The sequence below is a fragment of the Diuraphis noxia genome, unplaced genomic scaffold (assembly GCF_037042655.1).
Source record: "Diuraphis noxia isolate RWA-SAM2 unplaced genomic scaffold, SU_Dnox_SAM2 contig0002, whole genome shotgun sequence".
Classification (NCBI taxonomy): domain Eukaryota; kingdom Metazoa; phylum Arthropoda; class Insecta; order Hemiptera; family Aphididae; genus Diuraphis; species Diuraphis noxia.
In genome coordinates this window covers 59,768,094-59,890,371 of record NW_028301712.1, presented here as the reverse complement: position 1 = coordinate 59,890,371, position 122,278 = coordinate 59,768,094, and the positions used below count along the sequence as shown (strand labels likewise).

Sequence of the window (122,278 nt, the reverse complement as noted above, 5' to 3'; positions counted from 1 at the left end):
GATTTCACTTGATATTAATAATATATCCTTAATAAGCACCTACTGCAGTGTTTTTTACGAGTTGGAAGTACATAACAATTTCGAATAATTACCAAGCATGTACTATTATATTATATTATGTGTCTGAGTAAATATATATTATATTTTGTTTGTTCATTATCGATAGCATATAAATACAGTATATATCAACTAACCTATCCGATATTCAATATGAACATAACAATTTTAATTTAAAAACCATACTTTTAAAAATAGGTATGTTTAAAAGTTTCTACGCCGTGAGAAATAATATGTATTGATATTTGATTTGAAATTCTATTTGTAATATCCTCTTAATTTCGGCATAATATAGTTTTAATCATCTGTTTGTTGTACCTCGATATCAACGACACGACACTTCTATTTTTCATTGAATTTAACAAAAACGATGTTATGTCTATCCGTAAAACTTTATATATGCACGCTCATCATTACAATTAAAATACTCGCTTTCCCAATATTTTTTTTAAATCATTGAGATTTTGTTTCAAAATGAGTCCATTGATTGGAATATTTTTATTTCATTGCATTTTGAACTACTTAAGCGAAACTACGGACCTCAACATTTTCAGTTTACAATTAATAATTTTCAACCTCACGTTTGATAATACTGCGATGTCTCCGTAATGTTGAAATCGTTGAATGACCAACTCCAAATTCTAAGGCAATATAAATATTTTTTCCTCGTTTTCCAAACAAAATACAATATGAGCTTTTTCTTCAGTGGAAAATTGATTGTGTTGACTCATATCGAACAAAATTACACACACCACATACTTATTACAAAATACGAGTAACATGCAGAAACAAATAATTCATATGCACTTTTAATATACACACTAAAACACTAAAATAATATAAAAATGAGTTATTCCCTTTATCGAATTACGATGATTCTCTCAATAAGCTGAATCACTTTTATCGACTCATCAATGCGTTTTTTTTTTTTGGCTGACCAAGATGCTTATAATGAAATTATCTCTACATCAACTCCAACCATAAATTTCATCACATTCGCAGATGCAAAGAACGAAATAAACCTACACTCAAATAATAAATGGCTCTCTGAAAACTCAACAAAATAAAAAATAATATAAAGCCATGGAAAAATTCTGAACTCAATAGAAAAGATGAAACCATAATAAACCGCCTCCGAATTGGTCACACACACTTAACACACAGCTACTTGATGAGTATAAAGACGATCCTCCTCTATGTGAGTCATGCAGCGTACTTTTAACCGTCAACCACATTACCACTGAATGTCAAAAATACAACCAGTATCGAAATCAATTTCATATATCCGAACAAATCTGTCAAGCACATGGACCAAACCCAAAGGATGTAAAAAATTTAATTTTATTCTTAAAAAAATAGAACTATACAATTTAATTTAATGTAGAAAATGTATACTTAAAATACTAAAAATGTAACAAAAAAAATTTATTTTACTAATGGCCTAGTTGTCGATGTACTTTGATCAATAAAAAAAAAAAATGCGTTTTTATCACAATAATTATATTGTTGTCTAAATCATTTTAAATAACCTGTTTAATGTTGATACTTAATATAGGCCAAGTTCGTTAATTTTCAGAGTGAAGATACACTTGAATTGATTGACACATGAAATTATTATACTTAGACTTAAATACACCAAAGGACTATTCAATCCGAATTGTCTATACGACTATACCTCAGTCAAATTTGTCCACAAAATGGAGTATAGGTATAGTCGCACCAAATGCAATGAGTTTATAATTTTATATTTTTTTTCTGGTTACAAAAGACAGGTAATACAACTAGTTTTTAATATCATATTAAATCTATTAAAAATTTTTTTAGGTATACCGTAACTGTATAGTTCATTTATGTCTGTTTAGAATCCAAAATCATACAGATAATATGCTGTATTAATATATACTATTTTTAAGCTATACCCAGACAAACTCAGTTGTTTCTCGCTGTTTGGTCTCTATACAAATATTCAAGTGCGTCTGACACCGTTCAGCCCCTGCAATATTCTTTAACAATCTCATGAGTTTCGTCCGATCGGTTAGGTTCTGCGTCGAATGTGTAGGTATGTTCCACCGACCGTTGATAAGTACCTACCGCTATACCGATGTCAACATTTGATTTTTTTTTTTTGCGTACTTCAGGGAACTATTGGGAAAACGAGGTGATATAAATATGTTATCTATAATCTATAAACCATATTGTTTTGCCTCGATTTAATCAGCTAATTAATTTTTTTGTAATTGATGAAACAATACATCATGAAAAATACATACAACCACTATATTAAAGCTCACAGTTGTATATATAAAAAAAAATTGTCCATTCAAATTTATTTAGGTCTGAAAAGGTTAAACAAGAATAAAAAGTGTTCAGAGGAAAAACGTCCTGAATAATTCTTTTAACTTTATTATGCTTAATTTTAGAGTGAATCTTCCTTAAACCAGATTAGAAATAAGAATATTATCTAGTCGAAGAGTAAAGACTAACGTTTTTAAATTTAAATTTTAAAGCGAATTATAAGTGTTTTAAAATGTACAAATACTCATTCGGGTATAGTGTCTTCTTAAGCATAGGTATCGTTCTTCTCATTATATTAATTTTACATTGTTGAAACATCACAATAATAATTTTTTCAATAAGTATCTATAACAATTATTTAAAAAAAATATATAAATACCTATTTATAATGTTTCAAATAATTTATTCCTGAAAAAATAATAGTCATGATTTGGTTATGTGCTAATAAATTTTATACCAACCTTTAAATGTAACGTTAATATAACGAAAACTATACTAGCTATTATACAATATGACCGAATGTACTGAAATTGACAAAATAACTCTGCAGGTAGAAATAATAATTTAAAAAAAAAAATTCAAACAACAATTTGGTCAATTTTTTAGTTTGTGCACTTGAGAATTGAACTCGCAAGGTACTAACCTGTGACCTATGTGGTCGTGTTGATGTTATAATCTATATTTTAGATACGCAATTACTCCTAAACTATTCGCATAATCTATAATATTCCTATGAATATCTGAACAACTACAGGTTTACATTCAGTCATTTAGTTATTTTAACCATTACTCTAAAACATTAATATATTTTAAATTTTAATGCATCATACAACATTATGGTTTATAAACTTATATAAATATTTGATTAGGTTAGGAGAGGGCTTGAAAAGAATAAACCTATAGACTAGTAGACTACCCACAAGTATATTATGTTTTGAATGTTATAGCTTATAGGTTGATTTAAACATTTATAGGAGAGGTTAAAAACCTTTCTCTAAGTTCCCTTAATGTTTTACACATAATAATTTATTAATTCTAAAATTATTTTAAAGTTTACTTAAAGTGTCTATAAAATATTGACATCTTCTCCTATATAAATGTCTTAATATTGGCAGATAATAGGGTCAATAATGGTTTTTAAATTTGTGTTATTACTGATTAGTTATAAACATGTATTTATTTTAAATAATAATTAATATTTTACCAATAATTGTTTATTAGATGTGGCTTGCGTTATTTGTATGTTACAAACTTATAACATGCATATATGATAACTGCTAAAATTAGATCATCTATTAACTAATACCAAATTATGTTTTTATTTAAAACAGTAAGACACGGTAACCTGTCCTTTAAATATAGGTACAGTCGAATAACAAATTATTTCGGAAAAATACATATTGTAACTTAGGTAGATACCTAATATAATATGTTAAATATAGTTCAAACTTCAAATGTTATACAAATGTTATAATTAATAATATATAAATATTTATATTACCCATCTCGTCCCTGGTGCTTGGTAAGTCTGTAGTACGAGTTTCTGCATAGATGAACCAGAACCGATAAGTAAAATTGTAAATAAAAACAAAACCAAATTAAAAATAATGTTTAATCAATAACAGCATACAAAAATATGAAGTGTATTTAGTAGTAATACAATACGATATTATGTGTCTTAGAGAAAAATAATAACGTTTTTATCTCTCACACGGGCACACGAGCGCATACGCAAACGAATACGATGACGACACGAGAGGATAACAATTATTACTATAATATAATAATATGTATTATATCAGCACGATATTTATTTGGATCTAGTCGGCTTTTCGACTTGGTGTGTGAACACACTCACGCGCGAGCTCCAACTAAATATCGTGAATAATAATTAATAATTATATTAGGTATATGATCGTCGTAGGAGATTTGGGCGGTTTTTCGGTGGTGGTGAATCGCGACCGGGTACCGCGTGCCTATAAATGTTGTGATAGACTGTCGCGATGTGTATATAACATAGATATGTAAAAACGTCGTCCCGACCCGACAATAATGGGCTCAGATAAAAACACGAATGATAGAGATACGTCGGCGGCGGTAGACTGCGTTTATCGAATGAGTAGTCGCTGCGTCGATCGTGGTAGGAGTATCTCATATCATATTATTACAATTTATAGATTCGCCAAACAATAATGATAATATAATGTTATTTATATCTGACGGCCGTTTTTATTACAGCTTTTAAAACGATTAATCGCTCACTCGCCGGCCGTTATATTTCATGTACCTATAAACATAGGTGATAGGTGGCATTAGGGGGATGGTCATGGGGGAAATTCTCCCCCCCCCATGGAAAAAATATTTATAGAGGGCAAACTTATAATTTAAAATGGGTCTGTGAGTTGTGAATCATCCCCCCCTTCAAAAATAAGAGCCAAGTGCTGCCTATGTATAAATAAGAAGACAGCGTTAAGATTGTCTCTGTTCACCTGAAGCAATGTGCGAGGAGAAACAATAACAGTTTTACAGCAACACCTCCACCACGGCATGAGTTTCCGGTGGTTTTTGCGCGACTGTCGACGCCAAAATCCTACCACTCGCCTCTAGCCTGAATGCCTAGAATGTATTATTATTAATTTAATGTTTATATAATTTATCGTTTAAAATTCGTCACCATGTCATCGGTTATCGTCAAGGTTATAATAATATTATGCCATCATCGTATTACATAACCGCACGTATTATACTTATACATGCCTATTTTGTTTCTCTTCGAAAATGATCAATTTTCGGACATGGATGGACAGTGGTGGATACAAGAGACCAATAGGAGTCTCCTCTTTATCCATAAAGTCTGACTATGTCATCTTTCACTTAATATTTATGAAAATTATTTTTAATTGTAACATTTTTTTAGGAAGCATCTTGTCCAGAAGTCAATATGTATATCCACAGAGTGTTGAACCATGTTTTTGACTGAGGGCCACCTTGTATAATTACGTATGTCTATATTCTAAATCGAATTCTAGGGATTGTAAATATATACCTTTTGTTTTGTTTTAAAAATTGCTATAGCCTGTAATATGATACTGCTGTCTACTACTATAATCACTAGAAGGCGGCTTGGTCAGAAATTTATCGTAATTTTGTAGTATTATATTTTATAACTCCCCCGCTCCTAATAGTTTAGGCTATATCAGTTATTTGAAATTTGAGTTTCGGAGTTTTTAAATATACTTTAAGACCATATTTTAAAATTCTTGTTCAAGTAGTTCAAGTAGTTTCTGAGTTATTTAACTTTGTATTTTAATAATAAAAGGCCCATGGTAATAGCCAATAGGTTAATTAAATATGGGTGCCTATAATAGTGATTTGAAAATTGTAGTAATTAATATCAATTTGCCAAAATAAATAATTTGTAAAAATGGCCAAATTATAACAGATTCTAGTTCTAATATTACGTCTATTTTATATTTTTGTATAGACTTCAAGAATTCAAAAAAATAATCTAAGTATATTTAAAAAAATACCAAAAATTAGAATTAGATTAAATTCATTATTTAAGGGAAAATAGGGGTGTGTATGTTTGGTGAATCGCCTTGTATACAATATAGTACCTATATATGTAAATGACATTGCTCTGAAAAAATATTATATAGTTCATCAATTGATATATGCTACGGGATTACAATGCTTTGAGTAAACAACAAGCACTTGACATGAAATCAAACAAAAATAAATATCAAAGATACGGTGACGCCAATATATTATAATTCGACGGCCATCATTCCAGTCGAGTGTTTTTGTAATTGCGACTCACTATCCGCGTGGGTGATGACAATCTTGTATCATTAGTATAAAATATATTTTAAACTTAGGTAGTTATTACAATCTTTTATCTACGAGTATTTAATCTATTTTTTTCCACTACGGAGCAATGTGATTCTATTTCTAATGTAATATATTTACCTACCTTCAATCGTATCTATTATATAATATACGACGCTACCGTGAATGTCAATGTTCACGTTATTCACGTTGTTCACGTTTCACGTAGAGCGAAACGATCGTGGAGGTTGAACGAAAAACGTCAGTTGAATATGGCAAAGAAATAAATTAATATTAAACTAATATACACAGTCACATAGATAATTTATATAATTAACTATAAGTCTCGATACATTTTTGTTATGAAACAATTACAACTTTATAGAGCGTTTAAATGTCTTGAAATTATTTTATTCATGCAAGTTTATCAGAATAAAATAAGTATATCGCACATGTAAGTTAACCTGAATTATATTAGAATAAAAATATTGAGTATACAATTATTAATTGTAGTAAATATTCTATGGCATAAGAATAAAATGCATACATAATAATAGCCTAACCTAACCCTACCATATTGGGTTTAAGATAACACACCATCTATTTAAGAAACGAAAAAAAATGTATTTAAAACTTAAAACAGTATTATTTTAATGTATGGAATTATGAAAGATTTGTATGTAAAATAATATTCAAGTAATTAAGCGTTGGTACTATCAAATATCGATTTACTTAAAATGGCTAAAATTATCACGATTCATGAATGTTAAATAATTGTACACAATGCTTGACAACGTAGATTGTGTGTGTGTGTACAATAAATTATTTATAAATATGTAATTGCATTGTTATTAAGAAATAATAATTAATATTGATACCAGTAGTGTATACATGCTAAACTATTTATGGGTATTCAAATCTCGATTATATCGATAGACGCTAATTGTACATCCTGTATTAGTGTTTTTGAATTACGATTATTGATTACCAATTTATTATACTAAATTTAATAAACACACGGCAACTCAAATACGCACAAGGTATGGTGTGTATGTGATTATTATTTTGTTTTAATCTTTTACGTATATATACCTACGTGCTTGAAATTATAATGCCCAAAATCCTCTTCAATACCTTAAACGAATTAATATTTACTTCGATAAAAAATGATACTAACCTAAGTTCTTCCCACGTTATCTAATTAAAAAAAATTCTACTGAGACTATTATATCAAGCCGCCACGACCATATTATTTGTGAACTTTAGTTTTAGTACGAGATTAAAGTATTATAATTATTGTTCTAAACAAACACATGGAACGGAAAGATTTATAATTATAACGTATGATTAATTATTATAAGTCCTCCGCGTGCTTGGAGCAATAACAGTCATGATCTCATCTCTGTAGATTAGGCATAGTTACGCATTTTGATTTTTAACCCATTCATACTTAACTTTAAAGATCTATGTTCAATTTACGTCACGCACACTCTTATCCCAGAACACCGTCATAATAACACTTAGTGCCGATGTAAGCTTGGCAATTTGCACAAGAGGTACAAATCAAATATAGGTACCTAAGCGCCAATAACTATTATTTTTGTTAATTATAAGCTGAATTCCTTGTTTATGTTGCAAGACATTTCGAACTTTGTTAGGGTAAACACTTGACTTAGTGCATAGGCACAAATAGTGGTTGATATTTGAGGGGGAGGGCTGAAGCTCTGGTTTATATTGGACACTTTATTTGACACTTATAAATTATAATTTAGAGTCTGTATGACATTAGTTTTTTTGCGGGCTATACAAAGTTTAGGAGGGGACATTGGCTACCAAATCCCCTTTGCACCCAAGTCTTAGTGTATCCCTATAGAAAAATAATCAAATGGTATAAAGTCACTAAAAATTGATAAATTATCAAAACAAAATTAGAACTTTAAAACATATGAATGATGAATATGTAAAAGTCCGAAAATGTCTAATTTCATCATTAGGAATGCATACTCGTATACGTAATCCGGTAAATGTAATTTTATTTAGTGTTATGGCTCATTAAAATACACAATTCTGGTCATGATGATAAGTATATTATATTGATTTTACAATGATGTGTGTTTGTTAATTATTTAAATTAAATTTTTTTTTTTTATTGTGTCAGTCATCACTTTTTAAACAGTAAACATGCATCGGTATTCAAATTTGAGTATGTTTCCTATAGAAGTATAGAAATATAAATCAAGTTAGTTTACTTTTTTAAATATCCAGAAAAAATCGGATTTTTTTTGTGTACCTACTAATTTTTCGGTTAAATCCAGTTATTTTGTCACAATTTAAAAATGTATGGGTGTAAAAAGTAGAAAATTGAACTTGAAATCAATCAAATATTCATAATAGTATTTACTAGACATGATATAATTTTAAAAAATATATCATTATTTTTGCGCTATTTGAAATTATGACAAACAGTTTCTTCTCAGAATCGTCTTTCCTTTGCAGCAATTAAAATAAAACTCGAATTTTACACATCCATGATAACCATTATAGTAACTCCCAGCTAATATTATAATATTACTGTACAAGTGAACGGTACCCACCTGTTTAAATTTTTTATTTTCCATGCCTGCGATAGTCACCATATGAAATAATTATTTTGTGTTATGGTGTATCATTTATCAGATTATAATTTTTTTAAATTAAAAGTTCATAATAAATTTGTATGATGAACATGTCCCTGGTATTCATGTCCGTGTCACATAATGTAATTGATTTCATTCGTTTTAAATTGTTCTGTAGTTAGTTATAAGTTATAATAAATATTTGTTGTTATATAACTCTTTTATTATTACATAATATTTGGATATACTCTAAATATAATTATTTTCTAGATATATATATTGATTAAGATTTAAGAATAATATATTTAGTAAAAAAGTAAAGTTACAATCACATAGATATTTCGAGTGAAGAGATTTATGCCCTATAGGTTATTCCCTACTTAAAATCAAGTAAGATTAATAAACCGATATCTATTCTGTTAATAGTTTAACATACTTATATATATATATCATTGACAATGAGTAGTTGTTATTGTACAAACAGCACTGATTGTAAGTACTCATAGTTTCTTTAAAAATTAATATAGTAATTGAAAAACAAAAAGAGGTTTTTATGATTTAAGTATATTAATAAAAAAAAATCTAAGTCTTAGATTATTATAATTTTTTAATATTTACATTCTACATAACTGTTCCCCTTCATTGTTTCCTCACTTTAATCACTGTCCAGTGTCCACTGACAATGATGATTTAATGTGTACGGTGTTTTAGGGAACTATTTTTTCGTTGTTACATCCGTTGTCGAGAATTATTGAGAAAAAGTTTATAGCGACGACGTGATCAGGAACTTTTGTGTGGTACTACCGAAGTGGTACATGCGGGGACTATAATACGCTGCAGTACAGTTTCTTAATTAATTTTGTTTTCAGCGGACTCATTATAACATACATGCCAACCCTACTCGCAGAAAATCCGCAATACCCACGCTAATCAATTTTTAACAAAGTTTAATTTAATTATTATTTTGTAAAACATAATACCTTTTAATAACGAATACGGGCTCATTTTGATGTTCATTGTTTTTTTTCTTCGTCAATTTCCCGATTTCCTTGAATCGGTTTTTCGTGGTTGCCAAATGGTTTTTGTATTTGGTTAAAATTTTCGATCTCCTATCTCTGTAAATTAAAAAAATATACATATATATATATATATTTAATAAAATTTAATTAAACAAAGTCAATCAATATAATATTACTATACCTAGCACCTATGTATTATATTATGTATTCTCAGTCAGGCCCGGCAAACAGTGTCTTGTCATATAAATTATTTCTAATGAATATATTGGTTATTGGTAGTCAAATAAAAAAAAAGCTGGTAAGTCGCGAATGTCGCTCTGCTGTACAGTAGATTACTGTAATGGATAGAATTAAATTTGAATCCAATGATATTATATCATTGTATACGAAAAACGATTCTGAGCGAAGATGGTTTATCTGTCTAGGATATATTATTGATTATTAAAAATTTTCAAATCTCGGATTTAAAAAGAAAATTTTTTATGAATTTCTAGCATACAATAATTTACGAATTTTCGTGATTACTACGTATATGTTATCGAAATTCAAACTTTGAATGCTTGTAAAAAAAAAATTGTGACTATATATTTCTTTTATTTTTCAGCTGCTATTGTATAAATGTTTTAGGAGCCTTGTATTAAATTTTCAAATCTTAGATATAAAAGGAAATTTTTTATTAATTTCTATCTAAGATAATTTGAACATTGCCGTAATTTTTACGTATTTAGTAAAAATTTGAACTTTAAATGCTTATAAAAAAAAATCATGCCTATGTATTTTTAATATTTTTCAACTGCTATTGTTGCAATGTGTTAGAAGCTTTTTATTACATTTTCAAGCATTTTTACCAAACAAATAAGATTTAATCAATATTTAAAGAAAAAAAAAACTAAAAAAAAGCGGGAAAGTGGATGTCACTCTGCTGTACATTAGGTGGTGGGGTGGACCTCTGATTAGGGTAGGTTAGATTTGAATGCAATGATAGGTATCATTGTATACGAAAAACGATTCTGAACGGAGTTGATTTGTCAGTCTAGGATCTATCATATTTAAATATTGTCAATATTGTCATGTATTCTATTTTTAAACAAATATTTTATTTTTCAATTAAGACGCATTTTGCATAAGGAATGGTTAATCAATTTTTCCAAAAACATTGCATGTAGTTATCATAATTCATAATACCTTATATTATCATAGATATACATACCTAAATCTGATTTCATAAAAATTTAAAACTCAAACGCTCAAAACATTTTTCCTATAATGATGCTTCAAATTTTCTCTATAGCTATTTGAAGTATAACTTATGTAAAACATAGTGTTGAATTTGTTAACCTTAGATATAAATAAAAACAATTTTATTAATTTTGAACTAAAAAATAATTTGCAAATATTCATGGTTTTGACGAATTTTTGTTAATATTTGAACTTCAAATGCTAATAAAAAAAAATTATGCCTATGTATTCTTATAATTGTTTAATCACTATAAGAATAACTTATGAGAAACTTTGTATTAAATTTTCAAGTATTTTTATACAGTCAAAAAATTTTACCGAAACATCAAAAAAAAATTCTCATAAAAATCGAAAATTTCAATGGTCTATAAATATCTCAAAAAAGTCAGAATATTTTGAAAATTAAATCATGTAAAGAAAATGCCAATCTAAAAAACTGATAAAATAGCTACTTGAAGGAAAACTTATGGAAAACTTAGTGTTGTATTTTTAATCCTTAATTATAAACACAAAAAAATTTATGATTTTTCAACTTCAAAATTACTTAGCGTTTTGGACAGATTTCGTAAAATTTTGAACTATAAACGCTTATAAAAAAAAATTGTGACTTACGATTTTTAATTTTTTTTAGCTACAATAAGAACAACTCATAAGGAACCTTGTATTACATTTTCAAGTTTTTTTGGTCGTCCAACATTTTTTTACCGCACTTCAAAAAAATTGAAAATTTCAGTGGTGTATAAATAACTCAAAAAAAGTCAACAAATTTTGAAAATTAAACTGTATATAGATAACACTAACATGAACATTTGGTTAAAATTTCAAGTATTTACAGTGATTAGCTTTTGAATTACAACCATATAAAAAAATCGATTTGGTCGAAAACTGGTTTTGCGTAAAAATTCCAGTTTTTTTGTCATTTTTTTTTGTTTTTCTCGATTTTTTTGAATTATCTTTGATAGAAATTCATAAAAGTTTTTCTTTTTAATTCTAAGATTTGAAAATGTAATACAAGGCTACTAACATATTTTTACAATAGCAGTTGCAAAATAAAAGAAATACATAGTCACAACTTTTTTTTTTAAAGCATTTAAAGTTTGAATTTTGACAACATACATAGTAATCACGAAAATTTGTAAATTATTTTATGCTAGAAATTCATAAAAAAATTTCTTTTTAAATCTAAGATTTGAAAATTTTTAATAATCTATAATATATCCTAGACAGATAAAAAAAAAATTGTAATTTATGAATTATTTTATATCTCCTATGAACACACCAACTATGTTTTTCAAAATGACAATTAACTTTGTCTGCCTCATGTAATTTAAGAAATTGTTTTTGTTTGATACAATATTGTATTAAGATAGAAAAAACAAGTATACCAGCATGATAAATATATTATTGGTTATAACCTAATAGTCTCATTAAATTTATCTCGATATATTAATTTAAGATGTTTCGATATGAGATCAGTTATAGTGTTAAAATATTTTTTAGGGTAACAATGTAATTATTATATTCAGTGTTATTTATTTATTTATTTATTTTTTTTAAACACGTTTTTAAATGTTTAAATGAATCAACATTTCTCACCTCTTTCGTAATTAAAGTCTATAACGGTGAGTGATTTGAAATAGGTCCGATTCATCTGGTATAATTTTTCATTGACGAATTTCGAGCATCTAATAAATAAACACATAAATAATCTTTGAACACTACAAATTTGATCAGACTGTCGGAGCCACAAAAATGTGTTATGAAAAAATTGAACGGTGCTAGGCTTTAATTTAAAACGTCACACTAGTGTTTGTCTAAGAAGAATGGAATAGATGCATACATGCTGGTACATAATAGTATACTACTATCAGACCCATTCTTTATTCTAATTTCGTTATAATATTGTCATCGTTAATGTGTATATATAAATGTTATTTTATAATAATAGTAAAATATTATGATATAAAATAATTACATCGGACATATAATATATATATTATATATTAATATATTAATACACGCAATGACAATTTATTAAATTGATAATATTCAATTACAGATTTCAATATGTTAATATGTATAAATGTTTATAACAATAATTAATATGTAAAATATTAATACAATTTATAATTAATGCTATTATACTAACATTTTAAATTTATGGGGTAGAGCAACCGCAAATAAAATATATGGAATTACAGTTCTAATATGGATAAATAAATAGATTAAAACGATATGTACATTCGATTAAAGTAATTCAATTTAACATTCAGATGTTAACATTATATGGTGCTGTGTCGGCGTATTTGTAAAATCTAATCTATTGTGACTAATTTATTATTTATATTATATATTTATGTTGACTTAATATAATATCATCTAAGTTTAAAGAAAATCGGAAATAACAGAATTTATAGTAAATTTATAATTTCATACAATTATATAAAATCGTATATAAAAAAAAAATTCGGGTAAGTGGATGTCGCTCTGCTGTACATTAGGTGGTGGGGTGGACCTCTGACTAGGGTAGGTTAAATTTGAATGCAATGATAGGTATCATTGTATACGAAAAACGATTCTGAACGGAGATGATTTGTCAGTCTATGATATATTATATTTAAATATTGTCATATATTCTATTTTGAAACAAATATTTTATTTTTCAATTAGGACGCATTTTGCATAAGACATGGTTATTAAATATTTCCAAAAACATTGCATTTAGTTACCATAATTCATAATACCTTATATTATCATAGATATACATATACCATTATACCGGGTTTGAGGATAAATCGTTATCGTTACGCTTTTTCGTAAAAATTTAAAATTTAAACGCACTTAAAATTTTTCCTATAGTGATGTTTCGAGTTTTCTCTATAGCTACTTGAAGGAAAACTCATGGAAAACTTAGTGTTGTATTTTTAATCCTTAGTTATAAACAAAAAAAAAATTATAATTTTTCAACTTCAAAATTACTGCAAATTTTCGCGTTTTCGACGGATTTCGTAAAAATTTGAAATATAAACGCTTATAAAAAAAAAACTGTTGGAAAATGTGTACTTTTGATCTCTATAATGCACCAAGGATATTCACTTTTACATCGGAAACCACCCCCAAAGTTTGAAATTGAAGCATTATTTCGACTAGTTATGCTGTACACAGAAAAAACAAAAAAAAAAACACACATCATTGTAAAATCAATACATTCATCACTTAGTTCAGAATCTAAAAATAAACAACAAAATATAAATATAATACAATAACTCAAATATTGTTTAATGATTTTATTTTTACAAAAATAAATAAAACTGTCATATTTTAAAATATTGATTTGATGCCAGTGAATTGATCAGTTGAATTTTATAGATTATGAGCGGAGATATAATCGTATAATCTATTTCTCGTTTATTAACATATCTATCTACCTATTATGTAGATTAATTTTAGCCTACATACAATATTCTATACCAGGTTTACTAGTTATGTCGTCTTTTAAGTTATGATTTTTTGAAGGTTTCCATAAGGTAAAATTTAATAGCAGGTAGCGTTAACTATCGGGGATGATTATTTTTAAAAAAATTTCGATTATCAGTTTTGTTCTGTATAATTTCAAATGTGATGGCGAGTTTTACTTCACTTAATCATAATGAAAATAACTCATACTTTGGTTTTGGTTTTTATTTTTTCAGCTCAATAGACTATAGAATATATATAATGCACTATTTCAAAATCCATCAATTTTTGACGATAAAAAATCAATCGTTTCTTTTTTACTTTGTCCGTCTAAAAATAATGGGTGTATTAAATTCAAAGGTATAGATAAATAGTATCTCATCGTTTTTAATATAGCTATGGTTTTAAAGTTTAGAGCTTCATATATATAAAGCCACGGGTAAGAATAAGTAAGATATGATTTTTGTTTACTTACAAAAATTTAGTGAAGACAATAATTCACCACTGAAATTTAGATTATTGCAAAACCATATATTATGTACCTGCTAATACCTAGTATAATATTGTTGTGTTATTTATATTGTAATATTAGTAGGCAATTCTGTAATGCCGTATAATCTCCTTCCAAACGTAACGAAATTTATCTAGTTTTTATTTATTTCGAAGGTTTTGCGTTCAACTCACTTTAAATCATTTTTATAATATTTATATAGATTTAACCACTTGTACGTGAGTTTCATAAAACTTTAACGTCTCCAACTGCAAATGTTAAAGTATAATATTTATGTTCCATATACACTATATATACTCTTAAAAAAATTATGGAAAAAACAAATTACAATTCTGTCGTAATCCGATGGCAAATGTTGTAAACTTACAGAAATGCTTATATTACTGTTTGGTTAGCATAAGCTACATTTATATAGTTATCCCTTGAGATTCAAAATACGTCCTTCACATGCTTTTGAAAACATTAATCTCATTTTTATTATACTATTTTATATTTTATGCGATAAGCTGAACTATATAGATTTTAATTATAATACAGTAAGTAGGTAACATAAACAATAGATAAAATTAGCCAAATTGGTATATTTTACGTCAACTCTTTCCATATAAACAAAATACATAAGACTGTCGTTAAAGCAAATCACCACCAAAGGGCATATACAGTTTTATCAATTCATATTGGAATTTTCTGAAACGAATATAGACGTCTTTATTATACCAAGTCTGTGCGTTTTAAGAATGCAGTTTATGAAACCGGTGTAGAATAACAATGTAAAAATTATAATTATGTGACCAAAAACGATCAACGAAATTAAACGAAAATCTTGTTGAACGATTGTTTAAATAAAACTTCACGCACATATTATGTACAATATACTATACTACTGGATTTATTAGAGAACAAAGATTATTTCGTATACTATGTGTGTGTTTGTGTATGGGCAGATGTAGCAGTTTTGTATATCATATAAGGTATGATTGCATTGTAATACGATGGTGTTGTATAACTTCATATAAAATATATACGTATTGCGGTCACGTGTGGGGTGGTATAAGCAAACGAATATGAAACGTATGAAACAATAAAGCGCGACAGATGAGAATTAATACATAAAATAAATAATAATAATCAAATAGCGTGACATAATCAACGACGCAAAACAGTATATTTATTTTTATATATATGTCTGTGCGGAAATCGTACGACATCACGAACTCGCGATGTAATTCTTTTCTTAACGTTATATTAGGTATTTAGAAAATATAATTATAATAATATTATAATACAATATCATAATTTTTTATAGAGCAAAAAATATGAACGATTTTGAAAAAGAAGGCTCTATATAGGTACAGATGACACATTAAACTCTATAATAATTTGTCTCATTTGATAAGCCTTGTACATTTTTGAGTCTAAATGGAGCGACGAACGTATTGATTTTAAATTGATGTGGTCTTATTTTTTTTTTATATGAAGACAGTGCTTTGTTTTTAAACTTCAGAATTTTTTATGTTAGTGAGTATACAATATACGTGGCTGATACATTAGTTAGATATGTATTAAACATTTCCAATACTTTTCTCAATAATTAAAGGCAAGTAAATATATTATCCATAATATGGGAACAACAGGAATTCTCATGCAAAACCAATTTTTGAAAAAAATTAATTTTCTTATTTTGTTGCAAATAATCACAGACTGCACATACTCAACATTTTCATCAAATATCTTTATATAAATATTTTATTGAATGAAATTAAATACTTAAACAAAGAATAATGATTTTAGTTATCTTGTTGTAATTCAAAAATATTAATTGTGAAGTCTGATACTCCTTTTACGTGTATAATATTATATTTTATACACGCTCTGATATTTTCTAAAAATTGTAATATTATTTTATGCTACTGCTTATTTTTACTACGAAACCTCAAACCACCCATTCTATTTTACGGTAGGTTAGTATTTACTTCAAAAGCTAACAATAATAATATTAATACAATAATATTGTATGCTATTTTATTAATTTAGGGCTGAGATTTCGATGCACTTTGCATTGTTTTCTCAACTATAGTTTATATTTTCCTAACTACGGTAACATTCAATTCTTAATTACAAAATATATTTTCTTATTTTATTCGAAAATCTCGTATCAATTCGTGTCACTGTCACATAGTTATAAAATATTTTACATCAATTTGGCAAATTTAGGTAGTTGTTATTTTGGTAATTAGGGATTATAAACCCTCCTCAAGTCAGAGGATTTCCACACTGGTAGACCTCCCTTCCATAACACTATATCCTACTACTCCAATTTAAATTTACGTACCTACACATCATATAATATGTATAAAATGTTTATTATATATAAGCACAATTTTGATTGAATATTATAGGAAGCGCCGTTCGTTGTAACTTGGAGCTCATACATATGGACAACAAGTTACAGGATTAAGGATTTAGTCAAAATATAAATATGTAGGATGGTTCGTAAATGTTTAAGCTGGTTAAATATCCCTTAAGCTTGCTATAAGAGTGGGTTTTAGCAAGGGATGTCGTTATTGATTGTGTATCAAACTTTGTTCAGATTTCGAGAGGGTACACGGTTTCTTTGGTCAGTGCTTTTTAGGGCGATAGAAAAGCTGTACAAAAGTTTCAAGTAGCACTTTTTTAAATAAAATTATTTAACACGTATTGTGATTTCTTATTTCTTCTGAAAATTCTTTACGAAATAACAATTTTATTAATTTTTGGGTATCACTGAGCTTCTTCACGCGTTATGTAAATGAATGTATTTTATGGTTTTTGTATGATAATAATTTTGAAATATCGTTATTCATATAAGATAATAGATACATCTAAGTTTAAAAAGCGTTCTTTACAAACTTCAAAAGTTTAGTAAATAATATAATATATTATGTAAACGAAGACAGATCACATAAATGATTGTTTTTCAATAATTTGAAAATATGTTCTGTAATTTAATTTTTCTTTATTCTCGGGATTGACGGAATTAGATAGACACATGGTAAGATACGATAGCTCAGAGTTGTAAATATTTTAATAAAAAAAAATTGTACTTAAAGTCGCAATAAATCGATATAGCTAAGCTATTATTAGTGACGTTAAACGGTGTAAATTGAACAAAGGACATTTTCACTGGAAGAGTTTACTATAATCAATAATAATAATAAAAAAAAAAAAACACCACCTAATATACCTAACGATTATTTTGGGTTGTTAAAATTATTTCTATGCTGCCAAAACGGCAAATCGCAAATATCATTAAAATATACATTGTTCAACAGCAGCGGCGACGACTAGGCGGATCGGACCCTGGTCTTACGATGGTAGGAAAAATAAAAAATAAAAGTGTATATTATTATTTTGTTTCATGTATATTGTGCGTGTGTACCACTTTCGGCCCCAACTGAATTGCCGCCAACACTGAATCGATATTCATCGGATGAGTCATCGTCTGCGGCGGTGAGGGGTTGCAGTCGTCGGTATATAATATGGTCCGTCACGGGGCGGAGGGCTGAGTGGGCGGACTCACGCGCACAACTATCGAGCTTTTTCGGCGACTGTACACCGCGATAATAATGTATGCTTTAGACTATATATAGTGTTTTATAATATACACCGCGCGGCGCTGTCAGACATCGATGTCTCGCGTATCGCCACACACAAAATCGAACGATTGTGACGACCGACGGCGCAAAGTATGGAATAATAAGGGACGACGACGACGTGTACTCACACGCCACTATCGCCGACACGCCGCCGCCGCCGATCAGTGTGTGTCTCGAGGGCTATGCCGTGACATGAACGCCGGCGAATCGTACAAGGTGCTCGTGCTGGGCGACTCGAACGTCGGCAAAACGTGTCTGATGCACAGGTTCTGCGACGAGACGTATTACGACACGTATATATCGACCATAGGTAAGTTTCTGTGCGAGCAGGTGGCCGGATTTTACGGGCTAGCGGCTGACTGGCGAATTTTCTTTCGGTTAATATTATATCGTAATATTATTATTATGGTGTGCTTCGTTGTTTGTATATATAAGTCGCGATTGAGTTTAAAAAATATAACGATTGTATATAATATCCGCCAGCAGTCAGACAGTCGTTAAATATTGGCCACCGATCACAATATTATTAACTACCTATATAATAATGATAATAATGATGATGATGATAATAATAATATGTACGATTATACTTAAATGCTTAATTGTCTGTGGTGCGATGATGGTGCTTAAAAATGGAATCACTATAGCACGTCATCATACATATCGTTATACAGCAAGCTTGAAATTTCACATCGCAAATGTCTCAGATTCTATTTAGTATTTACTCGATACGGCGGTGATGCTGTATAGTTAGTACGCTGCGTGGGTCGAGTGCACTTATTTTGTATAATCGAAATTTTATAGTTGTATACCTATCGTTTGCGTGATGCTATAATTCGCATACAGTCTAAACAAGTAAAAAACAAATTTTAAAAATAAAAGTGATGTGCTTTTGTCCCAATGACCTCAACAAAATCTATCCATCTATAGTGATGAACGAATTTCTTAACTTCGTCATAATATATAAAATACCTAATTTAGATCATACAATTATGTAAATAAAATTGGTAAATGAGTAAAATAGTTAAACCATAAGTTAAATCAATAAAGTTTAATAATATTAAAGATTGATTTGAATAAATATAGGTATTATTGAAAGTCGCTTAAATTAATGGTTCAGGAAACACCAATTCTCCCTTAGCCCTCACAACCTCATCTCTAAATTACGTCCATGATGGAGTATTTTCGATAAATTAAATAATATTTCAAAGTATTCGAATAGGATTTCGTATTCGAACTTGATACACTGCTATGAAAATGTATAGGACTGCCAATAATAATAATAATAATAATATACTTCTTCAGCTGATTATAGAAATTCGAAAATTTCTAAATTTTTAAAAAAACTGAATGCATCCCCAAAATTCGTTGCCAGTTCTGTACGAACGTCCTATGTACTAGCATATTATCGTTAAATTCATTATTAAAGCTATGACCTTTGCTCGTAAACAGCAAACTATATGACCTTGCGGTAACCTATTTATTTTATACCAGCCTTACGATGTGTATATAAATACGTGGTTAAATACGAATTACGTACAGCGGTTACCGGTAACATATTAGACCATAATATATTCAACCACTAGTGAGTATAATAAACAGGCGTGTATAATATACTTTTAGCGTGCAGAAACAATAAACAACGGTATTGTTTAATATTATACACGAATAGGTGTATATTATACGCCTTGTAATATGTGTACATAATATATTATATATATTTTTCAAGTGTTCACGACCATCGTACACATAAATATGATGAGAATATTATTATGCACCACCGTATGGCTCGGGAAGAAATATACAATCGATTGTGACAGTATTCGTTTTGACCGATTATGTATTGTATTGGTATTGAATTTAATATAATTTAAAAAAATCATAATACTATTTTAAAATACGGTAATGCATGTTAATTTGTAGTAGTGTCCACGAAGTTTCATTATGTGTATCAAAGAATGGGTAGTATGTGTACCTATTTAGGAATTAGATAAATACTGAATTTATGTATTATGCTCGTTATAATGCGTGACTAAGTAAAAATAAACTTCATAACTGCTAAAACTCAAAAATAGAAGAAAAAATGTTGAATTATTATCATCGGTGATACCGTACGTATATATATGTATATAGACAACCAAATATAATATTATTTTATACGATATTACCGAATGATTGATGCGGCACAAAGGAACAAAGAATCAAATAATTCACGTAGGTATAACGATGAGTATATTTATTAATATGAATATATACGAGTAGATACTATATTTATCGTCAGAACTAAATTTCGTCGTGTGAAAGTTGAAACCACCTTCATCCAACATCCCGTCGGGGATTTCACCAAAGGATGTACCACATATTAGATAGGTATAGTATGGTAATATATTATATGGATGCTGTTGCTGTAAATGTCAACGAAACCTTTGGTAAAAATAAATATTTATAGGGTGTTTCAAAATATCGTCGTTGTATTTGTCACAGTCAACAATTATTTTTATTTTTAATAACATAAAAGTATGACTTTGGAAAATGCTGATTATTATATTAGGGACCCAAGTCAACACAGCGCAGTTAGTAAAATCCATAATATTTTTATTTGATTATAGCTAGACACAAAATAAAAAAAAATGATCTTCTTTACTTTGTGATTGGTTCTTATTTAAAGAGATATAACTATGTAAATATTAGTTGAATTTATAAATTTGAATGGCATTAAATATTTAAATAGTTTGGTATATGTTGACGAATAGGAGGGTAAAGGTAACGAGGGCGAACATAGTGAAATATTCTATATAGCTATGTAGGTATATTGAACTACATAATTATATTATTTAGGTACAATTATTTTACTAAATTTTAATCCAGATTGAATCATAAATATTACCTATAGGAGAAAAATGCCGGTTTCGTTAAAAAATTTAAAATCTCATTAAATTATCGCTGTTACGTTATTATGTAACAATATTATATATTTTACATTTATATACCTACTAAAGAACATAAGATATTTGTCTTCTCATAATTTCGTAAAAGCATTGTTTATGAATTGTTTTAATCATTATTGCTTAATAAATTCGTATACTTGGGATTAACTAACATACAACGATGATTTTATTGTATAGGTAGCTCTTGACATGTAATCCGCATATCAGTATGACGGAATATAGATAATGATGATATTGTTGTTCAATTAAAATATAAAAAGTATTCGAGTTTTTTTTTTATAAATGAATAAATAAATAAATAAATATGTACATTATAATCGGATAAAAAATTGAGTCGGAATGCCTGAGAATGGGTCCAAACAAACAAATTAATTCAATTTTTTTTGTTGAAAGTACTAACCGAATATTATGAATATACAATATAGTCATTCCCATTCGTGTTTCAAAACTACAGAAGAGAGCAGCCAGAAATGCACAACTTGTACACATTTATTTACTCTATGATTATTTTCTTTTTTATCACATAATTTTGTCTTTTCTTGTTTCCTGTACAATTATCATTAGAATGTGTGGTTCTCTTCCGGTAATTTGGTTGCTTTACAATGTGCAGTCATGCAAATCGAATGAATAAAGGGGATAATATATTGAACTTGTTAAAGTGGCTACACGACTGAATTTATTTATGTATACGTTAATTATTACAACCTCTCGAAGACTGGTTAAATGAAAAATTTTAAGGAAATTTCGAGAATGTCATATTAAGTTATAATATACTTATTTTAATTTATAGCAATGGTAACAATAATAATATTTTCATGTGGTTTGGGTTTCAGGAGTCGATTATAAACAGAAGATAATTCAGTTGGACGAAAAACCAGTAAAATTACAAATATGGTAAGTCAGTGAATATAATACAAAAAGCAACACGATGCTAAGATTTTATAACAGTTAAAATTAAAGTCAATAATTAAATTATCTTTCCTTTATCTAATATATGCTAATCTAACCAGCAACCATAATATCGATATAACTTTTTTTCCTTGAATTACTCGAGTATAATATACATATTTTTTAAATATGTTCTATACACATATACTGATATACATACGACTCGGTGTTGTCGTTTTCGTTGGAAAATAATATTAAAATAGAGAAAATACCAATACAAATACAATGAATATTGTGAACCTAACCGCAACTACCCATAGTTTTTGTTTTTTAAATCAGAGAAACTGTTCAAAAATTCAATTTACCAATTTGATCATGAAATAACTATACCCATAGGCCACATTGGAACCGTGTGTGTCGGTGTACAGTTTAAATGAAAATACAATATGCATTGTATACTAAAAGATTTGAATTTCAAATAGTTTTCATCTTACAACATTTTAAACATATAAAGAAAGTTTCTTATATTTATTAAGTCAATACCTATGCAATCCAATTTTAATAACATATTTTCGTTATTTCGTTTTAATCTTTAATTTTGAACGAATTAAATAATTTATAAACCTTGAAGTTATAATAATTATTCAGATATTGTGATGTGTGGTCTTGTGGAATAGCTTATAATTTTTCTATAAAGCACGAGAACGCTGTTTTAAATAATTTATATTTTAAATACCTATTATTATACAATGTGCTAGTTAAATTTACATTATAAGTGTTATTCAAACACTGAATTATGCTATTTATAAGCAAATATAATTTACTCCAAACAAACAATTATTGTATTGCATTATAATTACGATACAGTAATATTATAAGATATATTTATTTATTTTAACATAATTTTTCATACTCATTAAGGAGACGTAATACTAATATTTGTTTTCTCTGTCTTACAAGTGCGTAAATATAGTTAATTTTTCGGTCAGTAAATTGCGTTTAGCTCCGTTAGTTTAAAAATAAGAGTGAATTGATCTATCATAAAAATTAAATGTAAGATTGTTATCTAGTCAAGGTCATAAGGTTTTTACTAGATTTTATTTTTATACGAGTATTTTAAGTTGTAAAAACAATTTATAATTTTAAAATACTTATAAATTTATAACGCTTTAAAATTAAAATATAATAAATATCCTACGACATTGTCTAAATAATTATTTTACCTTTAAATTTTGGTAAACTAACGAAGCTATACGCGATCAGCTCAGAATATGGTATGTTACGCACGTGTATGACGAAGTCAACAATTGATACTCGTACCTACTTATAAAACATATTATCGCATTATTGTGTTATATTATAAATAAAATTCAAATCAACCATTAATGTCAATCGTAAAGGCCATCGAAATATTTTATGTTTGATATCTCTCATATTTATTTGAAAAGTATTCCACCGCACATCACGAAGAATTGCACTATATTTAAAATATATATATATTATATAAATTACGTACAAAAACGTCAAAAGTGTATTGTATTATCAAGATATTTCAAAATAATTCACTAAAATATACTAAGTACTTTATCTCTAATATTTTATACAAGGCAGCGCCTTAATCGAAAAAATAAAAATTGAATACTAATCGATCCATTTAAAATGAAAATAACTATAGTGATACAGTCGCAACGTAATATTTAATTTGTATCAAATAATATAACTGAGTGATTTATACCTATAGCTAGGTCATTCGATGTAATGATGACGTGTACAGAATATGACATAAAGTCAATACTTATAATTTCGTCACGGTTTGCTAGGATAAGATTTTTCACTAAATAATTGGTAGTTGACAAATAACAATGTTCTAACATATATTGAGATGGCGCCACTGTTGTATACTTACAACCATTTAATTTTACCTTTAGGGGTTGAATTTCCAAAAATCCTTTCTTAAAGCACGGTGAAATTACAATATTATATCATCCTGAAAATTTCAATCAGATCTGCCCTGTGGTTTGGGTTCTACGGTGATTCTTCCGGAGGACAAATTCTTTTATATATATGGATTATTCATATTTACTTAATATTATATTTGCATTTTTATAATCATATTAATAATATATTTTACATAATATGTTTACAAAAATAACTATCTAACGTTTGTCGATATGCAATATAAACAGTTGTAGTATGCACATAATATGTATACATATACAATATGTATTTTTGTACAAAACGGTTCAATTAGGTTTTATGTAGGAATACCTGCCATAACCTAATCATTGATAAAAGAGTAGGTATAAAACTTTAATTATTATTCTAAGTAAACGATGTAATTACTTATTTCTAAGAGAATAAAAAAACACCTTCACAATAAAACACAAACAAACATTTTTGGCATATATATTTTATGTATAATATATGATATGATAATAAAGTAAAATAAGACGCCCTTGCTTATGCAACATTATAGCAACATTAACTAGCAAACAACAAGACTTTAGTGTATAAAATATATTATAACCAATACAAATATAAAATAAAGTAGATGTTATACAGTTATGTAAGTAAAATTCAACCAAACTCTATAAAATAAAATATATAAATTATAAAATGTTATATTATATGACAGATATTCATATTTTTAAAGATTCATGGTGCACAATTTATTTACAAAGCAGTGCAATAAAATTTATTGCCGTCGTCAAATAGGTTTTATTCACATCGAATCCTATGTATGTTTTTGAATAATATTATTCACAGCTAATGCGATAGTAACGATAGCGTTATATATACTGAATGATTTTTTTTAAAGGTGTCACACACTTATTTAGTCGAAAAATTCTAACTTTGTTTAAGTTGTTGCTATTTTATTTATTTATCTGTTACATTATCTTTTTATTTTTTTAATGACAGCATAAATTTCATATTTCGGAGTAAACAATTTTTCTTAGAATTTCGATACACAAGAAATCAATTTTGAACTAGTAGGTAGTATAGGTACCTATAGTTAATTAGTTAGACTTAAGTAAAAATTAAGTACTTTAAATACTTATAACTTATTAACTACTTTTTAAAAATGAGCCGGGCTCCTTTATATAACTTATTGATTAAGCACGCACGAGAAAATAAAATTGGTGGTTGTTATGATATAATAATGTTTGACTGTTGACTCAGTAGAAAATAGTTGAATATTGACATGTTAAAATTTTTATTTTTGTCTTATCACAATTTACACGCCAAACGGCAGTTATAAAAAAGAACAAATATAATTTGAATCTAAATCTAACAATACAATGTAAACACTGTAAACATAATATACATTTAAAAATTCATTTATTGGAGAGTATATATGTTCTCATCATGATGGGGTGAAGAGGATGATTATAATATGACCGCGTAATAGATATCGTGACCGGGAATAGAGCTAGAAGGAATCTGGTTACATGTAGAATAAGAGGAAATTTCAAGAGACGCTATTTTGATGAAATATGGAACATCAAAGACCGATTTAAAAGTGAGTGATTGTACTTTGACCATAAGTTTCGATGCGTCGCGCGCCAGGATAGTGTTTTAATATGTAGAACTTGATGAAATCGGTGAATATGTCGTGAACGTGGTGGGTGTAAGGAAATTGAGTACATATTGAGAATGAAAGAAGCATATTCTAAAAATCTATTTCGAACACCTTCGATACAGATTTGATCATTCGCAATGAAAGGGTGCCAAAGCCAAACCTCGCCATATATCAGGAGAGGTTTGATAATCGTACAAAGTACGGACACAATGGGCAGATTTAACATTTTTGGTGCAAAGTTTAATGAATGCTAAGACTTAAACGCTCTATTAACGATTGAGTTTACATCAACATTTATGACATATGTTTTAATCGGAATATAATTTATAATTCTGAATTTTATGTTTAATAACCGAATTTATAGATATTAATATAATTTGATGCTGAGTTTTCATTTTTAAAACTTTAAAACGGATAAATAGTTATCATTAAATATTTTCAATTAACGGGCATATGATTTCTCAGAAAAAAATATACATATTAATATTATATCATTAATAACCTAATTATGTTGAAATTTTCTATTATTTGTTTGTTAAAGGTTAATATATAAATGTATTTAAAAATAAACTGTTGATAATTTTAGGTTATAATATTATGTTATCAATATTTCATTAAAAAATACTAGTACACTCAAATTTAAACTTGAAAGTTTAAAGTAAGGAAATTAGTACAAATACGTAAAATGTATTTTCTATTAAAAATCTAATGCACCGCCTGAAATAGTAATGGTGGGATAGAGATTTCTACAATAAATACACATAGATACGCAAATAACATTAATAATATGAAAAACCAATTTCAAGTTAACAAATTAAAATTAAAATATAAAAAAATCATATTTTCTGCAAAAATGGATGAGTACCTAATAAATTTTTTTCCTGATATAAATATTTAAAAAAAATTATGTATTTTATGATGACATTTACTAATTGTGCTGTGCAAAGATATTATATATATGTTAGGGTATAAGTACGAATACCGGTTAATTTAATTTAATTCGCCGACTACTGTTGGTAAATGTCCGAATTATGTATGATTTGGCAAATCTTAATACTGACAATCATTGTTAGTAAAAGTCCGAAATATTTTACCAATTAATATATATGGTATTAATAATTAATAGTTATTATTTTTGAAGAATATTAGGCAATAAATTAAAGACCATAGTATATTAGATACACACATTTATATTATTACATATTACTGTGGTGTTAGTATATTATAGCGACTAGGTACATTAATTACTAATATATTATAATTTGTGTTATAATTAAATTAATTTTATTACAAAATTATTTATTTCTACAGGATTGACTACTGTGGGATCTTGAATTGCACAATACATTTTTAGATTGTCATTTATATCTGTCAGTCGTACATTTTTTCAAACAATCACAGCTTATTAATCCATGTCCACCAGTTAAAGATAGTTGCGGTGCTGTTGAATACCAATTTAATTATCTGGTATAATTGCCGATTTTAAAAAATCTTGGTCTTGATAGAAGGTTATTATAAATTTATAATTGTCAATTATTGATATGCAGGCAAATCCTGATTCCGAAATTCTAACATTTACCAACAGCTAGTATAGTCAGCGAATTAAATTAAATTAACCGGAAATCGTACTTTTACCGTAAAAATAGTTATTATTCTGAAATGATACAATTGTACCCAAAGTTTATACGATGCAAATTTAAAAGTGTTGATTGGCGTTCAAATATTTCTCATGAATTTGTTATATACAGGGATACTGCTGGGCAAGAACGATTCCGGACACTGACTACAGCTTACTATCGGGGCGCAATGGGTATATTACTCGTTTATGATGTGACGAATCTGGACTCATTCGACCATTTGACGTACTGGTTGAAGAATATTCAAGAGGTGAGTTCTAAGTTGTAACGCGTTTTAGTGGTATAAAAATCGCGAACGAGAACTTGATGGTTCATACATGCATTTTTAAATGATACGATTACTTATGATTATGAAACGATATTGATATATGCTTTAATTTTTAGAACGCTTCGCCGGATGTCATCAAAGTTTTGGCTGGTAACAAATGTGACAACGAGACAGTGAGAGCTGTGGATAAAGCAGACGGAGAAAAAGTGAGTATTCAGAGAATATTACGAAATTTTTATACCGCGTATAATCGTCCCATCACGCCGACGATTAAATACATTTTTCTAGGTTTTACGATAATCTGTGAATATAAAAATTACTTGATACACTAATATATATATATATACATACTCGTGTTTAAATATTGTATTAACTATTATTTATAGATAGCAGAATGTTATGATATGCCGTTTTTCGAAGTTTCGTGTAAGATGGATGTAAACGTGGAAGAAGCGTTTCAGGCATTGGCCAAAATGATCAAAGAACGTTCCCAATACTCTGTGAGATATTACAATAGTTATACAATTAATTATATGAAGTGATTTTGGTATTACATAATACGTATTATGATTAATTAAATAAAGTTAAACAAGTCAATATTGGTAAAAATAGTTAACTACTAATTTAAAACTCTATTTTATAAACCTAATAAAATTTTCAGAAAAATACGTAAAATTAAAAATGTATCTAAAAATTTAAGGACAGCCATTTTTTATGAATTTTTTAAAAATATTTTAATGATTTAGAATGAAATTAGTGTTTAAAAAAGCGGGTAAGTCGAGGATGTTGCTCTGCTGTACAGTAGGTTACTGTAATGGATGGGATTAAATTTGAATGCAATGATAGGTATGATTGTATATACGAAAAACGATTCTGAACAGAGATGATTTGTCAGTCTAGGATATATTATATTTAAATATTGTCATATATTCTATTTTGAAACAAATATTTGATTTTTCAATTAAGACGCATTTTGCATAATGCATGATTAATCAATTAGTGTAGTTATCATGTAGTTATCATAATTCATAATACCTTATATTATCATAGATATACATATACCTGGTTTAAGGATAAATCGTTATGGGCATGTACCGTTTCCGCCAAAATTTGAAATGACCGATTCCGCCCTCACCCGTTTCCGCCAATTTAAAAAAAGGTTCGATTCCCGTTTCCGCCAATTTACCTGCTATTACTGTATTTCTTAAAATTAGGTTTGACAAAATATCAAAATATTATATGTATTTATGTATTATTATTATATTTATTAAAACTATGACAAAATATTGTGTATATTAATTATGAATAAGTGAATAGCAGGTAAATTGGCGGAAACGGGAATCGAATCTTTTTTTAAATTGGCGGAAACGGGCGATGGCGGAATCGGTCATTTCAAATTTTGGCGGAAACGGGTAATTCCCGTCGTTATCATTACGCGATTTCATAAAAATTTAAAACTCAAACGCTCAAAACATTTTTCCTATAATGACGCTTCGAATTTTCTCTATAGCTATTTGAAGCAAAACTTATGGAAAACTTAGTGTTGCATTTTATAACCTTAGATAAAAATACAAACAATATTATGAATTTTGAACTACAAAATAATTCGCAAATATTCATGGTTTTGACGAATTTTTGTCATTATTTGAAATTCAAATGCTCATAAAAATTTAATTTGAATTTCCGGTAGACTTTTTATTTGTAATAAAGATTGAAAAACTTGTAAGGAATCTTATATTAAATTTTTAAATCTTAGTTTAAAAAAAAGAAATTTTTTTATTAATTTCTAGCTTAAAATAATTTGTGATTTTTACGTATTTTGTCAAAATTCAAACTTTGAATACTTATAAAAAAAAATTGTAACTATGAATTTCTTTTATTTTTCAACTGCTATTGTAATAATATGTTAAGAGCCTTGTATTAAATTTTCAAGATTTTCTACCTAAAAAATAAATTTTTATCGATTTTAATTTAAAAAAAAAACTAATAATGATTGAAAATTGCATATACGTATGAATAGTTCAACTTAAGTCAAATTTTTTAAAAAATTTCATGGTTGATAGAACATAGGTACTTATATAAACATTCGGCGAAAATTTCATGTATCAATGGTCATTTGTTTTAAAGTTACATAAAAAATCAAAATCTATTTTGTCGAAAACTGATTGTATGTAAAATTTCCTGTTTTTCCGTTAATTTTTAGTTTGTTTATCCCGATTATTTAGAAAAATATTAAGAATTTTTTACTTTTGATCCCCCAAAGTATCAACAAGATTCACTTTCTGATTTAACAAGGTACTGAAGTTAAAAGTCGAAGCATTTTTACTGCCCCAAAACGTAATGACAAAAACAAAAAAAAAATATTCATAGTTTTGACGAATTTTTGTCAATATTTGAACTTCAAATGCTAATAAAAAAAAATTGTGCATATGTATTCTTATAATTTTTTATTCAATATAAGAATAACTTATGAGGAACTTTGTATTAAATTTTCAATTATTTTGATAGGGCCAACAAAATTTTATCGACACTTCAAAAAAATGTTTTCAGACAAATTGAAAATTTCAGTCGTCTATAAATATTTCAAAAAAGTCAAAATATTTTGAAAATTAAATCATGTAAAGAAAATGGCAATCTAAATAATTCATAAAATAGCTACTTGAAGGAAAACTTATGGCAAACTTAGTGTTGTATTTTTAATCCTTAATTATAAACACAAAAAGTTTTATGATTTTTCAACTTCAAAATTACTTGCAAATTTTCGCGTTTTCGACAGATTTCGTAAAATCTCCCGTTTTTCTGTCATTTTTTTTTTGTTTTTCTCGATTTTTTTGAAAACTGTTGGAAAATGTTTACTTTTGACCTTTGTAATGCACCAAGGATATTCACTTTTACATCGGAAACCACCACCAAAGTTTGAAATTGAAGCATTATTTCGACTAGTTATGCTGTACACAGACACAAAAACAAACATAAAAAAAACAAAAAAACACATCATTGTAATATCAATACATTCATCACTTCGTTCAGAATCTAAAATCATTTAATACTTATATTATTATATTATCAGTGTGCAAAAAAAAAAACGAATACTTTACCTACCTCTTCTTAATATATTATATCTTTTTTTTTATAATTATTATGGCTACATTATATTTATATGAATGTGCCATATATATAATTATATCTAATAGCAAAATCACATCATATTATTGTTTTTTTTTTTATGTTGTAGGTATAATAGTTTTGATAAAAAATTTTCTATTTTAATTTTTTAGTTTTTTTCAACCCATATATTTACATAATTCCAAAATATTTAAAAAAAAATATAACAATGAGATGACTATTGATTACTTAGAATTGAAAAGTATTTTTTAAAAAACCAATTTTGAGCTTAAACTGGGTAAAGGAGTATATCCTCATCAATTTATGGGTAAAATGTAACAAAACGTGTATGTATACGACTCTCAATGGACGATGGTTGTAGACAGTTATGATGTCGCCAATAAATTTTTAAAAAAATTGCCATCAAAAAATGCCTCATTCCCCGATTGTCTAAGGGCTCGTATTACAATAGTTGAACTCCGTTTAAACCATGGAATTCGGCTGGTAAAATCAGTGGTTCAAGCATAACCTAGGTTTAAACTATAGGATTGTAAAACGGGTCCTAAATACGTTCCTGTCTATATATGCGTATGTTAGGTTATAAAATGTATTTTTTGTCTTCAATTTTTATATTAATTATTTTTTTGTTAATTCATATCATGTTATATTATTTGTAGGGAGCGTTCGGGCTGAGAGACGAAACGCCAAGGGAGAAATGTTCGCCACTTTTCGAAAAAGCTTTTGCTGAATCTACACGGAAGTGCAGTTCCTGTTAATGTCCATGACTGTAATAATTATTATTATCATAACGATTTAGCTATTTATATTTTTATGAAAATCTAAAAGCCTATATTAATTATACCTAATACACGTGTTGGCTTATAACCGCGCCTATCTATCTGACGTCGAGAAATGAATAAACATGCTATAAGGAACGTTGTTGATTAGTGATTACTACATAATATAAATAGCAAAGACACAATATAATACTTATAATATTATAAATTTATTACAATATTACAATAAATATACTAAAATAATACGTAATGCATTTAATTTATTACCTATATAGGTAGTATATTATACGTATAATGTACACCCATAATTATATTTTATAAAGTCAAAATGCACAAATTCGTTCTTAAGTTCTCTTACCGTTAGAGTAAAATTTAATTTTCCGCGTAATAAATCTCCTAAAACATATATTACATCAATACCTATATTACTTTGTTTTATTGAAAATTTCAGTAAATACATAAAGACTTTAATATGATTTAATATATACATACGTAAACAGTGTGTCATCGACTAATGACAGGGTCAGCTATTGTACTTGTTCAGGCATAATATTTCAATTTTAAATATTTACTGTTTACATACACTTATTTTGTATTATTCAGAACGAAAATATTGAAATATAATCACGAAATTATGAATACATTTAGCTAAGAATCTTTCACGTTTTGCCTTTATATATTATATTGTTTTTCATATTATTTATATTATTATATACATCTATATAAGATTTTCCTGCGAATTCACATGTATTTTTAAAAAATGTCTATTTTGATTTATACCTATTTGATGTTGTATACAAAAAATACAGTTTTGTTTAATGTAATCTATAAATTCATTGATTAATTTAATAAATTGAGAACATAATTCAATTTTTGAAATAGTCATTATTATTAGTTGGTTAATTGGTTTATGTGGTACCTATCTATTTCTTTCAACAGAAACATGAAGCATACTGTTACCAAAATATTTATATTTATCTATCATAAATTGTTTATTTTAGCGCAATCAAAAATGAATGTCTTGATCTAGAACATTAGAACACGCTTCAATATAAATATATAATATCAACTTAGTATAATTTTATTGATTAAGAAACTTACAAAAATTAATGTAAGTGTCATATTATTTTTGAAAATTCGTTCTTAAATATGTTGAGTAAGAAGTTTTCAACTCACAGTTCAAAATAAATTTTAACTAAATACAATAATTGTTAAACTATATTGGCATATTATTTCAATAACATATTAAAAAGGGCCTCTTTTGTGTACCATAATATAATATTTATTATAATATAATTATTAAAGCCCATTAGATTTTACACAAATTTTTTTAAACATTTATTACAAATAGGCCCATGTCAATTCTAATAAATATCGGCTGTTGGTTGATTACTAAACTCAACATTCAAAAACTATTTTGGGCATGAATAATGCCTCTCTAAAGATGACAAAATTCATATCGATTGCCCATATATTTTATCCGCGTGTAAATACTGGTTAGTTGTTACATTATATCATCTGTACAAAATAAAAATGTAGAAAAATGTTTTACTATAAATTGTATAAAAATAAGTCACTTTGTTATTTCATGGACATAATAATATATAGACACCTATCTATATATATTATTTACAAATTTGACAAATTTATTATTCTCATAATATTAAAGAAACATAAATTGTGTTCCACTTCGAATAAAAAATTCTTAAAATAAGTTTTTGATATGAGAAATTTTCGAACTAATTTTATTTTGTTGAGAGTTTTTTATGATGAAACTATTTTAGAATGTAAACATTATCGTTTGAGCGTAATAACATGTGAAAAATAAAACTCGTTTTCCATCTAAGTCTAAGTGGCCAGGTAAGGTTTAAAACACATAAGCTTCAAGTTACCAGTCTGGCGATACGAATAGGTCTCTCAACGTATATAATATTATAAATTTATAATATATGCGTTGTAATAGTGATAAAACGATAATGCAACACTCTCGTCTCTATTTTAAATCAGCTTGTATCGATTGCCATTCAAAATTTAAGTATACGGTTTCCTTAAATACACTATGATCAAAATGTTCACCTACCAATCGGATATCCGAACGATGTTGCAGAAGTTATCCGTTGTATTTGTGATGCCTTACAGACTCACAGTAGTTTATGGCATTTATGCAGTTGACTACATTACAATAAAATTGACAACAAACACTGTATTACTGGTTACATCACTGTAGTCGAAATGGGATATTATAACAATTAACGAATAACAACGGTAACGGAACGTATATTTACTTAGTCTAGCGTAGGTATACGCACTATATTTTTTTTTATGATTTGTTAACCTAAATTGTATTGCTGAGGGATGTGCGGACGGATACTGACGAGGAGATTTGACGACGTTCTCGGACGGTCCATGGAAGACTTGCTGACGAGCACTGCGTTCATCTGAATAATGATTGCTTGACATCCCTACCACAAAAAGAAAAAAAAAGACAGACAAACGAAAGAAATGTCATTTTTCGGTTGTGCACAATGATTTTAGATTCTGAGAGGAGCGATGAATGTATTGATTGTACAATGATGTGTGTGTGTGTGTGTTTTTTTGTCTGTATATACGATAAGTAGTCGAAATAATGCTTTGATTTCATCTTCAACAACTTTTCCGATGAAAAAGTAAATCTAGTAATGTAAAACATTAAAATAAATTAAAATAGGAAATAATTGTTGTTTTTATCCTTGTGATTCTTATTAAAAACCCAGAATTTTGATATCTCCATTTCGGGAGATATCGCAATAGGTAAATCCTCGCGGGACACTCTGTATACAAATATATATATATATATGTATAAAAATATACTGTTAGCATAATTACAGGTAACAAATTTAACACACAGTTTGAAATGTATAAGAGGTAAGATTTTTAACGGGCCACGAAGTGCATGGGTTCAGCTAGTATTAATATAAAATAATACAATACTATACTAAAGCAACACAAACATTTCTGTTCTTTTGTTGATAAAATAATTTTGTATATTGATATATTTTATTAGATTACATAGACACAGTCACTCTTTATGTGATTTACATACAAATTAAAAAAAAAGAAAAATTATATCACTATTATATTGTATTGAATATCTACATATACCTACTCATCTTCAAAATGAATAGAAAATTAAGGTAAAATAAAATATTAATTACTTAAAAAAAAAAAAAAATGTTTTTATTTTTATTTTCGACCAATTAGTTTGGTTGTATGATGGAAAATTATTATTTGTTTAATAATAATACTTAATCATAATATCAATTATCAATACTGATTATAATCACGACTATGATATTATCAATCATAAATTCATGAACCAAAATAATAACCCTAATATTAATCTTAATAATCAACTCCAGTGCATCAGTGCAGTATTAAACTATAGTGGAACCAGACTGTTGTATTAAATGGAAAATTATTAAATGGTCAGAATTCTTTAAAATGAATCTGAAAATAAAAGTATTTTAGTTGAAGATAATTCAACATGGCCTGTAGCCCTGATGAAGTGGATATTCGATACGGGGAAGATAAAGTAAAATATTTATGTAATCGATTTTTATTAAAATCGGCTCTGCTAAATCGGGGTCATACAAGACGTTTAACTCTGCCGTGACTATCGTGTCGAACAATATATATATATTAATATTATCTGTATGAAATGGTATAGGTTTTCGTCAAACTATCTTCAGTGAAATAATTGGCTATATAAGTCACCTCTTTCAAATGCACGTAGTTTAACGAAGCTGATGAAGACATGATAATACTTCAGTAAGTTATAGAATTATAATCGGTTAGTCTTAGTATAGTACAGCAGAAAAAATCCGTCGTAACAATCTTTAAACAATTATTATGTGAAGAAAAAATAAAACAAGTAGTGAAGAAACACTATAGTTAACAGTTTCCATGGAAACTACATATTTTGTGTATAGTTGCAAGTGTCGAATACATTTTTATTCAAATTTTACAAATAAATAAAACTGTGTCAAATAATTAAATACGAAAATATAAAGGGTTACTTACCAAGAATACTAAATTTCGTGAAAGAAATGTCGTTTTTTAGTTGTGTACCATTATTTTTTACATTGACGAATATTGTATATATTATATTGCAGTGACTTTCATGAATTGCTTGCTAAGGATATTTATAATGATTTTTATTAATAATGTTTTATGTATTTTCCACGATGTCGAATAGTGTTATTGTGCCGTCACGGCTGTTTTTGGAGTTGATTTTATTATTTTTCACACCCGTGGTGTCCCTTTTTTGCTTCTCTAGAGTCAGCGCTATCGGCGGATGTTCCATTATATGGCTAATGTATGTAATTATTATTATATTCCAGTAAACAAATAACTAGTGACCTGATGTTGTTTATAATATTTATTCATATAGGGTTGATTGTCTGTTAAAAAATTATACAACTAAGACATATTATTATTATAGGCAATATTATTTACATCGTGTGAATTCGTGTTTTGTTAATGTTTATATAATACTGTTATGTCGCGTGATATAGTATATTATTAAAATTTTATCATTATTATACTGATGCACGTGTTTTTAGGTTAATTAAAAAATTGTGGGTTATGCTAGTATTATATGTATTATTAACAGTCTTGGGTAAAATACTTTTTAAAAGTATTTGGAATAAATACTCGGATATTCATGAAAAATAGTATTCCGAATATTTTGTATTCGAATACGTCATCATAAAAATAGTATTCTGAATAAATTTATTTAGAATACTATAAAAATATTCCAAATACTTTAAAAACATTTTTTTGTTATGGATATTAATAAAATAATAATTGCTTTTGGGAAATTATAGCCAATGTTTAAATGTATTGTTTGTAAATTAAAATTATAATATACCTAACTATAACTGTTTATGATTTACAATATTATATTATAATAATTTTTTATAATATTTATAATAATTATCTGCAAATGACTGCAATTATTATCTTCTATGAATAATATTAATAATATTATTAAAGTATAAAATCTTTTACCAGGACAGGCACAGTTGAAAACAATACATACTAAATAAAGAATGTAAAAAGTATTTATTTAAACAAAATAACCAGGAAATCGCAAAATATTAATTTTTTTTCCGATAGAATATCATCATATTTTTGTTTGAGTGATGTGATAGATGGCAATAAGTAACCAAAATACATATGTTTTTACCCTTGTATACAATTATCTAGACACGGTACTCGGAAAAAAATCCCCAAAGTTTGCTTTGTCAAGTTTACAAAGTTTAGCACACATGCAGAGGCTCCATTACTAGTAAATACTCGTCCAAAAATTATATATCGGCTTTAGAAAAACGGTTAACTTTAACAGCATCACATATCTTATAAAATTTAGAAGGGCTCATTTTAAAATGAATTATAAGAAATTTCATATCATAAAACTAGGGATTCTAACGGGTATCATTAGGAGTTTTTAAGTACCTATACATCCAAATTGGTTTTAACTATGTCGGCCATTTGACTAGAACGGTTCTGTTTGTTCCAAATAGCTTGACATTTTGCAAATGTAGATGCTAAAATACTAAAATCCTAATATTGTTATACTATTCAAGTATTCCGAATATAGTATTTGGAATACTTTCGAAGGTATTCTGAATACTGCATAAAATACTTTTAGGAAAAGTATTTTCAATAGTATTCCGAATACTACCCAAGACTGATTATTAATTATTATTATCCGTTTTAAGTACTTATGTTATAATTTCACATTTTAATTGTTATTGTACAATTATTGTGATAAAGTAAAATATATAAGTAATATTATTTTTTGAATAACAACTAATTAATACCTATTATAAAAAGTACATATTTTCATATTATATTGCTTATTGTATTTGCCAATAGATTTAATGAACTAATGGAGATTTGAAATATTTGCATTTGTGCAAATATGCATAATATACTTTTTTAGGTGTAAGTACGTAAATATAATGTGGCTAATATAAAATATATTAACGATGATATGTATTAATAGTTATAATTAATAAAAGTGTTATACGTATAATATTTATATATAATACTAAATTAACCGTGAACGTTTGATTTGAAAAAAATATATCTGTTAGAATGAAAATATATTAAAATACCATTAGAAATGAAGTAGGCTAGTAGGTATATCGTATCCGTGCGATACCTAACCTATCCGTAGGTCACACGTATTCGTGTGATTATAAATGTGTAGGTACCTACATATTATTTTTATATTAGGTATGTGACATATTTTCAATTATTATGGTGTTCTCGTGGAAATCCTTTAACCATCCATATACACCATACATTCTGAATATTAATTTTAAAAAATCATGAGTATATTAGGTAACTCTCAATTTTCAATGTTTGTGAGAAAAAAATAGTCAATGATTTCGTAGAGGAGGATTCATGTTATATAGGATACCAAATAATACTAGAAATTAGTAAATTAGTAAATAAAAATTAATTAAAATGAAAGTGTGTTTTTTAACATCAACACAGCTCCTAATAAATGATACCTTGGTATAGTTAGTCTAACAATTACCAACTACCAAGGTCATAGTTTGGAACTATTAATATTGGTAATGGCACATCATATGGAAAACCTATTATTTTAGCACCCTAAACTTTATTTTGAAATTATTAGAATCGTGGTGAGTAGCTAAGTGTATTTTTAAGGCATTTAAAAAAACTTTTTTATGAATTATTAAGTATAAATATTAGTATAGAATATAGATAGATATGATCAGTGTTTTTAAGTACATAGGTAGTGCCAAGTATTAAATTAACATAAATATATATAGTGAATACATAAAATTTACCGTAACAACTATAATAACCTGGTATAGTTGGTAAAATTCAAAGTCAAACATTTTCTACTATTGATGAACACAGAATTAATACCTAATTAATGTTAAATATTTTAATTTACCACCACAAATACTAACTTTAAAATGTATACACCTATCAAAATATCTTAAGCTAATTATAATTAGAAATAGAATCTTGTAATTTGTAATTCATAAACTGACTTGTAATACCATGTGATAGGTATGCTAATACACTTTTTGTCTTAATAAATAATAATAATAAAAAAATGTTTAATATTTTAATTTTAATTGTATTGGATAAGCATATTTTATACTTTTGATTTTAAACAATTCAAGAATATTAAAAATTTCTCATTTTTAATTCCAATAAGTATTGATAAAAATATGTGTTCTGCATGTAAAAAAAAATGTCATACAAGCTTCCTCATGGTATATTAGTTCATTGTTGGTTTAAGTACACAAAAGCAATTTTGCAATTTTAAAAATATTTAAACTTATTTTTAGTTTTTATTCAATAGTACTTTCGTTACAATTTACAATTTATTTTGAATATTTTTTATAAGGCGTATATTATAAAATTAATATTTTTAATAATTTTAAATTAAAATATAAATGTTTAATGATTATAGAATGAAAGATTATAAAATGTATTGATTGAAAATGTATATAATAGACATGTACCTACCTCTACTATTTTATTGAAAAGTGTTACTAAATATATTAAAATATTATACGATAAACGTTACTCGTCAATGGTCAATACTGAGTTATTGTAACAAATATTAAGAAATAGAGGTTGAAACTATCTTCTTTCAAAATCGTTTTAAATAGAAATAAATTAATATATTATTGAATTAGGGCGTTGAGGCGTTCGTAAATGCATCCTGACAAGGAACACTAAATAATAATTTACCTTTCGACTTTCCCTGCTTCATAAAATGATATTATAAATTATAATGTAATGAAACGTTTATAAAGTAATAGTGAAAACAATTTTTAATTATATATAGTACATAAGAACTCCGGGTTGTAATACTGTAATATGTCTAGGTGTACGACACTATTAATACCTATTTAATCGTTAAAATATATTATTATTCTACGATCTGGATGTGTCGTCGTCGTTTGTGACTGCGTATTTTATGTGCTGCACCATCGAGAATAAGATATGCGTCTACATCATCCGGGTAGTAGATTGACTATTTAATAAATATTAATTTTAACATTAAAAAGTAAAATATTTAAGCCTCAAAAGAATACCTATAGGTTATCAAACTTACTTTATTTTGTCTACCTACATAAATCTATACAGTTCTCAATTCATAACACGGAACTTTCTGCCTATATGTAGGTACTATATATACTAAATAGGATATTTAGCTAAATATTAATGTCACAAGTTCATTATTTTTTCATCATGTGGTATATGCGAAAACAAGACTACAATTCGTTGAAATCAGCATATATTATTTATAATTTAATACTCCCCATGAATTTAATTTTGAATTTTCATATTATCCAGAAAAATATTATTATCTAAAAGTGTCGTAAATTCGTTAGGAATGGAAAAAATTACTAGATAAAAAAAAATATTTATTATGAATTCTGTAAAAAAAGTGTATCCATAAAATTTTAAAAAGTAATATGCAGTATTAATTAGGTAGACTATTTAGTATTTTCAAAATGAGATCGGTACAGTTGGTGCCATCTACTGCGCATGGGCGTGGCTTTGTTCCGCAGCATAGCTTGGGTCGTCGGCTCGCCGCCTTGTGGCTTGTACCCATCTCATTTTGAATAGAGTAAGTACATATTATAGACGTGCACAGGGGGTATGCGGGAGATTGTAAATTCCGCCCGAAATGAACAGGTAAAAACAAGGGCTATGGTAAATTCCGTCCGGGAAAATATCCAAGCAAAAATAGGTACATGTAAATTCCGCCCGAAAAAATATACAGGTACAAAAATAGTTCCACCCGGAAAAATAAATATTTTTAATCTAAGCGTTCCGTGAATGTACGACGCGACCGTACTTTTCGCGACGCGGTGCGTGTTATAACTTATAGTATTGGGAAGTCACAACATTTTCGAACACGGAACCATCGTATCTCAAATGATAATCGTCAATCATGTCATATCATATCAGCTTTGACTGCAATATTGTGGATCTAAAATTTCAAATAGAAATATTATAAATTGTGTTCAGTAGGTACACGTCCTAGAGTCTTATACGCTTATATACCTAGTACCTACGCTATAATGGCTCAACTTATCGAATCAGAACGTGGAAATATACTTTTATAATATAATATTTTTATTTTCCGGCGGAATATACATGTACCTTATTTTACCTGTATTTTATTTTGAGCGGAATTTACATGCGCCCGGGGTATGCAGGGTATGCAGCTGCATACCCAGAAACTTTTCGAGGGGCGAAAATCTGTACAAGAAAAAACTTGGAAAAATAATCAGTGCGTATGTTAAAATATTTACCTATAACGATAACAAATGATTAAAAATAAGAGAAATAATATCACTATATACGGACAAATAAAAGCGTGGTGTGTGACCACTGACCAGCTTAACGGCACTACGGCTACGGCAGTGGCAACGTTTGATTCACGTGAAAAATCATAATAAGATGATCACTCGGCTAACCATCTTTCGACGTATAGCTATGGCCGGGTGTAGCTATTAGCAAATTGAAACATCAAATTATTAGAAATTAACTACCGAGTATTTGCGAAATACATTTTATTTGTATTTTGTCATGGCGTTTGTCACAATACTTTGTTAATTTTAAACAGTAAGACTTTTCAATAATTGTGTATTGTGTAGGTAGGTGTATAAATTGTCAAAATGTTACATGCTTAGAATAATAACTTTCAGGGCACGCCAGTGGCAGTTTTTTGCATACCCTGACAAAGAGACCTGCGCACGCCTATGATAGAGTATAGTAGTTAATGTAGTAATAACATTGAATATTCTAATAATATAGTGGTAAAAGTTTGACCTTAGTCGCCCGTAAAAAAACATCCAAAAGATTACGAGCCCACTAAGCCACCATTTACATTTCTTACTCATTAATCATTAGTTATTAATTTATTATACTATACTACGTTTGAAATTAAATCGGTTTTAAATAATTCTTACACCACATAATGCGAGCATTATAAATTTTAAAACGGTTTACATTTTTTACGCCATCAAACATAATATAAAATATGTACCTAGTAATAATAGTTTATTACTTATTGTTTATAATTTAACACAATTTATTATTGTACGAATTTCAATTTTCATGACTTGTGATAATATGATAATCTTTTAACCATAGACATATACACATATATGGTTATATCATGTTTATGTCTATGATTTTTACAACATCAAGATAAGCGATAACGAAATTCAAATTCAACATATTTTAACATCATGAATTCATGACAAAATATCAAATTATAAATTACAATTTACAAAATATGATTCTGAGTTGATTTTCTTTGTGTTTTGTTTATTAAACTTTTAAGTTTTAAGTTTTTAAATTTGATTTGAACTCTTGAGACTTGGAGTCGTGACTTAGATTAATATCAACGGAATATAACATTTATTTTTCATTAGACCTGTTATATATTATTTGACCTGATTAGTGCCTTAGACCTGTTTTAGTTTTCAATAATTAATTACAATTTGCTATGCACTATAGACTATAGCATAATAATAATAATATATAGGTATGTATATTATGGATGTATATTATGTATATATTGGAATTTATTATATTAATTTTATTAAAAACCAGCGTTAAAGGTTTAATGCAATTTATGATAATTTTTTAGTTGAATTTTACTTGGTACTTTAATTACATAGTGTGATGCATTAGTTGATACTATACAACGAGATGTAGGTATTATGTAGGCATCGATAACAAATTATAATTTTATCAATATTAACCATAGGTATAATAATGGTTTTATTAATGATTGAATAAAGTATAGTTTTAATCATTTTCAGTCCAGTTTCCAGTTACAACAATTACGGATTGTGACGATGGGTGACCCAGTAACAACAAGTGTGAGTGGACCTTTACTGGAGCAGAGGGTTTGGAAAATTATTGTGGTGGGTGACATGAGTACTGGTAAGACTTCTATCATTGAACGGTACTGTGACAAGCATTTTATAGAATACTATCGACCTACGGCAGGTGAGTCAAATGTGTAAGTCCACAGCGATAGTACTGAAATTTAAATTTACTTAATTTTGTTGAGGAAGTGTACCTGAATAGATAATTGCTTATCAATATGGTAGGAACCTACCATATAGATAGATTAAATAATATTTATACCTGAGTTTTTACCTTAATACTTACCACTATTTCTTTTTAAGCCTCTTGTTTATGTTTTTATAATGTATAACAAAACTAAGACATGTATATCTTATTTAAGTGTTTGAATTTAAATTTTTTCAGGTATTGATTTTAAAAAAAAAACTATCAATTTTGAGAACAAAAGCATCGTTTTAAATATTTGGTAAGTATGTATATTATGTGAACATTTTTGACATGGTTTTGTTAAAGAAATTGAGAGTCACATGGCTATTAGGACTCTTCAAACATGTTTAAAAAATAATAATAACTTTTATAATTGTGTTTAAGTATTACACACTTAAATCACATTACATTGTTGATATAACTGAAATCATATATTTTTATTCATTAATGCTTTAATTAGGGACACTGCTGGAACTGAAAAATATCAATCTTTAATTCAATTGTACTACAGAGGAGCAATGGGGTTATTTATAATCTACGATGTTACAAACATAAATTCTTTACATAACTTGGACACATGGATGAGAAATATTGATGATGTTAGTATTAAAATTTTAGAATAACAAAATTCAATAATAGTATTTAATTTAAATGTCGGTGAATGTAAATTTATGTTTTATTAGAAATAAATATCAGCTGTAAACAGTGGTTGAATTGGTGGAAAAAAAATGAACTCTTCATTTTTCTTCAAATTATAGTTTACCCCTTTATATTATATTCATCAAAGAATAGGATTACTATTAAAATGATTTGCTTAATTATTCAACTTCATTTAGAGTCCACCTTTAGTCTTTTTCCAATTCAACACTGGCTGTAAACAAATTTAGTTCAAACTTTTTTTGGACTAATATTATATATTTTGTAGCATAATAACTTGGCATTCATGTTTTATGTGATTAACTATTTGTGTTAAGTGCTTGTGACCCCACGTTTTTGTTTATAATGTTATTGTAATCTTTGTGCTTAGTATTTGATTTATTCATAATATTTATCAAGTATTGGATATTATCTTCAGTGGCGTCATTTCAGGTTTTGAAAGGGGGGACAAAAATTTTGACCGGCCCATAGGCCATAATTTAAAAAAAAAACACTCGCTAACAATTACATTTTTATCTCAGTACAAACAGTCTTCTTACATCTTACACAATTATATACATACTAGTTAGTTATCTGTGATAACTGTGGTTACTTTAGGCATAAATAACACATTTTTTTTGAAAGATAACAATGACTAATTAATACATAGGTATATAAAATATAATATGTAGAGGGATACCCTATATTACCTATTAGTATTTAGCATTGAGTAATTAATATATGCTCAATGCTATTAGCTACTATATGATGACATATTCTAAGGGGAATTTTACCCCAATTTATGTAATAAGTAAATATTTTATACGAGTAGTGGCCTACAGGGAAGGCGGGAAACCCGGTATCCCACTCGTCCAGTCCACCACTGCACATACAGAATACAGATGTCAGATACCTTATAATTATTTACGTGTTAGTAGGAGCCATGAATCATGGCTATATTCTATTTAGCAATGACATGAATGTTATGAATCATTTTTGCGGGCTTGTAGCCCAAGTCGACCGGCCCGATAGTAGCCTGCTAATGACAAGGGGGGGGGGGCAAATGCCCATCTTGCCCCCTCCCAAATGACGCCACTGATTATCTTGTTAGTATTGTAACTGTATAAATTTAATGATACTATCAGTCAATTTGGTACCAAATGAACTGTTTTCAAAGTATATAATATATAATATTTTTTTTTAATGGTGATTTCATAAATTGTTGGGAATATAGGTTTATCATTAAATATTTCTAAACACATTGTATAAATTAGGTACTTATCATATAAAAAAAATTGTTCATAATTTTAAATATTTTTGTTTTTATTTCAGTTTGCTCCTTCAAATGTGGTAAGAATTTTGATTGGTACTAAATGTGATTTGGAATCAAACAGAATGGTGTCGACCGAAGAAGGGAAACTGGTATTAATATAGAGTTGTGATTAATTAAATGAACATTTAATTACAATATTTTTATCCAAATTATTATGCATAATGATAATGAAAATGACAACCTGCATTTTAACTTGGAGATATTTCCACTATCACTACTATTAATAATGACTGGATATTTTAATAGGTAGCAAAACATTTTGGAATACCCTTTTTTGAAGTATCTTCTAAGAACAATATAAACGTGGATGATTCATTTTTTAAAATGGTATCTATGATATACGAGATGGAATCTGAAAATACTATTAAAAAGGTAATTTGAGCGCAGTAAATATTTTCTTATGGCTACCTATCATATTCTCAAACAAAATAATTTAACTGTGTACCTAACTTATAATTTTATTAAACATAGTTTAAAGTTATATTTACATAGATATTATAGGTGTAATAAAAATGTTTAAACCAAAAGTAGTTTTATTATTCTTTAAATGTATCTTAACACTATACCCATTGATTATTGTTTCTTAGGATTTTGTAATCTTAGAAGACAAACCAATTGCTTGTGACATTGACACTCCATCCAAATGTAACTGTTGATTTGAGAGGTAATGTAATATTTTATAAGGTAATTTAATTAAATGTAATCTCAAGTTTTAATTATTATTACATACCTATATTCTTTAGAAATATATTTTATTTTTTCAAATATAAAATTTGTTCTGATTAATTAAAATTGCTTCCTTTCTATATGATACTTGTCCCTTGAATGTATCATCATATCATTTTTGAAACAGAAATCAAATATTATAAGAAATATACTAATGCAAATGGGGCATATACACAAAGTTCTGGCATAATACCATGTGCCTTCATGATACTCTCTCTCTTTATATATATAATATATTATATATATATATATATATATATTAATGTATGATATTATCATACATTAATTTACAAAATCTTTGATGCTCTTATTTTTAAATTTAATATATTACGAATGTAAGACTTTAAAAAAATTATTATACATATTATAACATTTGATATATACATAAATTTATTACTTATGATTTATTATTTAGTAGGTATGGTTATCTCAACATTTCTTATCACTTATTAACCTTAACCTTTAAAATACACACACAATGCTAAAAGTATACTTAAATGTTTAATGTTTTCAGTTTCTTTTAGTTTTAATGACATTAGAATTTTCTACTCCCCCCCAGACCTGGTCAATTTTAGAGCATAACGCTCTAATACAAATATTTTTAGAAAAAATAATTTTACAGCGAGGAACAATTGTTGAAAAAATTTTCATTTATGTATAATAATTGTTTGACTTGGTCGTATTCTATAATTTACAAAATGGTAATAGATCAATCAGTTGAAAAAAGGTAGAACTATGCTTGCAATTATTTATTTTTTATTTGATTATGTATTATAAGGTTAGATGCATATTGATTTATAATAATTGTATGTCAGTCACTTAATAGATTTTTAGAATAGTAAAATTGAGTTACAGAGATAGATATATTCACAATTTTAACGCTGAAGCATAACCAGTTTTGCTTCCACATTTCTGTTTAGGCTGACTTTTAAATGAAGAGTAAATAAAAAAATAATTAAAACATTCCATATATTTTTTCTAGTAATATTAATATAATAAAAAATGCAGTACAAGAACACAAGCACATTAGCATATCGCAACACATTTATTGTTTCAATATAAAATTTTGTAGACATAAATTACTATGTAGGAGTGCATGGTGCCATTATGACTTTGTATTGTAACTGTTAATGTAATGATAAAAAAATTACAATATTATATTATTACTCGTGTGGCCATTATAGTGTCCAGTGATATGCTTAAATATGATGAACACATTTAAAAAATGAACGGCGCAATACATTGTATTAACTTAATATTATTATTATTATATTATGTTTGTTTTTTTATACTGTTGAAGTAAAATAAACAAAAAGTAATAATAATAATACAAATTACCCAGAAAAAAAGGAACCGATGTGTATATACTTCCATCTATATAAATTAAGAGACAGTTGATATATATTAATGTAATACTAAAATAATACATAGCGCAGAAAAAAAAAATAACAGGTAACCGCGATTAAAGCTTTAATGACTTATGACTTTATGAGTATAATTTATTAAATATTTTTAATAATAAAATTGAAACAATTTTGTATTTATATTATAGTCGTTAAATAGGTCTACAAAATAAAAATAATCGACGAGACCACTGCAGGGGACAGTTCTGAGCGGTTGACACATTTAATAATTAACACTAAAGCGCTACCTCGTACAGCTGGTATTATAGTAGTTGGTGTAAACCACGGTTTAAGAAGTTCTCAGATAACCATGGTACAAACGATTATCATGAAGACGCGTTATTATAAATTATAATAAAAGAAAACAAGTGATAAAAAAGAAATTAATAAATCAAATTGTTTAAAATTACAAATAATAATTCTAATAACATTGTAATAATATTATATACATTATATATATATATATATATACTTAGGCACCTATTATTATTATTATTTTATAATTATAATAATAATAATTGTTGATAAATACATGATTCTAACACAACATAATATTACAATATAAAATATTATTACTACATAGTTTAAAATAATATTATATAAGCCGATCACGGTATTAACACGAGACGGTTTAAAATAAAAATAAACAACAATAATAATTATAATACTACCTATGTAATACAGGTCACGGACGCGATGTGGTTGCGGCCGTCCGTTGTTTTCAATGGGCATAATAAATAAATATAATCCGGATTGGGGCCCCGTAGTCGTCGTCGTTGTCGTCAACCATGGTACAAAATTAATATCGAACCAACGACTGGACACGCGATTATTATAATATATTATTGTTACTAATACGGACGACGCGTTCAACACTATAATTTGTATTTTTATGATTAGTTTATAACATTATATTATATTTATGTAAAGCTATCACAGCGCGGTATTATTCATTAATTATAATTTTGTCTTGCGCGCACGCCAAACGGACCGCCGTCTCCTCGGTCAGCACGCAAAAACATTCGATAACTGTGCCGCCAGTGATGCGTTGAGTTGATCATCATCAGATGACGCTGGACGGAAGTATGTCCAATGGTCTGGTCAGCGTGCTGGTGCTGTTCTCGGGGCAGCCGTTTTGCACGAGCAAATCTGTCAGGGGACCGACGTCTTGGGCGGAAGCGGTACCGGCGGCGTTCCGGCAAGCCGCCCGCACGTGTTGCAGACACGTCCGGCCCTCGTGGTCCACGGCTTTGGCATTCGCTTTGTACTGTGGGTGAAAACGTAACACGGAATTAATATTATACAATTATTTTTTAAATATTAACTCAATATTATATTACACGAGTATTTTAATCAAATCACTGCTGAGGTTCGTGAGGCATATAGGGTTATAGATCGGATATATTTAAGTGACTTTTTGGGGGGGATCAAGGTCGTAGGTTCTTTTAGAAGAAATATTTATATGTATATAAATTGTATAGCGATTTCGACAATTTCCGTCGTACATGCATTATAAATGTTATTTTTTGTGTACATTTATTATCAAGTATAGTTGAAACTATACCGTTCTAAATATTTTTTTCTTTTAAAATATTAAATTGGGCTGTTTAGTTTTATTGTCAAAGAATAAGACCTAAAGTTTACACTTTTTTTACACAAAATATTATAATATAAGAATCTGTTGAAAAAATCTGTCGAGTTATTTTTGAGTTTATCCTCAGTATAAAAAAGTTTCATTTCAAAAATGTAATGTCTAGGCATTCAAGTAAGAGCATAATATATTTTATAAGATTGAGTTATTATCACGACAAGTAATATGTATTCTTATCATTTTAAATGTATCACTTACCCATAAGAGTAGCTGCGCTACGGGAAGGTTGATCGCGGAACAGGCTAGGTGTAAAGGCGTGCGCAAGTCTCGATGGCTGACAACACAATTCACCTGGTCAGCGCTGGCGTGGGCTAATATCAGTGTGAGGGCTTTCATGTCGGACCTTAAAATTACGGAAATTAATATATACAATAAATGAGTGTTCTTAGAAAAAACTGTCAAAAACTTTGCAAATTTTCCTGAGTATATAAACGACAGTCCTATTTTTTGGGCTGATTTTGGAAAACAATTTGCATTACCCTAAATCATAAAAGACCCACCTGTACACGGCGTCGATGAGCTGCTGCGATAAGTTTGGAGTGTTACTTATCACGGGTAGGAACTCTTTGGTCTCGTACTTGCTACGTATCCACAGTTCTTTCTCCTCCCGGCTCGAACCAGGATTGGGTTTGGTTCGGTCAGGACGGACGTTGGATTCCCAAACGGAATTTGCCAGATCGTTACCCATCACCATCATTACTTTGAGGTGGGAAGGTCTAGAAAAACATTGTTTTTGATAAAAAATTGATCGTATCGATAACTATTTTAGTATATGTCATGGGGCTAACTTTTGAGCATAGATTTTATTTTTTTGTAAGTATATATAACTTCAACTAAATTTGAATATTGTATGGGCATCTAATTTTAAAATAAATGTTGTAACACTCACGGCCATCCATCTAAATCGAGCGATCGGACTTTGGATATGTGCGAGCCCAGGTTGCGGTGTATGCCGGAACACTCTATGCACATGAGTATTCCTAAATTCAAACTGGCCCAATCGGGATTCGGGGAATTGCAATCAGCGCATTGACCGTTTCCAGGCACTCGCGTCCGGATGCTTTGCACGTCTTCCGCCCGGTTATAGGACGAGCCGAATTTACCGCCGACATTCACTTTGTTGATCTCATTGCTCTGTGGAAATAAAGTTATTTATTTTTTATATTGATATATAAAGTAAATACCTTTTGTAGTATAAAAATGTCTTTTGTCGTAAATACATAAGTAACAACATAGCTTAAGATATACAAGGTTATTGCAATAGTATACCCCCATATCATTTTATTACGTCGAGGAATTAAAATGACGCAATGCAAAGGTCACGACTTATATTTAAGTCATAAACCGTAACATTATTATTCTGTTTTATTTTGTTTGATAATAATATAAATAATGTAATAAAATAAATTTTACTATATGTACAATGATCCTGTATATTTAAGCCACGTGTAATACTAATAAACACTGACTTGTAAAGAGTTGAGAATCTGTTGTTCGATGGCGGCCACCCATTCGTCTCGGTCATCCGAGCTGTTGGCTTCGAATTGCCACTGTTTGTTGTCCAACGATACGATTAAGAATTCGTATCCATCGGTGTCTGCGAACATTATTTTAATTTTATTTTCGGAACATTAGTTGTTGTTTTATTGTTTAATGACATAACGAATGTTTGTATAGGCCAATATTGTCACAAAGATTGTTATCAATGAATAATTAAATACATTTAACTGATACGTGATAAAAAATATATTATCCGTAATAATGAAGATTATTATTATATATAATTAGGTAACTATCGTTAAGAGGATGCTACATCCGCATAATATGTCATCTCTGTCTTACATTAAAATTGTACAACATACAAAAAACTGTTTTGTGTGGGACACATACCTCTTTGTATTTATAGAGAAATTACCGAAATTCTACAGCGCATTGGGAAGAGCTTCATATGTGTCGTAGTTATTTTTTTGATAACTCTTAGTACGCTTACCAATAATTTTTAATGATTAAACAAAAAAAAAATATAATGTTTTAAAACTAATAATTTTTATTGTATTTAGATTACTAAATTAATAAATATGCTACCACAAGTTCTTCCCTAAAACAGTTTTTGCTATGTTGACATGCTGTACATACATGCGGAATGCGGATGTAGTATTCTCTAAATCTCTAAACATAACATAAAATAATTTAATTTTGTAAAGGTACAGTGTGATTAATCCAATTTAAGGTAACACTAAATATTTAGGCCGATGAACTTTAATTTGATTAGGGATTTTTTTTACTGCATAAAGCACTGAGTATTTTTGATAAGTGTTTAATCTTATTTTTTACTTGAAAATTTTTTTAATTGCATCTACTTTTAATTTTGAGTTTAAATCACATTATTTTTTTTTGAAACAACTGACTTTTAGAAAGTTTTTTCTCATGTTAAAATTTGAATTATTGAAAGTAAGTTAAAAATTATACGAATCAGCAAAAACTGTCCTAATTTATATGGAGGTCCAAACATTAAATTAATTAATACTAATACCTACTAATAAAAATATTGATAATATATTAATACATTAATAATTATTCGAGTTATATTTATTTTTTATTTTTTATCGCGTCCATGTACTCTGAATGAGTTGTACTGATTCGCATAATTCTTAACCCATTGTTAATAACTCAATTATTTTATTTTATTTTATTTACGCCAAACGGCGCAATTACAAAAAGTATATAAACAGTAATAATATTACAATATACAGCTTAAAATTAGACTAGTTTACAAAATGCATTATTAGAATAGTAGTATACAGACGGCTAATAAAAAAGTGGCAAATAAATATAGAATACTGAGTAGACTACCTACATAGTATTATTGGCATAACGAAGCATACGGTGTAGTGGATGGTTATTACCGTAGGAGGTGGAGTGAGTGGGGATATGAAAGGGTGTGTGATGCCTTGAAGGGTAGGATGGGACACGGAAATTAATGGAGGAAAGAAGATCCGGGGCATCTATTGAACCATCTATAGTAGACCTTGAATAAAGCAGGAATCAGCATCAAAACGACGATTTAGATAAATTATCTAGATAAAAAACTTTATAAGTCAAAGTTGACTTAAATATTGACTAGGTAAGATATAACTTAGCCCCATACATAAGTTTTTGAAGTTTTACATTTTACATATCTTGGAATTTTATAGAGCAATTAATAATTTGATGATCTTTATTGCAAGAAATGGATACCTATATACGTGTTTAACGATTTGTAAGTATAATTAAATAAAAGTAGTTCATAGCCCTTAACTTATAGCAACGATATTGTTTGTATTTAAATACCTTCGCATTCTTGGTTCTTTATGTTACTGCTCTTCATCCGCCTGTGTCTCTTCTTCACGTTTGGTGTTTCGGCTTTGAGATCGCCGTTGTTTGCCGACAATGAAGTATTCGACACGCTTATCGTGGAATCATCGCCGTTACTGTAAAACATACACATAAACTATTATAGTTTGGAAATAATTTGGTAATGTTTATGGTAAATACGTGGCTGTTATATCACAATATATAATTTTTTTTTATAAAGAAGAGTTATTTTGGTTGACAAAAAATTTTTAAAAAGCGACTAAAACTTGACTATAAACTTATGTTGATCTGTTTTTTAAATCTAATACATATATATCAGCGCAATAGGGATTTTTTGCAGTATTCTGCAGTTTTAGGGGATAATATTTTTTTTATGTCATCATACCTGATCATAAATGATAAAATATTCATGGCATATATGTCAACGAATGTATCAACAGAACACAATTTAAAATTTAAACTTTGATGGCTAACCTCGCTTGAATTGAAGATATAATGTCAGTAATTTTAAACACTAATTCAATATATATTAATTTCAAATTTTTGGAAATTAAAAAAAAGGTAATGTTTTACTTGGTTTATCCGTGTCAAATATCTAAAATAGTAACATCTTAACAAATCAACATTAAATTCTTGTAAAAGTATCTTCAATATCAATTTTTTTCTTTTGATATTAAAAATATAATTGAGTCTCACTGAGCGGAAACTGGTTAACTCGTGTGGAGACCCAAAATTAAAATACGTATATACCTAAATTTACACTATTATACTTCTGCGTATCAGCATAAATATTATAGGTTTATTCAATATATGCTAGACAAAAATTATTCTCTGCCCTTTATTGATAATAATAATGATACGCATACAATAAACATAATTATTACTCACGCTGAAACGCCGTTTTTATAGCTGGGCTCCTTCAGCAGTTCAAATGCGGTGAGCATCACTTTGTCGGCCGTTCGTTTGTCTTTCAACTGGAAATTCGATATCGATATGTTCGACATATGTTCTGATATGCCGTTGCTGCTGCCGTGGTTGGCCGACGATGACGATGACGAAAGCGACATGATGGTTTTTGAGCCCCTGGGTTTTTGACCGGGGACTTTGACTGTGACATACTGGAGCGATATTTCTTTGCCGTGTACGTCTTCCATATAGTCCTAAAAAAAAAAAATGTATGGTTTATGATATATTATGTACAACATTCACATGTTGAATAACAGGAAAGATTCGAAAACCATTGTATAATAAAATCAGCTGAGATATTTATATTACATATTTAAAACTAATACTCTCATTTCTGCTCACAGTTAGTGGAACAAAATGGAGGCTAGAACACTGGTGAATAATTATACGTTTTGTTAAGCATCATTGAATATGCATAGTGCATACCCAATACTTTTAAATTGTGAAAAATAAAATTTCTATCCACTTTTAATATACAATTCATTTGTTATTACTTATATTGTTAAAAATTTTGTTTTTAAAAATAAGTCATTGTTACACTTAATTAACACTAGTTGTTCGGAACGTTCATTCGTAGCTACACAATAACAATATAAGTATGAGTAAAAATTCTTTAGAATTATATTTTGTCATTTCGACGTAAAAAATAACACACTAACTAACACGATCATTGTATGTTCAACTAAAATTTGAAACCACGATTCTAGAAATTTTAAGACAAAAAAGTAAAAATCTAATTAATTGAGTCATCCAAAAGTAAAAAATGAGTATTCAATACCAATTTAAAATTTGAGTTTTAATAGTACTTTAAAAAATAATTAAGATAGTAAACCTATTAAAAAGTCTTTCGATACCAATGAAGTTATTAACTAAAATTTTTTACAACATGGATCGTCAACATTCTGATGTCAAACAAAAAAATGAATAGATATTTTAAACGGTCGAAAATTTGAATTAAGTACTTACTTACCTATTATTTTGTTTAAAACAAATATGTATAATTAGTCGTATAAAATTTAGTTTATTAAAGTGCAGTGCTATGAAGTTTGTATTAATTAAGGAATTTATAAAAAAAAAACCGTTTAAGTCCGCAGTTTCCAGTCCACGGTCCATACCATTTTACACTGCAATTGCCGACTACATGGAATCTGATGGTTTTAATTTTAATTTTTTGTTAAGTATATTCGGTATTAGTTCATGTCTTTTGTAAATTATGTCGATTATCATAGGGTATGTCAGAAGGAGCTAGATATAGCCTTTTGTATTTCTAAATTCAATAATTGTGATATTGATTTTTGTGGATAAAAATTAATGTTAATAAATTAGCGTGTAATACTGACGTGCAGACTCGGATGGTACGTCAGCCGCCCGTCGTCGCAAAGGGTGACGTATTTCTTCTTCCACTCTTTGTTGAGACCTTTGCTGCTGCGCTTGTATAAGTAACCCTGCTTGAGAGGAATAGCTCGGCCGCTACCAAGCTCACCGGTGGCCAGGCATCGATTCTTGTCATCCTTCTTGGACGGATTGAACAGGTTGGACCGTCTCCGGGTCTTTCTGGTGGTCGTAGGCGTGGAACTGGGAGTGGGCAAGTCCTTGTAGGGCACCGACAGTCCGATAGCAGAGCCAACGCCTCCACCGACTCCACCGCTTATTCCACCGCCGTCGAACGCGGTTTTCGTCGATACATTGTTGTTGTCCAGAGCTATAGACAGTTCGAGCGGTTGTCGGTTCAGCGTCGACGACAAGTTCGACCGGAGCACCGACTCTTTGAATGAGCTGGCTACGCCGCTACTGCCGTGGTGAGAGGGTGACGCGCCGCCGGCGCCGTGCACGGGAGGTGACGGCGACGAGGCTTGCGAGAACGTCCTCGAACCGCTGGCCGGGGATTGCATGTGTTGGTAGAGTTGGTGTTGGTTGCCTGCGTACGATGCAGACTGCAAACCACCAACCGGGGTAGTGGTCGAAGACGAGGCAGGTGTCGAGCACCGGGAGTCCGACAGACAGTTGGTGGACGCCGACAGCCTCTGCTGGATGATCTTTTGGCAAGCTATGAACACACAAAGTTTTGGCATTATATAGTTAACTCAGTACGCATCATTTTAACAGAGGGTTTCCCGCCAAAACACTATAAATTGGGAATAGTGAAAAAATGCGTTTGATTGTAAAGAATTTTTAAAAGATATATAGTTGGATGCGGATGCGATCCGCAGTAGAGTACAAATATTAAATCATTATTCATTGGTGCCATCTTTTGCAATGAAGAATTCGTAACTTATAGAAAATATCGGCAACAAAATGGCACAAACAAAACACAATAGAGATATATAAGACCTTTTCCCTACGCGTGTAGAGAGCTCCACTGTTCTGTCTGACCTGCAAGAACGTGTATCTTAGACTCTAGATCTAGTAGTTAGAACCGTCTTTTTAAAATTTCTCCAACCCTTGTAGAATATCACTTAGCCAGAGGTGGTACACCCACCGAAAACCTAGTAGAATTCTTCAACCAGATACACATATTTATATAATTAACTATAACAATATTTACCTGATATGTATTAGTTAGGTAATCATAACTTTTTATTAAAACATATAAAATATAGCCTGCACGGTTTTTTTTTCTTAATAAAATAAATAATAATATTCATCTATTATTTTCTTACCGTCTTGGAACACCCGGTCCACGTTTAAACCGTACGTGGCGCACGTCTCATAATACGAACATCTCTTCAAGTCCGCTGCCAACTTCCTGGCTCTTGTGTCGTCTATTACTCTAGGATTCGTTTCATTAATGGCGTCTGCATAAGAAAAACACATTATACAGTTATTATTGTTATCTGTTATATAATACGATATAAAGTATGATATGAGATATTAAAGCGTAATCCGATTTTATTACGATCCTTATTCATTGTATATATATATAATTTAAAAACAAGCACGTCATATTATATATATATATATATTGTTTTAATTATTTTGTGTGCACATAAAACATCGTCGACACAGTCAAAAATGTTAAAAAGCCATTAAGTTCGACTCAAAAGACCTTTCTTTTTATTACGGTGGTGTATAAAATAAGTGTCCGACGGTATAATGAGATACGGAAAACCGAGAAATTCAAGCATTATGATCAGCTTATAGCATCATTATGCACCCCAACAAAAAATCCTGAAATGTTCTTTTACTATAATATATAGGTGTATATTTTATATTTATACTTTTTTGTATTAAATTTAACCAGACTGAATAATGAGTAATATTGAATTATACATTGTAAATTATTGCAGACAGTCGTTACAAGTTATACAAGACATTAAATTTCTCATAAAAACAATCATGCCAATACGTGATATAGTTAAACTACACGCGTAAATAAAAAACTTTTAGAGGATAGAGATCGTGTAAAGGTACCGCGATTTGTTCTGAGCAAGTCGAAAACGGGGGACAATTCTTACACACGGCTAATAGTACACGTGATGCGCATGCCGCTAAAAATTCCATGAATTATTCAAATAAATTATAGATGCGGTACTCTTACGCATGGGGAGGATTTTTTTTCAGGGAATAAAGAAAACGCAGTGGTGCATATTTTTGTTCAGATACACTTTTGTATACTATAGGCACTCGCTCCCCTGCTGCAGTGTCGTAAAAAAAGCTGACGAAGCGACGCCGTCTATCCTCTCGAAAACCACCTTCTTGTTCACTGCGACACTCATCGATACCAAGTCACAGCAGCAATACATATATACATACCGTATGACGCCTCGTGTACAAAACAACATAGTACAATAAAATTTCAATAAAGACATTTATAGAGGTGATTACTCACCCTGTGTGCCGACCAAGATGAGCGGTATTTCGGCCGAGTTTCGGTAGTGGGCCATTTTCGTGTAATATCCGTACACGGCGTTGAAGCTCGCTTCGTTCTCCAGGCTGAACACGAATATAACAGCATCCACCCAGGCGGTAAACTGTAAAATATTATAAAGGGTCGTATTATTATTATTACGCCGGATAAAAACAGCGATAAATTCTGCGGCTGTTGAAGGTTTTTCGGAGGTTGTATAATAACAAACATTGATACATTATTATTATCTATGCTGTAGGTATAGGTACCTAAGTGTATCATCTGCGACGTGTGTATCATCAATCGCGTGCAGTGAGATAGCAAAATGGAATACGATGGATATCGTTAAGAGGAACAGACACCGTTCTGTTTCGAACGCCGAAAACGAACACTATGTGATAATACGCGAGATCGGTGAAACGTGCGCCCTCGTCGGTCGCGGTCGTTTCAGCACGCGCCGAATCGTCGGAAGCGATCGATATGACGCGTAGGAGGGTTGTTATTTATATAGGAGGTCGTTTTGGGGTTGACGATGACACACACTATGAGACGACCGTGCGACGGCCGTCACAGCGCGTTCGTTTTCAAGGACAATGGGCCGCCCCGTTACGGAGACACATATATAGGCGGTAGGCGGATATTTGTCGAGAATTTTGTAAGGGGAGGGAGCTGACTGTCAAAACTGTTTTCCCCTACTTACTAGCCATGACTACCATGATGACTCGATTGTATAGACGCACTCTACTTATATATATTACTTGTATTAGTTGTATTGAAATATAATAATATGAATATATATTATATATATATGTACCATAAGTACACAATACACAATATAATATGTACCATTTAAACAATGCTGGGATTTATAGCAATTTATTACCTACTGCACGTCTATTACAGGTGCAGCGAAACATACCATAATATATAAGTTTAGATAGGTAGGTTAACCTATCATTAATGTATATGCATATATAAAATCTATTCCTTACCTAACCTCTGAGGGTTTCTGGCATCCTAAAACCACATACTTTTTATTTCGACACCAAGAAGGTCGATTAACTAAAATCGCACAATTAATCGGTCATTATTATAGGTATACAGTAAAAAACCACCCATTGTATTTTTTATGTCTTAATCTACAAATAAGTTTCAGATGATTATTCATTACAATTATCATTTAGATCTAAGATCTATAGGGTGATTTTAGTCACGATTAGAAGTAAATTAACGGGTGTATATATATTATACGGTATTATAAACGACAAGAGGTATAAACGTGTGAATAATAGATGTGTACCTCTACTTACAATATAGTATAATGAGTTGTTCAACGCCTGCCCCTAAGAATAATTATTCACAATGAAAGTAACTAATACATTTATAATAAATGCAATGCAATAACTGCAAATATTTTTAGTTAAGATAAAGAATGATTAATATAATCATTGTATATTTTAACAGTAAAAATACAATGAAGATTCCTCATTTAAAGGGGTTCACTCATTAAAACTTTTGGGGGAACAATAGTATACTCGATCTTGCCTCATTTACGACTATATAGTGATTAATTATACATGGATGGTTTCACAGGGGAGGGTCAAAACATCGCGTGATCACAAACGAAATTCGTCTCTTCACTCACTGTTCAAACGCATCATGCGAATGTGAAATCAAAGAATGTTTATTATTGCATTTTACATATATTTCGAATTATTCTTAAGATCTATACCTGTATCGTCTTTGCAGGTTAGGGGTATGGTGAATACACTAATAATATACACACATAATACGGAAAATCATAATATGTCTATGACCTATAATTTATATGCGTGTCTCTACTTTTTATCAAATGATGAATGGAAGAAAACATGTAATATCGTATATAAATTCCATAAATATCATCAACAGATGATGGAAAAGAAACGATAAGAATTTAGTGGATATTCATAATTTATAATTAACAATCAATAATATTTAAAGTACATTGTGTAGGAAATATAATTTTTTAGGGGGAAAAAACAGTAATTCCGTCGAAAGCATCACAGGCGGGTTGTGCAATGACGCCTTTATCCCTTCCCTAGAACTGCAGCTGCGGAAATCCGATGGCACCCACAACTGGTTGTCAGCAAACAAACATATATTATAATAGCAGCAGGGACATGTGACAACACGAATATGTTATTTTCAAGGTTTACATAGTGAATTGTAAATTTACCGAAAAGAGAGGATTATAATTTTCTGTTAATGATATAATTTTATACATATAAAACATTCATAGTATAAAGAAATGACCAAAATTACAAAAAATAAAACTCGATTCAGAGTCTAATATTAAATACCCATATAAGACTTTTAATTAATGGTTATATTGCAATATGGTCAATATAACCACGGTTATACATAAACGTTGGACACGAGTGTATCAGTAGGTACACAGAGCTTTCAAAATACGCGTTACGTCAAGGTTACTTAACGTCTAATAGTATATATATATAAATAGGTATAGGTACCTACCTATAGTACCTATGTTTAAAACAATGAATTTCTAGTTGTACTAAATCAACTGGTGTCTCAATTCGTGAGATTTATCGAATAAGTGTAGTAGGTATATCTAAATATAATAGCATGTGTGCAAGTGTATGTGACACTATGACGTATGTCGTTCGAACCACAAAGTAATGGTTTCGAACGGATAACCGAAAAATATAGGACCACCGTCGTCTACGTTATGACTCATAACTTATGAGTTTATGATACACATCCAACTTACACGGGCGATAGGTACATAAGATTCATCCGGTAAAATCGTGCTAGGAATATGCTCAGTTTTCACCATACATACGCGAATGTTTAACGTTCGCAAAGGCGTTCACAAAATATTATCGAAGAATACTAATAATATATTAATACGTATACACGTATGCACCGTACAAATTCGGAATAAAATCGCGCATTGTCCGCTAAGGGAAACAAATTTTATCGCCTCCCTTTTCTGAGCGGTTTTAATGCGCTTCCAACACGATAGAATCGCGCGTGTTATAATAGTGCGCTGCTAGTATGCAAAAAATAAAACGCCCATTGCAGCTGTAGCCCCGCGCAGGGGAGGAGATGTATTAATCAAACGAAAAAGATATTATTATTAGGTATTGTACGTGTAGATATGGGCATACCGCATATACACACTACACACAAGATGACAAAAAAATAAAAAATAATATCATTTCGATTTCAGTGTTCGATTGTGTACGTACCTACAAGACATACACCCGCCGCAAGTAACGAGCGTGTCGGTTATCATATTTTATTTTATAAAATATAATTATAATATGTACATAATATATAATATTTTGACAGTAAAGGGGAGTTTTATTTATTTGTATAATATCGCGTACGCTCATCAAAACGCATTAAAATACAGCGCGCGTTGTAAGCGTATAATAATATCATATAGGTATTAGGCACACTCGGCTTAGCGTACCTTATAAGTCAAGACCATTATATTTTGTCGCATTTTTGTGAAAACACATGTCTTTTAATTAGTGTTTGAATCGATTTATTGCTCCGCAAATAATAATGATTGGTTTAACATTTTTAGTATCACCTTTTAAACTATGTATAATAAGTGACTACAACCATAAGATATAGTTAAAATAATAGCTCTTAAGCTGGAAGTGCTTCATGCTTCTTTATAAGCAAATTCTACGACCATTAATACTCTATGCTGCTCCCATCTGGGGTAACTGTGCCAAAACTCACATAAATGAAATTCAAGTCTTACAGTCCAAGATTCTACGCATAATATCCAACGCGCCGTGGTTCGTCAGAAACGAAGCATTTCATACAGACTTCAGACTCCCGATGGTTAAATCCTACATACAGTATATCTCAATAAAGTTTTTTAGCCAACTAAACAACGCCAAAAGTGCAAAATATTTCAAACTCAGCGATAAGCCTACCCTCCGGCGTCTCAAGCGAGGACGTCCTCGTGATGCCCTTTCTCAACACCAATAGATTTACAAAAAAAAAAAAAAAAAATACACTTAGATTAACTAATATTATGATGTCATCTTTTATTATTTATTTATTCATCTTTGTAATTTACTGTATATATTGTAATTAATTTACGCTTAACAACTTAATGATGTTAAAAATTCTTTATTATATCAATAAGTTAGATGACCTTGTATGTCAGAAACACTTTAAAAAAAAAAAAAAAATAATAGCTAATAGATTGGTATTCGCGAAAAAGAATAAATATTCATATTTTACGATACGATATAATATACACTTTAATAAGTAGTATAAAAAATAAAATATTAATTTACAAATCTATCATAAGACCAATATGGACCTATGGTATTCAAATATGGGGCCCAGCGAAACCAGCTAACATCCGTCCCAACCAAGCCTTACAATCCATCTCATTAAGACTCTTAACCGGTGCTCCGTGTATATCACAAATTCAGCTCTCCATAACGACCTAAAACTTCCAACAGTTAATGAACTTGCTAAAAGCTACTATAAAAAATTCCATTCCAAATTGATTAACCATCATTCTAACCCCTTTATCAAAAACATGTCTTCTCTCACACCACCTCTAAATATTCCTCGAAGGTTAAAAAAAAATTGGGGTAGAGACCTTCTAATCTAATTAAAAAAAAAAAAATTAAAAAAAAAAATTAAAAATAAAATAATAAAATAAATTTCAAAGCCCGAACTCAAATTTTCTGAGGTTCTGTCACTGGACAGTCTCCTCTTCATGTGTGACATGTCTTCCTTAAATCACTCATCATTGTTACTTATTGTTTTATGTGTAAACAGATTGTAATATATTTTTAATAAATAAAAAAAAAAAGTAGTATAATAAATACAGGGCGATTACCTTCAGACGAATTAATCAATAATAACATGATGTTATATAAGTATAAACATTCTAATAAAACTATGACAAATTAATGAATTTAGATTTTTTTTTCTCAATATTATGTATCTCGCACGTACTCCAAACATGTTCACACGTCTCCCCAGTTCCGGTATGCATGCTAATATACATATAAGCATTATAGTTTGATTTTTATATGACTGGTCTGTAATGCAGGTAAGTAACCCCCGCGTTTTAAATTATTTAAACTTTTGAGTTGCTGATGAGTTCACGTTCAAAACAATCACCGTTCACCACTCACTTTGCGTGTACGGTCGTCGGCACAGATGCCTACAACTATAACTGTCCACAGTCACGCATATAAAACGTATATATTAATATGTCTGTTGAAGAAAAAAAGTTTTGCTAAAATATATAATAAAATAATATTTTGTGGCATGTGGAACACTATTATATATAGATACGATTAAAGAATGGCTATAAGAATTGATTCACATTTCACTGCACTCCAACCTTTATCCATCGCATTTTTCACTTTAAAACTTTAGAAGTTTGAAATTATATCTCAGAGTAGAATAAAAAAAAATGTATGTTTACCAAACATTCTATCAAAGAGTTTAAACAACAAAGTATATTTTCGATTTCAAAACGAAATAAGTGCGAAAACATTATCGCTTATTTATTTTGATTACACGTAAATATATAGTGACTATACACACTTTCATATTTATATTGCACAAAATATATAGCGTATACATAAATATACATTTAATATGATAGATAATCTTAGAGACAACCGTTTAATATGTGAAATTTAAAATGGCACACTTGCATATGTATTATGTATATATACTGGGTGCAGTGTGATACTGTGATTGATTTATTTTGGATGGCAATAATTACATTATTCAAACGATAAATTTTCAAATCATTCACGTATATATACGCACCCCATATATACAAACATAATATGTAATATTAAAAATGCAAATGTAGTTGAACAAATTGTAATTGTCAACAGCTGCGTCGACAAACCGCGACTAACGATTATTATGATTGTCACACATATGTGTATAATACATATTTTATTATAAACGCTACAATTGCGTACTAGAATGTGGGCGATAATTCGAATAGCGCACGACAGTACGACACGCAACCATTGCGCGAATTGTTACACGTTGATATAGGTAGGTACATTATATATGTATAATATGTACAGAGCGATTCACCAAATATGCTCATCCTCATTTTCTTTCTTTAATAATTAATTAGTTCAAACCCCATGGACCATGTTTTCAAGGGCATTCAATTTTTTTATGTCGTTTAAGAATTGGTCGATACTAATCCAAATTTCGTATTTTTAAAATATTGATTTATTTCACAAAATAATATGATATTCTGAATAAACTTTTGAATTATTAACATGTACCTATGTACTACATAGACACTAATTCACTAAGGATAATAGTCGAAAAAATTATTTAACAAAAATATAAGCGGTATCGTTCACTGGATATTTTTTAAGTGGTATATAGATGAACTAAATATTTGAAAATATATGGTCCTTAAGTAAAATTAATAATCAAATTTTGAATTGATTCATTATATTAAATGAAAAATTAAAGTTCGCATATTTGAGGAATCACTCTGTATAATGTATATGCGTGCAGTTAAATTCGTTTAAGTTTGACTAATACACATGGTGCGATAATATATAGTATTAAACGGTTGTTTTATTACGCGGGCAAAACGGCATCCGCTAAAGGAATCAATTTATTTGCCACATTTACAATTATATTCTGTCATAACTTTAACATTATTGTTGCATGTTTTTTAGTACATTAGATTTATTGCTAGGTAAGCTGTATATAAGTTAAATTCCCTCCTACGAATAATATATCAAACGCTTTAGCGCAAATTTTTGCACATTTAAAAATTGATTTAATTTTAATGGCATATTCAGTATAAAGTATTTTATTGCATATCTGAATATAATTTACAATAGTAATATCATTGATTACACATTAATGTAGATAGTTACTAACCTACAGTCAATGGTAACATGGAGATAAAATCTAAAACAAATATATATTGAATTGAAATATTAACCTAGTAGCCGAGTAATGATGAATTTTTGATGAATAGACAACAATATTTAAACTTGAAAGTTTGTAGTCACTTTTAATTGTATATAGGAAACATATATAGGCGAATATAAAGTACTTTGTCGTTCGACCCGATGCACGACTTCTTTATTTGTCTTACACGCCACTGTAGGTTATTTAGTTAATTTTAGATATTTAGCAAAAAAGCAGCTAAGACGACTACGACGAATGCCAATGTGAATCTAAATTTTCAAAGTTAAATATTTTTTCAATTTTAGTTAAATAAATTCTAAATTGTACATACTATACTGTAAAGTAGGAACAATATTTAGAATAATAATAATGACGATTATACATCTTGTAATAATATAAATATAATATAAACCAAAAGCATGGTGAATTGGTAAACTTAAAAATTTAAATTATCGGGATTTGATTTGAATTGGGTTATTCTTTAAATGTAGGGCAAGATTGCATGTGTAGTTTGTACACTATATGTTAATATGTTATATGTATATATATATCATGAAAATGTGCGTTGTTCTATATTAACCATTATTCGGAAAACGTGTGATATATATATATATATATATATATATATATTGTTTTCACGCGCGTAAACGCATATATATATATAGAACCTATATAAATTATCGATGGCGCATAACGAATCGAGGGCTTTTCCGGGAAATCCCGAAAGGGTCTCCGGAAATGATGTGTATCGGGCGAAGAAACTTTTTGGAACTTTATTATACACTCGAGCGTCTCTTAGGCTTATAATACATATATATTATACCTATAAATATATATATTGTGTCGTGGTAGAGAAAGAGAGTGGTGTCGTACAAGTCAGCAAATCTCTCAAGTGGCTTTTTGGTTTTTGTCAGACGGTCCGAATATATATATATATATATATATATATATGTGTGTGTGTAATTTGTTATACGATTTATGGAGATTAAAACAACAATAAACTCCTATACGAAAATGGCAAAATAACAGTTTCCGAAAATCGTATTGTGAAGCATCATTATCGTCGCGGCCGCCGAGTATACGTACCTATACAATGTTCGACGTGCGGGGGTGGTTGATAATTTTGTTTTTTGTACAGAAATATGGAAAACGTGATTATAATAATAATATAGCCAACTCTCCTACCTATATATTATATAGTATGTACAGCAAGTTGCGATGGTACTTATATAAAGTTATACTATATAGTCTTTTGAGGCTGGCACGAGTGCGTTTCTGCAGCCCCCTCCTTCCACACTAATTTGTTAATTACTCGATGTGCTTTGAAAATAAATCTGTACAAATTTTGATTTTTACCCAACAAGTTCATAGAAATTATAAAGTAAATATTTATGAAAAAACCCTTATGGGATGGAGAGGGGGTCCAGAAATACGTGGCATATTTATTCTACAAAATTTCAAGTAACTAGTATTGCTATTTATATAATTTTAAACAATAATCCTACACAGCACGGCTTATAAAAGTTAACAAGATAAAATAAATCATATTTCATAATTGTAACTATATTCATATTTCAACATAATAAGCTGATGGATTTGGCCATGGGATAGCCACCACTGCAATTTGCGTGTTTTTTGGGGCAGCACTAAACTATACGCTAAACAGGTGACACCGTAACCCAATTGATGAGTTATTGATCCGCAACTCAGTTTTCGCCCGGCCAAATATCTATGACCATTATCTATTCTGTGTTTTTTCCGTGATAAGGTTGTTAATTCGTTTCTAAAAGTGGGCATACATGAACATGATACATTACATATTATTGTCACACATATTATTTTTCATTTTGATTTAGTCATGAACTTTCCTTCGATCAGCGAAAAACCGATAATAGGTACCATGTATACTAGTTGCAAGGTTTACATTGACATAAATCATATCATACAAAGTATGTGTATAGTATACGTCTTATAAGACGTCTACGGAAATTCAGAATAATACCTATACATATATTAACGGTTTAAAGGGTTTCCGTACACGACCGCTATAGGCAGATAGAATTCTAAAACGTTATTTACATAAATATCTTTAAATTTTAAACATAATGGCATTTTCTAATGATAAAAATAATTTGTTTTCTGAACAATTCTTGATTAGCCATCGTTTTCCATACCACGGTTCAGATATCTATTATTGATTTCGACTTTATTTTAAAAATCAAGTGATAATAGATCAAAATCAGACGATAAAATTACAGCAGGGTTATAACGTCCCTACGACGACCAATACATTTTATTATTTCTGAAATTAATATGAAATATATATGTAATAGGCAAAACACTTGCTCAAGAAAATAATTTAAGTATTTTCCACTATCTATAGAGTATGATTTTGTAAACACGATTTTAAACCACCGTCGTGAGATAAAGCTTATATACATATATACTTTACAATTTTACATTATTAAAAGACGGAACTCCGTAAAAAAACTTTAGGACGAGTATATAATACTTACACATACAGTCATGGAATAGTATATAATGTCAATCAAATAAACATATATATTACATCACAATATAGCCGAGATGCAAACAATTATAATATAAAGTCTGTGTTTATCAATAAGCATATATTGTATAATATAGGGAGCGATATGTGAAGTTTTAATGAAAAAGGTCGAAGACCGCAAAAAGTACATTAATTATATAATATACAAAAAAATATGGCATATATTTAGTACATAATATATAGATTGTAGTTTATTATCTATGTTTCTTTTAATTCAAATTGTTATAGTAAATAATTGTACCTATTTAAAAAATTGAATTTGTTCGTGAAATGAAAATTTACATGGTAAGTATTTGTAAGACGAAGGCGAATAGCTTTTCCACGATCTTAAACATTATTCCTGTGTTATTGTCATATTTTAATTTTAATAATTCATGCACGAGGATCTATATCAAAATCAGATGTAACAATATCAATAAAAATATTACGACACGCGCGCAACAGTTGCAACGACATAATATACGCCGTAAGGGTGGACTAAATATAGAAACACAACACATTACCTATATTTACACACACACGCACTACCCACACATCATCGTCAGTAAAAAAATATATATATTATATAATAATAATAAAAAAACCATTGTTTAGGAAACGATTTCGACACCTTTTGTGTGGCGTGTTTTGCCGACGACGTGTGTGTGCAGGTAAGGAGGATTAAAATCTTAATATAAACGTCGGATTAAGCACATTCGTATATGGTGTAGTACTGTAGTGTGTACTGTGTATACATTATAGGTGCGAAAATGAATATGATATAATATTACATTGCATTACTTTTTTTTTGGATGCTTTATAGATGTGCGCGCGTGTGTACATAGCGATGAGGTGTAATGTTCCCGTGAAGGCGACGTTCTTTAAGCGACATAGCAAAGAAAAAACGATTTCGTCGACGACAAAAGGTCCGGTCGAGTGTGAAGCTTACAAAAGGCTCGTCGTCTTGCGTCCAAAAAAAAAAAAATAATAATAATAAAACGGTCGTCAACGATTAGATAGTCCGGAACTAACGGACCGGATGTGCATATAACTAAACACCTATATGTATATAGATTTAAACTGCAAGTATATAGATAGGGGTCACCTATGGGCTCCCCCCCCCCCCCCTATCAGTCGTTGTAATCGGATCGTAAATCCCGAACAATTTCAAGTGGATATACCTATAAAGCGTGTAATAATATAGTAATAATTTAAACCAACTGGATACACATAATATTATATATTGTACACGTATATATTTAATAATCGAACGAACTGTATAGAATTACAAAGGTGTCTGTAATTTCGAATAGGTACGTTATTCTCACGGAATAATATATAAAATAGTTTGTGAAATGCACGTTAGGATGATTTTTTTCACTAAAATCACTCTTGTGCGCGAAATCCATGAACTCGTCGATTACAATCGATCTTACACGCCTTATTATTATTATTTCAACCAAATTCACCCCTCTAAAAAAAAAAAAAACAAAACTATGTAATTGGCATAATTATTATGTGTATATAAATGACCGATGATGCGTTTTCCTCGATTCACGAACAATCTCACGTTTTCTCACGCTTTCCATTTTTTCCCCACAACAAAATACACACCTATATATGGAGTGATCCATTTATATAATTTCTTCAATCTATTTTTTATTTAAAATTATTTAAAGTTTAGAAACTTTAAATTGTGGTCCTGCACACTAAAATCGGTTAATATTAATTTGAAATGTTTATAAATATACCTAACTACATTTATTGAATGTCTGGTATTTATACATATTCAAGATTTAAAAACAAATATTTTTTACTTTAGAGACAAAAAATAAAATACAGGTTGTAATAAAAATAAAAATGATATAGAAATTTGTTGATAAAGACTGTTTTAAAATCTAATACATAGCTGGCAGACATATATATACGTACATGATAAACCTATATACCTTAACGTATATATCCTTACAGCTTTACATTTATGCGGTATACTTTTAGAAAAATTCCAAGTAATGTACGCGACGGTGATTTCTCCCTGTCAAACTGAGATGCTTTACAACTAGGTTTGTCATCAGTCGTTGCCAATAATAAATTTAGCCAGGGTAAAACGCATCAAAGAGAGTAAAACATGGTAGGTAGTAGTAATAGCTTGGTATTAGGTACAAGAACTAGAGGGAGAATGACAGCAAATAAATATGGCAGGGACGTTATGGTGCTTTTAAACGTACCCATGTATATATAATTTATATAACTATACGGGATATATATTATTATGTATAAATTGATATTTCTAAAGCTTAAATTTTGGATTTTTAAGTTAATGCATTCGAAGGCCATTAGGCCAAAATTGAACACTTACAATTAGGTGCTAAAAATTTAAAGTGGAACTTAAAAATTCCAAAAATCAAATTTTCGAATCGTTGAACTTAAAACTCCAAAAATTAATTTATAATTCCTTACAAGTTAAGGGTAAGGGGCTTCACATGCGTCGATTCGAATTTACACTAGAATTACATTTAAATATAAAATGTTTTACTGTTCTAGATATATCCTGTCTGTGCAACGTATATAAATAAATATTGAAAGGATAATACACGCAAAGTCGACGTACTTTTGCCGCACTCGTCGTCGTTGGGTAATAATATTCGACAAACTATATGCATCGAAACAGTACGTATACGCGTGCGCACACCCATGAGGTAAAAATGATGATATAGTCACAGTGATGCGGTAAAATACAATCCGTCAGAGATCTTAACGCGTGTGTCAGAATCGAAAGCGGGGGGAGGTAATATAATTTGCAAGAGATCGCGCGCGTAGACGAGACTATACGAACCCTCCGAAAAAGATATGGCTATATAACTGGTGGTATACTATAATATATGTATTCTACGTCGTCGTCGGATGTATATTATTAAACTAAAAAGGTGATAAACTAAACACGTATACGTTGTACTGCGTTTACGATGACGGTTATAGCGTGATCGTTTGTTTAGTATACATACATGACGATCCATTTAACCAACTGCAATAATCTACACTTTTCTTTTTATCTCAAGATTTTCTGTTTTCACTCCATTTCGTAATTTTCAATTTTTATTCTAAAGCAGGTTTGTCAAAGGTTATAAATAATAATCTCATAAATCAAATATTGAATTAATACGTTTTTAGATACAAGTGTTAACAACTGTTAAAGTTTCAGACACTATGTGTAGGTATATTGATTTTGGAAATTATGGCCACACTAGAGTCCACTCTTCTATACCAACTAGAAAAATTAGTATGGCTGTTCAAGTGTATCATCCTGTATACGTGGGACGAATGAGAGTCGCAACAGCGGACGGATTCCAACGAACCTCTGAGGGCTAACGTAAAACTACTATTTTGGGACTACATAGAAACGAATTATTTTATACTTATTGGACTAAAGCAGAAATGGCGAAAGCAATAATACAAGCACCGTCTCCATTTTATAATACATTTATTCAGACCATTGGCGACGTTCTGCATATACAACGGGCGTAGGTAGGTATATAAATATATAATGCAATACGTATTCTGGGGAGGAGTTTATGTCGACGGTAAAATTATTTAAATCGCCTAAAAAATACGACTGTTTGCGCAAAATTTACATTTGGGTGGACACACACACACATATATAATATCCTATAATGGAATCACTATTTGATTAAAAGGTAGACCATCTACAGCAAAGGCTGTGATACTTTGATGCGAAAAGTTTTATAAACATTCAAAAATATATATAGTAGCGACTTTCCATGATTGCATGATTAGCATGATGGAAACGAAAATAATAATGATTTAATATTCATTCATTGTAGGTACCTATACCTATACCATTAAATTAAATTAATTATTATATAGGTCATAGTTATGAAAGAAATGGAAAAAAGATTTTATTTTTAAAATTTAGAAATTGCACGACTCTAAATCACACCGACTAAAAATTTTGTTTAAAAAACCACACGAAAATGTATACAATATACAATAATATATCACAACTGTTCGATTTGAAGGGATATATATTTTATTTGTTCAGAAAGAAAAAAAATAGTAGCACGCGTGTTAGGCATCGCATAAAAGAATTTTTCGAGTGGAATAGTTAGTTCCTATACTTATATAATATGTGATATAGGTACACGAAATAATCTTCGCGGAAACCCGAACGTATGTCTCAGGTATCCGTACACGTAATAACTACAGTATAAGAATAGATATAACCAACTGTAAACAACCGACATTTTCACCCTGTCTAATATTCATTACTATAAAATATGTTTCTTTTCACAGCTGCATCTATGTATGAGTCATGAGATAGCTGATCATATTATAGCTGTTGCCGCGGCTGTATCAATACTAACGTAATGTCACCAATGCCCATAAATAATATACAGAATGATTATTTTAACAGCGAACACTAATTAGGTACATCGAAAAGAAATAGAGATTTAAAAAATATTTTTTATACATAATTCAATTATTATAAAACAATATTTAAAAAAAGTATGATAATTTTACTGACATTACTCATTACTATTATATTTAAGTTTTTACACTTTCGAATGTCAGCATGCTTTTTTATTTTATTGATCAAATAAAACCCGGCAGCTACACGGTCATTAGTTACAATAAATAATTATGGTAGGTTTACAAGATTTAAGATTTTAACAATATTTTTTTTAAGAGGTATTTGGCGTAAGAGTATAGTAGTTTCTTAGTATTTATAAAAAAGGAAAAAAACAAAAAAAGGAGGAAAACAATTGCAAATTATTAAATTAAGTTATAGAGGCCTGTTGATTTCAAAAAAACTATAATTTTATAATTCTCCACAGCATTGGGTCCCAATGCGATGTCATGCTTTTTTTGTTCTATATTCCAAAGTGATATATTTTTCATGTATAGGTATAGACGGTATAGTAATCGAATACAAAATTAGTAGATGATTATTTACAAAACCCTACACAATAAAGTAGGTAATTAAAAAAATTCTCCGACAAAATATTGATCTACTACTATGTTCAATATTAACTTAAACGATAAAAAATATTACTTTTATATTACTTATATAAGTATTTACTGTTAAAATAATTACCCACTATAAAGCTAGGACGCATAAAAATAGTAAATATCGTGTACCTACTTTTATGTTTAACAAAATTAAACTCAAATATAACATAAACAGTACCTTATTAAATATCCCAAACAATGGCTCACGATTTGCCAATTAAATTTTAGTAAGCCTGTTATTAAGAAACTACTATGAAAAAGTAATAATAAATTCGGTAAAAAAAAAGTAGGTAAGTACCTACTTATATAATATTATAACGATATAAATTAATACAAATTATGCCAATTCAAGCTTACCGCCTATTTTAGAAGATTACCTGTGGGAAGACCTCAAGGTTACTATGTAAGTCTGAATAGAATTTTTTATATCACAGTACGTTCTCGATTATTTACATAGGGTTTTTAGAAGAATATTATATAAATTTACGAATCTTAAATACTTTATATAATTATTATTAATATTTCAATCGTAGAGTTTAATATCATTCATTAATGGTAATATCCATCAAATACAGATTTAAAATCACGGAACATATGTATACATAATTTGTAACTACCATTTATAAAAACGAAACATGTAACATTAATACATTATACAAACTAACTAAGTAAAAAGTTATCTGACGTCATACTTAGACAAGATTTTCATAATATATTTATTGGTCATTTCGTTTCCAATTTTGAGTCCGTTCTATAAAAACTTAGCAATATCTACTGAGCTATATATTTTATGCAATGAGTATGCATAATTATTTATGGAATTACATATAATAATAATATTCAACAGTATAAAAAAATATATTATGCATGTTGATAAACAACGGGTAATGTAAAGTTGAGCACGTGGTGCACGACGTTTAATACATCGATGACACATATCAGTGAAAACTTTAAAATCAATTCTATAACAATTGGAATTTAAACGTGAAAAAAAAAGTGAAACGTAGTCATTATCTGTATATTATTACATATAAATATATAATAGTATGAGTTAGTGCCACCTGCAGCGAGTGTTGTAAATCATATATTTACTATTTTTGCTACAAATATGATCTCGACGACGCGACCAGGAATGAAGTTAGAGAGCGACGATAAAATATAGATCTTCTTTAAGTATATACAATATACAATATTATTAAACATTATAAACATATGGAGCAAACCCGCTACCACGTCAAACAATTTTCGAACTATTGCGGAAAAAAGAAATCGAAAGCCTTTTTTAAATATGTTGTAGTATTATTTGCTATACGTATGTATTTTTTACATAAAAAAACGATAGGTCACATTCGAAGAAGATTCTTTGGGCGGACATAAACATCATATTAGTTGAAAAATATTACGTTCACGATTTTAAACGACATTACAAGTGACCGTTCATACAATACTAAAAATATTCAAAAAAACCTAAGTGTTTATACGAAGGAGAAAAAAATATTTTATAACATTTGCCAAGTAAATACAATAAATATTTAATTATTTTACTTCTATTTGGTTCTTTAATTTTCATAGTTCCATAACTATGAAAATTAAAGCTATGATAGCTGTGAGCTACAAGTTTTCTGAAAATGTTAGTAAATAAATACCGAAATTTGAATAAGTAGTTTAGGTTACTGTATATTATATATTTACACAAAGTACACCCCACGTATATTATGATAAGTGAACTAAATGTTGTAAATAAAAATAGATTAGCATAACTAGTTATAATATAGGTACGATATTTATAAATCAAAATCTTTAGATAAAATATGTTCAACTTTAAATATTATTATCTTCTTACTAAAGGTGAAACATAACAAAAAAACCTTCATAAAAAATTAAAAAATATAAGCCAATTAAATTAAAAAACTATAAATATTGATCGAGAATCGACCGAAATTTCATCACTATAATGTATAAATGGAACTAAACGACATATTATACAGCAGTCAGCAGCTAGCACCTAATCAAATTGCAAGAATACAAGAAACTCAAAAATGGGTATGGTATAGGGGAGGAGTGATAGTTGAAAGACTACGCATTAGGAAATGTTTTGTGGGCTGGAAAGCGATCTCTTCCATAACGTATGTCGTACTTGGGATTATATAAATGGTTTTATTGATCAACGGCAATCACGAAATAACTCTCAAAATCTAACTGTCGAAATCTAGGCGCTTTGACACTAACACTATTCGCCATACAACAGTTGCGTACATAATACATAAATACAAACATATTACACACACACACACACACACACACGCACACACACACACACACACACACACACACACACATTTATATATATATATATAGACAGAAACAAATAAATGTCAATAGCACTTTGACGGACATTTTGGCAGTTCAGCGTACTCAATAGAATATAATATACACATATACTTACAGACTACAGAAAGATCCATTTATTATTTAACCGAAAAAACAATAACTATAAATAATTCAGTTAATTTCTCAGTATAAGTTTGGCGATTTTGAAGAAAAAAAATTTCGAAAAAAACTGTTGTAGTGTTTTAATATATATATTTTTTTTATCACAGTAGATTAGTACACATTTTAGTATAAGTTTAATCTTTTATTCTATGGAGTAGAATATGTATACTTTTCTAAAAATATCATCACATAAGTTTATCGAATATTGAAGAACCTATAATGATATATTTTATTAATAGCTTTTAAAGCTCAGATGATTCTAATGAAGTCTTACATCACTTCATCTCGTCAAGTCACAATATTTTGCCGCGCTATAATAGAAATAGTAAATTTAGTAAAACTAAACCATTACAATTGATCGAGAAAATAATAAAAGTGTAGCCTGCAGTTATATAGCTCTATGTGTAATATGAGTTAATCACAGGGATTTTGAATTTTACATTATTTGAGATCGATCAACAACATCATAGGTTAAAACGTTTCCGACTCGGGGATGTATAGTAAAATAATATAATTTATAAAATTATAAATTATATCCAATATTATATTAATGGGTCTACGAAAAAAATACAAAGGTTTGAGCGGCTTATACGTGCATGAAAACGTTTTCATAAAAAAATCTAATTTTTATAATCGCGAAAATCACATACGATTATTGATTCGGGTGTCATAAATTATTCGATGTCACTAAGCGCGGTAATAAATGTATATATACACGTAATGTATATAAGAGTATAGTAATGGGATGTCAAATTCTCACACATAATAATATAATATGATATATTTTATAAAAGCTAGTTTATCGCAAACGTTGGCCGATGCAATGTCATGATAACGGGCCTAAATTGTATGATTAAACGCGTGCACTACGCATTTTCGAAAATATTTTTTGAAATATAATTAATCAAATTTTGTCTTCAGAATAAATTTAAAAAAATACATTTGGCGATCAATAAGTGTATTACCTAAAAACGACAAAAAACGTAAAAAACAATATCATACACGTTTAACATTTCCAATTTTCAACAAAATATTCGCTTGATAAAATACTCGTATCTATTTATAGTTATATAATATTATGCACGTAACTACGCGAGTGTGTGTGTATCATACATATATTATATAACCGTAAAAATGTTTACTCACTGCTCCTTCAAAGGATATATATTATAATCTCGGAATCTGTAAATAAACTTTGTTTCGTGTTAAGTAAATCCTACTTGAATATAAGTCTTATAAACTTCCATAATATTCACATGTTTAGCATACGGAGTACGATACGTATTCGTACAAACGTTTGTGATCCTTACAGCAACTTTAAGTGATTTTATCACGTCAAGTTCAAACTAATAATATAAATTATACATGTTTATTATTTATTTAAAATATATTAATTTTCAAGGTCTTGACATAAACTTTTATGAACAAGTACAGTTTATTCGATGTGTATTATAAACAATACCGATGGAAAGTGCAGACATAATTGATGTTAAACGATTTAAAGGATGTACCTATATAGTAATCTTACATCCTACGGCGTCGTTATATTATGTTTTCAACATAATTAGAAACTTTTTAACTTGCGTAGTCATTATTAATACAAGGCAACCGATGTTTGGCAGAAAAAATAAATAATGTCGGGGTGTACTACGACATATTATATTTTAGATTACGAAAACGATTTATTTTGACGTTTAAAATATTATCAATATTTTAAAATAACACATTGACATATTCACGACCAATAATAGCTTGTTTTTGATACAGTCTTAAATAAAAAGGCATAGGTACATATGTCTAGTTAAAGCAAATTTTTACAAACATTATACAACAATACGTGGAAGCAAATAGTTTTACCACAAAAATACTTGATAAAATACATTGTTAGCGCCATTAATTAGCTAATTATGTTATAATAACATTATATTATTGTAATTTAAACACTGCATATTAACATATTTATATATTCGGACAGTTAATTTTAACAGAATTTTAATGGCTGTATACACGTGTTTTAATAAAATGTACAACTAGCTATTTACTCGTATACTTAACTATATTATTACGACTACTTTTTTTCTTTCAAATAATTACTATTACAATTAGTGTTAGCCAAACACACTCAACCGTTTTTCTCGATGATTAATTTTTAATTAAGCAAAGAGCAAAAACTTAAACGGCCTCTAGACAAAAACGTCGTTAGGACTGCCGCAGTGCTTTAAGTGCGCAGTTAAAAATTTGCGAAACATGCACAATAGGACCGGCGGTGGAGGTCGTTTATGCTGTTCTTACGTTCTTATTACTTATTATAATTATTATAAACGAACTAGTACACACGTACGCCACGCGTATAAGTTATACAAAAATATTAAAATTACTTTCTTACTTTTAAGACAGTTTCAAAGTTGATAAATCTAATATAGATGGTCGTCGACGGATGCAGAATCGACCACGACGAATGAAACAGTTGTAGTGACTATAGGTACTACAAATATGTTGCACTAATTGCGTGGCAAATAAGTTGTAATAATAATATAACTCTACGGAGAACAATATATAGGGTAGTGGAAGCGGCTAAATTACTAATACACAACGCGTCTGCACTTTCTGAAGTTGTCATGAGGCAGATTTAAACCATATTTTGTTTTTGTTAGAATCCGGTCTTGAAACTTTTATCATTATAAACTAACGGAGTTTAAATTTGAATTTTCACATCTTGTAGTAGGACATTCTGAATTTGAATTGTTCAGTTTATTAGGAAATATTAATGAAAATCGAGCTTTTAGCGACTTCTCAGCATTTTTTTTATAATTATACCTAGCCAACCAATAAAAAGTAATTATTCAAACGCGTTACGGGAATATTCGGAAACTGAATATAACTAATCCATTTCACTTACAAAAGACTATATATTAACATCGTAATATTAGCATGTGCATAATATATAAATTTCAAAATATATCACGTTATTAAAAAGAAAAAGGTCGATCCACAACATCCCAAGACCGTTAATAATAATTTGTTCCGAAAGTTTTCAAGCATAAGAAGATTATTCGTTCGTGTATAGGTACATCACATAATAATCATGTGTATAATATATTATAAAATGTTCAGATGTTTCATCCCCAGAGACTGGATTCGAGCACGATAGATGGTATGTCGAAGTATTATAAGTTGAGATACAATAAGGTATATGATGAGAAATATTGCATGATTCGCCCAGACCAGACGGAAAAACGCGATAATAATAATAAAATAATAATTATTGGGATTACTGCCGCCGGGTCTAAATAGTGGCATCAACAAATCCGCAGTACCTATACACATTCAAGCCGACCGACGACCATATATAATATATATTTATATATTCATAAACTTCGACTGATTTGATCTATTTTTGACAACGAACTGTTTGTTTCTTGCGCAAAATACATATTATGCAGATATATAGCCAACACATATATAGATAAAAACAAAGTATTAATTTAACTTTTCCCATCACGCAAATTATTAGGTAAATTAATGATTGAGGGTTTTTAAAAAAACAAACCCTTTGAAGCATATTTTTCATAGTAATTAAATCTAATAAATATTATAGTATACTGCTTATTAATTATTTTTTTGTCTACTTTTTTCGTTTAATTTTATCACCGGAATCGACTTAACAATGACAATGACAGAAATTCATAATAAAGTATGATTAAAACAAAAAGTAAAATTGTTTCGGACCTGCAAACCTTAAACTTTAAGTAATAATATTTTATTCCAATCAAAAATAATCACAGTTAAGTTTCATTAAATGATTTATTTTTCTTAAAGACATTACCTTAAACACCTATTTTTTTTCTGTATACAGATCGGTTTTTTTTAAACTGATGTGAGGTTCGAGCGTGTTTTTCGATTTACTAATCTCCACACCATGAATTGTTAAATATACATATATATGTACGTTGATAGAATTCCGCACGTAGGAAAATCGCAGCCGCCAGTCGAATTACCGTTGCGTGATTGCGTCGAATTTAAGAGCAGCCGGATTTACCCTTGACTCCATGCAATAACAACTATACTTCCGATGCGAACACGCCACCGCCGCCGCAAAGTAGATTAACGTTTTCGGGTTGTTCATATAGTAAATATATACAAACACATTATAATAGTATACGACTATTATACCACTGTTTTATTACAGTATGTAAACGAAATTCCTGGACACGAAATTACAATGACGACGACCAGGCCAAGACGACCACCATCATGATATATATATTATAAAATATGTTGTACAATGATAAAATATACCCAGGGAGGACACGCCCAATATGCAAGTGTACATTAGCAGAAATTGATAAAATTTTAAGGGAGGCAAACTATAGATATTTTGTGTAAAATATATACAATACTAAATCTATATTATAAGAAACGTCCAAGAATAAAAGAAAAAAACTGGTTATCATAAAAATGTAGTCGACATAATAATCAAGATTTTGTTACCTACGATCATATGTTAAAAAAAAAAATACTTTTAGTTCACCGTTTTAACACTGTAACGATATACATTACAACCTCTAACCGTCGTCTAATCATGAAAACAAGTACCTATACAAAATAGCAAACTAACCTGTGACTCTGGAGAACCACCCTCGTCTCTGATCAACAACAGATGACTGTGACCGTCCACGGATATTTCTTTCTTGAATCGACCTCCTTCCGGACTCTCTTCTTGCATGTACGATCCGGTCAAATACCTGTGAACCAGCGCTGATTTTCCGGATGATAGCGAACCAACAATACCCAGGCGCAGGTCCGGAACTGATCGAGACAAAGTCCATTCTTGGCTGTTTACAAATGAATCTGTGAAAATAAAAAAAATAGAAGATTGGAATTAGTATAGGTTTAGTATTATTTTAGTAAAATATTCAAACCTATTATGTCGCATATAATATAGTGTAAAATATCATATTATTCAGCGCATATTAAAATATATTATAATTTTATAAACGTATTTGGTGAAATATCGACAAATCGATTACATTATACACAACAGAGCTCATTATTTTTTAATGGTTCCCATTGCTACTACTGAGTCTCATGTATAGTCACGTTAATTACGAGTATATTATAATAATTTGTATACATTTTAAGACCATAACATTCATAATATATTAACTTATTCATGGTTGACCTAATCCGATATTATTAGTTCAATAGTTAATTTGTCACAAATAAAGTTTTTTTTTTTTAATATAGCGTGATTCAAAAAAAGAGACAGTACGCTACGCTGCAACATAACTTAATATTTTTCATATCATATTTAACTGCATAAGTGTTCAAGTCGACATTAAGCAACACAACTCTGTTATAAAATTAAATCATTAAAACTAAAAAGCGGTATTTTGTAGAACGAATAGTTTTAAATGTAATGTTACCATCAAAATACAATCAATTCTTGTGTGTAGGAAATGGAAATAAATTCAATTTAATCAATCGAAATAAATTATCACAAACTGAAGTGGGTTAGTGTTGAAAATATTTTATACGATCACAATAATGACATAACATTATTTATTTTTTATCGAGTTTATTACCTGTGCGGTTTCATTTGTATATTAATTAATATTTTATAACCTTTAGAAAACGAGTGAGCTTGCGCTGGAGCGTCAAACAAAAAATGTCCGCCCTACTCGTATATTTAAAATAGTGACCATTATGATATTTCTGTCACGTCATTTTTGGAAATCAATCGATCATTTTAAGTTTTTTAGCCACGCACCTGTCGTGTTTCCATTACACACGTCAAATGTGGGACCTACCACAATATATTAAAATTTGAGTGCATCCATCATTCATGTTTCTAAGCAACGAAAACACGATTCACCGCTTACGATATTTTTTTTATAGTAATATTATGTTCCGATGTGCAGTGTATTTAAAAACCATCAGGCGAACTGAAAAAATGTCGTAAGAGTCGAGCAGTTAATGTGTATATAAAAAAAAAATACAAGAGCTTAGTGTTCTCTTATGTGAAAACACTTTCATGTTATATCAATATGTATACGGCGATAATACTATAAAACCATACAAAGGCTCCATGCAGGCGATAAAAAGTCACGCTGTAATAATATACTACACTATAAAATACATCATTAAATAGGTATTTATTAAAGCCCCCTTATCTTAATTCACCAATGTGCCACACTTGAATTATTTTTTTTAGTCATCCAAATAGTAATGGCGTATATTTTTATTGTGCATCGACAATACCCGTCTGTCCGTTTATAATACTCAAAACATACTAATACATGCTATTATACATTAAAATGATGACAGCAATTAATTATTATGAATTGTTATTCGTTAATCGTCGTCAGCAGAGAATAGGTTTAGATTTCTATAACATTTTAAAACGTATAAATATATATTGTATTATAATAATATTATATTTCCTCACATACCATGAAACGATGATATATTATATCATAATTCATAGTAAATGTAATAAATATTCAAATACGAAAACAACAAAATTCGCACAAAAAACCGGTCTACTGATGACGAGTGTTTGCTAGGTTCGGTGAACAAAAACACTGAATAAATAGATAAATTTGCGAATAAAATATTTTGTTGCGAAAGAAATTAAAACGATGATTGATGTTGGCGGGTAAATGAAACAGGTAGGTAATAATTGATAGTGAAAAAAACGCAATATAATTAATTTACAAATTTAAAATTAGATAAAATATTTTTACATAAAATTAAATCAAAAAGGTAGTATAAGCGATATATTGAAAAAAAAATACAAACATAATTTCTATAAATACCATTGCCTTAAAAAATTTTCTGTCCCGGTTTTAATTTTTACTTCACACATTTTCATCTTTCTCTTTTATTTATTTTTTGTGATTTTTTTTAGCATGATATGAAAATAATAATTGATCATTATTATATTTATGAGTATGAGCCGTAATCAGCTAGGGAGCTGTATAGTGACGAAGACAATAATTCCTATATAAACTGGAGTTTACCAAACGATATATAAACGTCTTAACAGATAATAATAAAAAAGATATAAGCTAAATTTCATAGTAAGCGAATAAACGGGCGATAAATACAAAAGTAACATTAGGAACTTATACATGTTTAATCGGTGATTAAGAATATTTGAGAAATTAGAGGGAAAACTGTCAAAACGACTACGTAATAATATATATTTTAAAAAATTACCCGCATAATATATGCATATTATATATAATATATTGGGCAATACTAAGTATACCATGGGGGTTAGCCTCGTGTGCAGCGTGTTGACAAACCGATAAAACAGATGACATCGGAAGTGTGGCAGCGGTTTTCCGGCAAATTGTCATGAATAAATTAACTGCATGTTTAACGGTGGTCGACGAATACTACCTACCTACTTTTATATAATATAACGTAGGTATAATATATGACGATGCACGTTAATAGTATATTAGTATGCATATTAAATAATATGTATTATACTCACATATTGTGTTTGCACCTGCGGATGCAGAAAACCGCGATTATCGAATAAAATAAATTATATTTATGATTATTGAGCAATTATAATTTATTATTGACCCACCGCATGACTGCACCGTAAAAAAATATTAATGATACGTATAAGTGTCAAGGGAGGGCTGGGAGGAGCTAAGTGGGGTCTACCCCCCCCCCCCCAAAAAAAAAAAAAAAAAAAAATTCCCCAGCAACTCAGGAAAAAAAATTACAGGTATAATTTTCATTAATTGTCATATTTACGACGATGAAAACAAAAATATTTTACACATTAGGAAGGGTGTGTATTATTAGATTTCCTAATTAAGAGTTAAAAACAAATTTTATTTAAACATGAAAGCACTCTTAAAATTAGAATAAAACTAAAACACAGTTGGAAAAATGCAGGATGTTGTACATCTACTGATCTACGAGAAAATGCATCATATTGCAAGTACAATAATAAATGACAAAAATGTTGTAGCACGAACTAAACAGTATATACGTATATAAATAAGACGATGACGTTATAAATTGTCACTATGTACATAACACTATGTATATATGCATGTGCGAGAGCACGTGCCATCGACGTCGTCCTATTACAGTATTGTATTATAGCTATATATAACTCGTTTTTGCGACAAAAACTTTATCGGGCATAAACTTTTCACTACCCAGAATAGGTACGTATCAGACCAGATCCGGCAACGCGAAGTTGCTCTCCTTTACACGGTGTCCTTATATTAAATCTTTGTGCAAACGAATAAGACGAAAATATACGGGCGTTATTACATTACACGGAAATACGGAGGATTGTGCTGTACGACTTTGGGTCTCTGCAGGCTAACAGCATTTTTAAGCGAATTAGTTTTTTTTTTTTTATGGTAGGTGTGAGGTGTTTTTAACACGATGCAATTTTATGTTTTTATTGCTTGACCAAAGTACGGGCAAATATAGATGATATATCAATAAGAAATATTAAATACATTTTTAGAAGAAAAAAATTGTCTCTGGTAATGCAATTACAAAATATGTAGTGTTGTAAACAATACTACGGTTCAAATATAATATGATTGTATATAAATATTTAATTTAAAAAGTCTACATTGTAACCATTATTATATCCGAATAATTAGTAAGTAGACAGTTTCGTTATTTACGTTTACGGGATGTGGAAAATATAAGGGTGGAAAACCGAAAAAAATCATTCGGTCGTCGCCTATACATCTATCTCGATGTCGAACTGACATGGGACGTCGCTCACACACACTTTATTTATGGGTAGTGCTTACCCAGATTGGACTTGGACGGGGTGCGTCGAAACGGGAGAACACGAGACACGCGGTTTGTACACAATACGTCGCGACTCGCATTATATAATCAAAGCGGCCTCGCTCGCCACTATAAACGTGTACCTACACTTATAGATATTACATTTTGTAGAAGATTTAAGTATATACGAGTGTGCTTGTGAGGTGTGTGTGTGTGCGTGTAGAGAGAACCGGTTTCTTTTACGAAAAATCGTTGTAATGCCGGTTCCGCACCAACGTTTTTTTCTTTTTTATTACCCACTGACCAATCCTCCAGCGGCGCACAAACCGCACGTGAACGACGATTTCTCTCTCACTCTTTCTCTTCTCTGTCTCTCTCTCACGTAGGTCCTACATAGACAACAGTATTATACGCTTAGAGTAATATTCTAGTATCAAGCATACGGTAACCCACGCGAGCCGCGTTAGGATTTGGAAAATAAATAAACGGTCTTTTTATTTTGAAGTACGACCACGGAAGGAATAATAGAATTACGCGACTGGCGGGACAATTATATACAATAATAACAATAAAGAGTACTCTATCAAACCGTATACAGAGCATTATGTAGCTCATAATCCACTCGCGTTACCGGTATCACTGTAATCCAAAGTTGACGGGATAAGTGCAGTACTGCAGGTGATTGTTGAGTTCTACAAAAACAAAACGACCGACCGATGTTGTTGCGCATGCGTCCCCGCCATATCATACGTATATATTATTATTTTAAGCCGCGGTCGAGTAAGATATTCCAAAATAAATAAAAACGTTTTCGTCGTCAACAGCAGGCCAATATTGTACAACACGTATAGGTAGTATAATACACCTGGCAGACACAAAGGACTTAACAAATTAAACATATATATGCAAACGGTTCGGTTAGCCTACGGTTTTTAGTCATCGTTGAGAATGGGTAAGAGAGAAGAGGGTGTTAAATGAGTATGTATAGTATATATATAAATATATTATAATATTAGTATATTAGGTGTATAGTTTATAAATAGTCGTAAATAGTATAAATATATATCAGAATAAAACAAAATATATATTAGCGTTGGTATGTAATACGTATATTATTATATAGAGTGATTTTTTATGGAAAAATGCATAATATTATTTAATACTAGAAGTTAGATTGAACCTAAATTTAAATGATAGCTGCAGGATACATGATTGATACGGCTGTGATGTTATCGTGAATATTTGGGAGAGGGAAAAATCAAAATATCACAATTAGTTATTGATGGTTCAGAAATCGTAAATTATCTAATGATTTATTCTTGGCGTGAAAAATTTAGTAAGTAACTTATTTTTTAAGGTTGAAATTCGCATTATTCGTTTTCATAATTCCTTCGCTCTATTCCAAATGCAGTTGAAACCCGAATATCCGCGCGTGAGTAATGACTATAATTTGTCATTTGTGATATGTTTGTGGAAATTAACTCACTTTGCGCGACAAAATCTGACATGTGGGAAAAATTACTCACAATTTATTATATTTTATTAAATTATTTGTTATTACTTATTATACTACTACGCATAAAATAAAACCATTTCTTGTTTATGTGCGTTTTCCAAATCACGAATAGGTACACATCGTTTGTTTTTATATAATACACAATAATGGGTATAAGGTATGTCGTAACACGCGCCATTGTCCAAGGTCATGTTTTCCCACACACATCATTCACGTATCGGATGACAGAAGCGGATAGACGATAATAGGCAATAATAATATAGGGATTCTGTTTCATTGTGGGGCGAATGCGCTTACAAAGCCCCTAGGTCGGGCGGCGTACTTTAATACGCAAAATATACTAACGACGGAAACCATTGCGGTTTTTGCGAAACGTTAGACGAATGTACTAAACATAATATAAAGGTGCCTACGTACACACGCTATAGAAAGGCTCGCCCTGCTAACCGGAAGCAACGCCTCCAATGTTAAGGGTGAAAAATGTTAATCACTCACCGAACACATAAACGACAATCGTGTTGGTACAAATAAGTAGGTGCATATGTAGGTTTTAGCGAAATACATAATTACCATAAAAGATACTAATTAGATCGATAGGTAGACATAAATCGTCATACGTATATTTAAGTTGACTATCGAGTAAGTCAGTTGTCGTCCGATATGGTAGCGAATATTGAATAGTGGCGTCACCGAGACCATTATTGATTATCGTTAATAATGGTTAAAACAACTATTGTATGCCCGTAATCATTAAAATCATAAGTCATCGCTCATTTCGGTGATCTAAACTCTAAACTATCAAGTACATACGACATGAACGATTAAACTCCCGAAAGTATCCGAATCGTGACAAAGACAAAAAAACACTAGTTGTAAAAGTCAAGAATTTTCGAGTTTCGTGAATGTGATTAAAAAAAAAAAATTGGAGAAATCAAATTAAATTTAAAAAAAGGTACTCGAATTACATAGAATTTACAAACTTGGCATATTAAACACCAACTACAATATATCATTATAGTGCATTAATTAAAATGTGAAATCGGATTTCCGTCAGTCTACCGGCCACGACGGGAAACGAATCAAAGTAACAATACTAACAATAATCGTGGGCACACGATGATAGCAATTAATGAAATAACATGTAGTTACACCACCTGTAGGCCAGGACGATATAATTATACAAATCTACAATAGTATAATAAGTGTTATATTTATGACGTGCCGTGACAAACGCCGCTAAGGTTTAGATCGAAATTCCGGCGGATATGAGCTGCGGAAGTGCATAGGTAGGCGTAATATCGTATTGTAACTATTATTATTTATTAGCAGGAACAGAAACAAAATAAAAAATCGCGTAATACGATAAATTGATGACACGTATGGATAAAACGCAAAACCATAATTTACAATAATAGGTATTGTATTACCTACTATTGTAAATTCGAATTATTATGCGAGTGTTTCAGTGATGTGCTGACGCCTTAAAACTTGGTCGTACATAATTAGACAGCATATCCAAGTATATAATACATCAATTTATTGTATATTTATACTCAATTAACTGAACACGCAAATAGATTATGTAAGTAATAATATTATTAAATAACGGTGTCATAATATATTATGACAAACGATAATTTAAAGGAGTTTTAATATTTGCATATCTTACGGGCCAACTATAATGTAGTTCATACATATTAATGGGCTTTAAAGCAAAAAAAAAACAACTTTAAATGACCTTATAAGTACATAGACACGTAGTACAACTGCAGGTACAACCCTAACGACATATTCAGCGATGCGTATATAGGTATACATTAAAAATAAAATAAAAATATTATGTAAGTTGTTTGATGTCGTTTGACCTATAAATAATGTATAAATGTATACAATTGATAAAATAATTTATAATAAAACGAGGGGACGGTGTTCAGAATCCATAATACAACAACATATATATGTAACACCTATGTAACATTTTACATGTCAGGATAATAAGTAATAACCATAGAAGTTGAATCCTAAATTAAAAATATTTTTTAAAAAAACTTTCTAATTAATATTTACCAACTTATTTTATGTTAGTTAATAGCCTATTATAGGTGATAATATAATATATGTATAATAATTAATTCTTTCATTACGTAATGCGAATCAAAAAGTAGGGGATTGTAAGCCAATGTAAGTCAATTGGGAATCAGTTTCATTACGAAATGAAACAGTAGGAAGAGGGGTTTAAAATTATCACGCTGAGAGCTAATTTTCTAATAGTAGTGTAGCCTTTGTAGCTTTCTCTCGCCCGCAAAACACCAGTGTAATTTCGCCTCTCTGAAAGAATGGGTTTAATCACTCGGTAATAATTGTGCAAACTTTAAATGAAAAAAAATAAAAAATATTAGTTGTTGTGTTTATCATTTTTAAGTAAACCGTTGTGAAATTATCAAAAATCATCGTGTCGGTCAATATTAATTCACCATTCATAGGAAAGTATACTTCGCATAATATAATAATATATAAATAAATATATATGATTTCTGCCACAACCGTCTTATCAATCACGAATTCGATGAGAGAGATGGTGTATGTATATAGGGGAATAATGCACCGACAGGGCACGAGTGTATAATATATAATTATAATTTATAATGCATATACAGAGTGTTTACTTCATACACATCCCTTATGCCTCGAGGGCGCTTCACCGCTGCGTATATATGTACACTATACAGGGTCTTTAAAAGCTGCATAATGTTTTGGTGGAGGCTTTTGCACATTACAGTAAACAGAGTTCGCACGTAATAATAAATATAATGATACGCAGTCTCCACTGATTTTCTCAAGTAAAATTTGAAAGGCTCTGTATATACGCCATACACTTATATAACGAAAGTCATATTATTATTATTTGGCTTTTAGTCCGCAGGCGATGAGTCACCGCGCAATTCGAACTACTACCCGCTCATATAAGGGAGTGAGGCGACACACACACAATATGTATGAAGACTATCCAGACTGTTATATTATTCTCGGCTTTTGTTCGTCAAATATAAAAACAAAACATTACAATATACAATATATACTCAGACGCACAAAAGAGAGTACGCGGGGCGTGTCAATTTAAGCGACGCGAGTAAAGGGCGACGCCGGTCGAGTGTGTATAAAGTGAATCGCAAATAGTAAACTTTTAAGTATATGCACGCTAGGTCATAACTGAGAGAAAGACATAGAGAAATAAAGAGAGAGAGAGTTTATTTTAAAAACTAAAATTACGTAACGACTCGATTTTACTATGTGTTGCACTTGTAATAATTAGTTGTTTTAAATTTATTTTTTATTTCAGGGACGGCGCACGGCGCCACCAGATCTATACACACGCATATATTATATCGAGTCATCTAGCAGATTTTTTTATGTTTAAAATTTGCATAACGATGTCTATTGTCAAGCCATATCGGTAAATGCAGACTACAGACATCGCGTTGTGACTCAATACCGTCCGGTCCTCTAATCATACGCACACGTATTATACCTAATACCTGTGTTTTTCTGATTTGCAAATTACTTCGGTGCGATAGAAACAACAACTACAGTTCTCTGATGATATTACTTCCTTTGATTTATAGTTTATACCGTGTACATACATTCCCCGTCTATATTAACATTTTAATGCCAGCGTAATATACCACAGCTGAAAACTTGATGAAACTCAAATCTCAGAAATATCCCATCTAAACTATAACAGTAATTTATCCCCCAAAAACAACAATCATAAATTGCATATTACAATAAATAAAATACACCCAGGGAGTTTTTAAGAGTAAGAATAGTTATTACTATAACTTAAAAATAAAGGTATTAACAGTAACAATAAAGACATTAAAAAAATCTAAAGACAATACGATAATCATTTTTAATAATAAACTTTAGAAAAATCCGAGTGGGTAGCCTAATATCTTGGTGAATAGGCGATACATATGTCAACATATTTGTATAAGTTTAAGTTAATATATAATAGCGTCATTTCTATTTAAATCTTGAAGAATTTCAACGTCTCACATGCGTATATATACGCTAAGCATGATAACACAAATATTATATGCTACGCGATATGAGATTGCGAGGTAGAGGAAATCCGAAATATTATTGCAATCGATTGAAATTGTTTCGTTATAATATGAGTAGACTTTTATTTTTATTTTTTAAATAAAGGCATTCAAAAATCCTATTAAAATTGCTTATAGACATTAGACATGGTGTATTAAAATTATCTGACAATTTTACTTCTGAAATAACTTACGCTGTGTCAGATCATTGCACTAAAATAATCACTTCCCAAATACATTGAATTTTGAGCAGTTTTTCTCCAACGGAAAATTTTTAGATAAGGAAAATTCGTTAAAAAAAAAAATAAGTTAGATTGGAGAGTAAGTATAGATTGGAAATAAAAATTTGATAGTAGTCTGAGTTTGAATGAAAAAAAAATTAAGGGTTTAACACAATATTTTAGTATTTAAGAAAAAATGTTGGTAAAAGCTAATAATACTTTTCAATATCCTTAAAGAGTGTAAATTGGTCAAATAACCATCATATGTATTGGTAAAAGTACACGATTCGCATTTTATATGTAAATGCAATATTCGTAGGAAATACTTATTATTGTTATCAAATACATTGACTGCAGTAAACTGTCAACGCAAAAAATAATATTGCATAATGTGCAGACAAATCATCATATACTGCAACTTGCATAATATAAAGATGCTAACGATGCACCGCGTTTATATAAATTATTAAATATATAACCAATAATAATAATAATATGTTTTGTAGTAGGTACCTATGTATAGTGTACTAACCTTAACTCAAAAGAAGCACGCGACTTCGCAGACACATGGCGCGTAAAATATATTATACACGCAATCTCGAAAGCGGATTGATTTTTAAGTGTCCGTATGTTGCATTGAAATTTTATAAAGTTCGTTATTCTATATGATACGCACAGCACACTGCACACATCGGGGTACATCTTTGTACTCAATAAATATTATAATATACTCACAAAGTTACAACTATTCCAGTCACCATCCTTATGAAATGTTAAATTTATATTGTTAACGATTTGAATACTTTGTCAATAATAGGTATAGACGCGTTTAAATATTGAAAAAAATGGAAACATTTTCAATTGAAATTTTAGAAGTTTAGAAATGTTTTATAATTTGTGTTTTGTAAAATAATAACCATTAATATCAGTCACCTTTTTATCGTAAATAATATGTAATGTATAATTGAACTTGTTTGAATAAAAAACATATATTTTTTAAAACTAAAAACAGTTTAATGTGAATTTGACAAAAGTATAACTTAACTCTGACACATTTCAAAATATATGAGTACCTTAAAATTACAATATGTTATTCATAAATATAATGTAACCTATGTTATATCATTATAGTTATGTGTATTTTATAAACATTATAATATGGACAAAATGCATATTATTCGCTGACTATAATATATTAAGCCCCTCTGGTTTAGGTGTCACTTATATATTTTATTACTGTAAGGCTCCGCCAATATAGATATGTAAGAGAAAGACAGTTCTCTGCAATTAACATCAAATGCACCTAAACTCCGTACAATCCCATATTTTTGGTAACTTTGGTCGTAAATCGTAAGTAATAATAAATTTGTTTTTATTAATAATAATTAAGATCAATTGTCATTTATTTGTAATATCAATATCCTAATACCATTCATGCTCCCGAGCTATGGTGAAAATATATTCAAAATAACTAATTTTTTCCTGAATATCTTATATTTAACTGGCCATCCCTGACCACGTTACAATAATACTGTAAAAATTAGGTCCTACTTTAATTCAGATTCTACTCTAATCAGCTGGACGTTGATTAATTATTAAAATACCGAATGACCACCTTGTTTTCCTACGGTTTATAAGCCATTATTTTATATATGTCTTAGGAATTTTGTTATTCGGCATTCATTCGTACAGTAGGTATTCTGAACAATAATAGTTCACTTATTTAACGTTTACACAAGTCTTCTATAGAAACTGCAAGCTATCTTAAGCTGTTGAGAAACACGAACAATAATGTTTTAAATTCTTCCAACGTTATACATTATAAAAAATTAAACTACATAATAATCACGGTTGCTGTTTAGTCATAATTTCTTTAAAAAGCAAATTAGAAAGAGAGTCATCACAACGAAAACATCACATTTGTATATGCAAGTATATAAGTATGAGAGTCGAGAAATCGTGGACACTGTAGTCCATGGACAAACTTAATACGACGAATACTTAAAGGTTTGCGGTTGTTTTCCCACGGCTGAAAACAAACCCAAGCGGACACCGAAATTAGTTCCAGTACTATAATAATATAATGAGTACGCATATATACGTGTACATTGTACACTATATATACTTACAATTCGGATTTGGTAGATACTAGATAGGCGGTGACATCTTATTATGTACAGATAGTGACTTAATTTTTTTCCATTGCAACGCGAGAAAAAAAATTGAAAATTGAAAATACCACCAACGATCGTTAAAGGTTGAGTTGGGTACTTTTACAAACAATAATGGCCGCTTTCCAATAAGCATTCAATATATTATTCCCGATATGTTTATACATTTACAACAGTAAGTCTGCTGTGTATCGATTTATTATTTCAAAGCATTTTAATGTTTTATGTAAGAAAACATATTATACAGGTACAGTGTGGGTCCATATTATTAAAGTCATCGTTAGTCGGGTTGCCTATCGTTGAAATATTAACGGCAGTGCTCGAATCGCATAACTTTAGGTAAATGTTACCTACCACCCTATATGTATTAATAATATAACTGTATTGGTTCGCAACGATGATAATCGATACATTAAATATGTCTGTGTTCCCAAATGTTCTCGTATAGTATATGTACACCACGTTTCAAAATACAAACGTATAAGAATATATGTAATATAATTCTTCATTCGAAAACATCAGTATATAATAGTTGCGGGAGCAGCAGTATCAGCAGTGGGGTCTTCTGATCTCCGCTTAAATAAAACAATCGGAAGGTTGAATGCGTAGACGCAAAAATCATAATAAAGGTATCTAGTATTACCCATATTATATTATGAAATTTTGTTCGAAAACGCAGTGGACTTAATAATAGTATGGGTTTGAGAAAAATTAACTGTGTTTTATATTGTTCTCTTGATGAGAAACAAAAATCAACTTGTACGCGTTATATACATAAATTATTATACACGCAACACGCGTATTTCGAATAGTGAATTGTGCAGTGGTGAAATCGAGAGGGTATACCTACTACACGACCGCATCGCCCACAGTTGTGGTTAGTATTTCTTCACGCCACCGTTTCTCTGACCATTAAAAGAAAAAAAAAATAGGTACTAATCCAAAGTAAATATATATGTATGTGCATATAATAAAACACGACAGCAACAATGCCAACTATATATATTTTTCGACATCGGATATATATACTATATATACCCAGCCACCACCCCCTCACACTTCACCATCGGGTCCCAGGTCCCACCTCCCCAATAGGCCGCAAGCATTCATTGTTTTGTGAGCCTATATAATATTGTTACACGTCGCGTCGTAGGTACTAAACTATACACACAATATACGCATTATTAAATTATACATGGGAATTATATTGCGTAGGAAAATGTAAATGTTTTAAAGGCTTCGCATCGATTTATGGTTTATTTTCATTTCATTCTGTTATTATTGTTGCTAAGCTACAATCGATGCCACTCACCGCCAAAAGGACGACATGCAGTTTTCGAAAAAGAAAAGTAGGCTCGTCAGAGTAGGTATATGAGAAACCCCAATCTTCTCACAACAAAAATAAATGTAAAATAAAACTTAAGCAGGTAAACAGGACGATTTTGAAAATTTACGACCGGAATACTCAAAGAGCTGCGGTTCTATCCTTACAGTACAATAAACAGAAACGGAATTACGGATAGATATTATGTATAAGTATAAGCAAGTGAAAAAAGGCGAAAACTTTTTTGCCAAAATCTCGCACAAATAAGGGTGTAGAAAAAACACTTTTCCGCTCTTTCATATATACCTTCAAACTATTTTTTGCTTTTGAAAATACGTATAGATATATAGTCTAGAATCCATATACCAACACAATCACTGCGAAGTTTTATAAATTCCGTAAATTTGTCACGATCGACACTCCCATCCAGATTTCACCTCACACAAAATTTTAAAAACATCACAACAGTATATATATATATATATAATTATAATGATGTATAGAACTATTACGAACGACACCATGAAAAACAAAAATTTCGATTCTTGTCACGCGTTGTGTTGATAATATGTCATAAATGACGCGTACGACGACGCGACTGTTTGTGACATTTAAAACGAACGGTTTATTTTCTCCAAAATCACAGGAGAGGCGGTATTGAGCCATATGTGGCCAGATATCATAGTTGATGAGTGGTAGGGATACAGAGAAGTATAGAATACATATTTATACACCGATAGGTTATACCTATACGTAAGAAAATAACAATTTTTATTAATTATATATTACTTAAAATGCACGCAGCCGAAACGTGCAGGGTTCGATAAAACCAATTATATATAGTTCCAACTGCAAGGAACATAATGGGAAGAAAAAACCAGTGGCAAGACGCAAAAAATACTAAAAGAGCAAGTTAGATACATAATACATATAATTTTACGCAATGAATTGCATGGTTCGAATTACCACCACAGTCTATTGTATACTCGCATGGTATTATACATAGATATAATACTATAATGTATAAATAAATATGCTGCAAGCGATCTTTGCGGTTATACGGTTTTAGGAACGCGCGTGCTGCTGCTATTGTTGGGGATGTAATCGAAAAAAGGAACTGTATATATACGCACCGGAAGTGAACAGTTTAACGATTCGGCGCACGGTCTACAATCCGGAAAGCGACAGAAATTTTTTATTTTACATATATATATACATGTAATATAAATAGGTATAGGTTATTCATTAAATGAAGTAATATTGTAGATATAACTACCATATATAGAACAGCGTTAGACGACGCATTACTATAAAGCTCTATACACATCACAGCCCCGAGATGTTTTACTACGTTCAATATATCATCCATAATTCGAATGTTGTATACTTATTAAAATGATAGACAGTTTAAAAACTGTACTATTTTGGATTTTTGTTAAATTTATAAGTATTACTTATTAGTTTACGCTAAAAAATAAGAGGGTTTATTATTTTTAATCTATAGATGTGCAATGTTTAAAAGACAGAATTAAAATATTCATATTTCATTAAGTATTCAAATATAGTTATGTGTAAGTTATATTATAAAAGATACATTGTTAAACAAAGGAAGTGAAGAAAATTGTGTACATAACACATTATTTTGAATGTTAATAAGGAGAAGTCAAATTTACACTATACCTATATTATACAATATGTCAATATATAATGGTAATACCTGTAGCATTGTATTAATTTTTATTTGTTTTTTTTTATAATTTACCAACCCACTTAAATGGGTAACTGCGGGTATTTGACGTTAGGTGTTCTTGTTAGAATACAAAATAGAAGACAAAACCGCCGAGACAATGATAAATACATAATTCAACTTGCCGTGTATCATGTTTACGTGCTTCTATCGGCAGCGAATAAACCGAAAAAACAACCACCAAAAGGGGATTGTGTGCTTATAATATGCGCTCGTAAGCTTTTGAACGTCATATATAAACTTATATAAGTTATACACATAAAAACATAAATAATGGACTGCACCGCTTCTGCGAGTACCCATCATAGGCCTACAATGTGCGCATATAACACTACACACGTTAATACGTTATAATATATATATATATAGGTATACTTAAACGAAAACAATATACATGCGGTATAAACCATAACATATGCACATCGGCGTTATGATACCACGCTATATACTCTTGCTGGTAACAATATTTTAATAAAAAATAATATATTATTTTAACGACCACCGCCGAGTCGCAAATTTAAGATATCCCCACCAACTTCTCTGCATCTATTTGTATAATTTTGGTAACGTTGTATGTCTGTTATGCACGAGGTGCCTATATATACGCCGGTTATGGATACTCGAAAGTCCATTGATGACATGCAATCTTTACTAGTGAAATTCTCCTTAAAAAAAACAATGATGGTAATGGTGGTAAGGTAGTGTGAGAAGCTAACATGAACCTACGTGGTTGTATAGTCGTAAGGCATAAAAATATAGGAAAACTTCAAATATTTTAGATAAAGGAATGAAGATTGTTTCCTCTCTACGGCCAAGTCTTATCACAAATATAGTCATTGGTACCTACTAATATGTGTTTAGATCGTATACATTATACAAATGACTAGAACTGAACTGTTAATCCTTCACCTGAGCGCAGTCAAGCGAAATTCTGCAACTGATCTTCACACCGTGTCACCGTATGAAAAGTTCTTAACACTAGACTGAAGTAGCAAATACTAAGGGGTAATATACGACGCATTTTTGCTGTTGCAGCGAAATCGACGAAAACGAAAATGCTTTCGATTCTGTCTTACCAAAAAACTACAAATTAAATTTATGAACAATAATAATAAATATCAAACAGTTGTAGCTTCCTGTAAAGTTGAACTAACCGACCGATCGTTCGCAAAAGCCAATCGCGAGTTTGTAATTATATAGAATATACAAGACAAAAGCTCTCCCACTCCGCTCTAGTTCAAACTTTGTAATTCGATTTTAAAACTCCCCACGAAGCAGCAGTGTATATATATGTATTACGCACACAACAACAGCAGTATATAAATGCGATTATATAACGATATGAGCCTCTGCATAGACATGTATATATGAACAAGAACGACGATAACAAAATGCACTCGACGGGGTTAACTCGATCATCGAGTCGAAATAATCGAATCTGCTGTACACAGAGAACTAAAGGACGATTTATTTATTTTTTATATATAAATATATATTATTCCTACTTTTCTAAAGTCAATAAAGTAATATGTTTACGTAATTCGAAAAACCAACATATATCTATAAAAATATAATATTACATATAAAGAGTGCAACCGATTTTTAAAATCATCATTTCTGAACGTCGTGCATATTTTTACAATTTGCTGGCTTAGCTTTTCGAAATTCACGAGAAAAACTACACGACTGTAATATAGAATAAGCAATTTTCTGAATTTTAAAAGTACACGAAGCTAATATTATGTACTAACAGAAGAAAAATAAGGTCACCAAAAATAGTACCACTTTCTCCAAAAGCAAAAATGTAAATGACATGATTGCAATGTATATAGGTAATAAATATATTATAAACAATTTTGTTAATTTTGAAAATATACTACGATAACATCATACAACAATACGTCAAAAATATGGTCAGCAAAAAAAACAACTTTTCTCAAACGCACACTCGAGGGTTCATTTGAATATTATAAGCTGCACGCAAGCTACAACTCCAGAGTCACAAAACACGAAAATTTTCTATTAACTGCATATTTTTGCGATATAATTAATGACGTATGACTGAGAGTACTATTGCAATATTATATTTTTATTATTTTTCCTCTTTAATCGTATATTGAATTAAAGCATTGAAAAAAAGTTTTAAAAACTTAAGCAAAAATACAATACGAAACAGACCGAGCAAATCGTATTAAAAAATATTTCGAAACATATGTATGTTATGTGTATATGTGTGTATATATGTATAGCAATAAAGAAGGTAGACGGTAGGCATTTTTTTCCATAAGTAAAATGAGTAGGTAATAAATGATAGATAATTAGAAATCTGCAGATAATTGTTTGATATACATTTCGAATATCATTATTATTTAAATCAAAAAATAGAAATGTATTTTTATAAACGTGACACTAGGCACGTATACAGTTTCTTATATCCGCATCTGATTTATCAAAAATAATTGAGAATTTCATTGAATGCCGATAATGCGTTTAAAACTAATCAAATGTAAACATGTTTAACATAATGTATCGTGATTTTCATGAATTAAGCGTAAATCGGTGTGAAGTGCCTGGACCTATATACGCTAAATAAGTTACGCACCACCACTTTGATACTTTAGGCTGATAATATATGGCGTACATAGAACTTTTTCGAACGATTTTTTTCAGGTATACATAACATGAAACTTATATTATTATGTACCTACTGTGCATGCACCCGACGCGAGTTTTTCGTGTAGTGCCCACTTTCAGAGACGTCGACGACGCCAATCCGATAAAATAGGGGAGGAAGTAGCCGCTTCGGCTATATACATATATGGTACGCTGCACGCGATTCGACGTATTATACATATATACGTACGTAGACTGTTGGCGCCTAGATTCTCCGATACGATGTATACGCATTAGTTGTTGCAACGATAACATAATATTATATTTATATCCCCTTAATTTCCATCACGCAAACCAGCACACGTTTATAAGGGATAAAAAGAACCGAAAAAACCCGTTAACAGAATTTCTATTAAAAATTATTATTATTAAACACGGGAGTTCCGACACGGGGCGAAAATCATATTCAGACTGTTTAAACATCCAAACTGCACACGAGCCGTTGTTTTGTTGTCGCGCTAAATCGGGGGTATCCGGGCGCCCCGCAGTTCTATATTGACTTTGCCCGTCGCGTATATTACTGCATTACAATAATATATATAGATATAAATAATATTATTTTACACGCGGCCGTTTCCCGTGCTGACTGCTGAAACGGTCGTAAATCGACGCGTAAAACTGTAATAAGAGGATTTTGACTGGCGCCGTATTTAAACGCGGTAAATGTATACAGCCAGGTAGGTCAGTATAGGTACTAAGGGTTGTTTCAGCTAACCCCCTATAGTTTTGTTTCTTAATATACTTCTAAACAATGGCATTTCACCTTGGGAGTTTAATTGAATATAATTATTATTTATCATCATATCCTAAGTGAATACAGACAATAAATAGAGTTATTTAGTATGATTTTATGTTCTCAATTCGTTTTTATTAATTTATATTATGTAAACTAATTATAATAATGGTGGTTGTTTGTTTGCAATTGCCCACCGAGACAGCTGATATAGTATCATAAATATAATATTTTCCCGAAAATTCGATTTCATTCGGTAAATTCGTTTTAAATTCAATTTAAACCGCACGTATAGTGAACGTGATAAATTTCACATAACCTCGCGATTATTATTTTTCACTATGGATACTATAATTTTAGATACCTCATTGTAAACCAAAAAAATAATAAATTTAAAACACACGGCTTATTCTATAACCATCCCTATATTATATACGCGCATATTTTCGAATTTTCAACTCTAATTAACCCGTCACAACGTCCTAATAATCACATGCTTGTACGAGCACCAACATGTTAGCGTTATTATCTACAAGCATTTCTAAGCCTTGTCTGCAGCGACCCATTTATGCAGCATATTTTGATAAAGTTCCAAACGCCATATAATATGCACGTATATTATAATAGGCGTACCTACTCTACGAGTTAAACGGATTCACGACGACACAAACTCATTTTCGCGCGATTATAATAAATTATACACACATCTGCAAAATCTATATAGGACACGTTAAATAAATACATAATATTCATGAAATCGTAAACAACCGAAATGTTACGAAGCGTTAATGTAATCGTAATACATGTGCAATAAATTGTGTTTTATATTGTTGACGTCGATGTCATGCACAGAGCAAGTGATTTTTTTTTATAGGTATTACAAACATTCATTCGGTAAACTTTGGTTTCAAAAATCATCTACCTACCTACAAACTTTTTTGTTACATTTTTTTATGGTTGAAAATTTCGATTCAATTATTTCAATTTAGTGATTAAGACACATGGCGATTGACTTTTGATTTTTAGACGAAACTAATGGTTTTTATAATAATATACAACACGTATACATCAGTGTATTGATCTACGCAACTAGGCGAGCATAAAAATAAGCCTAACTATACTGCAAACTTCCGGTACGTCACATATATACACATACATATACAGTTCCTCACAGCCCTCTTATAAATAATATTATACAATAATAAATTTTTCGAACCAACGTAATCCGATCACGTGGCGCATATATACATTAACATTATACATATTTATACCTACAGGAAAGTCTTGTAGCTATCTCACAGGTTTGAAATGCTGTCCGCGTTTTGTCCAAAATATTTATTTATTTTTTACTTTTCACGGTGACTGTACACATTTTATTGTTGATTTAAAAATTAGAAAAAGGGATTATAGTTATTAAAATTTTTACTATCAACATTTTATCGTAATAAGAGAATATAATATAGTAGGTATTTAAATGTATCTAGTATTAGAACTTCTATAATTTTAAACAATTTACATTTCCTATTGTTTTGTAGGTAATCCAGTATGCAATATATACATATACGAGTATAAATAGTGTCCTAATGTAAGTCCCATACCACCCAAAGTCGAGGTGGATTAATATCATATTGTTTGAATTCAATTTTCTTCTGCAGAAATATAAAAAGAAATGTCTATATAAATAAAAAACATTTAATAAAAAACATGTTTAGAAATATTTTGGGTGATATGTGAATTTCGACAAGATATACTTTATACATACCTATAAAAATCTAATGATCATCTAAAAAAACATTCATTTTATATATTATAGTTATTATTTATTTAAAAAATATATTTAAATTAACCTAAGAATGAGTGTCTTTCACCGGTCAAATGGATCATATTCGACATATTATAAAAGTTGACATCAATAATGACAAGCGTGTCAATCGGGTACTGTTTCAAAAGAATATGTTAGGTACGCCTGAAAGAGCATGAATGGGTAAACAATTTAATGTTTGTGGTTAAAAAAACTAAAACTAATAAGGTATATAAGATATACATGCTACAGAGCAGACGTATGAATGCAAATTCAAGACGTAGTAGGCGGTTGTATACATATGCCTGCACAACTCATCGACGCCAATTATTCTGCAGTTTTTGTTGTTGTTGTTGTTTTTTTTTTTTGGAGGGGTTAGAAGTTTAGTTCATTATATTATATACAGTTCAGATTGAAAAAAACACGTTATTATTGTTATGTAAATTGCAATTTTAGTGTTACTCGTAATTGGGACGAAATATACGCTGTCGGAGACTCGGGAGACTTTTTTCAAGAAAAAAAACGGCTAATAAGCGACTAAGTTAACACGCATGTATTATTTGTGAAGGTTGTATTTATAGAAGAAGAATGTATAATAAACAAATGATTGGTTTTATTTTCATACATAATATATTATATGTATATATCGCTAATTATTGAAAATTCACACAAAAATCGTTCATCCTTCGTTTTTTTGCAGTGTATTTTCTGAAACATGGGCTGTTTTTGCTTTATCGTGGCGTACCTATATTAATATAATAATTAATAACAAACTGAGAAATAAGTAGGAGTATCTTAATAATATTATAATACAGAGTGGCAGTAGCATCGAACTATTCTCTTATCAATATTGTACTCTCGGAAGCTATATATACGAACGGGGATTTAAAAATAATAATAAAACTAGGTATGACGGTAGTTATACATATATAGTAGTAGAACATATGTATATATATGTAATATATATGTATCAGGTAGGTCGACTCTTCCGGTGTTTACAAGCCGTTTCTTTTACGTCTACAGTTCTATAACAATATGATGTATATACAAGTATAGAGTATTTGTTTTTAGTTGCATATATACATAACTACATAGAATTGGACCTACACATACATATTCGGCAGATAAAAGAATAACAATGTAAGATTTGACGACAACCACTGCGGCAGGTTACGTACATTTTCTAACGACGATAATGTAACAGAATTATATCTGTATACATACAGCTAGATTTTCTTAAGTATAAAATACATATATACCCTCACTTAATGTTCAAGAATTTCTCAACATTATTTTTTCGCTTTAGATTTAATTTTTTTAAAAGGCCTGGACGATTAAATGGAATATAAAGAATAATATCTAAGGGTGTACAATGTACATAGACGGAAATTTATAGGGACACCGCGAATGCGAGTTGTATAATATCCAAACGACTCTGAAAAAAGATCAGAGGGGGTCATCCATTATGTCCTACTTATATATTTAATAATATTCATTAGGAGTAGAACAATATTGGGGGCTAGCTATTATATTATTTTAAAACAATAATATTATATACAGCCCCGAAATCTACGGCAATGGTTTATATAACGGTATACAAATACAGTGTGATAATAAATCAGCGTTTTGTGTTGCCACCAAAAAATACCAGACCCTTCTGCAGGTATATTTTATAATAAATTTAGTTGGCGCCGTAGGTTATTTCTCATTTTGGCGGGTGAAACCACAGTTGCGCGTAGTAACCTATACCTACTATAGGTATACAGAAAACTACCGTACACGACGCAAAAACCCCCTATAAATGAGTTACAAAAAATTCAAAACACAAAACATTAGATTTGTATTTGTTCTGTAATGATAAAGAACAACGCAGTATTCATAGTAAACAAAATATTGCGTCAGCAAAAGTTTTCAGTAGTTAAGGTATGGGAGGGGGTACAGATGTTGTTTCTTTTTCAAAGTTTAACACAAATATTATTTTAAAGATTATTATTAGAACATTTAAAAAAAATAAAAGGTTTAAGCTGATTACTTCCGAGTTAACGTAACAATTAATGAGGGCAAATGAATAAAGTATTTATAATGCTCGAGTGCTCAAACATGAAACAATACTGCAGAGATTTAAATTATATGAATACAGCACAATATTATAATAACATCATAACAAAGTGTACAAATAATTGTGCCAAAAACGCGAATTTTGATACATAATAATTAATAAGGAATGATAAGATAGTAATAGGTGTATTACAGCTGCTGCGGGAATGAGATGATACTGGAATAAACATTTATGACGAAGAAAATACCGCAGAAAATCATATTTTACATTTTGCTAAAATGTAGACTAGATAAGATCGAACTTAACTTTAATTTAATCAGAATAATAATCGTCTGCCCCTGGATAACGTCATCATTATTTCAGAGATAATGATATTATATAATATTTTTTTATGTGATGAATTGGATTGCGCTCGTCTACAAATATATTTACGCTCCGATGCATGTGCTTAAAACTATATATGTATATATGATATTCATTCTAGATATACATGAACATGTCTTGTCGATATCAAAATACGTACACCTTACGAACAATACAACGTAGGGTTACACGTGCGATTTGAAGGACGTCTATAAAAACAATTAGTTCTGGTGAGGCGAGTATAACACAGCATGTATAAGATTATATATATTATATTATATATTATATCGAAAAATCAATTAAGTCGGGGATTTGAAAAGCATTGGAACGTTTCACTCAGTTGACTATATACTCGCCACTTACACAGTCTCGTGTATGCGTATAGATGGTATAAATAATGAAGACATAATATTGTATTTTATATATCAACGGGAATTAAATACAAAATACGTATGCAAAGCGATCTCTTATGAACAAAATCAAAAATAATACGTTTACGTTATGTGCAGGTTTAAATCCATTTTTCAAAAATCACCCCGAGTATAGATAGTAAATACTTGATAAGATACCTAACAATTATAGGTATCTATAAACACTTTCTGTATATCGAATATTATAATTATTGTACCTGATTTCCGTTTCTCGGCGATAACCAACGATTTAGATCTCTTCACCCGGAGTGACCGGCGTTTGAGTGATCTCAGAAATGATTCGTGCACTCTGAGCACTGTGCCTCGACTCGAAGGAGGTCCCATTTCGGTCTTGGGTTCCGACGACGATGGTGTCGTGGTCACCCATTTTGTGGCGGCACTTAACATCGTCACAGCGACACGTGATGTGTGCTAAGCGCACGACCGTGATCATAAACTGTATACCGAATAGACCACTCTTATATAATTCGACGATAAATTTGTAAAAAAAAATGTTTAACTCTTATGTCACTAACGTTCGGAAACTTTTTGGCGGCGACAACCACGAATACAAGGACGACGACGACGACGACGACGACAGCAAACAACAAACGTCTGTCGTGGCGACGCGAACACGACGGAGTGCGGCGGGAACGAGTCAGACCGCTGTCATGTGGCCGCGAGTAGGGTCACGGATTCTCTTACGGTGCGCGCGCGTTTGTTTACCGGGCGGCGCGCGGCGGCGGCGATACCAGGCAACAGATGTTCCGGTCGGAGTATAGGCGCATGCGCCACCATCGCGTATATTATCGTTTCTGGTTTTCCAGAGAAAAACGGAAGAATGATGGACACGCGTGCGTGCGCAGCACGTTTGCACAAAAGCCTCTTTATATTCTGTTTTAGACAAAATAAAAATATATTTTAATTTAATTGAGTAATGAACCCTGGGAAAAAAAAATCCCCGGACACTTTTGTCGTTAACGATATACAGGAGCCAAACACCGAAACATACGGAGAAAAAAACGAAACGATTCTTTTCATTAAAAGGCACTAAATCAACCCCTATTTTTATCAAACCAAACGCGAAATCCCCCTGAGCGTTCCAAAAACGAAATGAAAAAATGTCGCGGAAGTCTGATCGCAACGTGTATACTCGTACCTACCTACCTACCTATGTACATGAATTTCGGAACTGGACTCATACATACGAGTAGAATATAACAATATAATCTCATCGATTTTGTACATATTATATAATGTAATATATATAGGCGCTATGCATTTTTTAAAGAGAATTGTATACAAAAAAAAAATGCTCACAATTCGCACGTACTATACTACTCTCTACCTATATCATTCACTGTATGACGTTTACGAAAACAACAAAATTCTAAGACAAGGAAAAGAATATTTTCCACCGCTGTGCTTATTATTATTAAATCAGTCGTTTTTTGCAGTATATTGAACTCGAATTTATGTCGGTTATTTCTCTTCTATTATTTATCGCATAATAAAATATGTAGGTATACGTTGTGTGGGGACTGGGGTCTGGGGACGTCTCTCTGTGCCACATGATTACCAGCCTATATTCGTATAATACAGCACAATATTGAATATACTTAGGTATACGTTTACTTTCTAAACATTTGGACGAGAATCGTTGAATATTTTTTATTCATAAGAGTACCAGACATAATCACGTCACGATCGACATCATGCAAATTAATATAATAGCTGATAAAAATTAAAAGTATGGATCGCGCGCTATACATTATACGAGTATTGTTATCATTGATAAACGACAATAATAGGTACCTTAAACAGGCTAAAGAGAGTAGAATTTCAAAACAATAATATAATAATAATAAATAAACCGCGTAAGCTTATATTTTAGTACGTATCAGTGTACCTATATATACAATATACTTGTATTTGTACTTACATATATATCTGTATATAGCGTGTAGGTGCATATATGTACGGTCTATATATGAATTATAAGTTTATTTTATTATTAATTTACAGTATTTATACATAATATGTATATATATAAATATATAAACATCTAAGGATATATTTTTTTAAATTTAACCCCATAACAATAATGTATGTAATGATATACTTATAATTGTCTAGGTACAAAATATACCTATATTATTGCAAGTTAACGTTTTTAATGCATATAGGTGGTACATATAGATCCACAACTATTCCCATACGCAGTGGAACACGATATTATACAAAACATATTCGATTTAACGAAATAATAATAATAATAAAAACATAAAGATACAGATATGACTGATAGACACAAGTTTGTTATATATATGTACGGGAGATCGTGCGTGGATAACTAAATTATTTGAATTATTGTTACAAATTGATCTACGCATTAGTATAAATCTAGATCAGAATTTTTTACGATACTTCCTACACGCTGTTAGACAAAGAATATTCATGCATTTTAAGTACGTGCCACACATTATATAATTATCTGGTACTACGGATTAATTTCAAGTAAATTTGATTCTTGTTTTTTTTACTCTAGTCATAGACATGATGGAATCATTCAAAATGTCTATTTTAATTTTTAATAGAAGTGGAAGGGGTAGAGAATTCTCTAACTTAGGCCGGAAAATATGCAGGTCACCGAGCATTCGAGTTTACAAAGTATTCATATAAATGTTGTAAATATACGTATATAATACATAAAGACAGGTCGACAATGCTCTCGCAGTCTCGCATATTATGATGATGATAATAATAATAGAAAAGAGAGATTTGCTCTCTGTGGGCCGCGGCATTTATTCAATTTTTTTTTTTTGTTAACATTTTATCGGCTGGACTGAAAAAACCACGGGTCCAGCCGCCACTCGGACCCCGATATAATAATATATTTGTATAATATGTATAATATATAACGCAAAGACGTAAATCAAAAAGATAGACAATCCTATATACGGAGGCCGCACAATATAATAAAATATTATATTTTATACGGGAATTTGACACGGCGGGCACGTCGTTTCGATTCGGACAGATGTTATTTAAAACGAGAAAAACTCCTCTGTACCCGGTAGAACACGCGACAACAACATAATAATAATATATAAATATTATATAACGCGTTGCACCAGCAGTAGCAACGGACGCGAAAAAGTGTTACGCGCAAATAATATTTCCTATATTGTACGGTATATACATATATGTTATATACCGTGATATGATTATTATGTATAATTTACGGCACATTTACTTGCAGTATAAAGTTTACGAGGGAACCACCCACCAAAAAATAAAAACGGCCACGTACGACATAATATACCTACGTGACGTTATGTAAATTTCAGAAAAGGTCGCTATAAAAATCGACAGAACGGAGGCCTCTCCGGTGCATTTTTTTATTTATTCACATGGTGTGTGCGTGAGGCGATGGCGTTCGACAAGCTAACATCATATACATGTACGTGTATATTATAAGCATAAATGTTAACGAAAGGCGAAAGTAATTAACGAGATCCGCCCTCCACCCACAACCCTCCTCACCCCTGTCGACATCGGTACGGCTCCTGCAGTGTGTATACGTTGTTATTATAGGAAACATCACGCACTTTGCATATTATAACACTATAATATTATTAACGGCCTTTGAACGCAATATCGAACGAATAGTGAAAAATATGAAACTTCTTATTAGTGCTCGGCAACAGATTACGATTATCGCAATAAAATAATAATAATGTATAATTTGTATAAACGCCACACGAATAATGCGGCAAGTCCGGTGGCGGTGGTTATACATATATCTAACCATTAATATTGCCAAGAACAATTCTACTTGCCGTGTATATACTTATTTGCACCTGCAGTGCTGCATTATATATATATATATCAAATTATATCAAATGGCGTTTAAATAATATAACCACGTTGTTAAAATTGAGTTAGGTTAGTATAGATCAACCGAACGCGTATACAAAAATTGATTATTAATCAATGAGAGTTGATTAAGTTTGTCTTACGATTTATTTATTTATTTTTTTTTTGCAATAATGATCATCACATTATAAAGTACCTACCTAGGTATAGCTAAGGTACGAAACTATCGTATTATTGCCATATTAAACTACGGTCGATCGTTGTAAACACTTATATATTATATCTATATAACCATTGATTGTTATACATATTGTGACAGATAAAAAATGCATGTCATAAATATTTAGGTACACTGCAAACATTGTGTAATGAATCGATGAATGTATTTATAATAGAAATATCAAACAAAGAACTACTGGAATTTTTACGAGGCAGCTATAAATGAAAAACAGAAAAACATTTATCTCTGCCTAGCATATATTAAAAAATTCCGCAAAGTATCATGTAGAATGTACAATTATGTATATATGTTGTTACAATATATATCTAGTAGGTATACCTTTAATATTAAGTATCCGTCGAACACATATGTTAAAAAATTATTTATATTAAGGTATATGTTTTTATTGCATTTTTTAATATAAGTTATTATTATTATAATAATATGTAGGTACTATAATAAGTTCTTGCAGTTGAACAGTTGCGTAGGAAATCGAAGGTTTTCCTACACAACGCGTTGTTCTAAATGAGTGAATAGTTATAGTACCTATACTTTCGAGATATTTTTTTTACGAGATTTGACTCGAGGAGTGCATATATTACATTATTAAATATTTTTCTCCCATTGTGTAAATACTCTAAAAAAAAAAATATACAAAAAAATCATTATAATAATAATAATAATACAATACAATATAACGCGTGTACCGTTCGATACAATAATGAATATATATAGGTAGGTCACAAGATAGTGGAGGCAAACTTACTGACGGACGTGTTGTGTTCACGTGTTCACGTGAACGACGTGCGCATCGTGGGGTTGGCTTGTGGTGAGAGGAGAGGAGTGACGCTCGCTCACCACTACAAGTGTCGTTGGTCTTAAATTTTTCAGCAAAAGGAAGACCCGTCACAACTGTCAGTTTTGAGAGCCCATAGATAATAATATAAACCTATATATTTTTCATTGTATACGCCAAGGCGCAGAACCGGAGAGTTCCGGCGAGGGCAACGCGGTCGTGTTTTGACTCTTTTGTTGTCCTATTGTAGTTGTAGGTATACACACGTATACACATATAAAGAGCGGAAAGGCCTTGAAATATACGAGAAACAGACGAAACCACGAGTATCCAACACATGCCCTATTTTTGCCACCATCCAAAAGAACGATCCTTATCCATTTATTAAGGGGATGCTGTCTCCACTCGGATCCGATAAATCATTCAAAATTGGTTCGAAATTTGCAACGTACTCGCGTGCGAAAACAGGACGCTCGCTTCTACCCGACCGATCGCACTATTCCACTATCAGCTGTCGCTCAATAATGCATACACCCTGCAGCAGTACACACCCAGAAAGAACTTGTACAAAATATAATTGTATATATATATTTAAATAATTGAACATGGAAAATGGATAATAATATCGTATAGGCAAATCTATACAATTTATACAATATACATACTGTAGAGAGATGGCCATTATATGGCAATATCTGTCAAATATAGACAACATGTTGCACGGAAAGCGACTTATAATGGTGAACTGAAACACGAAACACTGAAAAATGCCGTTTATTACTCTTAAAAAAACTTTCTACCATGCAGGTATATTTGCAACTATTAAATAAAACGTATATGAAGCGTGTATGTCATAAAGTAGACCCATAGAACATATTATTCTCTCAAAAAGGATTAATGTTATGTAACGATTTGATAAGTAACAGAAACAACGTTTGTATTATACTTTTTAGTTTTAACTCTCAATAATCCAAAACGCAGTTTGACACCAACTGTACCAGCTAATAGTTTATATGATGGTGATAGAAGTATAACGAAAAGTATTACACCGAAACCGGCTGGAGCCAACAATCAAAAGGGAGTATTCTCGTTTGCCGCCCCAAAATACTAATTCAATAATAATATATAATATACTAGTATGCTCTTACACACTAACACACGTCACACATACATACAATATTTGTTGTATATTTTATATATATAGGTACTGATAATCCGGACGGACCTCCCGCATGAGGAGTTTCGGCGAGGGGGTGGGAGTGGGTTAAGACCCGTGCCATCACCTGAGGGGGTGGATGAGGACCGTACGCCTTCGGCCGTCCTTTTATTCGTTCGATTATATAACGTATTGTATAATATATACGAAACGCGTGTACGTGTATTATATTATAAAATATAATATGCTGTATACACTTACGGGGTTATACGAGCTAGGAGATGAAAGGAACATATTATATATTTATATATATATATTTATTATAGAATATAGAAAGAAAAAAGGGGTTCGAAGAGTATCAATACAATTTGTACTAATTCGGCGACGTCGTTGTCGTCGTTGCTATGTTTAATATATTACTGCATATACAGTTAGTCGGGTGCCGTGTTTTACAACAATCATATGCGACACGGTACAGCTGTTTCGCGCATTCCAACTGTCACCAGCCTCGAAAGAGGCCATAAATATAATAAAAAAACAATACTAACAGCTAGGGATGGCGGTCAATATCATCGTATAATGTACAATATTATATTATAAATGTACCACAGTACGTGCTATAAACACGTGCTGCGTCGGGGTCCAGTGGATTTGGAGCAATCGTAGCACGAAATTTATGCAAAAGATCGTTATTATAGTAAGTGGCAGCCGTTGTTGACAGTAGCGCCACGTGCAATAATTCAAGATTCTTAACACCACTTCGGAAGTACATGGCGTGTAAAGCGTGTAAAGCAATAACAGTAATATACAAGTTATTATAATCTAAAAAAGTTCATCAATTGCTATATAGCAATAAATGTTTTTGACTGGAAATTATTATCAGCTAACATCGAAATCAAGACATTTGAAAACAATCTTATTGTGTCACTTAAAAATCTGAAGAGGATATACCGATTTATAAACGTCATGCTGCAGGGTTTGTTCATTTATGCATAGTTTAAAAAAAAGTTTAATTGATTCCGTTGTATACCCAAATAGTAATAGTTGGTACCTACTATGTTTGGACAAGAATAGCGAGGATGATATTTATTATGTAAGTACATGTGATAACAAATCGATGAATACCAACTATACGATACATCATAACACGAAGCTGTAATACGTTATCGCGTGGTCAAACACCAGATGGTATAACACGTTTTTTAATTGCTGAAATTACTGCATATACGCCATGCTATAGTATAACATAATATACATAATTGATAAAAGAATAATATTATATATCTTACATATTATATATATATATATATTATGGAGCCTCGCGTTTTTCGTTTTTCATATATATAATATTTTATGAAACGGTCAAAACCCCGTTCCGAGGCGTTGCGTATGCGTCATTTTTTTAATTGCTTCACTTTTCGTAATCGCTATACCTAATATACATAATATCATACGCGAATGCTTATGATGAAAATATATGTACAACGAAACGGCTTTCGCGCGTTGCTACAGTTATAGTCTGATGCGGAAATGCAATTATATACTAAACAATCGCGTCGAAAATAAAAGTTATAATAACGACAACATATATTTATACCAAATAACGGCGCCAAACGGCCGAAACGCCGACGCACAACATAAATTATCATTTACTATATACATGCGCGTGCGGTCACTAGGGTTATTGAATTCCCTCGGGCGGATGAACAACATCACGAGACGAAACCGATTAAAAACCACAATTTATGCATAGCTGAATAACAGCGACGAACGTACTCGATTGAACCCGCAAATTTGGGGGTAACCGGCACCGAATCTGAACTATTTTACTGCAACATTGCATTGATTATTTGTTAGTCGTGCGCTGGTAAATCGAAAGGCAATCTCAGTCAATAGGTACCTATATCGGGACGTGTCTGAATTTTGGAATGGAAGACGATCAAAACGTTCAAAGCGCAATCAAGAAAAACAATTTAGAAAAATATTATACACATATGTGGTACGATATCCAAAAGATTGATCCGAGGACAATAGTTTGTCCGTGTGCTCATACACCGCGAGATAAACCGTACGTTCTGTATACAAATACAATAGGTAACGATGGTTGTCGTCATCGTATATATAATACGCGTGTACAATTCTAATATTCCAGTAATGCATGTGCCCGCACGCATAACCACACGTTTTCGGTGAGAAAATATATTTGACACATTCCTAAACACAAACGTTTATATATGCATACGTCGAACGCTCATTCTGTATACTAATACGTATTATAATATGTATACGTATTACAATACCGCCACCGGATAAACCGAAACATCGGGTCCACGACTGAAAATTATTATCTACCGATAAGTATAATACAATACGTATACATAATATATGGTTAACGCTTTTCTTTTTTCTCGACAAATACAAAATAATATCACAAACCTTTAATGGGTTTATACTATTATAGTACAGTAATAATAAATAATAAAATTATAACCAAATAATGCTGTGGTTGTTCGAATCTCGTTTTCGGCTGATGGATCCTACTTACTCGATTCGTATAATACGAGCACATAATATTTTAGATACTATTGTGCATGAATATGTGTATTGATTTTTCAATGACGGGCGTGTTATTTTCACTCATCATATACCTATTGCAGGGGTAATAAAAATAGTTCAATTTTCTACTTTAGCGTATTTTTTGCAAGAAAAAAAACTTAGTTGGTACTTTGAAGGGTTAAAAGTAAAAAAAAAAATATGTAGAAGTGTTCAAAAAAAATAAATCAAGATTTTTAAGGTTTTCTGAGGAATATATTATATTTTTATACACGCTTTGAGAAAATATACCAAGAAAAACGAAAAATGACCTCTGCAAATAGTACCATTTGATCATGATGAGTTTTCCTATATGCTATATATAACATACACAAAACTTTGCTCGGAATCGAATACGCATTTATATGATAAGAGATAGAGATACGCGGGTCACCAGGTGCAGCTTTTCAGTTTCCTACACATACACTTATGGAAAAACACAATGGCTTCCAACCCTCCAATACACATGTTTATGATAATGGCATAACTAATATAACTAAGTGATAAAACTCAGTAAAAAAAAAAAAAAAAAACAATTTAGTATTCCAAAATCCAAATGGATGCAGTTGTATATGTGCTCGACGTATATATTCGTGCGATCTATGTAGAGCGTATTATTCAGACTTTGGCCATGAGCCAAAATCTCCCCGTTGCACACAATACTATTATAACACGTATAGGTATTGTATTAAATTATATGTATGCAACAATTATATACCTATATAGAGTACTTATAATAACCACTGTTCGCGGTTCGACATCTAAACACAAACACGTTTAATAATACCATCTAATAGCATTATAATATATTATTATATTGATCAGAGGTGGCCTGCAGGTTGATTTCAATGTTAATCACTCTTTTGTTATGATATCTTTTGTATTTTGATATGAAATGATATTATACATTTATTACATACATTTATGTATATAGGTACCATCAATTATTTGTCTAGTGAACTTATATAAGACGTGTGATGTCGAATGTCAATTCAGACCCCACTTTTCTTATTTGACCACTAGAATTTCATAAGTCAGCATTTTGTATATTTTTCATTTAAATTATTTACTTTTTGTTATATGATACCTTTTATATTTTATATCGTTTTTCTTGATAAATGTTGTTCTCTTTTTTATGACGCATACTTAATACCTGCAGTCATATGGGCTTAGCCCATAGATATTCTAAAAATAAAATTAAAATTAAAAATAATGCAGATCAATCTTCAAAGGAAAAATAAATTCTTACTAAACCTTTTCGAAAAAAAAGTTTGATATAATATGATCATTACCAAGCCGTCTACTACACTTTAAGTCTTTAACCAAGTTATACGAAATCCACGATAGACTCCTGGAGATGTTATTTATATTTCATATATATATATATAAGTACAGGGTGATTTCCCGAAAACAAAAATCGAATATTGGAACTGTTGGTATGATAATCTCGACTAATAAGCAAACTAGAAATCTTATCGGTCACCTAGCTATTGGTAGGATCAGTGGAGACCAGGGAATGTACTGTTTTCATAATAAAGATGATGAATTGAAGAATAACGTAACTATTATCAAAATCCGAAAGCATTTATCGTGACAAATAAGAATTTCAAACTATACCTAGTTAAAACATCATTACCTAACGTGAGTAAGAAAATCTAGTTATTATACGCATAATAGGTATTTATATTGTCATTGAATACCAACGACATGTTAATAACGCTTAATCGAACATGCGCAGGTTATCTTAAATCGATACGGCACACGAGTGACGATCGTTAAGGACAGTATGTATATAAGTTAAACGAAATATAAAAATTCCACGAGCACGCACTGAGTACTTTAAGCCTTAAAAGGGAAAATACAAGTGAAACGGTGAAGAAATGAACAGCAACACGGTGTCCGGTATACTGCTGATTGAATAACGTGCGAATAACGGGTCATCAGTGAAAACAAACTTAAAGATAGGTAGGTACGCTATTTGTTTAAGACACGGTTAAATTAGGAATCCAATAATTATTAATTAATTTAAAAAAGAAAATTTCAGCCTAGGCTCGTTTAGACTATAATAACTTATATACATTATAAACAATAAAAAGATTTTATGTTTGAAAAAAACAATACAAATCGTGAAGATAATCGATAACGTTCCACTTCCACACGATAATAGAAAGCTTAAGTATATTAATTTAACAAACGGAATACAACCGAAATAAACGTTCGAATACGTTGTAATGTTGACAGACAATCGATGATTTGCGTAACATAATATAACATTTGCAGTATCAATAATTACTATGACCACTGTAAAATATAAAATCGTATAAAATTGCACGTATCTACTGTGTATAGAAAAAAATATTTAAATACGACTGGAACAAATTGATATTAAAATATGAGTGACCACGTATTTTTTCGTCGTTTTTATTTTGCTAATAGCTCACGCTCAGGAAAATTATAAAAACCGTAAAAATAATTTATTATATTTTATAGTATCTAATAATCTGTAGCGGAAAAAATCGTGTAAAGCTAAATAGTTTTTAGGCGTGGGCAAAATGTAAACACGCGCGTGCCTACGCCACGAGTTCTTGCAGTTACCTATATATAGGCTATAACTCAATGTATTAATAATTGAGCTGTCCGCCGACACGCGTGATAAACGCACCAACGATGGATAGACATAAGTCTATAATAATCGTGCATAATAAATATGGATTATTATTATAACAATGGATCCTACAACCGGACGACCTTATTCTGTGCATGTATAGATAAAATGCATACAAATAGGCGTTATCGTGAACAAACCTGAAGACTGTATCGAGTTTTCGAGTACATACACCTTATACGCGTTAACTATTGATAAAATTATTCGAATGCAGTTATAGCAACATCGCAGAAATACTGCACGTATTATATGTATTATTATGTTCTCCGGTCAGCGACTTATAAACGGCGACCGACCCAAATCTCGCAGGTTCGGTTAACGACGCCATTTAGCGGTAAAAAATAAATTCAATTTATTTCAAGGCAGTATGGGCATCGTTTTATTATTATTATTTTATAGACCGCGTGGTACGTTGTTACGATAATCCAAAACCGGCCGATATTTCAAGTTTAATGGTTTCGTACATAAAAAGAAGAATAACAAATAAATATTATAATAGCGGCCATATTGTACTTAAATAAACGACGAAATACATTTTTAAGCTGTGGCTGTAGAACGTAAGAGTATATTTTAGTTTTACATTTATGCGTAAAGACGTTTAAGTGAAGTACCGATACCTAAGTAAATAAATTGAGATATCTCGTGGAAACGTATCGAAGTTAAAATATAATTATACTATTATCATAATAAGGTAGGTGCACCTACCTACTTACTTAAACCAATAAACCATAAAAATGTTTCAATAACAATTATTGAAATAGGTAATTGCAATAATGTAACGTTCTTCTGAAAGCAATCCCGAGTGGTTTTTCTATAGGTACAAAATAATATTACATTATGATGCATTATACCTCGACGTTTCTACCATGTGTGTTCAAGTAGTTAAGTAGAACAATGTACCCGACATATCCGAGCACTTTTATATATTTAGGACAGATAGCTAAATAATATATTATATCCGAAATTGCATTTAACAAAAAATAAGTACCTAATATAATTACTGTAAACGATTTTTACGATTTTTTGGTTGGTTGGATGAACAAATCAGAGTTCAAGTTTGCCGTCTGATATTCGTCATGCTTATATATATATGATGCGATTTCAGACGCATATATTATGTGTCAATCCCTACGACGTCGTCGCCGCTTACGTTGGTGGTAGTGGTGGTGATGGTGGATTTAATTCGCATTTGGCAAATGCTGTATAAGTATAATAGCACGTAAAATTTACAGAGCAAATTATTTTTAGCATTAACGGAAATCGAAAGTTCAGAGCAGCGGGCCGACTTAAAAATAAAAGATTCTGGAAAACGTATAACATATCAACGTCTGAGTCACAGTCGGTAGCGCACATATATTTATCGTCTGCACACCACAATAATAAAACACGGTTTTATTTTCAACATGGCTCAGCGACTACGTCATGGAGATATATGTTTGATACGATGTGTCATAATATTATATATGTATCGTATTTTCGTATAAACCAAAATCTTCGGTGAATTTTGATCAAGATAAAGCTCATATGTGTTGTACGTAAAATATATACAATCATTAAAAAAGTTAATGTCATTGTCCGTAAAAGCTCTGCAGTTAAAAGGTTTTTTTTTAATGATAAACACTTATTTTTTCGAAATTATTATTGTGTTTAGAAGTATTTTTTACAGTATTTTAAATCATCAAAGTTAAAATTATTTTGTTTAAGATATCATATGACGTATGTATTTTTAATTTAAAAGTTTAAATACTTATAATTAGGTTGCAGTTTTCTTGCGCACCGTTCCAAACTACAACCTGACGCATTGCATCATCCTGCATGCAGTATACTATTTGATCACTGCACTCTGTACCAATACATTCGTAATATCTGAAGTCATCGGTTTATTTCGACCAACAATTTGGAAAAGTTCACCGCACAAGCGAGCAACTCTTTCACAAGAGGATCTTGTACGTATATTCTGATAAATATTTCGATGAACTAACACAAAACAATATATACGCGAATCACTCACTGCGTGCAATATAAGACATGAGATGTAAACGCCAAGTGGCGACGTTTTGCCTATTAGACTTTATTACTTGAACGATGGCCAGAAAAATAAGTCATAGGATGCGATTATGAATGTTTATATAATATATTATATACATTAACTATAATTAGTTGGAAATGAGAAAAAACTTTAAAAAAATGTTTTATTAAACGCTCGATTAATTTGTTACTGATGATTTTTTTTTAATGCTTTATTTATTTGAGTTTTTATTTACAAAACTAATTCTTATAATCATAATAATTGTAGATTGAATTACGGGAAATCCTACATCAGTTAGTGTTAGACGAACGATACATAATGTAAATGAAAATATAACGATGATGATTATCAACAATATACCATAATAATATGCAGCGTGAAAAAAAAAACAGCTCCAATATTATTGTTTGTTAAATAAATGTCTGTTAATAAATATAAATGCGGTGGGGCAAATTAATGAATTTGCTGCGACAGTTGAAGGAGATAAATGTTAAAACACGAGAAGAATTTTAATTTTATAGTATATAATTCATGATTAAATTGCAGAACGAAAAACAAACCCTATAAACTGCAGTGATTAACATACTTAAAAATAAATATATATATCGTATACATCTACGAGCGGTCATTTTTAAAATGTCTAATAAACACTACTTTTAACTTAGCCTGTAATTTATTCATTTTATATTTAAAAGAACAATATTTTTCAGAGAATGTTGACGAATAAATACCAAATATATAGCAACAATAGCTTTTTATTCATAAGTTTATTTTATGTTTGATTATGATGATTGTTATACCTACTATTTAATAGTTATATACATCTCTTTATTTTATCGTACTTAACCTATACTCTAAGCGAAAGAGCATGGGTATCCCTAAATATTGTGCTGCGTACAACTCAGACATGTAAAGTTCAAACATTTTAGTATTTGACAATTTAGTACGAAATAATAGCCTGCTTAGAAATACAGAACAAAAATACAGTGGAAAATATTCAAATTATATGTTACCTTTTTTCAAAATCTAAAAAAAGTGTTTTAATGCTACAAAAAAACCTTCCTATATTAACGTCTATATGTATCAACTTAACAAATTATAAGATTTGCTCAACGCGTGTTTCCGGTTGAGGAATTGTTTATTGAATAGTAACATTTACAAACATAAAAAACAATACTATGACCGTCAAAATGGTTTTAAATCAAATATGAGTTTAAAAATCACTATTACACAAAAAAAACCTTATCCAAGCTTACCTAATACACGTTTCAACCAGCTAACATTAAAATAATAATAACAATTATCCTATAATAAAACAAATTATTAAATCGTTAAAATTGACTATTCTGACAAGCATGCACAATATTGTGATCAGAAAATATATTGAATATTATATATTATACAGTTAGTTTATTTACTATGATAAATGGGCTACCTGCCAACTCGTACTCTAAATACATAATATAAAAAATAAAATTCTTATTCTTATTTTTATAAAAATCGACATTGGCATGTTATCGACAGACTACAATAAAGGAGGTAAATACAAAAAAATCTTGTTTATTTTGTTCGAAATCTGTATTAATTTTTCAATTAAATATCTGATATTTCCTCTTTAAAAATATGTCTATATAGTCAGTCAGTTATATATATTATACACTTAGAATATGATCATAGTGGAAATAATAGTTATTTTAATTAAGTTTTGTAGTCGAATCAACCCAACGTGTCAAACGCAATATCGCTTATTATATTATTGTATGTAATATCCGCAGTTTTCAATATATCCGTCGAGATTCTTCTCCCTAGCACAACAAAAAATCAATCAACCTAAAGATAGACTTTTTGTATGCATACGACAAAAAAATCTATACACATCGGGGGTAGAATGATGGCAGTCCGACGGCCGAATTGAAAGCAGTAAGACATACCTATTTTTTGAACCGAAAACAACGCATTTCCGAAGGTCTGCGCGCATTCAATGTATACCTATTACCTACACAACAGCAATGCCTATACGATTCGTAAATCACCCGTCGTAGGTTTTTATTTATTATTCAGCTGCATCGAGGGGCACACACGATAATATCATTTATACACTCACCGCCGTAAACGATTTTCAACCTAGGAACAAATATATGTAATATAACAATAACAATAATACATGTACTGGGTTATGCATTCGATAAATAAGGGAAAAAAATATGTTGTACCTGTGATGATTATATACCGAGGACGTCTCGAATGTGTTTTTGATTTTATGATATACGCAGATTTAAAAGTTTGATTGCAAATTGAAAAACGACGACCCCCATATGCACGTATGTACGAGACTTGAATGTACTTATAAGCATGTACAGTAAAATGATAAGAGTTAAGACACATCGGTTATTACCTCGGCTGACAGCCGCGACCAACCCACAAACCAATACATTATATTAATTAAGTTCTAAATTAAATACTGGAAAATAATTTAAAAATATATCATTATTGTTACACATTATTACATAAAACGCATTATTCCTAGCTGTATTATTCGTGAACATAGTTATATAAGTTTATAACTTATAATATTTGTAACAAACTCGCAATCAGATTCTTACAATAAAGCATTGTTTTACTTCGGTTATATTATAGTGATGGGGTAGGGGTAATACCCAATCGAACGAAGTTTCAGTATTGTATACTGCATAGGGGTTAATAATGAGGTGGATTCCCAACAAAACACCGGTAAAACATTAAGGCCTCAAAAAACATGAAATAACACTATATATCCATTATATAATAGCGTTATGCACATGCATATGTTTTAAAATTACTATATTATTAATAGTGTAAAATTAAATGATAATAAATACTATACATTTCCATAAAATATATACTAGCTACCTATAATATTATACACATCACATAACAGGTGAGTTTTTGAGATTTAACGATGGCTCTAATGTTAGTCGTGTGTTAATTTTTTTAATTCGTTCAAATATTTAATACATTAGTCGTATCAATCGCATACTGTAGTATATACGTAAGGGTTTCCATATTGACACAAGATAGGTATAAAAAAGTCAGAAAATAATAAAATTTAATTTTAACTGCGTATCTTTTCTAAGAATAGAATAATTTCATATACCAATGATATAAACGATTAATTGCATATACGGAATGATTACAAAAAAGTGCGTAAACAAAACAAATTTTTTTAAGTTTTTGTTATTTTAAACACAACACTGAGGCAGATTGAAGAAGAAAAACATGTATAGGACTATGCAAGAATAAAGAGAAATGCATTTTGTCACGACGCCAAGAAAAGATAATTAATCAATTCATTCGATTCGTGGAAAAATAAACCGAATCCAACTTTTAGAAAATTAAAAATGTCCAAATGTTATTCAGTAGTAGTACTTTAAATAGCGAAGGCATCTACGAGGGATCTCCACTTAAGCGTTTACGGAAATACTGTTCAAGAGAATTTAAATCTTGACAGATCATCAGCGTATATGGTAACGGAATGGTGGTGGGTGTTCGATCTAAATCTACACAGCTGCCACCAAATGAGTATTTTTGTAGAGGAAAAATGTTTTTTTATAAATTAAAACTATTTTAGTATGTGTTTTTTTTTTTTTTAATACGATAATTACCGCGGACACAATTATATCGTTCGCTAAGATAATTTAATGAAAGGAATGCTTTTCAACAGTGTTATTACAACGATAAGTACTGTTTGAAGTTAGTAAGCACTTGGTTAATGCAATATGATTCCTATTATGTATATCATCGTGGATACCTCATTAGATAACAACTATTAATAATGTTTAATTAAATATTTCGCAGCGTACTTCTGTAATATATACCTTTATAAAATTGTACATGCCTACTTAAAATAACATTTTAAATAGATTATTCAGTAATTATATTTTTCAAAAATTGATTCTGTAAACATTTTTTTTAAACATATACAACGATTGAAAGTTCATCGGAAGTCACGTTATTTTCTTTCAAATAGTTTCTTATATTGCGCATATGTATAGAACTTTCGTATTTTACTCAGAATATACTCTCCCACAGTCTCACCCTAATCGTGAACCAACATTAATTTGGTATTCAAATCGCACACGATTTTCTACATAAATATAACGTAGCGTTCACCCTCAGAGTCCTTTTCCAGAAGAAAAAAGTTCACCCCTCCTCACTTCTAATGGGATTTGTCCTGAAACCAAATTTATTATTACTCAAAGGTTTCTCTCTCACTTATATATATTATTATACACGCGTATTCGAGTAAGGCTATGAAAAAAAACCGACAGTGCGTAAACGTAAAACTGTTGTAATAACTATAAAACTGCGTATCACAGTTTAGACTTTAAGAACCACATTGAACATTGTAAAACCCATTTGTTTTTCTTTTCAAATTATACGGTATAATACAACACCATATAATTTTATAGAACCTGCAGTAATTTCAATATTATTCCCATACCGACCAATGATGCGAACGTCAAGAAAAGTGTCCATAAATCCATAAATACACTAACATAACTATAATAAGTATACATTCATTAAATTTGTCTGTATGTACATAATACATTAAAAAATGTGTTGTTATTTAAAAATCATCCATGCCATAGAACCAGAAAAATGCAAACTATATACTCGATTTCATATGACAGAAAAAAGTGTACTTCCTATATTGACATACATCATGATGCTTTAAATTATTATTTCAAATCCAAACGAAACTATAATCATCATTTTTTAGTCTATCTCAAGATAGAATCGAATACCTCGTCTAGGCTATATTACGTCCAGTTTAATACAAATCGGTATGAATACAGTTTTACAAAATATAAATATCGAAATTACATTTTGTTTTGCTTTTAATGTATAAATTGAACTGCATATATATTAGACTAAAAAAAAAAAAAACAATACTTTGATAATATTATAATTAGGCGACTAGGCGTATATGTAGCTTATATATAAACTCGGAATACCAGTCACCCCTAATTTTAAATTTTTAACGCCCAGCCGTATGTTATTAACCATATTCATTATGTTTATTCGAGTCGAGTAAATACGAATTTTATTTTATTAATATTATTATTATTATGCGTTATTCATGATGAATACTGATGTTTGTACTCTGCAACTATCAAACACGTACAAACCCTTTCAGACGAATAGTAATGTACGAAAATAATGTATATGACTGACAGACGCATAAGCCGTTACAAATATATGTAATTTTTATATTTAAATTAGACTAATACGTTTGAAATTACCTGGATGTGTAATAGCCCGGAAAGTTATAATCACAAAAATGACAGCACAATAGCACGCAGCTGTCTATATATATATATATGCCTCAACAACCCTTTGGATGCTTTACGCGTGCTGCAGAGAGGTCGATCGGCGTACATTTGTATGCATATATTTAGTAATATGCAGGTATATGCGAGTATTGAACGCGAATTAACCCCTAGAGGCTTAAACCACCTTATGGAAGGGGAAGCGTAAAAATTATTTCGACTTATTGAATTAGTGCATATACAGATTATTCTATAATTGTCTTTTACTATTATCATTATTAATCCACAAAGCAGTCTTTTAAAAAGCAGATACCCTTCTTACACATGAAGCTCATGTTTTTGATTAGATGTCACAAATATTCAGCATATGTACCTATAAACATATATATAAGTATTACATAAAATACATAAAAAATATATAAAACATACTCGTAGGTAGGTATATATTGAATGTTAAAAATCATGATACAATGACGATTAACTATATATTATAATAATATTATATTTCATTGAATTAATTCATTGCGGAAGCCATGACGAGAACAATTCCGATGTACCTACCGTGTAATTTGCAAGCAACATATTGTATTGCTTGTGAAATTGTACCGGTCGGAAAAAAATCCTCTGAGAACAATCGAGGTGATTCATGATCATGATACGATGATAATCGTACATAAAAGAAACCTAATACCAATGGAGAATAAAACGATGAGAGCAATAAAAATATAAATATAGCGGTTTGCAGATCTTATATCGACGTTCGATTTTCACCGGATATTTGCGTAAGTACAAATACTTACTACTTGATATATAAGTTTACATAGTTTAACTAAACTAGCATTGTTTCACTTTAAAATGTTGTACCAACATTCCGAGGGGCGAGTATTTCTCCTGCAACTTCAGCCCAGTAAACTTTAAATGCTTTTAATAAAAAGTTAATTGTACAATATTTTCACAAAAATATTACAAGGACTGCAAAAACGAAAAAAAAACCATCACGTTTACTATAACAAGAACAATAAAATACTTGAAAAATATCACTCCGCTTGTGGAATTAAATACGAATAACGATTCTGCTATGGTTAGCGAAAATAACCTGAACGGAGGTACGAGAACTCAAGTTTGTCTGTTTTTCCTCGTCCTGCATAATATGTATATAGCTAAAGTAATTTGTAATTCGCATTGTATCCATGCATCAAAAGAGTTGTGATCGGGACCCGGAAAACGACATGATTTTTGCCGTGTATACCAATATACGATTATGCTTATAAAGAGACCGATTTCCAACGTCGAGGAACGCCAATAACAATATATATATGTATATATTCGCAGGGCCGCCGAAAAGAATAATAATAATAATAATCGGGTGGAGAAAAAGCTAAAAGAAAAAGGGCAACACACAATGGTGGACAGCTATATATAACATATACATTATACACATACAATATAATAGCAGTACGGCGTGCGCGGTACGGACATATGTGGGGCAAGTCCTTTTCAATGTCGGCGGGGTACACACATGAACATATACGCGCACGCAACATCATCGCATATTATATATATATATACGTGTGTGTGTACCCTATTCATAAACATATATATATACATGTACACAATCGTGGTATTGTGAGTTGGATTTTTTTTTTTCAATTTTCGAGGAGTCGAAATAATAATAATAATATGTATAAGAAAAGGGGCGCCTCTGAAAAATATTCTGGGACGCACGGTCCGCAAGGTGAAAAACGGCCGTTGG

General features: G+C 30.1%; 4 protein-coding genes across 7 annotated transcripts in view; 2 read left to right on the top strand and 2 right to left on the bottom strand.

The window, feature by feature from the left end:
* The window catches only part of LOC107162488 (synaptic vesicle glycoprotein 2A-like), a 17,482-nt gene extending 13,041 nt beyond the window's left edge, over nt 1-4,441 (bottom strand). Inside the window, exon 1 of one of the 3 annotated variants that reach the window (XR_016190135.1) lies at nt 3,854-4,439. Coding sequence is in view for 2 of the 3 variants with exons in the window: in XM_089218743.1 (XP_089074869.1) it covers nt 3,854-3,857 (4 nt within the window). In the remaining variant the exon portion in view is untranslated. Of the gene's footprint in view, nt 1-3,853 lie in introns of all 3 variants that reach the window. The other 2 variants (XM_089218743.1, XM_089218742.1) reach the window with 2 other exon arrangements.
* Nucleotides 4,442-18,756: 14,315 nt separating this feature from the next.
* Nucleotides 18,757-32,123, top strand: LOC107162496 (ras-related protein Rab-13-like). The gene is made up of 6 exons (XM_015509434.2): nt 18,757-18,965; nt 22,437-22,497; nt 27,820-27,958; nt 28,093-28,182; nt 28,363-28,476; nt 31,759-32,123. The coding sequence occupies exons 1-6, from the start codon at nt 18,848-18,850 to the stop codon at nt 31,855-31,857; spliced, it is 621 nt and encodes a 206-aa protein (XP_015364920.1). The 5' UTR covers nt 18,757-18,847; the 3' UTR covers nt 31,858-32,123.
* A 10,031-nt stretch (nt 32,124-42,154) lies between these two features.
* On the top strand, nt 42,155-45,761 carry LOC107162500 (ras-related protein Rab-13-like). Its single transcript, XM_015509440.2, has 7 exons — nt 42,155-42,484; nt 42,765-42,954; nt 43,219-43,279; nt 43,481-43,619; nt 44,989-45,078; nt 45,236-45,361; nt 45,577-45,761. The coding sequence occupies exons 2-7, from the start codon at nt 42,801-42,803 to the stop codon at nt 45,643-45,645; spliced, it is 639 nt and encodes a 212-aa protein (XP_015364926.1). The 5' UTR covers nt 42,155-42,484; nt 42,765-42,800; the 3' UTR covers nt 45,646-45,761.
* A 906-nt stretch (nt 45,762-46,667) lies between these two features.
* On the bottom strand, nt 46,668-102,528 carry CenG1A (Centaurin gamma 1A). 2 transcript variants are annotated; one of them, XM_015509453.2, is made up of 12 exons: nt 102,098-102,528; nt 78,590-78,822; nt 56,919-57,060; nt 55,750-55,884; nt 54,430-55,136; nt 53,012-53,283; nt 52,100-52,239; nt 50,239-50,366; nt 49,659-49,903; nt 49,270-49,485; nt 48,968-49,112; nt 46,668-48,385 (listed from the first exon to the last, which is right to left on the bottom strand). In XM_015509453.2, exons 1-12 carry the CDS (start codon nt 102,285-102,287, stop codon nt 48,182-48,184), a joined length of 2,757 nt encoding a protein of 918 aa, XP_015364939.1. In that variant the 5' UTR covers nt 102,288-102,528; the 3' UTR covers nt 46,668-48,181. The 2 variants fall into 2 exon arrangements, with proteins under 2 accessions (XP_015364939.1, XP_015364941.1); XM_015509455.2 differs by lacking the exons at nt 78,590-78,822; nt 102,098-102,528 and adding an exon at nt 57,206-57,351.
* Nucleotides 102,529-122,278: the final 19,750 nt, after the last annotated feature.

Bases quoted from the DNA above. Each gene is read 5' to 3' on its own strand.
- LOC107162500 (XM_015509440.2), top strand. From the start codon at position 42,801: ATGGGTGACCCAGTAACAACAAGTGTGAGTGGACCTTTACTGGAGCAG. The intron at 45,079-45,235 runs GTATTAATATAG...ATATTTTAATAG, and splicing joins CGACCGAAGAAGGGAAACTG to GTAGCAAAACATTTTGGAAT. The intron at 45,362-45,576 runs GTAATTTGAGCG...ATTGTTTCTTAG, and splicing joins CTGAAAATACTATTAAAAAG to GATTTTGTAATCTTAGAAGA.
- LOC107162496 (XM_015509434.2), top strand. From the start codon at position 18,848: ATGAACGCCGGCGAATCGTACAAGGTGCTCGTGCTGGGCGACTCGAAC. The intron at 18,966-22,436 runs GTAAGTTTCTGT...TTTGGGTTTCAG, and splicing joins CACGTATATATCGACCATAG to GAGTCGATTATAAACAGAAG. The intron at 27,959-28,092 runs GTGAGTTCTAAG...TTTAATTTTTAG, and splicing joins GGTTGAAGAATATTCAAGAG to AACGCTTCGCCGGATGTCAT.
- CenG1A (XM_015509453.2), bottom strand. From the start codon at position 102,287: ATGTTAAGTGCCGCCACAAAATGGGTGACCACGACACCATCGTCGTCG. The intron at 55,885-56,918 runs GTGAGTAATCAC...TTTCTTATGCAG, and splicing joins CATCTTGGTCGGCACACAGG to ACGCCATTAATGAAACGAAT. The intron at 50,367-52,099 runs GTATTTAAATAC...TAATGTTCGCAG, and splicing joins AAAGAACCAAGAATGCGAAG to ACACCGATGGATACGAATTC.